At 47.1% G+C, this 121,896-nt stretch overlaps 2 long non-coding RNA genes and 1 pseudogene across 2 annotated transcripts; 1 reads left to right on the forward strand and 2 right to left on the reverse strand.

Annotated features, from left to right (window-relative positions):
• Positions 1–38,153: 38,153 nt before the first annotated feature.
• On the reverse strand, positions 38,154–90,664 carry LOC107000618 (uncharacterized). Its single transcript, XR_013399436.1, has 11 exons — positions 90,509–90,664; positions 60,589–60,751; positions 59,520–59,606; positions 57,717–57,839; positions 56,635–56,738; positions 55,470–55,532; positions 50,892–50,970; positions 44,666–44,749; positions 42,813–43,019; positions 38,803–38,905; positions 38,154–38,317 (listed from the first exon to the last, which is right to left on the reverse strand). It is a non-coding gene; the product is annotated as an uncharacterized LOC107000618 (long non-coding RNA).
• Positions 90,665–92,754: 2,090 nt separating this feature from the next.
• Positions 92,755–106,190, reverse strand: LOC107000617 (uncharacterized). Its single transcript, XR_013399435.1, has 5 exons — positions 106,124–106,190; positions 100,105–100,187; positions 96,586–97,985; positions 96,205–96,330; positions 92,755–95,374 (listed from the first exon to the last, which is right to left on the reverse strand). It is a non-coding gene; the product is annotated as an uncharacterized LOC107000617 (long non-coding RNA).
• A 12,359-nt stretch (positions 106,191–118,549) lies between these two features.
• Positions 118,550–119,007, forward strand: LOC713096 (iron-sulfur cluster assembly 2 homolog, mitochondrial pseudogene; annotated as a pseudogene).
• Positions 119,008–121,896: the final 2,889 nt, after the last annotated feature.

Genomic DNA, 121,896 nt, shown 5'->3' on the forward strand with positions numbered 1-121,896 from the left:
ACCTGCTGCCTTCTGGGTCGGAATAAATTTTCTCCACCTCCATCCACCAGTGGACAGCGCCCTCAGCTTCGTGATGCCCTGAACATTCCAGATCTGAGGCCCATGCCTGGTGGGGGAACGGTCTGACCACCACCCCACCCACTGCCCCCGCCATCCCAGTGTGAATCTATGTTGCAGAGCTCTTGTCTCAGTTATTAATAACCATAGTAATGGTCTTTATTTCAAAGCACTCGCTAAGGGTCAAGTCCATACTAAGCTGGTACCCGGCTCAATTATTTTATCCTCACAGCCACCTTGGAGGCAGGAACAATAAGTATCTGCAGTGGACAGATGAAGAGACTGAAGTTCAGAGAGTAAGTGGTGGATAGCCAGATTTCAGCCCAGGTCTGCATGGCTCCAAAACTCCCTGCCCAAATGGGAGGCAGAGCAGGTGCACTGCGGACAGGGGCTTTCCTGAGGTCCTGATTGCATGGGGAGGAGGCCCACTTTCCCCAGCACATCCCAGAATGATGCCTGAAGATCCTCAGGTCCAGAGGCCAGGACCTCTTTTTTGCATTGCTTTTCAAGGGGGAGGTGTATGATCTTGGTCAAGTGGCTTCACCCTTCTGAGCCTCAGTTGCGTCACCAGTACCAAGGAGGGTGATAATACCTCCTTTCCAGGTGCGTTTTCCTAGCTGGGATCTTCGCTCATCTCTGAACCCCCTCACAGAATCCATGTCAGATAGAGTGGCTGTGGAAACCAGGACAGACCCAGCAGAGACGATGGATCTACCTGAGCCACTGCCTCCCTCTGCCTGACAGCTCAGTGATCCCTTCTGCTTCACTCTGAGCCCCTTGCAGTTTTCAGCAGGACAAAGAAAAACTGTACTTTGAGTTAAGACACTGGAAAAAAAAGTTCACTTGCACAGGGAGTCTCAGGGACTCCTAGCCATGCACCCCAATACCTGCATCCCAAGGGCAAGAGCAGAGCTGTAAGTCCTGAGTTCGGAGCCCCACACCATGCTGGGAAGAACAGGGAGCTGAGGCCTGTTCTCGGGGACCTCACAGGCCATTGTCATCACAGCTGTGTTTATCAAGCATCTTCCATGTGTTTGGACCCCCTCGTTTAATCTCACAGCAACCTCAAGGGTAGGTGTGATTATCTCCGTTGTACAGATGAAAAAACTGAGTCTCAGTGGCAGTGAACCAAGGAAAACAATAGCCAAGCCAGGATTGGAACCCAAATTTGTTGATTCCAGGGTCATTGTTCTCCCCTACAGCTCCACACCCTGACCAGCCTGAGACAACCACCAAGTCCTGACCAGCTCCTTCCACAATCCCTATGGGGGAGCAAATATCTGTCACTTCAGTGCAGCAAAAAGAGGACCAATTTTAGAGTCCCACAGAACTTGGTTCTGAGAGACAACACCAGAAACACAAGCATCAAAAGAGAAACATGGGTGCATTGGACTTCCACCAAAACTTAAAACTTCTGTGCTGCAAACAAAATCATATAGTAAAAAGACCCTCCACAGAACAGGAGAAAATATTCCCAGTTCTTTATCGGATAATGGATTTGTATCCAGAATATATAAAGAACGCTTACAACTCAACAATCAAAAGATAAACAACCCAATTTTTTTTTCTTGAGATGCAGTCTCACTATGTCACCCAGGCTGGAGTGCAATAGCACAATCCTGGCTCACTGCAACCTCCACCTCCAGGGCGCAAGCGATTCTCCTGTCTCAGCCTCCTGAGTAGCTAGGATTACAGGCATGTCCCTCTGTTCCCAGCTAATTTTTGTATTTTCAGTAGAGTCGGTGTTTCACCATGTTGCCCAGGCTGGTCTTGAACTCCTGACCTCAGGTGATCCACCTGCCTCAGCCTCCCAAAGTGCTGGGATTACAGGCGTGAGCCACCACATGCAGCCAAGCAACCATTTTTTTTTTTTAATGAGCAAAGGATACGAATAGATATTTGTCTTCAAAGAAGATATACTAATGGCCAGTAAGCAAATGAAAAAAATGTCTGACATCCTTGGTCATCAGGGAAGTGCAATTCAAAACCATGATGAGAAGACTCCCTAACCCTTAGGGTGGCTAGAATCAAAAAGGCAGATAGTAGCAAGTGTTGGCAAGGATGCAGAGAAACCCAAATCCTCATACACTGCTGATGGGAATGTAAAATGGTACAGACACTCTGAAAACAGTCTGACAGATCCTTGAGCAGTTAAACATCGTGCTACCATACGATCCAGCAATTTCCACTGCAGTGGAATTGAAAATATCTGTCCACATAAAACCTTTTCACAGCATTATTCATAGTAGCCAAAAAGTGGAAACAATGAGCAAATGAATCAATAAAATGTGGTATATCCATACAATGGAATATTATTCTGCAATAAAAAGGAATGAAGTACTAATGCACATTGCAACATGGGTGAACCTTGAAATTATGCTAAGTGAAATAGGCCAGGCACAGAAGACCACATGTTACATGATTCCATTTATATGAAACACAGATAGAGAGTAGATTAATGATTGCCAAGGGCTGAAGGGATTGCTAACAGAGGATTTCTTTGGGAGAATTTACTAAAATGCTGTAAAACTGAATTGTGGTGATGGTTGCAGAACTATGTGAACATACAAAAGAAATTGAAATGTATACTTTACATGTGTGAATTCTGTGGTATGAGAAGTCTAGTCTCAACAAAGCTGTAAGAAAAAAAAATCCAACTCTGTCAAATCCCAGAGTTGTGTGATCTTAGAATAAAGGTTTCCCAGTTCCAAGCCTCAGCTTCCTCCTCCGCAGCTTGGGCTAATAAGCCACATCACCTTGCATGAAAATCAAGGAGACAGTACAGCTGGGGCCCAGCACGTAGTAGGCCTCACTCCGCACGAGGTTCCTACCGCAGAGGGGAAGGGCATGGGGTTTGCCCAAGTAGGGCGCACGGCCAAGGCCATGGCTGGTCCTGGACGGCCGGGTGGACTGGACGGAGGAGGAGGCTTACCGCCCATGACGTGATGGATGGCTCGGGCCATCCGTCAGGCTGGGAGCGGGTGGCAGGGGAGGAAGCCGTGAGGGAGCCCATTACCGTACACGTGTTAACAGCTCATCCTTTGTACCGACAGCCGCGCGGGCGCGGGCCAGGGCCGCTCCCCACATTGTCTGCGCGCCGCGGCCGCGCGGTGATGAATGGGCCGCGCGCGCCCGGCCGCCCCCGCCGCCGCCAGGGTACCGCGGGCCGAGGGCGACACCTCGTGGCTATTTACAGAACTGCGGGCGCAGAGGGGGCAGGTGGGCCCCCGGCGACCTGCCTTTAGTGCAAAGCTCAAGATACTCTCTGCAGAACACTTACTTAGCACGGACCCTGGTGCGTCGTAGGCTCTCGAGAAATCCAGATCATAATTACAGCCACCTTTATTTTCAGCCACCATAATTACAGGCAAAATGAAGCTCAGAAAAGGGATGGGGACCAGGCAAGGTGGCTCGCACCTGTAATCCCAACAATTTGGGAGGCCAAGGAGGGTGGATCACCTGAGGTCAAGAGTTCGAGACCAGCCTGGCCAAGATGGTGAAATCTCATCTCTACTAAAATACAAAGATTAGCCGGGCGTGGTGGTGGGCGCCTGTAATCCCAGCTACTTGGGAGGCTGAGGCAGGAGAATCACTTGAACGCAGGAGGTGGAGGTTCCAGGGATCCGAGATGGTGCCACTGCCCTCTAGCCTGGGCAACAGAGCTAGACTTTGTCTTAAAGAAAAATAAAAAAGAAAGAAAGATAATAAAAGAAACAGGGTGGGGTTGCCAAAAACTGGGTAGCAAATAGTTTTTTAGTATATCAAAGATCTCTAGGGAATAGACTTATCCTTTTAAAAAAATCACTCATTATTCATCTGAAATCCACTTTTAACTGGGAATGCTGTGTTTCTGTGTTTGTGTCTGCAAACCTGGCAACCCGATAACTGGGTGCCTTTGGACACAGCAGTTCACCTGTCTGCTTCTGTAAAATAAGAGAAGCAAGACTCTATCCCTACACGTTTACAACAATAACTACGGGCCTGATGTGCAGATTAAATGAGAGGATACAGGTAATGAATATAAAGCGGATCAAGGTCACAGCCAGTCAGAGTTAAAGTCGTCATGTTCCTGATCACACCCTATTTGCAGAGTTTAGGAAAGAAAAGGATTCCAGCAGCCGCTAAGTTTAATGTGACTCTGGGCCTTTGTATGTTCCGTGTCCCGCTCCCGGATGACCCTCCCCTCTCTAATGACTCCGGAAGGTTCTCTCTGATGCTCTCCTTCCCACATCATAATCCCAACACACATTTCCTTGGAGTTCTCATCTGTTTCATGTCAGACCCCTGCTTCGACCTGTCTTCTACCTGGCCTTACTCCTCCTTACCTGGCCTGGCACGTATTAGACATTCAACTAACATGTGTGGAATGGGTGAACGTAGACATGGCTCAAGGCCCAGAGATGAGTGCCTTATATCATGTGGCATGGCAATACCAGAAGGTAAGGCCATGAGGGTGGGCTGTGCCCTGTTCCCCTGCTATAGCCCCGGCATCTAGTAGGCACCTAACAAGATTGGTTTAATTTAATACGAATTACTAACCTGAGCTCTGTGTCTAATGCACTGTCAAACATTTAATTATTTAAAATTTTTATTTCCCTAAGTTATTGGGGAACAGGTGGTGTTTGGTTACGTAAGTTCTTCAGTGGTGATCTGTGAGATTTTGGTGCACCCATCACCTGAGCAGTATACACTGCACCCAATTTGTAGTTTTTGTTTTTGTTTTTTTTTTTCCTGAGGCAGAGTCTTGCTCTGTTGTAGGCTGGAGTGCAGTGGCACCATCTCGGCTCACTGCAACCTCTGCCTCCTGGGTTCAAGTGGTTCTCCTGCCTCAGCCTCCCAAGTTGCTGGGACTACAGGCATGCACCACCACACCCAGCTAATTTTTGTGTTTTTAGTAGAGACGAGGTTTCACCACGTTGGCCAGGCTGGTCTCGATCTCTTGAACTCATGATCCGCCCACCTCGGCCTCCCAAAGTGCTGGAATTACAGGCACGAGCCACTGGGCCCAGCCCAATTTGTAGTCTTTTATCCCTCACCCCCTTCCTACCCTTTCCCACTGAGTCCCCAAAGTCCATTGTGTCATCCTTATGCTTCTGCATCCTCTTAGCTTCACTCCCACTTACGAGTAAGAACATACGATGTCATGGCAAACACTTTAAATATTTTCTCAACTACTAACTTTTCACGACGACCCAGGGAAGTGGTTACTATTATTGTGCCCATTGCACAGATGAGGAAGCTAAGGCACAGCAAGTTGGAGCCTTTGCCCAAGATGATGTAGATGGGTGTGGAGGAGTCGCACCCGAACCATAGCAGCTGCATCCGGTGCTCACCCTGAAGTTACTCAGGGACTTCAGAGGGACAGACCTTGACATGAACACTGTTTCCGACCTTCTCCAGTGAATGACCTCAGCAAATCTCTTCTCTCTGAGTTCCAAATCCCTCCATTCCTAAGTGGAGAGGATGAAATTATCAGCCACGCGAGATGGTGGTAAAGAACAGAAACTGTTCATGGAAAATGCACACAGCAGGTGCTGAGTAACTGATGGTCTTCCTGGAGACTGCACACAGCAGGTACTCAATAACTGATGGTCTTCCTGGTGGTCACCGAAGCCCTGGGAAAGCAGCCTCTTAGGGCCACCCATTTGCAAAACAGCACTTTGTGGTTGCTAATTCCTCATAGATACAGAAAAATAGCCGGAGAGATTTCCATTAAGATTTGCTCCAGAAATCGATGGCCCTGGCAAGCTGCAGGGCTGGGGAGTGCCTCTAAGGTATCTGGAGTTCCAGTCCACAGGTGGAGGCTGGGGGAAAGGGAGGTAGGAGTAAGGCAGGGATGTCTTCAGGACCCCAGCCAAGTCCCCTCCCCACCTCCAAGCAAAGGACGGAGGAAGTGGGATGAACGTGGGGGTGCTTTGGGGGCTTGAGGCACAGTGGGGTGACATCCGTCTGAATCAGGATTCCTTCTGCCCCAATCCTGCACCACCACCAGCCAATTTCTGTCAATTTACTCTTCCTACCTAAAATTTCACTGGTTTCCTACCTCATTTATTCTTTATTCATGCATTTATGAAATAAATTTCAGGTGGGTATCTGCTATGTGCCGGTACCATTCATTCTTAGCACTAAGGGTTCGGTGATAAACGGACTTGGTTTTTTGCCTTTCATGGGGTTCACAGACTAAAGTGGGGGCAGGCAGGGGGTATGGAACAGACACTAAATGTGTAATAATTAGATCAGTGTGACAGGAAAGCCGAGGGGGCTGCGAGCACTCGGGAGATCAAGGACGTCTTCCTGGAGGGGGTGACATTTAGGTGGAGATGAGGAGAATAAGTGGGGGGTGAGTCATCCAGGGGAGTGGGGCAGAACACTCCAGAGAGAAGGGATTGGTAGGCAAAGGTCCCAGAGCGAGACTGAGGACCTGCAGGGGATGAAGTGAGCATGTGCCAGCACAGGGAGAGATGAGGCTGCTGAGGGAAGCAGGGCCAAGGTGGGTCTTGAAGGCCCTGGTGAGGATTTATGGCTTTTGCAAGGGTACTGGGGAGCCACCAAGGGTTTTATGCAGGTGGAGTGGCATCATCAGATTTCCAGCAGCATTAAATACAAACTCTTCTCCCATCAGCCCCCTCCCAGCTAGTACGGCTCCTCTCATGCCCTCTACTCCCCTTAAGCAGGCTCCTCCTGAATCCCCAATGTTACACCCTCTAACCTGCCTACATCTTCCGCCTGGACATGCACATCTTGGGCTGCACCAGAGCACAATGAAACAAGTCTCGGGTTTGGATCAAACAGACCCAGCTTCAAACCTGGCCTCTTTGGCCTCTGGACCACCTGGATCAGGTCCCTGACCTCTCTGAGCCCGTTTGCTCATCTGTAAAATGGAGATAATCACTGTCCACCTCATCAAGTTACCAGAGATTAAATGAACAGTGTCCTGAAAGGACTTGGCTCTGACACTTACTGTTTTCTTTCCTCTATTCCAGAAGTATGCCACCTCCTCCAGGCAGCCCCCCACCCCTCACTCCTCCAGCCCTCTGAACACCAGAAGTACTTCCTGTTTGCCCCTGCCCCCAGGTAACATGCGTAGAACATAGTTAGGTGTTAAGAGGTGCATCCCTCCCAGCAATCAGAAACCATTTGGGGTCAGAGCCCAAGGGGTCTTTCCCAGCAGATCCTCCGAGTCTGTCTGTCCAGGGACAGGACAGCTCCTTAAAGCAGGAGAGAGATGGACAGACAGAAGGGCTCTGGGGAGCTAAGTGAGGTCCCAGTGAGTGTCGAGACTCCATGTGCTCATTTCCTAGGGTGGATCAGGATCTGGGAAATCACTCAGAAAGCTGCACCGCTTAGGCCAGACTGATAAACAGGCTGCCAACTTACAATGGGGAGCACGATCCCCTGCTATGACTGCATCCCCCAGATGGTGGCTGAAGGGCTCAGGCCTCAGCATGTGGATGGAATGGGGTGCCTCAGGCAGGAGAGGAACTGCACCCGGTCCCACCCTGGCAGAAGGGTCCCACATGTCCACCATTCCTGCTCTCAGGAAGCCAGGGTTCCCACCCCTACCCCCAACAGTCTCCACCTCTGATGCCCACCTTCCTGCATCTCAGCAGCCCTGGGCAGCCAAGAAGAGAGGCTGGCTTTTGGGTTCACATGACACAGGGTTGGGTGGGGTGCAGGATAAGTCCTGGGGCTCTAGGGGGACCCTGGAACACAGAATGCAGAGGGCTGGGCATCGTATCCCACACACTGGTCACCTTTCCCAGGTCTCTTCCTCAAGCACACCTCAGACTCCCCACCCGTCTCTGAGCATTGGTCTCATCTGCACAATGATGACCCATAATATTCTGAATTAATAATTCCAGTAACATTGACACTCCCACCCCCACCACCAATGTCAAGAGTCTGGCAGGAACATCAGTAACCATAGCTACCAGCAGCACCCACTTAGCTCCTGGCCAGTTTCATAGAAATTCCACAATCTTTTTTGGGTAAAGAGACTGACCAAGGTGAGTGAGTCACTTGCCTAAGCCCAGGTTATCAGTAAGAAAAGACCAAATGAATAATGGCACCCAGGGAGTTAACAGTCAGTAGAGGCTCACTACTGTTCATTTACCTGAAATGCTCAGCTAATGCTCACAGGCACCTTGTGGATTATTATCCCTATTTTATACAAGAGGAAATTCAGATTCAGGGAGGGAAAGTAACTTGCACAAGGTCACACAGCAAGTTAGAAGGGCTGGGACTCAAACCTAGTTCTCTAGATGTTAAGACTGCTGACAGAATTTCTAGACAAGGTGAGAAGGAGAGGCAGGATATCCCACCTAGAGCAGCCTCCACCCTGTACCATGAAGACACTTCCTTCCCTCTGCCCAGAAGTGGAGTCATTTCTCCCTTCCCTTTTAAAGGTGGATTTCTACTCCAGCTCCTCCCTGCTCCTTCCCCCTCCCCTAGCAGCCACCCGGCTTCCCTGAGCTGCCTCCCTCCCCCTCTCTCTCCCACTCTCCAACACAAAGAGTTGTCAAGGTAACCGCATTGCCAAGGACTCTCTCTTTGTCTGGGGCCCCGGGAGGAAATGCATAAGCCAAGTCGCTGCTCACTGACCCCAGATGACCCCCACAGGGAAGGACAGCCCTGGACCATCTCTTCAAGGCCTGCTTGCCACACCCCACCTATTTCAGCCAACTGCACCCTGGTAGCTCCAGGTGGCACATTCTAGGTCCCAACGTGCAAAAGGCTGAGGACCTGGAGGAACTGTCTTGGGGAATAACTTCCTGGAGATACATGGCTAGAAACACTCAGGGAGAGGAAACAGCAAAGAAAGAGCACATTATGGGCTTGGTACTGGGATGGGCATTGTGGATGGTACAGAGAATAGCATCCACTATTGTGCCTGACACTGCAAAGCACCTTGGGTGACCCTGAGCATAGCACCTACTGAGTGCTTAGGCCTCTGCTAGACACTGACAGGGCACTGAGCACAGCCCCTCCTTTGTGCTTCCCTCTGTGCTAAGATGATGGAGAGGTGCTGGCCATGAGATGAATTTGAGAAGGAATCTCGGAGAGGCAGGTGTTTGAGTCAAGCCTTGAAAATCCTGGTTGAATACACAATGAGTAGGGTTGAAGACATTGGACAGGGGGAAAATCAATACTCTCGGAGCTAAGCAGTAACTATGGACCCAGCAGGTCAGGCATGTCCCTTGCTTTAAACAGCAAAGTCAGGATTTGGCATCAGACTCATCTGATTCCACGTTCCCTTCCCCCCTGCCGTGATAACTGATGATGTTCCGGATGGTAGAGTCTCCATCAGCCTGAGTCCGTGGATGGGGAGGATGTGGAGCAAAGTCTCCACCAGCTTGGTTGGCGGAGAGTTGGTTTTTGCCGTTTGGTTTTCCCCGGAGGCGAACACTGTGCACACAGAGCACAAGCAGCTAATCAATCTTGGCTGCTCTGCGCCATTAAAACCTGAGCCAGGCTGGGCATGGCGGTTCACGCCTGTAATCCCAGCACTTTGGGAGGCTGAGGTGGGTGGATCACCTGAGGTCAGGAGTTTGAGACCAACCTGGCCAACATGGTGAAACCCCATCTGTACTAGAAATACAAAAAAAAAGAAAAAAATTAGCCAGGCATGGTGGTGCATGCCTGTAGTCCCAGCTGCTCGGGAGGCTGAGGCATGAGAATTGCTTGAACCCAGGAAGTAGAGGTTGCAATGAGCTGAGATCGCGCCACTGCACTCCAGCCTGGGTGACAGTGAGACTCCATCTAAAAAAAAAATAAAAAATAAAAATCCCGAGCCACTAGATTCCTTGAAGAACTAAAAGTAGAGCTACTATTTGATCCAGCAATCCTACTACTGGGTATCTACCCAGAGGAAAAGAAGTCATTATACAAAAAAGATATTTGCACACGCATGTTTATAGCAGCACAATTCGCGATTGCAAAAATATGGAACCAGCCCAAATGCCCACTGATCGAGTGGATAAAGAAAAGGTGATATATAGATATATATATACACCATGGAATACTACTGGGCTATAAAAAGGAATGAAATCAAGGTATTCGCAGCAACCTGGAGGGAAGTGGAGACCATTGTGTTAAGTGAAGTAACTCAGGAATGGGAAACCAAACACCACAGGTTCTCACTTACAAGTGATAGACTGGCTTTGAGGACACAAAGGCACAAAAATGATAGAATGAATTTTGGGGACTCACGGGAAAGGGTGGAGGGGGTGAGGGATAAAAGACTACACATTGGGTACCGTGTACACTGCTGGGGTGATGGGTCCACCAAAATCTCAGAAATCACCATGAAAAACTTATTCATGTAACCAAACACCATCTGCTCCCCAAAAACCAATTGAAATAAAAAATAAAAATTAATAAATTCATTTAAAAAATTTTTTTAAACGTGAGCCACTGCAACTGAGAATTTAGGAGCTATTAGTTACATTGCAGCATATCACAGTCCGCTCTGTTACATCATCAGACTGAATCAAAATCCTGCAGCTGGCCCTCCTTGGTTATATTGGGCCTTGAGTCTTAGCTCTGAACCAATCACAGTAGGCTGAGGGCAGCAGTACTCTGATTGGCTCAGACCTGGTTCACTGGCCACGCCTACCTCCAGTGATGGAAGAGAAGGAGTCAGCTCTACCTGTGTTGTTGCGCTTGGCATGGCCAAGGGTGGCTTTTCAAGGAAAATGGCATGCTGTTACCAGAAAGAGAAGCAGTTGCTAAAAAGGAGATACGAGCAGGTGTCCACTTTGAGGGACTCATAGCCAAATGCTGTGCAAGAGGTTCCTACGCTGAATGGGAGACAAGTTCCCAGGCTGCTGCTGCTTCTTACAAGTCTCTGAAATTTGCCTGGAAAAAGATTCTATTGATTTTTTCTTCCCTCAGAGAAGTCCTTTGGTTGCTGGGAGGCCTGCCAGGCAAGGGGTTGGCTTTCCCCAGCAAGGGTGGAGAAAACTAGACTGGGGTAGGGAAATTAGGGGGAGAAGGAATGGCCAGGTACCCCTAGCTGCCCAGGGAGAGGGAGGAGGCCAAGATTGCTCACTGCAATAGTTGGAGACTAGCATGTACACCCCTGTGATCCTTCTTGCTAAAACCCAGATCTTTTCCCTTAACTTCTGTCCTTAAAAACCTAACATGGCTCCTTACAAACTAAACTCAGCATTGATTATCTACTATATGCCAGGCACTGAACAACATATATCATTTACATTGTTATTCTCCCTAAAACTTCATAAGCAGCTGTTAGAGTTTAACTCTTGAAAAATACGAGCAAATGAATGCTCAGAAACACAAGTGACAGACCCAAGGTCACAGAACTCAAAACAGAGCTCTTAGTCTTCATCCACCCATTCAGCTTGCCTTAAAAAAAAAAAAAAAAAAAAGCTATAGGCTGGGCACGGGGGCTCATGCCTGTAATCCCAGCACTTTGGGAGGCCGAGGTGGACAGATCATGAGGTCAGGAGTTCAAGATCAGCCTGTCCAATATGGTGCAACCCCATCTCTACTAAAAAATACAAAAATTAGGCAGGCGTGGTGGCGCGCCCCTATAGTCCCAGCTACTCGGGAGGCTGAGGCAGGAGAATCACTTGAACCTGAGAGGTAGAGGTTGCAGTGAGCCGAGATTGTGCCACTGCACTCTAGCCTGGACAACAGAGTGAGATCCATCTCAAAAAAAAAAGTGAAAAAACAATCTGATTAATACGAAAAGAAATAAAAGAGATAATTAACCTTTACTTGCCACATTCATTCCAGCTAGTCTCCCAAGGAAGCACCATTAACTCTTTGCTGAACATCCATCCAGACCTCTTTCTATGGTCAAGTAATATGTTTGAGCATTTATTATGGGCCAAGAATGTGCCAGGACATTAGAGGTTATTTTCAGAGACACTGCTTCTCAGAGGTGTACACATTCCCATGCAATTCCATCTATTTTTTTAATAACCTTAACTAGTCAGAGCACATGGCTGATGAAACTGACAAGTAAACATTTATTGCTAAAACCCAGTAGATTAGGTCTCTTTGCAGCTCCAAATGTCCCCACAATCCACACTTCACGTAGATGAAAGCCCAAGTCCCTGCAGCCACCCAGAGGCCTTACAGAATCTGGTTGCTTGGCCACCTCTCCAACTTGGAACTCGCTGTCTGCGACCATCTCCCTTCACTTCCTCCAGTCATAGCTCACTGTTTTTCAAAAGGCCCCCAACACGTCCTGCCTCAGAGCCTTTGCACCTACGATCCTTGTCCCTGATACCCCCTTCTCCCAGATACCCCCAGGGCTCACATCCTCACCTCCTTTTAAGTCTTTACCCAAATGTCTCTTTTCCTTAACTAAGCTGGACTCTCCCCATCCCCAACAAACACACCACACCCATTTTACCTTCTTTGTTTCCTCATAGCATCTATTACTCTCCGACATAGTATACAAACCTTGTCTTATCTTCCACCACTCACTCGAATGTAGCTTCAGGGAAGTGAGGAAGGTGTGTCTATTTTGTTCTCAGCTGAATCCCCAAGGCCTTAGAACAGTGCCTGGCATAGAGTGGGTGCTTCATATATGTGTGTTGAATGACTCCAATAATTTAAAGAGGCCGTAGTTCAGGCAGCAACATGGCTCAGACAAGATTGAATACTTTTTAGAACATATGAACCTCTTTCTTTTTGGAGCCGGCATCCAGAACTGGGAAACTCTAAAAGATCAGCGTGCCAGGAGGAACGTGGAGGTTAAGGGAGCCGTCGAAGGACACTTTCTTCCAAAGTCATTTTCTGCAGATCCCCTTTCCCAGTTCAGCCCAGGGTTGAGGGGCGAGGCCCCAAATCAGAGGGACCTCAAATCAGATATCCTCAACCCATCCCTGAGTGACTTCCTTTCCCCTAGATCTACCAGAAACAGGGGTCCTGGAAAGTTGAAAGTCAAAAGCGGGAGTCTTTGGGACCCAGCTTTCAGGGGCAGCTCAGGCTCATCCTGCGGCTGGTGCTGTGGGCTCAGGTCTCCAGGTGTTATTTATGCCTGTGGCTGAACTTTATTTTCTACTTTTTTGGATTCTGCTCTGAATTTTTTTCTCCCTGGCCTTTTCTTGGGTCAATGCAGTCCTGATATTTGATTTACTGTTAACAGTATTGACTGCATAGGATTGAGCCAAAAAATGGAAGAAATTGCTTTTTCTCTCTTTCTATCTCCTGGTTGACAACCCAGTCTTAGCACTGGGTTTAGCCACGCTCTGTGAGAGCCAAGGGAGGCAAAGGGAGTGGGAGTGTTGTGGCTTTGAGGCTGGAAGGTGACCCTGGAAGGGAAATGAGCAAGGAATTGTCAGTGAAAGGGTCTTGTGTCTGTTTTACCTTCTAAATAAGGTAAAGATGTAGAAAAGGGGTGTTTGGAGTATGGGCTTCAAAGTCAACTAGCCTTAGGTTTAAGCTGTGTGGCTTTGGGCAAGTCACTTAACCTCTCTGAGCCTCAGTTTCCCCATTCCTAAGACAGATGTAATAATCTCACAGGTGGACTTACAGTGAACATGCATAAGAAACACTTTGAATCAAACCTGAGTCATTCTAGGGGCACAATTTATTGTACCTATTACTGTCACCACCATCATCACCATCATCATCATCACCATCATCACCATCATCACCATCATCATTATCACCATCATCATCATCACCATCATCACCATCACCATCACCATCATCACCATCATCATCACCATATCATCACCATCATCACCATCACCATCATCACCATCATCATCACCATCATCACCATCATCATCATCACCATCATCACCATCATCATCATCATCATCACCATCATCATCGTCATCATCATCATCACCATCATCATCATCACCATCATCACCATCATCACCATCATCACCATCATCATCACCATCATCACCACCATCATCATCGTCATCATCATCATCCTCACTCTATCATTGTGTCATCTTTATTCTGTCCAAATAAAGAGACAGGCACTCATTCAATTCCATGGAAAGGATTTGAGAAAGCTAGAGACTTTTTAAATAGTTATTTATTGTGGTAAAATATACCAAACATAAAATGTATTATTTTAGCCATGTTTAAGTACAGAGATCAGTAGCATTAAGTTCATTATTGTGCAACCATCACCACCACCCAGCTCCAGAATTTTTTCAGCTTGCCAGACAGAACTTCTATACACATTAAACATGAACAACCCATTTCCTCCTCCTCACAGCCCCTGGCAACCACTATTCTACTGTCCACCTCTATGAACTTGACTGCTCTAGGCACATCCTACGAATGGAATTATTCACTATTTGTCCTTTCGTAACTGGTTAGTTTCACATAGCATCATGCCTTCAGGGTTTGTCTACATTGTAGCATGCATCAGAATTTCATTCCTTTTTATGTCTGAGTAATATTCTAGTGTATGAATATGCCACATTTTGTTTATCCATTCATCTGTCGATGGACAATTGAGTGTCTGTCACCTTTTTACTACTGTGAATAATGCTGCTATGAATGTGGATAATAATACTCCCTCTTCTCCAAAATGAAGATTAAGTTGCAACTATTCCCTAGTGCTCTCAGCAAATACTCAGAGTTTCTCCTCTTGACTGTAACATGAATTCACGCCCAGGAAATACCATGATCAGAAACAGACATTTTCCTGCACTCATGGTGCTCATAGTTGCATTGGGGAACAAATAAATCCACACCCAAAAGGAGATGTCACTGCCAACTGTGACTACGTGCTATGGAGGGAAAAAAGGAGAGGACTTTGGAAGAAAAGAAAGGTAAAGTCCTGCTTTATCTGGACAGGAAGGATGCTCTTAGAAGGAGCCTCCAGGGTAAGAAGAACATTCCAGGAAGAAGACGAAAGGCCATCTGAACTATGGCATGGGGTCTTTGCCATTCATTACCCACTGAGCAGGAAGTACATGGCCACAGTGATTTATAGCAGTGTGCTGGGTGCAGCTCATACCAGCCCACAAGAGCTAATCATTAAATTTTCAGGAATTTTATGAGCAGCTTGTGAAATGCAATCATAAAATTAAGTTATATAAGCTTACAATTATATGGAGTACACTAGTTATTAGCATGAGTCGTACCTATATGGTTGAAGCAATATAATGGTATCTATGCATCTCTCCCCAACTCCACATTCAATGATGTCACATAGGTAGCTTGAAATGAGCCACAATGGGAATATTTACACCAGGGATATTGGCCAGTGCTGCAAACCAGGGTTTGATCATTTTGTCAATTGTCTGGATTTAAGAAAGTGATGTACAGAGTGTTAATAAAACAGGTTAAACTTGAAGGTATTATGTGTCTGTGGCCATTATGTTGTGAATAGCACAGACAACTGAGGAAACATTCTTCTATTATTTAAAAACCATTACAAATGGTCCCCAACTTAACGACGGTTGGACTTAGAATTTTTGTGAGTTTATAATAGTGCAAAATCAAAAATGCACTTACAATATTCGACCTACAGTATTTTCAACTTACAATAGGTTTATCAGAATGTAAGCTCAACATAAGTGGAAGAGTATCTGCATTCAGCTCAGCAAAGAAGTTGCTCACGTCATTGACAAATGAATGATGTACCAACATATGTCTTTGTTGTTGTTTTTGCCTGACTCATTAAGGTAAACAAAAATATCTACCAGCATTCATGTCAGAGCTGCCTTCAGAGAGCCGCTTGTTAAACATTTATCAGCACACAACTGAGGCATTACAGTGCCTTTCACATGAAAACTCAAGAACTGTGGCTATAATGAATTTTTTTATTATTTCTACATATGGAAAAGCTTTTAGAAAATATTTCTCAGTTCACATTACTGAGCCATTAGGGTGGCTTGAGAGGGACACTGTGACAGAGTAACTGAAATTGAGGCTTGTCTAGAAAATTCTCAGATTCGTCATCCTCAGAACAGTAGCTTGAAACACAACTGTGGGCCGGGCGTGGTGGCTCACGCCTGTAATCCCAATACTTTGGGAGGCCAAGACAGGTGGATCTCCTGAGGTCAGGAGTTCGAGACCAGCCTGGCCAACATGGCAAAACCCTGTCTCTACTAAAAATACGAAAATTAGCTGGGCGTGGTGGTGCACACCTGTAATCCCAGCTACTTGGGAGGCTGAGGCAGGAGAAGCGCTTGAACCCTGGAAGCAAAGGTTGCAGGGAGCCAAGATCACACCACTGCACTCCAGCCTGGGCAACAGAGTGAGACCCCGTCTCAAAAAAAAAAAAACAAAACAAAACACTACTCTGTTGTGTCCACTCGTTCAATTCCATGGAAAGGATCTGAGAAGCCTAGAGACTTTTTAAATATTTATCTATTGAGGTAGAATATAACAAATATAAAGTTTATTATTTTAACCATGTTTAAGTGCACAGTTAGGTAGCATTAAATTCATTATTGTGATTTGACTGATTAGTAAAAGGGGGGATGGGTCAATTGATTCCAGTTCTACCACCTACTTTTTGCATGAACTCAGGTCGTTTCCTTTTGCCTCAGTTTCCTCCTCTATAAAATGAAGACAAGATGCTTTCTCTGACTACATCTGAAGAGGTCTGGGAATCAGGTACGGGATGAGTGAGTTGGGACTCGCTTGGATGGAAGTGATAGACACCCAAGGTAAACACGCTTAATGGGGAAAGGAGAGATTCATTGATTTTCAACATTAGTTTGGATACTGAATAGTTCAAACATTCAAAGGAAAAGTTTTCATGTTTCTCCCTTTCTCTGTTCTTTCCTCAACTCATCACAGTGGCCTTAACTCTCTCCTACTCCAGACACACCTTCTCTAATGTGTCTGGTACCCTCCCTACAAACCTCAATAGAAAAAGAACTTGTGCTACCAGGTTCATGTACCCATCTCACGGATAGGGCTCTCATTGGCTCTGCTTGGGTCATGTGCTTGCCTCACGGACCAATCACTGTCACCAGAGGGATTGAATGCTGTGATTGGTCAGCCCTGGGCCATGTAACTAACCACTTTCTGCAGCCAGGGTGACCAGGGTACCCTCTATTTCTAGGAGAAGGGCAATGGGAATCCACTCTAGGAAGATGAAAGCCAACAGTTCACGCCAGGAGGTCAATGTGTGTTGGAAAGATTAAAGTGACAAGCAGGAAGGATGAGAATGATTAGTCTCAGAAGAGACACGGGTTGCCTGGAGCTTACACACGGACTTACTCATTTAACAATCTTTTCACAGTGCGTAGTTAATCCTGTCCCTCCATGCTGGAAACCCTGTAAGGGCTTCCTGATGTGGGTGCTGCGCGGAACTCTGAGATCGTTTTGGATCCTCTTCCCATCCCTCAATGCCCCAGTCCCACCTCGCCTTTCTGTTTCACGACTCTGTCTCTCCTCTTCCTTCCTCAAGGTCCTTTTTTTTCCCTTTTTTTCTTTCCTTTCCTTTTTTTTTTTTTTTTTTTTTTTTCCCCTGAGACGAGGTCTCACTCTGTCGCCCAGGCTGGAGTCTCGGCTCAGTGCAACCTCCATCTCCCAGGTTCAAACGACTCTCGTGCCTCAGCCTCCCGAGTAGCTGGGATTACAAGTGAGTGCCACAACGCCTGACTAATGTTTGTAATTTTAATAGAGACAGGGTTTCACCATGTTGGCCAGGCTGGTCTCAAACTCCTGACCTCAAATGATCCGCCCCTGCCTCGGCCTCCCAAAATGCTGGGATTATAGGCGTGAGCCACCGCCCCTGGCCCCTCAAGGTCTTTTCACAAGTGTTTCTTCTCGCCTAGAATGTTCTTCCCCCAAATCTAATCCCAATCAATCTTCTGATCTGTTTTCCCCTTACAACACAGAAACAGCACCGACTTGTTTTTATTTCTCTTGCCCACCGGGGCTCGGCACGGCACATGGCACAAAGTGGACAGTCAACAAATCCCTCTGGGGTGAGTAAATAAATGAGTGCTTATTATTCCAACAGTAAAAAAGTCATGAGTTTTCTGCCTTTGACACGCAGATTCACTCATTCTTTCATTCATTCACTATTGCATCATGGGCTGGGAGATATAACAGTGAACAAGAAAGCATTCTTGCCTTCAGAGATGCTGGTAGGGGAAGTGGGCAGAGTCCCACCAGAGTTGTCACACAGCCAGCATGGGGGGCTGAGGGAGCAGAAAACAGGACTTGGGAAGACAACAAATACTCCACAGAGAAGGTGAATCCTACATGAAACTGGTAGATTAATAGAAATTAGGTTGATGAAAGCAGGCAAATTGTCATGGGGAGGGGGAATGGAGTCGAGAGTGGGTAATTCTAGGCAGAGGGAACAATAAGTAGAAAGAACACTGCGTGTCGTCGGGGGGCGGGGGAGAGAGAAGGAGAAGAGAGGAAGGAAGGGAGAGTGAGCATTTGTTGGGAGAGAGTGAGCGGTGAAGATCCAGAGGCTAAGTCCGGAAAGAGGCAAAACTGGAACAGCTTTGAAGCCATCATCAGGAGGCTGGGCTCAATCCAATGAGGCCATGAGACCCCAGTGAAGTACATTAAGCAGGGGCATGACACGGCCACATTGTGTATTGGAAAGAAGTCTTCTTCATCTGGCCCATCACCTTGGGGACTCAGGCTAAGAATTAATATCAGTTTAAGCGTTTCGATTTAGACAAATAATGACTCCATAGTACAAGCAGCTGGGCAAGTCTGACAATTCTCCACCTTTTGAAGTCGATATAATCATCACTGACTTTTAGAATCCTCACGCCATAGACTTCCAGGAGCACAGACTCCTAGAGCTAGAGAAACACTGCCTCATAGACCCAGGAACATGAGGGCAAAGTGCTTCAGGATTGCAAAGAACTATGGGAATCAAAGCTGGGTGTGGTGGCAAGAGCCTGTAGCCCCAGCTACTTGGGAGGCTGAAGAAGGAAGATTGCTTGAGTCCAGGAGTTCAAGCCCAGCCTGGGCAATATAGCAAGATCCTAGTTTCAAAAAGAAAAATAAAATAAAATAAAATAAATATAAGGCCTATGGAAACCAGAAAAATGTAGGATGGAGCCCTTTAGCCACAGCATTGCAGAGGCCTGAAACTACAGAATTATAAACCAATAACATCATTCTGCCATCACACGGGAATCAGTGGGCTCACACAGCCCAAATCCTTATGAAATGACACAGGAACCCTCTCCGGGAGGTGGCCCTGCTCTCCCTAAACCTTCTTTATATGGTGTGCCATCTCTTCCCCTTCTGTGGCTGTCTATGTGGATGCCCCCTGCCCATACCTCAGGACTGCTGTACCCTACAGCGGCTCCCAGCACCCCACTGGCACCAGTGTATATCTGGACCCAGTCTTGCCTGCCAGGAGCATAAACATTTTCTTAGCTAGCATTGGTCCTTAAGGATAAATGCTGGGGTTTTTTTTTTCCCCTCCCAGGGTGCCAGAGTTCAACTCAATTTTCTCAGATTAAATAAAATTTCAAAGTGTCAGTCCCTGGCAAACGACAAGTTGGAGGGTGGTTGATTTTTCTAACCCGATCGTCAGTCCAATTACAATTTTTAATCTATATGTAGATAATGGTGAACAAAAACCCCGTAGAAATGTCAAGAGTGAGGAGGTTATTAGCTTAGTTTTAATTACTGCCGATCATTCTTAGCGACTAGAGGGATCTGGCAAATTAGGGAAAGGAGGCATTCCTCCAGGAGAGTTCAGCGGGGCCCCTGGGCTGCTGTTCCAGCAGAAGCTGTCCCCGCAGGGAAACATTCCCTGGTCCAGAGAATGCACCTCCTTCCCCACCAGCCCTGCCACGACTTCCTGTGGAGAAAGGCCAGTGGACTTGGGCACAATCAATCCAGCACCAGCTGATGAGATGTGATCTCAGCCCTTCCTCCTTCAGCGTCCCTCCAGGCCACCGCCTCTCCCTGGCTCTCCCACTGCCTGTGTTTCAAACATACCTCATGTTTCTTCTTTTGTCTGGATAAAAGTAACACATGCTCATCATGTGAAAGAAATTGGAAAATAGAAAAAGGTGAAATTTGGAGGGAAGAAAAAAACCTATTCTAGTCTCACTACCCACAACTGCTAATATTTTGGGGTAGTTCCAGTCTTGTGTGTGTGTGTCTTATACATATACACATACACATATATTATACATATACACATACACAATATATAGGTATATATTGAATATTAAATGTGTCTGATAAATATATTAAAATATTTATATTTTAAATATTTGTATTATAAAATATATAGAAATAATTTATAATAACTAATAGAAACAAACATATTTATATTATTTTAAATATTATATATAAAATATATAAATATAACATTAATAAATGATAATGTATAGTTGTCATTACATATGTAATATATACACAGACAAATTCAAATTATCTACAGTACTACACACAAACTTTTACACCCTGCTTTTTGCCTAACATCATATCACAAACTTTTTTTGTGCCATGAATATTACTTGTGAACATCACATTAGTGGCTACAGAATCTTGTGTAGCCTGGATACATTGTACGTTTCACTAATCCTCCTCATTTTTGCACAAACAAAGCCAGTGAGCATTTTAATAGAGATGTGGCAATGTTTTAGGTTTTATATTTTACTCTGTTTTTCTTTTCACATAAAATGGTTTTCTATGTTATTATAAACTTGGTAGCTATCATTGTGACGAATTATTTCACCTCTACCAGTATTGTTGAGGAATCACTTTGTGCCAAGCCCTGTTCTAAGTGGTTGAGACGTAAAAATCAAAATCCTTCAAGCATTAGAATCTTCTAGGGTTTCTGACCTTATAAAATACAGCTTTGATTAAACTGAAAATGTGCGTTTAAACTAGCCATTCTCACGTTACTAGACGTTTGTGTAGTTTAATGTTTCTCAAATTTGTATATGACACTACCATGGACATTTTGTATGTAAAGTATTATCTTTCTCTGAATTGTTTCTTTTACTTCTTATAAATTTATTCAAATGCATTGAATGGATCTAAGGATATTAATTTTTTATGATTTTTAATAAGAAATGTGGTTTCCCATAAATGGAGTTTTAGGGGGTAAAACTGATCTTGAACAATCTCAAAAAAAGTCACACAAAAATAGACCCTTCAGGGGCTCTATCAAGAGATTACCTGGAAACATACTGCTACTTTTAATACTTCAAAGTTTGTCAGAAGTATGTAATGAAGGAATAACAATATATCGTGCATGAATGAGCTGTACAATGTTTTAAACTTCACATTTATTATTTAATTTCTGAAAGAAGAATGGAAACTGTAAAACAGTGCTTCCCAAAGCTTAGTATAAGCATAACTCATAGTCGGCCACGTGATTTTGCATAAGAGACATGACCCTATTTTGAATTTTTTATTATTATGTATTTATATTTTTGTGTATTAGAGAAAAATATGAGTAAAATATCAAACCCACACTTCCATAAGATTACAGTTTAGAAATGGACTAAGGAAGAAAAAGAAGTGGGTTAAAACGCAATTTAAAGCAAGACATTAAGCAGAGATGCATACAAGCCACCCATGAATATGGCAACCATGGGGAGTTTCGAAGGTAACAGGAGATACTGCACATATCAGTGCTACACAGGAGTCTGGTGATAAGATTGTTACCTGCCTTAGCTGATGGAATACCAAAATGAAGAGAGGCAAGAGGATGGTTTGAGACCAGACTGGGTAACATAGCAAGACCCTGCCTCAAGAAGAAGAAAGAAGCAAGAAGGAAGAGAAGAAGAAGGAGGAGGAGGAGGAGGAGGAAGAGGAGGAGGAGGGGGGAAGGGGAGGGGAGGAGAAGCGGGAGGGAGAGGGAGAGGGAGACGGGGAAGGGGAAAGAGAAGAAGAAGGAGGAGGTGGAGGAAGAAGAAGAGGGGAAGAGGGAGAGGGAGAAGGCGAAGGGGAAGGGGAAGGAGAAGAAGAAGGAGGAGGAGGAGAAGAAGATCCAAGATTTCGGGGAACTTGCAATTTATTAAGTATCCATGTAAGGCAATGCTCCAATGGCCAAACTTTACATTTTCCTTCACTCAAGAGATTAAAAATGAAGTTTCAAGCCTTTTTAGCTGCACATTAAAATTACCTGAGGAGCTTTTTCAAAGTGCGATGGCTGGGCCCCTCCCTTAGAGGTTCTGCACCTGTAGGTCTGGGTGGAGCCTGGGCATCAGCGTTTTTAGGGCTCCCTCACTGGTTCTCATGTGCAGCCAAGGTTGAGGAATTCTGATCAAGGTCACCTTCTTTCTGGACACCTCTGGATGTTGTCCTGTCCACAAAATGGAGATTAGAGTCCACGCCCCGACTGGTGTACCTCTGCACCAGCATTCTAAAAACTTCCCCAGCCCTCTGCTGGCAGGATAATGAGGCTAATGACCAATCAAGCCCTAATGAGGATGGATTCGTTTATTAAGCAGCAATTATGTGCCAGGTGCTTCCCCCTCCCCAAGCCCAGGAGACTCAAGGGCAAGCAGGAGACGACCTGGGGAAGGCTGGGGAAGAGGGGGCAGCCAAGAGAAGGCAGAGAGCCGCTGCACCTTAGAGGGTCTTCCGGATGAGCTTGGGGTCCAAGCACTGGGGGCGTGCTAGAAACACAGCAGCAGCTCATGTAAATACCCAGCCTTTAATGAGGCAGGGTGGACTCCAGGCTGAATCGGATGCACGTGTGAGGGAATCCCATCTGAGCATGGCCAACAAGCTTCCGGGCAGAGAACGTGTGGCAGGAAAAGTGGGATGGAGGGAAAAGGGCAGCATGTGGGGAGAAGAAACCCAACTGGAAGCAAAGGCCATTAGGGGAGGAAATCACACACAGCTCAGCAGACCATCTGGGTCCCTCCTGAGACTCTAGGATCTGGAGAGCCCCCCATCTCCACAGGAGAACAGGAATACAAGTGAGAGAAATCGTTCTGAGCATTCCTCAAGAATGAGGGATAAAGTTTAGGAAGGGATTTGATGACTACCCATTCACTCTTCTGCTGAGACTCCCTGCAATACACCCCCAAAATTATGCCCAAATAGGAAGCAAAGTTCTGCTTATCAGTGAATGGATAATCATCAGATCCTTTTGCTCCCAGGTTTAGTGACAGGCTAAGCTGAAGGATGCAGCAGAGAGATGGGATCAGACACCTGGTCAAGCAACGTGTTCTTTGTCTCCAAAATCAGAGCTTGTTTTTCATCCTGAGAAATTCAGGGTTTGGCATCTTGGAGGCACATGGTAAATACTTCTAAGCATGAAAGATGTGAATGGGATGAATAGGGATGACACTGGTTGTGGTAGAATGGAATGGATGAAGTGGAAAGGATGGAATGTATGGAATAAAATCCAACGGAGTAGAATGGAATGGAGTGGATTCAAGTGGAATGAGATGGTACAAAAAACATAATACAAAAGGATAAGATGAAATGGGAAGTGTGGAATAAAGTGGAGTGAAATGGAATGGAATGGACTAGAGTGAAGCAGAAAAGAATGAAGTGGGGTGAGATGGTGTGGAATGGGATAGTGCAAGATCGACAGGATATGTGAGATGGGATGGGGTGGGGTGGGAAGGGGAGGGCTGGGATGAGAAGGCTTGGGATAGGATGAAATGAGATGGGGTGGGATGGCAAGGGTTGAGGTGGAAAGGGAAGGATGGAGTGAGATGGAATGGGATGGAAAGGGATGGAGTGGAAAGAAAAGGGATGGGAAGGGATGGAAAGGTTTGGAATGGGATGGGGGAAATGTGAGGGAAAGGAAGAGGAAAGAAAGGAAGGGAAGGGGAGTGAAGATGAAAGTAGGGGTGGGACAGGATGGGATGAAGTAGAGTGGAGAAACATGGGGTGGGATAGCATGGGATGGGATGGGATGGGATGTGGTGGGATGGGATGTGATGGGATGAGATGGGATGGGATGAGATGGAATGGGATGGGATGGAGTGGAGTGGGAGGAGATGAGAGGGGAAGGGGTGGGGTGGGTTGGGGTGGGATGAATGGGGTGGGATGTGACGGGGTGGGATGGGATGTGATGAGGTGCGGGTGGGATAGGGAGAGGTGGAGTGGGATGGGGCAGGATATGGTGGGATGGGATGGGATTGGGGGGTATAGTCGGATGGAGTGGGGTGACTTGGATAGTACATGATGAGACTGGATAAAGTGGATGGAATGGGAGGGATTGGAGAGAATTCACTGACAGGAGATGCACATTTACTTTTACTTTTACCATTTACAATCACAATAGGACAAAGGACAGGGGTCAGGGGCTCTAGACTTGGGTTCCCTGACCACTCACAGTGGGACCCTGATCTTTTCTTCTCTGGGCCTCGACTTCCTCATCTGTCAGTTGCATGTTGGAACTAAATGATATCTAAGGATTTGCCTGCCCTGGGACCCTGTAAGTCTTTATAGCAGGCATTCACCCATAATTCAGAAAGAATTTGCTGAGTGCCTCCTCTGTGTCAGGCCCATGGTCAGTGTCCAAAGCCAGTTACAATACAGGGTGTTTCCTCCAACTGCCCAGTCACCCCAAGAGATGAATTCGAGATGGCTTGGAATAGACTCTGGGTTAGCACTTCTAGTGGCCTTAGGACCCTCTGGACAACAGCTCAAGATAAAACTCACAGACTGTGCCCTCAATAAACAGCCCATTAAGGCTGAAAGAGATACCTGGTGGGCCTCAGAGACAGGCATATGCCCTCCATTTTAGCCAGGGAGGGACTGTAATCAGTAAATGCCACGGCAGGCAGGAGCCAGCCGCTGTTGGTTATTTAAGCTCTAAATATAGGACTCCTGAGATAGTCTCTTTCTGCTGAGGGTGACCTATCAAAGTGGTTTTTTTTTTTTTCATGGCCCCACCCCACCACCAAATGTCTACTTGATCCTCTTGTAGCCTGAAATAGAGTCCAGTCCAGCTCCTGGCCACCCACAGCGGAAAGAAGCTCAACAATTTACCATGGCATTCAAATCCATTCAGGACCTGGCTCATGCCTGCCTCTCTAACCTTATTTATTCATTCATTCAACACTATTTATAGCTGCTAAGCACCACGCTAGGTCCTGGGGATTCAGCTTTGACCAAGACAGACGCAACTACTGCCCTTATGAGCTCACAATTCAGTGAGGGAAACACTGAGTATTGCCACAAATAACCTTAAAATTACAACTGCATAAAGTTCTGGGGACGAAAATTAGGAAACCGCTGAGCCTCGTTCTATCTAGTCTTTCTCTCAAACTTAACACTCTCACCGGACTGGCCTTCTTTCACTTCCCTGAATGAGCATGCTCTCTCTCTCTCTCTCTCACCTCAGGACCTTTGCACATGCTTTTCCCTCTGCCGAGAAGTTTCTTTCAACTCCATTGCCCACTCTCCTGGCTAGCTCCTCTCCATCCTACAGGTATCAGCTTAGAGACCACTTTCTTCAGGAAGCCATGCCTCATGTCGCCAGTGTGGGCTCCCCTTCTGTTCTCCTCCATAGCATGTGTTTAACCCCCACTTATTACACTCCACAGTGAGTACCTTTTGCATTTCTGGCTAGTGCACTAGGCTAGGAATTTCACTGTGGCATCAGCAAAGTTTTTACTGAATGGGTGAGTCACATCCTTACCTTTTGTTCAGTCCCATTCACTGCTTGACTTTGGGGTCCTCCAGCCTTCCATAAAAATAAATGTTTCTCCAAATTTTTCTTATTATATGCTGTAATTCTTTCATGAAGGGAGCAGAGAAAACTGGAGAAGCTTAAATCAGCTTTTCCTTTATATCTGCAAAGCTCCAGTGTCCTTCAGACCCAGCTCCTTCATGGGTACTGGAACCACAGAGACCACCTGACGAGATAAAGCCAGAAGGGGATGCAAGAGTCTTGAGTTCCATCCCCTGCTCTCATCTTCACAATTGGCTTCCATCTTGAGACAACTTCAGTAGATTTTGCTGAGAGGCGCGCAGTAGGGAATACTATGGGTAAAATGAGATTACTCCAATGTGAGCATTTCAAATCCCTTTGTAGTAGACAGAATAATGGCCCCTCCAAGGACATCCACATCCTAACCCTCAGAATGAGTGAATATTTTACCTTACATGGCGAAAGGGACTTTGCAGGCATGATTAAATCAAGGATCTAGGGATGGAAGGATTATCCTGAATCATACGGGTGGACCCAATGTAGTCACAAGAGAGAAGTAAGAGGGTCAAAGTCAGAGATGTGGGGATAGAAACAGGCCAGGGGGAGAGATCTGAAGAGCCAGCTGGCTTTGATGATGGAGGAAGGAAGGGGACATGAGCTAAGGAGCGCAAGTGGCCTCTAGAAGTTAGAAAAGGTAAGGAAACCAATTCGCTCCTAGACCCCTTCAGAAGGGTCACAGCTCTTCTGACATATAAGACCCACTGGACTTCTAACCTCCAGAACCATAAAATAATACATTGATGTTGGTTTAAGCCAATAAGTTTGTGGCCATTTGTAACTATGCAGGCATAGGAAACTAACACAACCTTCCAACCATTCAACCCATGTCTCCTAAATGCTGGGGTTCAGGTGGGGTAGGTTTCCTGGTAGATCCAGAACTCTCTAGAAACCATGATTCCTCATATTTGGAACTATTCTGAAAGGATCTCAAGGATCTGGTTAGTTCAACATCTCTCCAGCTTCAGATAATTGCTTTATTGATTCTCCCTTTTCTAGATCATCTATCTCATAAAAAATAGAGAATTTGTGGGGTGACACATTTTTTTCTTCTTTTGGTCATCCTTCACAAGCTCTAACTGCTGACCTTCAACTTTAGAGGAAAGAAAGAACACTGCCATGAAGATTCTGGCTTAGGTGGGGACAGATGTTGAAAGACAGCATCATTTGGTTGGTTGCAATGGTGTCTCTCCCTTCTTTTTTGAATAGTGGCTCCCCGGACCCAACCCTCAAATGATGTGAGCTTGGAGTAATGCACATCATGAGAGCTACGGCTCACTTTTTCCTCCCACCTTGCACCTGGTCCTCTAAGCATGCTGTGCTCACCGGAGAAATGGATGGATTTGTGGATGGATCACCTAATTAATTAATTAAGGGGTCAGACTCTATCCCCTTCCACTCCCACCTGTGAGCCAGCCCAGACATTCCAGAATTCTATGGCTCCAGCACCATGCCCCAGAGAAAAACAAAAAACAACCTCCTGGGCCTTGAACCATCAGCCACTTTTCAAAGAAAGTCAAGACTCTGTCAACATTTTTTTCTTCCCTCCCAAAATTAAAATGTGCCTCCAGTATAACTTGTTATCAAAAATAGAAGCATTTTATCTATCTTTATTGCAGAACAGAGATTACATGGAGACATTCAATTTGGAGTCAATTTAAATTTCAATTGTCTGTGAAATCTAAATCAATAGGGTATAGTTCAATGACGCTTTAATAAAACAGGACATAACAGAGAAATCATTAGGAATTACATATGATAAGAGATTGGAGCAGAGCCTTTATAATGGTGGAAGGAACATTAGAAAATTACCCCCAAGCATTCGTAAGTAAACCAACTACCTCCTTCCCCCATGAGACGCCTTAGAAAGCTTAATTGTGCTATGAGGACTGGAAATCCATCTCTGTCAGCCCAGTGATTGGGGGACAATTTACAGTGAGTGACAAAGGCGGGGGTTTTGTCTCGCCGGGAATGTGCCAATCATGTTTCTCCATCCCAATGCCTGGAAGAATGTTACCCCCTCTCCAATTCCCGACCTTTTCCTCCTTGCTCCCCACCTAGCCTCCTTTACCCCGAGACTTCACTCTGCAGGGGACCCCCAGGAGGGTCCGCCCCAGGTTAGGATGCACAGAGGCAGGGAAAAGGGGAAGCAGCTGGACAGAGCGGATAAACGCCCAGGCTTTGCAGAAAGAAAATCTGAGAATGAATGTCAACACCTCTCCTGTGTCTTAGGCAACTTGCTTTACCTCCCTGAGCCTTCCCTGTGTTTCCACCATTGAAAAAACAGAGAATCCAATATCCACCTCATAGGCAAGTGCTTCTTTATCCGATAAATATTTGTTGAGGGCCTTCTGTGTAGCAAGCAGCAGAACAAGGAGGAGGGCAAGGTAGATGAGGCACTTCCATTAGGTGCAAAATTTAAGGGGTTACCAAAGAATTCAGTGCTCAAAATACATAATATTTAATCCCCTATTTTTAAAAATCACAACAAATTCAAAAACCCCAGAATGAACAAAATCTCAAAATTTCGCATAAAGACAGGATCAGTAATGGCACCAAGCCATTACTGGACCCTGTTGCCAAGGAGAAAATCAACCATCAGTTGATTCCATTCGATATAGTTTGGATTTGTGTACCAACCCAACTCTCTTCTGGAATTGTAATCCACAATGTTGGAAGAGGGGCCTAGTGGGAGGCGATTGGATCATGGGGGCAGATTTTCCCCTTGCTATTGTCATGATAGTGAGTTCTCATGAAATCTGGTTGTTTAAAAGCGTGTAGCACCTCCCACTTCAACCTCTGCCTCCTTCTCTGATCACGTAAGATGTGCCTGCGTCCCTTTCACCTTCTGCCGTGATTATAAGTTTCCCGAGGCCCCCTAGTCATGCCTCCTGTACAGCCTGCAGAACTGTGAGTCAATTAAACCTCTTTTGTTTATAAATTACCCAGTCTCGGGTAGTTCTTTACAGCAATGCGAGAGCAAACTAATGCACCATCTTTATGTAACATTTTGATATTTTTTAATTTTTCGCCTTAATTTTGATTTCTGAAAATACTACATTATAACATTATTTATCTCAATTGCTGATTTTTTAAATCAGTGCTTCTGTCACCCCTTAAATTTTGCACCCCAGAACAGTGCCTCATTTGGTTCATTTCCTAGTCTTGGCCCTGCAAAGCAGTGCGCTAAGCATGCTAAGGCCTAGGAAAACTGAGGAAACTAAACAGACACACAAATTACCCTCCTGGAGCTCTTAGTTTAGCAAACGAGGCAGATAAAAGCAAGTAAACAAGCAGATAAATAGAAAAATTATAAATGACAATAAGTCTAATGGTAGGAGCATGCCACTGAGAAGGGTGATAACTCACTCAGATGAAATGGTCAGCAACAAGCAACACCTTCTCTAAATCTCCAAGCTTCAAAGCCCCTGTCATTTTCCCTAATAGATTCCTAGTGTGCATTAAACAGTTAACTTAGCAGACTTAGGGGGTTCAAACCCTGCGTGTTCCAAAGAAAGGACCTGACTGACTGCTGGGAGATTCACCCTAAACTCTTGCAGTATCCTCCCTAACTCAAGTGTCTTTGTATACCTGGGTACTTGGGCCAAACCAGGCCAGACAGTCCATGTAACCATGTGATTATGGTGGGAGCCTTTTACATCACGTTGACTTCTGGAGGGGCTAGTGACTAAGTAATTAAGGTCATTCATGTGGTAACTCTACACCTATGTGACTGACCTCCAATTAAAACCCTGAACACCAAGGCTCAGGTGAGTTTCCATGGTTGGCAACACTCGATACATGTTGTCACACATCATTGGTGGGAGAATTAGGCATATTTGTAAGATTCCAGTGGGAGAGGACAACTGGAAGTCTCTCCCGGACCCTGCCCTCTGCACCTTTTTCTTTGGCAGATTTTAATCTGAATCCTTTTGTTGTAATAAATCATAACCATGAGGATAACAGGTCTTCTGAGTTCTGGGAGTCCTTCTAGCAAAGGACTTGAAATCACTCATGGAACCTGTCAGTGGTCCTGGGGACCCACAACGTAGTGGTTCTGATCTCTCACAGCACTCATCACAGTTCATGACTGTGTGTGTTAGTCTGTTCTCATGCTGCTAATAAAGACATACTGGTCAGGCGCGGTGGCTCACGCCTGTAATCCCAGCACTTTGGGAGGCCGAGGCAGGCGGATCACGAGGTCAGGAGATCAAGACCATCCTGGCTAACATGGTAAAACCTCGTCTCTACTAAAAAATACAAAAAATTAGCTGGGCGTGGTGGCGGGCACCTGTAGTCCCAGCTACTCAGGAGGCTGAGGCAGAAGAATGGCATGAACCCGGGAGGTGGAGCTTGCAGTGAGCCAAGATGGCGCCACTGCACTCCAGCCTGGGCGACAGAGCAAGACTCCGTCTCAAAAAAAAAAAAAAGACATTCTGGAGACTGGGTAGTTTATAAAGGAAAGAGGTTTAATTGACTCTCAGTTCTGCAGGGCTGGGAAGTCCTCAGGAAACTTACAATCATTGTGGAAGGGGACATAAACATGTCCTTCTTCACGGGGCGGCAGTACAAAGAAGTGCCAAGCCAAAGGGGGAAAAGCCCCTTATAAAACCATCAGATATAGTGAGAGCTCACTCACTATCATGAGAACAGCATGAGGGTAAATGCCCCCATGATTAAATTACCTCCCATCAACTCCCTCCCACGACACATGGGGATTATGGGAACCACAATTCAAGATGAGATTTGAGTGGGGACACAGTAAAACAATATCAATGTGTGTGTGTGAGGTCATGTGACCATAGACCAGACTTACAATGTCCAACACAGCTGCCACTGGCCAAATGTGGATGCTTAAGTTTAAATTAATTTAAATGAGATAAAGTTAGGACTTCACTTCCTCAGTTGCACCAGGCACATTTCAGTTGCAGCGGTCACATGTGGTTTGTGGTTACCACATGGAATGATTCTATCACCCAGAAAGTTATATTGGACAACACTAGACTAGATGGTGAGGCTTCAAGGGCCTAGGGACTCCTTGCGACTTATTCATATCTGTATCTCCAAGGCCTTACACACAGTGGACACTCAATAATTATTAGTGAAAACAAACAAAAATACTAAAAAACTGGATAGTGAAAAGAGCTCTGTTTCCTGCCCTACCTCTAATGTTGTGTGCCGTTGAGGAAGCTATTGGCCTCTCCGGGCTTCAGTTTTCCCAGCTGCAAAGATGTGTGTGCACTCTAGGGGTGTCAAGGTCCCTTCTGGCCATGCATGGTGGCTCACACCTGTAATCCCAGTACTCTGGGAGGCTGAAGCAGGTGGATCACCTGAGGTCAAGAGTTCGAGACCAGCCTGGCCAACATGGTGAAACCCCGTCTCTATAAAAATACAAAAATTACCCGGGCATGGTGGTGCATGCCTGTAGATCCAGATTACTCGGAAGGCTGAGGCAGGAGAATGGCTTGAACCCGGGAGGTAGAGGTTTCAGTGAGCTGAGATCGTGCCTCTGCACTCCAGCCTGGGTGACAGAGCAAGACTCTGTCTCAAAAAACTAAATTTAAAAATAAAAACAGGTCAGGTGCGGTGGCTCACACCCGTAATCCCAACACTTTGGGAGGCCGAGGCGGGCACATCACCTAAAGTCAGGAGTTTGAGACCAGCCTGGCCAACATGGTGAAACGTTGTCTCTACCAAAAATACAAAAAAATTAGCTGGGCATGGTGGCACGCACCTGTAATCCCAGCTACTTGGAAGGCTGAGGCAGGAGAATCACTTGAACCCAGGAGGTGAAGCTGAGATCATGCCACTGCACTCCAGCCTGGATGATAAGAGTGAGACTCTGTCTCAAAAAAATAAAAATAAAAATAAAATTAATAATAATAATAAAAGTAAAGGTTTCTTCAGGTCCTGATATTCAAGGCCAGGATGATGACAGGAGACCTGGTGGTCTGGTGCCCTTCTCCTTTCACCGTGTGCTAGTGCTAGGTGTAGCCTGAGACGGAATGGGCCAGCTGTCAAGGGAGCTGAACAGACAGTGAGGGAATTGAGAAACAGTCACTGGGTTTGCCCCAGCTGAGGAACTCTTCAAACTGCAAGTTCCATGATGGCATAGATTTGTTTGCCTCTTTGTTCACGCCTATGTCCACCTGGAGTTCTAGCACAGTGCCTGGCACATAGTAAGTGCTCAATAAACATTTGTGGAATGAGTGATTGACCCTAAGCACTGAACTTGCAGAGTCCAGAGATTGGCTCAGGGAGCATGTCCTTTGTCACATGTGGCACAACTCTGTGGCACCAGCCCCCTGGCAGGATTAGAACCCTTCACTAATAATCCAATGGAATCAGCTTGGACCCCACTTGGTGAATTCTGCTGTATTGCTGCCTCATGCTCTAGTCCCAAAATGACCTTTAAAACCTATCTCCGTCACTGCACTGCTCAAAATCCTTCAGTGGCTCTCTGCTCTTCCCAGATAAAATAAAGCTACATTTTTGTTGCATGTGACAAGGTGTGAACTATCTTCATTTCTTTTCCATTTGAGAGCTCATGTTTTGCAGCAGGAAATTTGTAGCCAACGCTGGTCTGACCAGACCCCTGATACAGTGAGGGTACTGGCTTGCGTCCTATACTCATTGCTATGATTTGAATGTTTTGTCTTCTCCAAAATCATGTTGAAACTTAATCCCCAATGCAGCAGTTTTGGGAGGTGAGGCTCCACCCTCATGACTAGATTAATGCCACTATGAAAAGTGTTTGCACGAGTGGATTCACTCTCTTCTGCTCGTCTGCCGTGTGAGGACACAGAGTTCACCCCTCTCTTGCCCTTCCACCTTCTGCCATGTGAAGATGCAGTAAGAAGACCCACACCAGGTACCAGCATATTGATCTTGGACTTTCCAGCCTCTAGAACTGTAAAAGGATACATTTCTGTTCTTTACAAATTGCTCAGTTTCAGACATTCTGTTAGAACAGCAGAAAATGAACTAAGACACTCAATCTCAAGTTCTTCCTTTTGCTCTCTAATCTGGGCCTCCAAATCCTCCATCCTATGCCCACCAAGTCCCCAAGTTATCCCACCTTGAGCATTGACTCCCTTGCTATGCATTATACACCTTGATATAGTTTGAATATTTGTCCCTCCCCTGAAAATCTCATGTTGAAATGTAATCCCCAATGTTGGGGGTGGAGCTAGTGGAAGGTGTTTGTGTCATGGGGGTGGAAGCCTCATGAATGGTGTGGTGCCCTCCCCATGGTAATGAGTTACCACAAGGTCTGGTTGTTTTAAAAGAGCCTGGCACCTCCTCCCCACTCTCTCTTGCTCCATCTTGTAACACGCCTGCTCCCCTTTCACCTTCTGCCACGATTGGAAGCTTCCTGAGGCCCTCCCCAGGAACAGATGCTGGCGCCATTCCTCCTGTATAGCCTCCAGAATTGTAAGCCAAAATAAACCTCTTTTATTTATAAATTACCCAACCTTGGGTATTGCTTTATAGCAATGCAAAATGGACTAACACACACCTCTCATACTATTAATAGGTCATCCAAAGAGCTTCTCCCCTGGGGCACAAGTCCACATACTCAGCAGTCTCCTTGAGGCTGTTGGCTCATCCATCAACCTTCTGAACCTCTGTTTTCTCATTTGTACAAAAAGCTGAAGTTATTTCCTGGATATCCCTTTTCAAGATCCTTCAAAACTGCTGACACTTCTCACACTTCTGTACCCTCATCCCAGCCCTGGAAATTCTGTTCCAATCTTATTGAACTGCATGTAAACCCCAGAGCTCACCATCACCTTACCAACCTTCAGGCCTTTGTCCTTCTGCTCCCTCAGCCCAGCACACCCTTTCCTTCCCCTTACCCCAACTTTCAAGACTCCACTCAAAGATCAGCCCCCTAGGAAAACTTTCTTCCACTTCTCCCTCCTCAGGTGGAACTTTCCCTACCCTCCTCTTCACCCCAGCCATTTTCCATGCACAAATTACACCCCTGTGACATCCAGAGCATTTTCTTACACGTGCTTGCTAATCCACAAGTCTCTGCCTTCCAGACAGCAATCAGCACCCTGAGAGCAGAATCTTCAGTGTTCTGTCTTTGTAAAGCAAAGAGATAAAATCAGAAGAGTTCGAGAGTTGGAGTCCAGTGGCTTCAGGTTGAATTCTGGCCCTACTCCACAAACATTCTGATCTTAGGAGAATCATGACTATCCCTGTGCTAGATTATATTATTGGCCCCAACTCTTTATTCCCTCCTTTGTTTGTGTTCTTTGCCATGTGACTTTGCAATTTATCCCACTAACGGAGCAGAGTATATTTCCCTGCCATTTGACTTTGGGTTTGGGCATAAGACTTGCTTTAGACAACAGAATGAGGAGGAAGTGACAGGATGCCTGTTTCAAAAGATGTATTGCAGGCTTTAATCCATTCTCTTGCACTCCTGGCTTAAGAAGAACATTCTCAGGCCAGCCTTCTGCTCTCAAGAGGTTCAGAAGCATGTGGAGCTGAGCCGCCTCAACCAAGCTCCCCATGCAGAGCCCAGCCTTGATTAACCAGCCCTGAGCCAACTTGCAAATTTGTGAGCAAGAATAAGTGATGGCTGCTGTGAACCACTGGATTTAGGGGTGGTTTGTTACTCGGCAATAGTTGACTGATACACTCTCTTCAACTCAGTGTCTTCATCTGAGGGATGATAAGTTCCTTGAGGTGCTATCATAGGATTAGATTACATTCTGAATAAAGTATAAAACTCAATGTCTGACTCATCATAAGTGCTGACAAATGGCAGCTATTGGTTCCCTGAAAATTTCAACATAGATTTATGCTATGACCCAGAATGTCTGCTTCTAGGTATATACACAAAAGAATTGGAAACAGTCATTCAAACAGATACTTGTACACAAATGTCCAGAGCAGTATTATTCATAATAGCTAAAAGGTGCAAACGACCCAAGTGTCCATTGACGGACAAATGGGTGAATAAAATATGATATATCCATATGATTAAATATTATTAAGACATAAAAAGAATGATGTCCTGGTATATGCTACATCATGGTTGAACCTTGAAAATATTATGCTAAGTGAAATAAGCCAGACACAAAAGATAAATACTGTATGATTCCACTTATCTGAAATATCCAGAATAGGCAAATTTGCAGAGATAGAATGCAAATTGGAGGTTACCAGGGACTAGGGGGTAAGGAGGAACGGGGAATTATTGCTTACTGGGTACAGAGTTTCTGTTTGGGGTGAAGATTTGGAAACAGATAGTGCTGAGGGTTGCACAACATCGTGAATGTAATTGATGCCACTACATTGTACACTTAAAAATGGTTAAAATGGTGACATTCCTGTTATATGGATTTTACCACATTTTAAAAATGGTACTTAGGTGTTCAAGACAATCCTGGATGACATAGGAAGACCCCATCTCTATAAAAGATAAAAAATGAAAAAAAAAATAGCCGGGTATAGAGGTTTGCCCCTGTAGTCCTGACTACTTGGGAGGCTGAGGTGGGAGGATTGCTTGAGCCTGGGAGTTCCAGCCTGCAGTGAGTCATAATTGCACCACTGCACTCTAGTCTGGGTGACAGAGTGAGACATTGATTCAAAAGAAAAAGGCAGTTACTGTATTTATCTGTTCAGCAACTGTACATAATAAATGCTGAGTAAAAGTCTGTTGAATGTTGCTGAAATAAATGAAATGACCATTGGATGGGTAGATGCGCAAATAACCAAAGAGTTAAATAAATGACTCAGTTAATGGTGAGCAAGTGAAGAAACCATATAAGCTCTTTACCATGGCCACCTACTTAGAAGATGTACAACAACCAGGACATGGGACCATACAGTCTTATGTAGAATTAACTATATTGAGAGCAATAAGTATAAAAATCACACAAAGCAGAAAAGGCAACCTAGGGCATCCATGTAGACCTGCAGTCCCAGGAGGGCAGAAAGCAGGTCTGAGATGACAGGGCACAAGGACAGTGGCCCAGCAGGGGACGCCAGAGGCTCCAGCAGTGGAAAGAAACACATGGTTGCTACAATGAGGTGGAAATGAGAGCGGGCTGCAGGTGCAGGGCTGCTACCTGCAGAGTAACATGTGTTACCAGGTTGATCTTGCCCCTTGGGGAGTCTGGGGAAAACCCAGGTTCTAGAAACCAGAAACAGTGATGATGAATAGAAACCCTTGTGCAAGCACAACACTTTAAAATGTAGACACCACTTTCCCGGGGATCAGCTGACTCAGTCCTCACAACCACCTTGTGAAGGTTTATCTTACTATTTCTAATAGGCGAAGAACATAAGGCTCAGATGGCTGACAGAATAGGTCCAAGGTTACCTGGTGCGCAAGAGGCAGGGAGCCACCTCCCAGGGACTGGCTTTATTGGTTCCAGTGAGAATTCCATTGGCCCCATTGAGAACTTCATTGGCCCCAATGCTGCCCAATGAGCCCACACAAGGCAGGGGTGGAACTTGAACCCAGGTGACTTCACCCCCATATCCTATGCTCCTTCAAACACACCCTAGGAGAAAACCTTCCAGCAGCGCTAGGGTTTGAATGTGTGTCTCCGAAACTCGTGTTGACATTTAACTGCTGTTGGAACAGTGGAGAGAGATGGGACCTTTGGGAGGTGGATGGGTCACGAGGGTTCTGCCCTCATGAGTGGGATCGATGCCATTATAAAGGATGAGTTTGGCTCTCTTTTGCCTCTTTTTTGCCTTCTGCCATGTGAAGATGAAGTGTTTTGTTCCTCCCCTTTGGAGGATGCAGCATTCCAGGCACTATCTTGGAATCAGAATCTCCAAGTCTGCCAGCACCTTGATTTTGTACCTCTCAGTCTCCAGAGCTGTGAGCAATAAATTTCTGCATGTAAGTTACTTAGTCTCAGGTATTCTCTGATACCAGCTCAAATAGACTAAGACAAGTGGGGAAAAGCAGAAATCTGTCCCCTGGTGTGTTGATCTTGGATTTGAATCACAGCCTTGGTTGCTGGCTAGTTCTCCAATTTGGGGAAGCTCACTTGAACCTGTGTTCTGATCTGTAGAATGGGAATAAATGAACCTGCATTATCATATTGTCCTAAGGACGTGAGGTAAAGCAGGCAGGAGTGTTTAGTACAGCATCCATCCCACAACAGGAGGTCAGTGCAGTCATGGGCACCCTTATTTGTCATCTCTTCTCTCTGGTCCCTTTCCCCCTCACCCTCCCCTCTTTGCTCCCCTTCTTTCATCTCTTCTTGGATTCTCTCTCTTGTCTCTCATTGTTCTCTTGTCTCCCCATAAACCCACACTTCCCACGTTCTTCCATCTGGTCCCTCAAAAACCCGCAGGTCCCTGTCCTAGGGAACAGCAGGTAGATGTGAAATGTTGAGTAACTCCTTCCCACAGGTCCGGGCTCCCTGGCCTGTCCATCCCCGCCATGTCCCTCTGCTCCACAGGTTCCATGCCCTTGGTCACACTGCTTTCTATCTTACATTCTTGACTTTATATGTACTTTGAATAATAACTCTCCCCACCTTGGTGAGGCCACAAATTATCACTAATCTCCAGGAGAGATTAAATGTTGTCAACAGTTGGTTTCTCGCATAGACTGGAGGATCCTGGGCTAAGGGGAAATGGATGGAGGAGGGCTGAGGTGCATGCTGATACCCAAGCCACAAGCAGGCTCTGCAGAAGCCAGCACAGCAGAGCCGGAGACACAGGAGCAGGCTCCGGAGCCCGGCCACCTGGAATGAGTCCCAGCCATGCCCCTTCTCATTTGTGTGACCTCAGAAAGGGGCATCACCTCTCCGGGCCTTAATCTTTTCATCCACTAAACGGGATAATCGTAGAACAAGATGAGAGAATGAGCATGGAGCCTGCACAGAAGGAGGGCTTTAAGCAATTATGGGAATGAAGGGAAGTGTCATTTCTCAAAGTCCATGGACCCGGGCCTGAGCCCTGCACATACTTCCTCCCCAAGCCCTACACATCTCCCCAGAGCCGTGCATTTGGGAGAGCAGATACAGAGTGCTGAGCAATTCCTCCAGGAGTACAGGGCTCTCTAGACCCAGATGTTGGGACACTTCGGGGATGGCCATTCCCCCTCTCACATCCCACCAACTCCGGTCTCCCAAGCTAGGCCCTGCTGGGTCCCAAGCCCACCCTTTGGCAGCCAAGTAGAGCTGCCCCTCAATGAAATGTGATGAATGGTGGCCCTCAGAGCCATCAGCTTCCCAACTTAACTGACACCCCACTGCTTCCTTCTTTAGGAATTCTGATTCTCCCTTCACAGACTGTCATAAAACCAGGCTAGAAGGCTTCTTTCCAACACCCACAGAGATGATTCAGCCAAAATGTTCATGAGCAAATATTACAGGGAAACGACCCCAAAGGGGAAAGTTCCCCCAAAGACCTACACGTTATTCTTCACTCAGTGCTTCATTTTTGGAGACAAAAGAAACCCTACCGTTCATCTGCTCCACAATGCAGGTGAGTGAACCAGGACAGGGCATTCGCAGCAGGGAACGTTTATTGAGCACTCTCTGTATACCCTGCACCACACCAGCCAACTCCGGCACATCATCTCATTTCATCCTCGCACCGTCTGTGAGGCAGGGCTGCTGCTAATCCCATGGCACTGGGGGAAACTGAAGCTCAAGGTGGTGGAGCCACTCCCACCTGTGGGAAAATCCAGAGTCACACAGTCACAAGAAGAGCCCAGACCTGCCTGGCTTCAAAACAGTTGGTGAGCTCCCCATTGCTGGAGGTATCCAAGAGTCTGCAGAGGGACTTCAAGTATTCAGGAAGAGGGAGACTCCAAGATCAGTGCCCCATGGATAGGCTCCATCTTCAACAGGGTTTCTCAATATTGGTGCTATTGAGATTGTGGACTGGATAATTCATTGCTGTAGAGAAGATTGTCCTGTGCATTGTGGGATGTTGAGCAGTATCCCTGGCCTCTGCCCAGCAGATGCAGGTAGCACCTCCTCAATCACGGCAACCAAAAACATCTCAAGACATTGCCAAAGGTCCCCTGGGGCGAGGGGGACAAAATCACCATTTGAGAACCACTGTTCTACAAGGATTTTTGAAAAAGCCAGCAGACATCCACGGGGACACGCGCTGACAATGCAGGGAGGAGAAGTTTTACACCCCTGCAGTACCTTCTAGGGAGACAGCTGTGCACCGCAGCAGCCCTTATATCATGGCAGAGATGCTGTATATCTGCTCCTCTGTCAGCATCCCAAAGGACCAGGAGGAATACTCCTGCACATTTAGAAAAGAAAGAGAGAGGAGACCCATGACCCAAAAATACGACATTGGAATTGAGGCACAATTTGACCTAAATGCAATAAAATTGTGCCATTAGTACCAGACCAGCAAGCACTACCCAACCCACTGATAACGCTGAGCTGCCACTAGACCTCAGTAAGCCTTGATATATTTTAGCCTTGATTTAAAACGGAAGAATCTGCAGGTCAGACCTGAAAAGATCCTTAGAAAGTAGAGATCTGCTCTCTGGTCCTGTGCTGTGAGTGTGTTGTGCGGTGTGAGGGTGGGGGCAGGTGGCAGGGGGAGCGGTGCTGGCCATCTGTGTCCGGCATCTTTTTTTTGTGCCCCTCATACAACCCCCAGATTGCCTCTCCACCCTTCTCCCCATGTGGACTTCAGTGGACTGTCTTGCCCTCCACCTTCTGATTTGGTTCTGCCAACTGGAGGCCCAGAAGGAAATCAGGGGCAGGGTAGATGGAGTCAGGGTCCTTGTTCCCCCTGCTCCTGCCGGCCAGTCTCTGAGGATTGGCTGCATCCCTTCACTGAAGGTCTCAGCCAAGGATCTTTTCTCCCTCGGCACCTTCTCCCCTTAACTCTTAACCTTCCCTCATCTGGTTAGGAATGATGATGGCGCCCGCTGACGCTAGACCCCAATTATACCCTCCTGTGTAGGTTCCCTACACTCTCCCCACACCTTTGTAAACAGTTCCTTTACTAAACTGTCCTCAAATTATCCCAATTATGTATGCATCATGTGTTTCCTGCTGAGCCCTGACTGATAGATAAACCAAGTGGTTCTTTGTTCAAACAAAATTGTATGCAAAAACTCAGCAGATACAACAGATCAGAGCGGAGCTCCTGCGTCCATTCACGTGGATTTATTATGTGTCAGCCCTTAGCCAGAGTCTCTGGGCTGGGGCTGAGGACACACTAGTGAGTGAGAACAGTGAGGTCCTTACTGGCTGGAGTATACAGTCTTGCAGGTGGCAAAGGTGGAGCAGGCAACCTGAGCTCCTTGGTCCCCGACACTGTCTTTGTGGGGCCTTATTTAGTAACCACAGAATGTCATGTTAAGGCCTGTGATCCAGTTCCCTTGTCCTACTCCCATTTTTCAGACAGGAAAGCTGAGGCCTAGAGGAGGAAAGGGAATTGCCCAATATTTAAGACAGTCTACCTTCTGGAAGTTAATGGAATCTTGCCTTTTTTTTTTTTTTTTTTTTTAACGGATTCTCACTCTGTTGCCAGGCTGGAGTGCAATAGCACGATCTTGGCTCACGGCAACCTCCGCCTCCCAGGTTCAAGCAATTCTCCTGCCTCAGCCTCCTGAGTAGCTGGGACTACAGGTGTGCGCCACCACACCCAGCTAATTTTTGTATTTTTAATAGAGATGGGGTTTCACCATGTTGGCCAGGATGGTCTCAATCTCTTGACCTCGTGATCTGCCCGCCTCAGCCTCCCAAAGTGCTGGGATTACAGATGTGAGCCACCACACCCAACTGGAACCCTGCCTTCTTAGTTTGGAGTGATGGCTAATATTTGCTGAGTTGTCAGTGTGTGCTGGACCCTTGACTACATATGGGTCACAGTTTAATCCCCTAATGACTCTCTGAAGTGGGAAGGAGTATTATCCCTACTTTATAGACAAGGCTTGGAGAGATGAAGTGACTTGTCCAGAATCACGGAGCGAGCTAGAGCCAGAGCTGGATGGAACCCAGGAAATCTATGGAGGAGGGAGAGGGGCTATGAAAAATGTCACCCTCAGAAAAGCATTTGAGTGTGTGATTTTTTTAATCATCTTGCAACCATAAGGAAAATTCTTGGTGCCTAAATCATCCCCTGAGACAGGGTAAGAGAGGGGCACAGGCATCCTGGATCCCTCAGATATCGGCTTCGTTTCAGAACATTCTTGGCTGGAATGAAAATGGCACAGAAGCCACGGTCAGTCAGGTTCACAGGAAGGGCTCAAGACACGCATGAGAGTCCCTGAGAGTGCCCACCATGCACCCCAGCTTAAAATATATCCACCAACGTCTGAGCACCCTGCCATGATGCTTGAAATGCCACCGTAAGAGTCACTTTTGTGCAGAGCATGACATGCACTTCTCAAAGGAACACAGGAAATAGGCATAAATTACCCGGATGCAGTGACACATTAAGGGAGGGGAAGAAAGGACTGGGAGTTTTTGAGCACCTACTAGGTGCTTTCCATAGGGGAGACTCAGTAAATGGTAGTTTAATATTACATGGATCATATCTATGGAATATATCTTATTTGTCACAACAGGGCAGTGAAGAGGGCATTGCTACCTTGATATTTAGAAATGCCAGGCTCAGAGTGGTTAAGTGATTTGCTCAAGGTCACACAGCTGATATTGTGCAGAGCTAGGCTGGAGCTTCAATGGCAAGCCTGCCTACTTTCCATCACCTGTGCTATCACTCAAGCTCAAGGGACCAACTTTAAGGGGTTCCAATGGGCTAGGGACAGAAAATGTGGATGTTCGAGGGGCAGTACTAATCTCGGGGGCACCATGATGTCCCTGGGTCTGTCTCCCTATAAGAATTAGCTGTGTGGGCCGGGCGCGGTGGCTCAAGCCTGTAATCCCAGCCCTTTGGGAGGCCGAGACGGGCGGATCACGAGGTCAGGAGATCGAGACCATCCTGGCTAACACGGTGAAACCCCGTCTCTACTAAAAATACAAAAAAAAACTAGCCAGGCGAGGTGGCGGCGCCTGTAGTCCCAGCTACTCCGGAGGCTGAGGCAGGAGAATGGGGTGAACCCGGGAGGCGGAGCTTGCAGTGAGCCTAGATCGGGCCACTGCACTCCAGCCTGGGCGGCAGAGCGAGAGTCCATCTCACAAAAAAAAAAAAAAAAAAAAAAATTAGCTGTGTGACCTTCCCTGAGCTGGACTTCGGTTTCTTTTCAGGTAAAAAAAGAAGCTGCATTTGACACCCCCCTTAGCTTCCTTCTATTTCTGAAGTTCTGCGCATCACAAATTTGCTGATGGTATGCAAATTTTCATAGACTAATTTATGCAAATTCACATTGGTCCCTAGCAAGGTTCAACCCAATTGAATACTATTAACAACAGATACTTTCAAAAGGCAAAAACGCCAGGCGCAGTGGCTCACACCTATAATCCTAGGACTTGGGAGGCCGAGGAGGGTGGATCGGTTGAGCCCAGAAGTTGGAGACTAGCCTGGGCAAAATAGTGAAAGCCCATCTCTACAAAAAAATAGAAAAAATTAGCTGGGCATGGTGGCATGCACCTGTAAATCCAGATACTTGGACGGTTGATGGGGGAGGATGGCTTGAGCCATCTGGAGACTGAGGCAGCAGTGAGCCACAATTGCGCCATTGCCCTCCAGTCTGGGTGACAGAGGGAGGCCTTGCATCAAAAATAAAAGGCATCTATTTAATGGGTGCAGAAGAAAGTGCTCTCCACCTCCCATCCCTGCCTGTTCCCCACCTATGTCCCAGAACAGGGCACTCAGACTGTGGGTCTTTTTCCTTAGGATGAAGAGGTAGGAAAACAGGCAAGGCGTGAGCAACCTCTCACAGACTGTGGTGTGGACCAGCTGCTGCTGGTTACTTGGAGTTATTTGCTGCATAGGGGATGTCATCAGGGTTAAACTGGATCCCAGAGAGGGGGCCCCTGCACTCCTGTGATGCCCCAAGCCCTACCCAAGTAGAACTTGCAGACCCCTCTCCTGTCCTTGCACTCATGGGCTCCTCGCCCTGAGGCTGTTAGAAGCAGCTTGTTAAAGGCAGCAAATTTAAAAATAAAATGTTTAAAAATTTTTTAAAATAAGAGAAGCAATGTCTCTTCTCTAAACAGATCGATTCTTGCTGGGACACCTCAGTGATCTCATTGTGCTTGGCTCACCACCCTATGTTACTTACAGAGACCCGTTGGTATTTCTGAAGAACTAAAACATTCCTCCAGCCGGATCTCACTCACAAGTACAATATGATCTCCCATCATATGCTTTTAACCACAGCCTCCTCAATATCCCAACCCAAACACGGTCAGTGTAACTTGGATGGCTCCAATTCCCAGACAGGGTCATCAGACAGTGATCTCCGGAAAATTCCTCCCAGGTGGGCTGCCTGTCGGAGAATCACAAAAAGACATTTTATTTTAAATTAACCTCCACTATGATATGGGTCTACGGCATCCAAGAAGGGATAAATCAGCTGCACAAAGAACTTTAAACCAGACACAGTGGTGCACGCCTGTAGTCCTAGCTACTCAGGAGGCAGAGGCCAGAGGATCACTTGAGGCCAGGAGATCGAGGCTGCAATGAGCCGTGATGATGCCTGTGAATAGCCACAGCATTCCAGCCTGGGGAATATAGCGAGAGTCTGTCTCTTTAAAAAAATAATTAATTAATTAATTAATTTTGAAAATTTTTAAATAAATAAGAAGAACTTTGATCCAGCCTTTAAACTGTAGGACTTGGTAGACAAGTTGGGAAGGGAGACCATGCCTGGGACGAAATAGTAGGAGCACAGGTGTGGAGGCACGACAGAGCTGGTTCTCGGTAGACTAGTGAGGAAGAGGAGCCGCCAACCCACCGGAAAAGAAAATGGCCCTTTTGGGAGTAATGGGAAATAAGGGGTTTTTGTCTGGTTTTGTTTGTTTGTTTGCAACAGAGTCTTGCTCTGTTGCCCAGGCTAGAGTGCAGTGGCACAATTGTAGCTCACTGCAGCCTCGAACTCCTGGGCTCCAGTGATCCTCCCATCTCAGCCTCCCTAGTAGCTGGGACTACCAGCACACTCCACCATGCCCAGCTAATTTTTATTTTTTGCAGAGATGAGGTCACACTATGTTGCCCAGGCTGGTCTCAAATTCCTGGGCTCAAGCAATCTTCCTGCCTTAGCCTCCCAAAGTGCTGGGATTACGGGTGTGAGCCACTGCAGCTAGCCAGAAATAAGTTTTTTAATAGATGGACTGCAGTCAGATTATCAAAGCCTTTGAAAGGCAGGCAGGTGAAGTTTATAGTTAATTTAATAGACAGGAGGGAGCCTCACAAGGTGTTCGAGCAGGGAAATAATAATGCAAGATAGAGTCGATCATCATTATTCAGGGGTTCTGTTTTTGCAAATTCACCTGCTTGGTAAAATTTCTTTCTAACCCCAAAATCAATACCCACAACTCTTCCATGAGTACTGGCAGTGTAGTGAAACAGACGAGTCCCTCACACACGTGTTTTCGGCTGCGGCTGAGCAAGGCTGTCTTTTTTCAGCTCTCATACAATTAGCTAGTCCTTTTTGCAGTCTATTTAGTTCCATCTTTTTCACATTTGTGTGTTTTTGATCACATTTGTTGATTTTGGTGATTTTGCTGTTTAAAAGGGGCCCAGGCACGGTGTTGAAGCGCTGTCTTGTGTTCCTAAACCTAAGAAAGTCATGAGGTGCCTTACAGAGAAAATGCATGCATTCGGTTAGCTTCACTCAGACATGAGTTACAGTGCTTCCGGCTGTTAGTTCAACATTTAATAACCCAACAATAAATATTAAATAAGGTATCTTTAAACAGAAACACACATAAAACTTGGTTATGTGTTGATCAGTTGACAATCTAGAAGCAATGGGTCAGTTTTCACTAATTCAGTGATCGCAGCAACTTTATAGAGCATAACTAGCACGAATAATGAGAATCGCCTATATCAGCATTTTGGACTCTAAGGAGACCACAAGACCATGAAAAGAAGCCATCTCTTAAGAGAGTGTATGCTCCAGAGTCAAACTACCTGGGTTCAAATCCCAGCTCTTCTGCTTACTAGCTGTGCCACCTTGGGTGAGTTGCTTGTCTTCTCTGTGCCACAGTATTTCATCTGTAAAACAGACACAACGATTGTCTCTTTATCATAGAGTGACTAGGAGAATTTAAACGTGTTAATGTTTGTCAAGTTCTCAGAAGATTATCTGGGACATAATGAATCCTGTTTACATGTTTTGTGTTTGTTAAATAAAGAAAAGGGAGAAGGTGAGAGAAAGAGAGAGAGAGAGCATGCACCTCATTTCACAGGTGAGGAACCTGAGTCAGGCCCACATCTGAGTCTTTCCAGCGACGAAATGGGGAGGCAGCTGGCTCTGGGGAACCCAGATCAGAGTCAGTTCAATGACGGGGATGCAAAATTGAGGTGGTGGTGACGACCACAGGGACAGGCGCTAACCCACGGTGCTGAGCAAAGGCACGGTGTGACTGAGGGACCCGCCAAGACCCATCCACCTGTGACCACCAAGGGACACTTCCTCTTACTCCCCCTTTCCAAGCCACAGCCAGATGGAACCCAGAGTGCTCTAAAGATGCACCTCTCCACCTCGCCATTTAAGAATTACTAGGCATCTCCAGGCTGTGCGGCTGAGGAGCAAGAAATACTACCGCGCCCCAGCAGAAAGCTAATGAGAAACCGAACACAGCCAGACAGAAGCTTAACAAGAAATACTGGCCCGGGCTCCCCAGAAGAAGAGCAGGCTCCGAAGGCCTGGCAGGCCGCCTGCCATCTCCCTGCAATGCATCGATCGGTGCAGGGAAAGCTGGAGACCGCGGGGAAGGAGATGAACGAGAAGATGTATGACGGGAGGGGCCCAGGGCTGATGAAAGGGGAATGGAAGGTGGCTTAAATCAAGGGGCAAGTGCCGCGAGAGGGGCGGATAACAGGATTTGTGTTTACGGTTAACGAGGAGAATTGGTGGAGGTGCTGCTCTGGGGCAGGGGAGGTGGGTGAAGACTTGGGGAGGAAGAGGAAGAGGGGCTCCAGGGAGGGTAACCCATGCTCCAAGCAAATCACTAACATGAGCCAGGGGTAAGTCCCTGAAATGGCAAAATCCTTCCTGGTCCATTTGGCTGGAACTGCGATTGCCTTTTATCTTCTCTCCTTTGTTTCCTAACTTTCCTGAGTGTCCAGGAAAGAATATCCACATCTGCCCCTTTCTCCCACCACCAAGTCATCAGAATTCAAAGCCTGTGTCCGGACAACAGGGATAACAGGAAATGCTCACCGAGCACCTCCTCTGTGCTTCTGGCTGGGCCGAGAGCTTCCTGTGTCTTACTCCAACTAATATTCATCCCACGATGGAGGCACTGCGGTTGTTCTCATTGCACAGATAAGGAAACTGAAATTCAGAGAGGCCCTCCAATGACACAGAAGGGTGCTGAAATTCCAGCCCAGGCAGTGTGGCTCCAGTGCTAACCATGATTCCACACTGAGCCTGTTGACACCCTCAGCATTTATGCCTAATGGGAGATCGTTTGCCTGCATTTCAGGCCTTTGAACCACCTCTGATTTCTGCATCGCTGTGGCACACTGTTTCACGCAGGCTAGTAACACTCTTTGCAAGAAGCAGCCAGGAAACGACTCCACTTTTCTGCCTTAGGGACTTCTCCAAAGATGCAGAAGCAGCTCAGTTCTCCACTAGGTGCAGCCAACAAGTACAAGGCACTCACGTCCCCAGGGCTGGCCCTCTGCTAGGGGATGAGGAGTTGAGGGATAAATACCCCCATCCCTCAGGTGGGCAATTCTGAGGCACATTCTGCAGGGCTCCTCAGAGGATGTCTGGCAGGCTAGAGTCCCAGTTTCCCCCAGTGATAACCAGCTACACATGCCCTCATAAGGTAGCCTGCTTTTCTTCCTCATCTCCCTGCTCCCTCACTCCTGCTTCCTGCGTCTCCTTCCAGCCGACTCTCCTGCATACAAGCCCTCCTCTCAGGCTCCACTGGGCGGGGATCGCAAACTAGGATAGGGCGCCACCTCAGTTAAACAAGAAATGCAAGAAATAGGACCAGTTTATCAAAGATAAACTTTGGGGAGATTGCGTGATAAGGAGATGAAAAGGGGGTCTCTCTCTCTCTCTCTCTCTTTCTCTCTCTCTTTCTCTCTCTCTCTGCGGTTTTACAGACACCTCTTTTAATGATTTAGCAAGATATTTCCTTGTTTTTAACACATTTCTATTAAATATAGAATATGGCATTAAGAGTGGGTATGGCGGCTCATGCCTGTAAGCCCAGCACTTTGGGATGCCGAGGTGAGTGGACCACTTGAGGCCAGGAGTTCGAGACCAGCCTGGCCAACATGGTGAAACCCCATATCTACTTAAAAAATACAAAAAATAGTTGGGCGTAGTGACGTGCACCTGTAATCCCAGCTAGCAGGGGAGGTTGAGACAGGAGAATCGCTTGAACCTGGGAGGCGAAGGTTGCAGCGAGCTGAGATCCAACCTGGGCGACAGAGCAAGACTCAACTCAAAAAAAAAAAAAAAAAAGAATATAGCATTAAAATGGGAGTATTTGGGCCTCTATTGAGGTAGTCTGAATTTATATATAATTTAGAATAGGATAAAAACAGAGTAATAATTTTAACTTCACTTTGTTACAATGATATGGTTTCTCTTATTCTCTCCAATTTTATTCCTCTATCGAGAACTTCAGAACTTTGGTCAACGCTTTTTCCCCATCCAGAGAAGTGCTGGGGGAAATGTGTCTGTCTTTCTTTGCACCCTTGACTTTTTCCTAATTCTGCTAATGACAGCCTGACTCCCATGAACCCTGACATCCAGTTGGTGGCATCGCCAGTCCTCAAAAGCCAGAAACCACCTCTACAGAGGTGACTCCATGTTAAAACAGAGCAAGACTCCATCTTAAAAAGAAAAAAAAAGTGTGTGTATATATATATATATATATATATATATACACACACACACACATATACACACACACACACTTTTTATATATATATGTATATATGTGTGTGTGTGTGTGTATATATATAGCTACAAGAGGAACCAGAGTAGATTTGTTGAGTACAGATACAGAAGAGCCACATTCGCCTCCAGATTTGCTCAAAACTGCACAGCAAATATACGACCAAGTCTCTAGGAGCCCGTCTGAGCCTCAGTTTTCACATCTTTGAAAAAGAGATAATACTATTCACCTCAGTGAGTTGTCGTTGAGATCAGTAATCATAAACACTGTTTGAGTGCAGACCCCATTCAAAATTTGATTTTACAAATATTCTACAAATGAAAATGACTACTGGTCCTACTAGTAGAAGTAATAGTGATAGTGGTAGCAATAAAAGTAGTAACTGTAGAGATGAAAATAGTAATCATAGCAATAGTACTCATTGAAACAATAGTAGTAGTAATAGTAGTATTTAGTAAGAGTAGTAGTTGCAGTAGTATCAGGTTGGTGCAAAAGTAATTGTAGTTTCTGTCATTACTTTTAATGGCAAAAACCACGATGACTTTTACACCAACCTAACAGTAGCAAGCAAGATAGTGCTATTGTGGTATTAATACCACATGATATTAATAGTACTAGTAATGGCAGTAGTAACAGAAGTAGTATTAGTAGTGATAATAATATGGCAGTAGTAGCAGAAATAGTAGCAACAGTAGTACTGGTAAAAATAATAGTGACAGTAGTAATTGCAATTAGTGCTAGTAGGAATGGTAGTTGATGTAGCAATAGCAGTCATAATAAATAGTAAGAGTTATAATAGCAATTTTTAGTAGTAGTGTCAATAGTAGTAGTAATAGTGAACAAAAGATTCAAATGCAATAATTTACTAAGGAAGTGCTCCCGGGAAAATCAGTAAGAGAGTGAGATAAGCAGGACAGGAAACAAAAAAACACTAAGTAAGGATCAGCCTCAGCCTGGTCCTGCAGGGAACCCAGGAACATAAATTGCACATTAGAGTTTGACTTTCCTTGAAGCAGAGGTTAGGCCCCCACGTCTCACACTAGTCAGTCAACAGCCCTGGGTATCCCAGGGGGCTGTAAACTCCAAGGCACCTGCCAGCCATAAGCAGAAAAGCAAACCAGAGCAGAGAGATGGGTATGTGGCCCTGGTAAAGGCGATAGGAGCAGATCTAGGTGGACTCCAACATGACTGTGCTACTAAAATGTCAGAGGAATTTAATGCACAATAGACATTGGTATTGCGGGAGAACCTACCTTGAAGGAGATTACAATTTAGAAAGACAGCGCGTGTGCACACAAACACACACATGGACTAACGGCAATCCAGGTTCACTGAGGCCACCATACAAGATCACATACACACTGGTAGACTCATTCTCTCATAAGGATGACAATTACAATCATAGTTAACATTTATTGGGTACCTACTATGTATTAGGCACCGTACAATGTACTGTATCATCTCATCAATTCTTCTCCTAGATGGAAAAACTGAGGTTCAAGAGGGTAAGTAACTTGTCCAAGCTCGTGCACCTAAGAAGCAGAAGAGCTGGCTTCAGACTCAGGAATACTGTGCTCAGAACCTGTCTTCCTAAGCACCAGCCAGCTCCCCAGGCCCCCCAGATACACCCATGTGTACACATATGGAGACTTCCACCAAGGAGCACATGTCTAACAAGATGATAGTCGGGGCCTCAAGAATTCAGAAGAGCAAGTCCTCACTAAAATAGGGAGAGGAATACAGAAGGATTCTCGGAAGAGGTGACATATAATAGTAATTTTTATAAGTGGTGTGAATAGCAGTAGTAATAGTAAGCAAAGATTCAAGTGCGATAATTTACTAAGGAAGTACTCCCAGGAAATTAGTAAGATTTGGGCTTTGAAGGATGTGTAGGAGCTTTGAAGGATGGGCCTGGGCTTTGAAGGATGTATAGGAGTCTGGACAAGCAGAAATAAGGAGACAGAGCTAGGGGTGGAAGGAGGGGAAGAGAGAGGGAAATTGAAGGTGCCAAATAGATAAAAATATGGACTCTGTGTGTGACCTCAGGTAAGTGGCTTAACTCTTCTGAGTCTCAATTTCCCTTTTGTGTAAAATGGGGAGGAAAGTAGATACCACCTTCCCAGACCTGCTGTGAGGATTCAATGAGCTAGTGCACGTAAAACACTTGGCACAGATCCTGGTGCTCAGTAGATGATCAGTTTCAGGCACGATTTTATAAATTATAACCACAGTCACTGTTACTACCAATGGCCAGTATTGGGACAGCCACCATCTTGTCGCCTCTTCCATGGCTTCTCCCCACCTGAAGCCTCCCTCCTTTGCCTGGCCTCTGGGATATCCCATCCTCAGTCTCCCCAGCATTTATCTTTAGAAATCAAAACTGGGGCTAGGAGTGGTTACTCACACCTGTAATCCCAGTACTTTGGGAGGCCAAGGGAGGAGGATCACTCAAGGTCAGGAGTTCAAAACCAGCCTGGCCAACATGGTGAAACCTTGTCTCTACTAAAAATAAAAATAAAAAATAGCCAGGTGTGATAGTGGATGCCTGTAATCCCAGCTACTCGGGTGGCTGAGGCAGGAGAATCACTTAAGCCCAGGAGGCAGAGGTTGCAGTGAATCAAGACCGTACCACTGCACTCCAGCCTGGGTGACAGAGTGAGATCCCATGTCAAAAGGAAAGGAAGGGAAAGGAGAGGAGAGGAGAGGAGAGGAGAGGAGAGGAGAGGAGAGGAGAGGAGAGGAGAGGAGAGGAGAGGAGAGGAGAGGGAGGGAGGGAGAGGGAGGGGAGGGAGGGGAGGGAGGGGAAGGGAGGGGAGGGGAAGGGAGGGGAGAAGAGAAGAGAAGAGAAGAGAAGAGAAGAGAAGAGAAGAGAAGAGAAGAGAAGAGAAGAAAAGAAAAAAGAAAAGAAAAGACAAGACAAGACAAGACAAAAAAGAAAATTGGGCCAGGCATGTTGTTGTGCACCTGTAATCCCAGCACTTTGGGAGGCAGAGATGGGAGGATTGCTTGAAACCAGGAGTTTGAGACCAGCCTGGGCAATATAGTGAAATCCCATCTATATCATAAAAAATTTTAAAATTAGCTGGGTGTGGTGGCACATTGCTGTAATCCCAGCTACCTGAGAGGCAAGGCAAGAGGATACCTTGAGCCCAGGAGTTGGAGGCTACAATGAGCGAAGATCACGCCACTCCACTCCAGCCCAGGCAACAGAGTGAGATCCTGTTTAAAAAAAAAAGTTCCCCCATCACCATTTTCTGGGAGTTCACCTTCACCTCACTAATGATGAGTTTGGGTCTCTGACAGTGCTTCCAGAATGCGCCAGGTCCCGTGGTTCCTGCACTCCACCTGGAGCTACGAGAGAGCCGTCAGACAGTACAAGTTGTTATTACACTCCCACCACTACCTGAAGACTGTGATTTCCTGAGGCTGGGCCAATTTTTCTCACCAGGGCTTCTCACTGCCCCCCACAGTGGGTTCCCAGCAACCCCAACCCCTTCTGTATCACCCATGAGAAATCTACACAACAGAGGCTCTGGACTGTGCTTCTTGGGGTGAGCAGGGTGGGGAACGGCAGTGGCTCTACGTTAATCTTGCTGCCAGAAGGAGACTCCATTAGGTTCCTCGGGTCACCATAGTAATAATTGCCCTGGACCAGGTGCAGTAGCTTACACCTGTAATCCCAACACTTTGGGAGGCTGAGACAGGAAGATCGCTTGAGCTCAGGAGCTCAAACCTGGGCAACATAGTGAAACCCCATCTCTACAAAAATAATAATAATAATAATACAAAAATTAGCCAGGCGTGGTGGCATGTTCCTGTAGTCCCAGCTACACAGGAGGCTGAGGTGGGAGGATTGCTTGAGCCCAGGGGTGAAGGCTGCAATAAACTGTGATTGCACCACTGCACTCCAGCATGGGCAACAGAGCAAGAACCTATCTCAAAACAAACAAACAAAAAGTACCCCAAACTAGAAGCCTTAAAATACAGAAATGTATTCTCTCACAGTTCTGGAGGTTCAGAGTCTAAACTCCAGGTGCAGGAGGGCCATGCTCCCCCTGAAGCCTGTATGGGAGAATCCTCCCTTGCGTCTTCCAGCTTCCGGTGGTGGCCGTCAATCTTCAGCACCCCTTGCCTTGCAGCTGCACCTCTCCAATCTCTGCCTCTGTTATCATGTGATCGTCCCCCTGTGTGTCTGTCCTCATGTTATCTTCCTTCTTCTTATGAAGACACCAGTCATATTGGATTAAGGGTATACCCTACTCCAGTATACCCTCTTCTTATCTAATTATATCTGCAATTACTCTGTTCCCAAATAATATCGCATTCTGAGATACCGGGGGTTAGAAGTTCACCATCTCTTTTGTGGGACACAATTCTACCTATGCCAGACTCGGATACCATATTTTCAACCATCTCCTATGTCAGATGGGGAAACTGAGGCAGTCAAAAAGAGTGGCTAAAACCCAAAGAAACCTGAGGTCCAATTCCAGCTGGGCCATTTACCAGCAGAGTGACCTCTGGCAAGTAAGTCACCTCTCTGAGCCTCAGTTTCTTTGTCGACAGAATAGGGGTTAATAGTAATCATGCCTTATTCAAAGGCATGTGGTGAATTCCTGTTCTCAGCCACTGCCTGAGAAATACTCTGTCTTGCATTTTCTCATTTCCTTCTTTACCATGAGGGTCCAAAAAGAAATCACAGCTTCAGCAAAGCATAGATAGATTCTGGCCTTTGAAGTCAAAATGACTTGAGTTTGCAAAATAGATGCTTCCTTTCCTAACTGTGTGACCTTAGGAAAGTGACTTCACCTCTCTGTAAACTAAAGAGAATACTAGTCCCTCCCTCCCAGAGTCAGTGAGAATTTAAACAACTGCACATGAAGCTCCAAGCAGAGAATGTACTACATGGTGCTTGATCAGAAGTAACCACTTCTGTGGTTGTGCAGTGCCACTGCAGCAGGCACTGTTGGTATCCCACCCACATCCCCTTGGCAACCACCTACTGGACAGCTTCCTATTGCAAGTACCTGTGATCTCTGCTGTCTCTGGCTACCAGATATCATCAGCTCACATACAGGACATATAGAAAGTGTCAGGGGCACTTCACTATTCACCCCACCCCCCAGCCCTCAACCGATGGCTGATAGGAGGTGGTGAATCAATACCTCAGCTCCCTCACGTCTTGGATGAAACAACCAAAGGTATGAGGTACGCTCTACACAGCCTCCCAGAGGTCCCCAGCAGGACTGAGCCCATTGCCCACCATGTAACCTTCTCCTTCATATACCTGCATTGGGTCCTTTTCTTCCCTGGCTAACTTCCCACTCCCCGCCTGTGGATCACCTCCCCTAGTAAATTACCTGCACTAAAGTAATTGTCTCAGGGTCTGCTTCTGGTGGAACCCAACCTAAAACATGTATTTCTAACCTAAGCTTCAGGGACCCTCAGTCCCTGGCTTTGTGTCTTTGGAGTCCCTCTGAAAACACCAACCTCCTCCTCTTCCAGGGCTGTCTTCAAACTTCCATTCCCACCTCACTAGAGAGGCTGCTGGGTGTGACTGCCTCAGGGTGTTGGTGCCTGGAAATGCCAAGTTCTTGATCTCCATGAACTTTTCTTTTTCTCTTTCTTTCTTGCTGCGTGCTTGCTTGCTTGCTTTTATTTTTATTCTTTCAGGATCTCACTCTGTTACCCAGGCTGGAGTGCAGTGGCCGAATCATGGTTCACTGCAGCCTCAAACTCCTGGCCTCAAGGAATCCTCCCACCTCAGCCTACCTAATAGTAGGACCACAAGTGCACAGCACCATGCCTAGCTAATATTTTTTTGTTTTTTTGTAGAGATGGGGTCTCACTGTGTTGCCCAGGCCGGCAACAGGTTGAGGGGTTGCCCTCCTGGTTGGGCTCAAGTGATCCTCCCATCTCAGCCTCCTAAAGTGCTGGGATTGCAGATGTGAGCTACCATGCCAAACACCACTCCCTCACCATCATGAACTCTTTTCTCTGCTTACCACCTAGCCTGAGACCCACACGAGAGAAGAGCCACACCCCAAGTTGGACAAATGCCCACTGCATGGGGCATCCTCCTTATATGCGAAGGTCAACCTTGAGGTTTGCAGGTTTAGGTCAAGAGGGAACACACGAAGCTCTGGAATCATAATTTTAAGAATTAAAAAAAGAAAATCAGTGGAGCCCTTTTTACAAAGTAAGTCAAAGGAGGAACTTCAAAATACAAAATAGGTAACTTGGGGCGGTGACCCTGACCTTCATCCTCAAAGCTGCCTCCTTGCTTTCTACTGTGGCCACTGAGAGCTGGAGGAGGTAGGGTTGCCAGTTAAAATACACGACACCCAGTTAAATTTTAACTTCAGATAAACAAGGAATCGCATTTAGTATGACTATGTCTCATGCAATATTTGGAATACACTCATGCTGAAAAAATTATTCGTGTTTATTTGAAATTCAAATTTAACTGAGCTTATAGCTTCATTTTCATTTGTTTGTTTCTTTGTTTTTGCTAAATCTGACCACCCCACCTAGGATCCCCTGATACTGCTTAAAACTACTTTGTCTGTGACTGTCCCTTAGATGGGCCTGGACTCTGGCAGTCAGTTTCCTCCAAGACTTTTTTAAAGGGCCCACCCAGGAGAGGACAGGGATGTGGATGATGTCTGCATCCCAGTGGGGTCTTGGTCACCTTGAAATGGAGCAAAGCTAGGGTAAATTTGAACTCCAGGCCTCTGGCTATGAAAACTAGCCTGTCCCCTCTGGAGGTCACTTGATTCTTTTCAACTGATTCTCCTTAGCTGTGATTGTAACATCCTGGAACACAGAATGTAGAAAGAAACCGGAGGCCTGAGGCATCACCATCAGCCAGCATGGTGCTAGGGGTTGTTTTTCTCTGTACCAGGTGGGCTTGGTCATGTGGGAGCAAGAGACGGGAAAGTGGGAGAAGTTGAGAAGTTACATGCATGTGAATGTGCCTTCTTTGGCAAAACATTGGAATTTACTAAGAACCACATACCCCTCCCCACTCAGAGGACACAAGGAACATTCTGACTGAGGGAAGAATTTTTATGAACTCCTCATCTAAGAAGCATACCAATGAGCCACCCATCCACTCCTCCACACATCCATCCATCTATCCATTCGTTCATTCAACAAATGTTTGCTGAGCACCTATTACGTGCCAAGTTTTATGCTGAGTGCTGGGCATACAAGCCCTAAAAGGGACATACCTAGTCCTGACCCCATGGATTTCCCCTATGTAATGGGAAAAACAAAGAAGGATGTAAGCAACCCAAAAAATAAATAAACTGATTACAGAGTACAAGTTCTTTGCAGGATTCATATCCTGTGATCCTTAGTTCACTTTTTATTAAATTTAAAAATGCTTTTGTTCATCCCCATCTCCATTTCTGCCAGTAAAATTGAGCTCCAGGAACCAACTTTTTTGTTATAATATCAAACAGTGACATTCCAGGGCCTGGCCTTAACAATGTAGAAGGCTTCACAATTAACAGAGGAAGTCTCAAAAGATGATGAAGAGGAGAGTTCCTCTCCCCTGTAGTGACCATGGGGCAGATATCTTCCTCCTTCACAAAATGAGCTTCAAAGAAATCTATTTGATAAGATGCGAAATTGAGAACATTCTTAGGAACGTGCAGTCTCATTTTTCAGTGCCATATGGAGGTGTGTGTGAATATCTATAATTCTTAAGCAACTGGACCTGAAAGTACACTGTGAGCAAAGGGGTCCTGAGAAATTCCTAAGAGTTTAGAAATTCTTAAGACATTATTTTCATGCCCTGTGAAAATAACGTTCAAAGAGAGTCATGGCATTCTGATTGATTACCTTACCTGACAATGGGCTGCCTGGTAATCATTGCAGTGAGCATCTCTGTGCTATCCAGACAGAAGTAGCTGTGGGAGAGTAGAGTCAAATCAGAAGAGGAGTCACTGACACTTTCTTCTTCTCCCTCGAGACTGATTGGGGGAAAGACCTATGACTCTAGTAGATTCCATATTTTTAATAAAAAGACTGGAAATCTAGCTCTCTAAATAAATCATTTTAATTTGGTGATTAGGGAAGATCATCTCTGATGAGATGGCAAAATGCTGAAAAGCTGAGACCCAAAGTTAAGAAATTCATCCTTAAAGAGTAGGAAGAGGTTGGGCACAGTGACTCATGTCTGTAATCCCAGCATTTGGAAGACCGAGGTGGAAGGATTGCTTGAGCCCAGGAGTTCAAGACCAGCCTGAGCAACATGACAAGACCCTGTCTCTCCAAAAAAAAAAAAAAAAAAAAAGTAAATTAGCCAGGTGGCCCATGCCTGTGGTCCCAGCTACTCAGGAGGCTGAGGTGGGAAGATCATTTGAACCCAGAAGGTTGAGGCTGCAGTGAACTGTGACCTCACCACTGTATTCCGACCTACGTGACAGAGTGAGACCTGTCTCTAATAAATAAATAAATAGCAAAAATAAAATTAAAAAGAGAGAGCAGGAAAAACAGCATTACAGACACAAGAAATAGCAAGTGCACTCCAGCCTGGGTCACAGAATGAGATCCTGTCCCAGAAACAAAAAGAAAAACAGCAAGAGCAAAAGCCTGAGACAGGCGTTAACTCTTGAGCATTCGAGACGCCTAACAAAGACAGCAGAAGTGGAACACAGGGAGGAAGCACGCGGAGATGAGGTGGAGAGGTCCATGGTGGTCAGCACTCAAGGCTCTGTGGAGCATGCATTTTATTCTTCTAGTGATGAGAGCAAATAGATGGCTTCAAGCCGGAGAATGAGCTTTCACAAAGCAGGCTTAGTTGTGCAGAAAGATCAGAACGCAGGATTGGTCACTGTTGGAGCTGACTTTTCATTCTGCGTGCACACTGTGGCTCAGCATAGGAGTTACCTTTTGACTTCTCATAAAATTACCTGCACTTTGTAAATAATCTGACTCCCCTGGTCCAACAGAAGCAGAAAGAAAAAGTTTAAAGCCAAAATAATACAAAACAAAAAAGAACCTGCTTACCCCTGAGAGCATGAGCATGAGGGACATGTTGTCTACTGCCAGCATGGAGTGGGAAATGAGTTTGGAGTTGGCCCTCCACAGGGGGGATTTGTGGTTCCTTGAAACTGTCAAATAAATCACCCATATTTAGTAACTGTAATATTGTTTGGGTATTACCTTCAACGGATTTGTCTGACATTCCAGGCATCTTATTTCCCCGTCCATCAAAGTCCCACTCACCATTACACACCCAGCTGAATGGCTAAAGTGGAAGGAACTGACACCACCAAACATTGGCAGGGATGAGGAGGAACTGGAATGCTCATCTATTGTGAGTGGAAGTACAAAATGGTACGACCATTTTGGAAATTTTGTAGCAGTTTATTAAAAAGTCAAACATATTTGTTATGTGGCCCATTAATCCTGCCCTCAGAAATTTACCTAAAAGAAATGAAAACATATCTTCAAAAAATCTTGTGCAAGAATGTTCATAGCTGCTCTACTCGTTATAGGCAAAACCTGCAGATATCTCTGATGTCCATCAACAGGAGAACAGACAAACTGAGGTATATTCATAGTATTCAGCAATTAAAAAAAAGAAATGAGTGGTCCAGCATTATGGCTCAAGCTTGTAGTCCCAACACTTTGGGAGGCCAAGGCAGAAGGATTGCTTGAGCCCAGGAATTCAGGACCAGCATGGGCAACACGGTGAAATCCTGTCTCTACAAAAAATTGCAAAAACTAGCCAGATATGGTGGCCTGTGCCTGTAGTCTCGGCTATTTTGGAGGCTGAGGTGAGAAAATGGCTTGAGCCAGGGAGGTTGAGGCTACAGTGAGCTGAGATCGTGCCACCGAACTCCAGCCTGGGCGACAGAGTGAGATCCTGTCTCAAAAAAAAAAAAGAGGGGGGAGGGGAATGAGCTATTGACCTATGTTACAGCATGAAGAAATATCGAAAGCATTATGCTGGATTAAGAAAAAAACAAATGGAAAGGGTACATGCTGTGTATGATATCATTTACAAAAAGTTCTTGAAAAAGAAACACTAACTTAACAGTAATAGAAATCAGATCAGCAGTTGCTTTTGGGAATGAAGGAGTTACCTGGCACAATGAAGTTTTCTGTGGTGCTGGTGATGCCTTTTGTTTCCTAATAGAGATATCGGTTGCACAAGTGTATGCCTTTATCAAACTGATGTAACTGTGTACTTCACATTAAGAATTTCACTGAATATAAAAGATAATTTAACAATTAACTCAAGATGGATTAAAGACTTAAATGTAAAACCCAAAACTATAAAAACCCTGGAAGACAACCTAGGCAATACCATTCAGGACATAGGAATGGTAAAAGATTTTATGACAAAGATGCCAAAAGCAATTGCAACAAAAGCAAAATTTGACAAATGGGATCTAATTAAACTAAAGAGCTTCTGCAAAGCAAAAGAAACTATCAACAGAGTAAACAGAAAACCAACAGGATGGGAGAAATTTTTTGCAAACTATGCATCTGACAAAGGCCTAATATTCAGCATCTATAAGGAACTTAACCCAATTTACATGAAATAAACAACCCCATTAAAAAGTGGGTAAAGGACATGAACAGACACTTTTCAAAAGAGGACATACATGTGGCCAACAAGCATATGAAAAAAAAAAAGCTCAACATCACTGATCATTAGAGAAATGTAATCAAAACCACAGTGAGATAGCATCTCACACCCGTCAGAATAGCTATTATTAAAAAGTCAAACTAGCGGGCGCCTGTAGTCTCAGCTACTTGGGAGGCTGAGGCGGGAGAATGGCGTGAACCCGGGAGGCGGAGCTTGCAGTGAGCCGAGATCACGCCACTGCACTCCAGCCTGGGAGACACAGCGAGACTCCGTCTCAAAAAAAAAAAAAAAAAAAAAAAAAGTCAAAAAACAACAGGTGCTAGGGAGGCTGCCGAGAAAAAGGAATGCTTATACACTGCTGGTGGGAGTGTAAATTAGTTGAACCATTGTGGAAAACAGTGTAGCGATTCCTCAAAGACCTAAGAACAGAACTACCATTCAACCTAGCAATCCTATTACTGGATAGATATCCAAAGGAATATAAAGTTTTCCATCATAAAGTCACATGCACACGTATGTTCCCTGCAGCACTATTCACAGTAGCAAAGACATGGAATCAACCTAAATGCCCAACAATAATAGGCTGGATAAAGAAAATATGGTACATACACTCCATGGAATACTATGCAGCCATAAAAAATGAGATCATATCCTCTGCAGGAACATGGATGGAGCTGGAGGCCACTATCCTTAGCAAACTAGTCCAGGAACAGAAAACAAAATACCGCATGTTCTCACTTCTAGGTGGAAACTAAATGATGAGAACATATGGACATATAGAGGGAAACAACACACATTAGGGCCTATCAGAGAGTGAGAAAAGGGAGAGGGTCAGGAAAAATAACTAATGGATACTAGGCTTAATACTTGGGAGGTGAAATAATCTGTACAACAAACCCCCATGGCACAAGTTAACTATATAACAAACCTGCATGTGTGCCCTTCAACTTAAAATAGAAGTTTAAAAACAAAGAATTTCCCTGAATATAAAGGGCATCTCATTTTTAATGTAAAAATAAATAAGATTCTATTACCCTGGGCAGTCTTCTCTACCTTTTTGGTGTAGAACTACACCTCAGAGTTACTACACAAGGGGAGGTAGCTGGGGTATTTATATACCAACTCCTATTAGTCATTGGATGAGGGCTGCTGGAAGTGGAGGTGTAATTCCCCAGCACCTCCAGCTGGCCATGAGTACCAGCAGAGCAAGCCCAGTGGGCAAAGAGAGCTCCTTTAGGAAAAAAAATTGCAGAAATGTGGGAGTCAGGCTGGCATGCATGAAACTGGCACCTACCAGGGTAATATGGGTGGGACCCCAACAGCATCCACCGCAGGCCTTGTTGTGTCTGCTCCTATAGCCTCCTGTGTGTATAATTGTATCCTAACAGAAATTAGAAGTTTGGGTTACAGAACCAGGCAGACCAAGCCTCAGATTTCAGCTCTGTCACTTTCTAAGTGACATGTTGAGCAAATGGTGCTTCTTCTGAAAAATGGGGTTCATGCATTGTTGAGGACATTCAATAAGATAATCTCTGTTCTGGGCTTACCATAGCACATAATATGAACTCTTATTATGGCACATCAGAGAAACTCCAATAAACACTAACAGCAACAATTATTTTTTTCTACTATGTTCATTCTATTTTCCAAAAAACAGTCAAACTCAAAATTTTTTCATGAAAGATTTTCTCTCTTAAATTATTTTGAAAATTTAATTGTTGAAAAGATAATACATTTACAAAGTTTGAAATCCAAAAATTATTAAAGGATACGCAGAAAAGGCTTTCTCCTTTGACACGCCAGCCACCCAGTTGCCCTCCCCACAAGCAAATGGGATTATCAGTATGTTTGTGTATTTTTCCAAAGGTATTTGCAGATGGTAGTCTAAAATTCTATTCTAGGTCTGCTTCTGTTTATCTATGACTGAATCTAGTACATGAATCAGTGTTTGGTTTGGCATGAATAATATATGCAGGTTTTATTTTGAAAGCATGTTAGATTTACGAAAGAGTAGCAGAGATGATACAAAGAGTTCTTGGACATCCTTCACCCAGCATCCCCCAGTGCTACTATTTTACATAACCACAGTGCATTTATCAAAACTAAGATGGTGATGTTGGTACCCTGAAATTAACAATACTATAGATTGTATTCAGACTTTACCAGTTTTTTCATTAAAGTGGATCTAATCCGGGATGGTGTGTTGCATATGTCTTGGCATCCCTTTAGGGCACCAAGATACCCAGTGCTCCACATTTAAGAATTGCTAGCACAGAGGAGCATGGAGCACTTTATTGGTGTCACTACCACAATGGGACTGGAAATTCAGGTCACCACCCTACTATGTGTCCTTGGAAACTCACCTTTCCTCTTTGGGCTTTAGTCTCCCATTCAGTACAATGCAGCAGTGAAACCGTATTAGCCTTTCTGAACTTGCGTGGTCAAAGCAATGTGATGAACTCCACACACTCTAACACCTCTTAGACATCCCAATGTTCATTAGCATGTTAAAGGTTCTGATAAGTCCTGCAACAAAACACCTGTTTTAATATCACTTAACTCAGCATTGCTCAGGCACATTGGATTAGGGAGGCAATTTTTAACCCTCCATATTTATCTACAGAAGTGTGTTCTTCTGTAGAACCTTTGGGGCATGATGGACTAAATGGAAATAAAGCCTGTTAACAGAGCCTCAGCTTGATGGGGATTCAAGAGCAAGCACACTGCCTAGAGAAGGCTGGTCATGAAAATTTGGAAGGAGAGACACAAAAGGGAAGGCTGACCAAAAACTTGGCTGACTTTCCCTTGGCTTCCCAGATCTCCTTAGCCAGCCCAGCTCCTGGACATTGTGGAAACCCTATGGAGCTGCATGTGGCAACCCGTTTGGAAGAAAACTTAGCAATGTACCTCAAATTGTCAGTGCACATGCTCTTGAGCTCAGTGATAATGTATCTAGATGCATCCGCACCTGAGCACAGAGGGGTCTGTGCAGGCTAATTACAGCCTCATGGCTTGAGGTGGCAAAAGACTGAAAATAATGGAATGTCCCATTATACAGGAGTGATTACAGAAACGGCGGTCCATGCAGGCAGTGGAATTCCACACAGCCATTAAGAAAAAGAGTGTGTGTGTGTGTGTGTGTGTGTGTGTTTGTGTGTGTGTGTGTATACATGCTCACATGCACCTCACATATACTCAGTCACAATGTACGGCCCATCTCAAGAAGGAGAACATGACACTGGGAACCGTGGTTACCCCCAAATAGAAGAACTGAAAGACCTGGAGACAGAAGGGGAAGAACTTGATTTTTCACTGACTACTCCTCTGTACCTTCCTAGTTTTGTACCTTGCAAGCATTGCTTACTTAATGAATTAAAATAATAATTTCAAAAAGAATGAGACATGGTTTAATTTATCTATAAAATGGAATACTGTACTAAATGCAGTTGTTTAAAAAGAAGGGAAAAAAAGAAAGAATGGGGAAGCTGTTTGTGTACTGAAATGAAAGTATCTACACGTTTCAGTGAAAAAAAAGCAAAATGTAGAAATATATATAGATTATATTATTCCTGAGTTTAAAGGGGTTTAAAATAAGATTATAGACATATTTTCTTGGATATATGTATATATGTAAAAAAATTCTGGAAGGATATTAAAAAGCTAATATAATCATATGAAAATAATCATAGTTATGGGGGGCTGGCATGGAAGCAGGAAACGTTTCACTCTATTCCTTCAAATATATTCAGATATATTACACCTTTATATATTTTATTATATGTATTTGAACAATGAGTATATTGCCCCTTCAAAGTTACATAAATATGAATGCAGGAAATCTATATGGACAGATGCATAACAATTTTCCATATATAGGTAAACAGAAAGAGCAAGTTTGCAGAATAGTATGTATAGTATCACTTGTCTACCAAAAAATGTATGTGTGTATGTGTGTATGTGTTTATATACATTTATATACATACATATATATACATTTATATACACACACACACAATTGAAAGCACACACTCTGCCTGGAAGAATTCAGAAAAAAACTGCTAACAATGACTTCCCCTTTTGTGGGTACCTGGAGACAGACAGGGATTATTCACCCTGAAAAACTAGTTCAATGTTTACCACGTGTGTAAAATTTTTTTAATGTTTTAAAAACATCTGTGAAATAATGATCACCATAACAAAGTTTTTTGAGCAAAAATGTACAAATAAATGTTTCTCCTTTGGGAATGAGAGGTATAAATTTCAGTCCATCCATACTCTAGAATCCTCTTCAGATATTAAAATATTTGAAAAAGTAAATGTCAGCCAGGTGTGGTGGCTCACACCTGTAATCCCAGCACTTTGGGAGGCTGAGGTGGGAGGATCACTTAAGCCCAGGAGTTCAAGACCAGACTGGCCAACATAGCAAGGCCTCATCTCTACAAAAAAATAGAAAAAAATAGCCTGTAGCCCTAGCTACTCAGAAGGTGGGAGGATCCCATGTGCCCAGGAGTTTGAGGCTGTAGTGAGCCATGATTGCACCACTGCACTCCAGCATGGGTGACAGAGCAAGATCCTGGCTCAAAAAAAACAAAAACAAAAACAAAAACAAAAAAAAACAAAAAAAAAAAACCTAAATGTATATTTATTTATGCTGACCTGAAAAGAAACAATGTATTATTAAACAATGTGTTATTGGGAAACAACGTATTTTTATGAAACAAAGTATTATTAAGTAAAATTTCAGAACCAAAAATATGATATTACCCAATTTTTGCAGTAAAGCCTCTATGTACTTGTGTGTACACATGCATATATATTGTATTATATAAACAATATGTAGAAGATTCAAATCCTGACTCTCTTCCTTATTAGCTGTGTGATCTTGAGCTAGTTACTAAAAATTTGGGGGCCTCGGTTTCCTCACTTGTAAAATGGATGCAATTATTCTACCAGCCTTGAATTAACTTATGTGATTCTTCTAACAACTTAGAGCAACAGTCCTTAACCTTTTGGCACCCGAGACCAAGTTTATGGAAGAATTTTCCATGGATGGTGAGAGTGGGGATGGTTTCAGAATTATTCAAATGTGTTTCATTTATTGTGCACTTTATTTCCACTATATTATATTGTAATACATAATGCAATAATTATCCAACTCATCATAATGTAGAATCAATGGAAGCCCTGAGCCTGTTTTCCTGCAATTAGACAGTCCCATCTGGGGGTGATGGGAGATAGTGGCAGATCATCAGGCATTAGATTTTCATAAGGAGCATGCAACCTAGAATTCTCACATGGGCAGTTCACAATAGGATTTGCTCTCTTATAAGAATCTAATACCACCATTGATCTGATAGGAGGCAGAGCTCAGGCAGTAATGAGAGTAATGGGGGATGGCTGCATATATAGCTGAATCTCCACTGGCTTGCCCCACAGCTTACCTCCTGCTGTGCAGCCCAGTTCTTAACAGGCCATGGACCAGTACTGGTCCACTTTCACACTGCTGTAAAAGAATACTTGAGACTGGGTAATTTATAAAGAAGTTTAACTGACTCACAGTTCCACATGGCTGAGGAGGCCTCAGGAGACTTACTATCATTGCAGAAGGGGAAGCAGTCACCTTCAAAGTGAAGGGGGAAGACCCCTTTATAAAATCGTTAGAACTTGTGAGAACTCACTCACTATCACAAGAACAGCATAGGGGAAATCACCCCTACGATCCAATCACCTCCCTCCCTTCATACACGGGGATTTTCCATTCAAGATGAGATTTGGGTGGAGACACAGAGCCAAACCGTATCAATCAGGAAATTGCTAACGTGTTTGATGTGCATTACAGAGACAGGGAGCCGGTGGTGTTCACTGGCACACTCTACACTGATTACCCTAGAATATGGGATTTGAGTGGGCCAGGAAGAACCAACACCTTCTATTTTATATACTGCTATATTGTTTGTTTGGTTTTGGTTTGTTTTTACAACAAGCGTGCATTATTTTACAATTAAGCTAGAAGAAATAATACAAGAAAACAAATTAGTTGCAAGGAGGCAGACACTCTCCGACCCACAGCTGGGGAGAGCAGGGGCTGCATGCAGTGTGACCATACCTCACATTTTGCACCCATAAAGCAGGGAGACAGGACCCAAGCAGCACACTGCGCACCCTGCAGCTAAATCTGTCTACTTTCCTCCCTTCTGCAAGACACAGGTGACTCCAGAGTCAGAAATTACATCTGGGCTGTTCAGATTTGTGGCCACTCTCCCCAGTCATTCAGAACACGGGGAAATTCAGCCTCATGCCACCATTTTTCAAGCACCACTGGTAGAGGAGGAGACATCAGCCCTGCACCCACCTTGGTCTGAGCACCCATCTTCGTGGAAGATGTTGGGAGAAACAGCATTTCTTCAAGGGCATTTGCAAAGGGCTTCAGTTAACAGAGGGCCTACAAAACCATTACCCATGAAATCCCTTCAGCATCCCCTAATGAAGATCCCCTGTCGACAGACCAAGAAAAGGGCTCCAAGAAGGAAAAGATGCACCCAAGGTAACACAGCTGGAAAGTAAAGAAACCCACATTTAAACACAGATCTGTCTGTCCCAGTGCACATGCAGTTGAGGCCACACAGGAGCAGAGGTTGGATCCACTGCATTTCAGAGAAACCGTTCATTTACTCAACAAAAATGGAACCAGGTGTTTCATACCTGCTGCATGCCAGGCCCTGACCTAGACTCTGATAGCACAGAGATTTGTTTGCCATTCAACACAGGTTTATTTGACACCTACTCTCCTCCAGGAACTGGGCGAGGCACTGGGGCTACAATGGAGGATAAACAGGTATGATCCCTGCTCTCAGAGTCCCTGCTCTTAGCGTCCCTGCTCTCAGAGTCCCTGCTCTCAGATTCTTTTGCAAATAAGGGGAAACAGTTACTTATCCTAAAATGAAGGTGATATAGTACCTTCTGAGGGGAGGTCCACAGAGCTGATAACATGAATTTGAATTAATCTGGGAAATCCAGGAAGGTTTCCCTAAAGAAGTGAAGCTTGTACTAAAATCTAAAGAAGAAGTAAAGAAGATGAGGAGGGAAAGAAAAGGCATCCAAGCAATTAAAACAGCATGTGCAAAGGCCCTGTGGTAGGATGCACCAAGGACCCAAAGGCGACCCTTTTGGCTGGACTAGAGAGATCAAGGGGTAGTGCCATGTAAAGTGACAGTGAAAATGGAGACAATGGCCAGGTGTGGTGGCTCACGCCTGTAATCCCAGCACTTTGGGAGGCCGAGGCGGGTGGATCACCTGAGGTCAGGAATTCGAGACCAGCCTGGCCAACATGGTGAAACCCCATTTCTACTAAAAATACAAAAAATTAGCCGGGCGTGGTGGTGTGCACCTGTAATCCTAGCTACTCAGGAGGCCAAGGCAGGAGAATTGCTTGAACCCAGAAGGTGGAGGTTGCAGTGAGCCAAGCTCATGCCATTGCACTCCAGCCTGGGCAACAAGAACAAAACTCCATCTAAGAAAAAAGAAAAAGGAGACAATGAAAACCCATCCAGGTAAGGATCTGGTCTTCACCCTAAGGCAATGAGAAATTCTCAAAGAATTCTAAGAAAGACTGAAATGATTAGCTTCACCCTCTGGCAATCAAATAAGAGTAAGAGAGGTATAAAGAAGTAATCAAAACCAAAAAGATACACCTGAGACAGAATAAATTCAGGCTGCGCAGTCACCTAAGGCAACTAGAGGGAGAGGAGCTTCTTAGAGGAGATACTCTAAATAAAATATTTTTTAAGCCCATCACAAAATCCTGAATCTGAAAGGTTCAAACTGGCTTCTTCCAACACAGGTGCAGGCCCATTTCAGAGATGAGGTCCAGGGACCCCAGTCTCATGGTGGCGGACCAGAGACCAGAAGCCACAGGGCTCTATCTGACTCCTTGCAGAGTGCTTACAGGTTTGCCTGGCTGGATTAAATTACTAATTTGTCCCTAAGCCTCAGCAACAAGCCAGAGGCTAAACAGGCCTGATGCAGGCAGAACCCTGGGCTCATCCCAGAGTCCCCAGAGTCTCTAACACACCAGGGTGGGAGGTGAGACAGGTCTGGGGAGCTGGAAGCCTGTGCTTCTCCCCGAGAGAATCTCCTACTTCCAGCTGGAGAGCCCCCCACAAAGCCATCTAAACAGCCCCGGGGGGAGGTATTCAGGTAAGAGGACTCCAGGGAGCCCTCAGAGTAATTTTCAAGGAGGGCTGAGGCCAGTGAGAAAAGGGATTATTAGCTCTGCTCTCTGGAGGGAAGTTGATGGAGACAAGTCAGCCAGTGGGTTACTCAGGGGAAGGGGCATTTATAGTCCCTTTCCTTCTAAGCAGAGGACATTCATGATGCCTGGGGATTCAGAGACCTGCTGAGGAAACAACCACAGCGGTGATAATAGCTCAATAAAAATAAATCGATATGAAGAACTCTTACAACTCAACAACTAAAAGACAAACAATCCCACTTTTTTAATGGACAGAGGACCTGAAGAGACATTTCTCCAAAGAAGATATGCAAACGGCCAACAAACACATGAAAAAATGCTCAATGTCATTCATCAGAAAAATGGAAGTCAAAACCACAGTAAAATCTCACTTCACATCCCTATGAATGGCTATAATTAAAAAAAAAAAAAGATAACAGCAAGTATTCTCAAGGATGTGGAAAAATTTGAACCTTTATACATTGCTGGTAGAAATGTAAAACGATGCAGCCACTTTAAAAGATGGTTGACAGTTTCTCAATGACTTAAACCTACCAGCAATTCACCGTGTGTGGGTGTGTGTGTAGGTATATACCCAGAAGAACTAAAAACGAGTGTTCAAACAGATACTAGTACACCAATGTTCATGGCAGCATTATTCACAGTGCCCAAAAGCTGGAAACAACTCCAGTATCCATCAACAGTTGAGTGGATAATCAAAATGTGATATATACATTCAATGAAATATTATTTAGCCATAAAAATGAATGAAATACTGATACATGCGACAACATGGATGAACCTTGAAAACATGCTGAGTGAAAGAAGCTAAGCACCTATTGTACGATTCCATTTATATGAAATACCCAGAATAGTCAAATTGATAGAGACAGAAAGCTGATTAGTGGTTGCCTAGGTTTCTGGGGAAGGAGGCAAGGGGCAGTGACTGCTAACAGTTGTGGGATTTCCTTTCAGGGTAATGAAAATGTTCTGGAACCAGATAGTGATGACGCTTATACAACCTTGTGAATGGACTAAAGGCCACTGAATTGTCCACTTTAGAAAGGTTAAAATGGCAAATTTTAGGTTATGTGTCTTTTACCGCAACGCTTAAAATCTAGGAACATAAATAAATAGATGGATTGGGAAACCTCCCAGTAGCACCTCAGCACACCCAGGATAAAATCCAAAAGACAAGCTCTTACCTACAAGGCCCCACATGAGTTTTCCTCCCCTCTCTCATTCAGCAACTTGCTGATCTTTGAACACACCAAACAGGATCCCACTTCAGGGCCTTTGCTCCTTCTGTTTCCCTCTACCTGGCAGGCCAGGTCTCCACTCGGTTCACTCCATCTACCTCACATAGGCCATGGCAGATAGACTCAAAGGGGCTCCCAATGTCCCCCACCTCTCAGTATTTACCCATTTGTATAACCTCCACCCTTACATATGGGCAGGACCAGGAACTTGCTTCTAATCAATAGAATACAGTAAAGAGGACCCAGCACGGTGACTCATGCCTGTAATCCCAGCACTTTGGGAGGCTGAGGCAGGAAGATCACTTGAGGTCAAGAGTTTGAGACCAGCCTGGCCAGCATTGTGAACCCTGCCTCTACAAAAATACAAAAAAATTAGCCCGGTGTGGTGATATGTGCCTGTAATCCCAGTTACTCAGGAGGCTGAGGCAGGAGAATCTCTCGAACCCGGGAGGTGGAGGTTGCAGCGAGCCATGATTGTACCAGTGCACTCCAGCCTGGGTGGCACAGCGAGACTCCAGCTCAAAAAAAAAAAAAAAGAGAAAAGAATACAATAAAGGGGACAGGAGGCCACGCTCATGCTCTCATGACTACATCATATAAGACTGTAATTAATGCCCATCTTGCTAGGAGACTCTCCTTGCTGACTTTAATGCAGCAAGCAGCCACACTGGGGTGGGCCATGTGGCCAGTAGCCGCTGGCCAACAACCAACTAGGCAGTGAGGGCTGCTTCCATCTTACAGCCAGCAAGAAACTGAGGCCCTCAGTCTTACAGCCCACGAGGAACTGAATTCTGCCAACAACCCCATGAGTTTGGAAGTGGATCCTTCCCCAGTTGAGTTTTGAGTGAGACTGCGGCCCCAGCCAACACTTTGACTATAGGTTTCAGATGAGATTCTGAAGCAGAGGACACAGCCTAGGTTCTTGGCCCCCAGACACTGTAAGATAATACATGCTGCTTTAAGTTTGTGGCCATTTGTTATGTGGTGTTGGTGCATGGATCCCTGTTCAAATGTCACCTCCTTAGAGAAGCCTTTTGTGAGTTCCCTTTCTAAAAGAGAATGTGTCTGACACAGAAAGATAAATACTGCATGATCTCACCTATATTTGGAATCTAAAAGAGTCAAAGCATAGAGACATAGACTAAAATACGGTTGCCAGGGGTTGGAGGGACAGGGAAATGAGATGTTGGTCAAAGGGTACAAAGTTTCAATTAAACAAGATGGATGAATTCTGGAGATCTAATGTATGGCAAAATGACTACAGTTAATAAGAGTATATATTTGAAATTTGCTAAGAGGGTAGGTTTCACCACAAAAAAAAAAAAAAAAAGACAATTATGTGAGGCGATGAACGTGTCAAATAGCTTGACTATAAGGATCATTTTACACCATATATGTATATTACAGCATCAAGTTGCACCCCTTAAACATTACCCAATTATATTTGGGTATTGGTCAATCTATTTGTCAATTATGTCCAAATAAAATAGAATCTGTTCCACCATTACTTTCTACAGTTACCCTGACTTCTCCATATCCCTTACTGTGACCTGACTCATTATATATTTATTTACAAATATACAATCTTGAGAGCAAGGACCTAGTCTGTCTGGTCATCTCTGCATCTCCAGTGCCTCTCATGGAACTTGGCACATAGCAGACATTCAATAAATAAGGAATGACTGAACAACCAGCCATCTTTATATAGGCTTCACTATGGGCACTTGCCTTAGTTGTCCTCACCATGACCCAACAAACTGGTATTTTTATTCCCATTTTATGAATGTAAAAAGTGAGGCTCAATGGTAAAGAATGACACACCCAAGCTCATATAGCTGGTAAATGGCAGAACCAACAATTAAATCCAGGTAGCCTCACCCAAAGGTCCATGTTCTTAACTGCCATGCAGGCAACCTCAGATGGTCAGCAGCACGTCTGTTCCCATTTTCTTCCTTCTATGAAGGGGGTACTTTTATCCATCCTGGGTCAGTGGCAGGAGGGACTCTCCCCATCCCTTTCTCCCGGCCCTGCTGTCTGTGGACAGGAGCAGGTAAAGATCTTCAGAAGCCTTAAGCTTAGAAAAGATGAGGGAGCCCCCTCTGCAATCCCCTATGTAAACTGAAATTAAAACAATGCAAAACCGTAAAACACGAAATATGTGTGCATGCTGATATTAAAGGAACTCTTTTCTAGATTTCCTGATATTGGTTGTTGAAATGCAACCGTTTTCATCCCTTTCATGACCTGACTTTCCTGGGGCTCTAAGCCCATCCTTAGCTGGCCTCCTGGAGGAGCTAGGTCTACATATGGAATTTTGAGTAAAGAAGGGAATGAGGGAAAGACAGAATATCCCCGGCAAAGAGAACAGCATGGATGTGCATAGGCCCTGGGGTAGAAATAATTATGGCAGAGACAAGGGACTGGAAGAAGAGTCTTAGACATCTGCAAAGTGTAGACACACTATAGGCTAGAAACTGCGCTTTTACTTAGCCGTTCCACCTAATCTTCACCAGACCCCCATAAGGTAACTACAACTATCAACGCACTTCTACAGATAAGCAAACTAACACAGAGAAAGGCAACACGCCTTGCTCTTTTGGTCATCTTAGGCTACATTACGCAGTGCTAACAGATACCTTCAAAGATCTCCGTGGCTTAGATAGCAACCATTCCTCTGGAATGTGACAAACCCTTGTAGCTCTGTTTCTGCTCTGCCCTCTCCTCCCTTCATTCCAGGATGAAGGTTAAAGAAGCAACCCCCTTATGGAAATCTGATAGTCTTGAGGCCAAGGTGAAAAGGGAAGGTGAGGCACAACACTTGGGAAATAGTAAAAATTACCCATAGCATCACAAAAAGGGAAGGGAAAAGGTGACCACACAAGGGTTCTTACAGTGTCTGCCAAAAAGTGGCACATATATCGTCTCCACTGACTTTCATCCCATTGGCTGAAAGTCACCTGGCCAACATGAAACCAGTTGGGTAGGGATATGAAATCTCCTGTAGAGATGACCATATCGGGAAGGGTCCCCATAAGGTCATATATTTCAGAAATAGCCAGACAAGAATTCAAACCAAGGTGGATTTTTTCCACACATACATACATCCCCTGCTCCATTCCATCCCCTGGGCTATGCACCTTAGAGAACTCTGTGTCCTCAATAACAGTAAAACTCTGTCCTTCCAAATCATGCCCTGGAAAGAGGAAGCTCCAGCAAAGGAGAGGCAGCTGGGCTAAAAAGATATGCTGCCTTCCCAAAATGCACCACGCCCTTGGGATCTTATGTATCCTTCAAAACGCAGCTCAAAAGGATGCTGCATTTCCAGGCTCCCCCAACTGAGCAGAAATCTCCCTCCCACATGCCCACCGATGAGCACTGTACGTTCCTCTCTCAAAGCTCCTGTTCCCCTCCACTGCACGATAATCGGTATACAGGTCTGTTTCTCTTATCAGACTGTGAATAACATGAGGACATAAGAATGGCATCTTGGCCAGGCGTGGTGGCTCACACCTGTAATCTCAGCACTTTGGGAGGCTGAGGTGAGCAAACTACCTGATGTCAGGAGTTCAAGACCAGCTGGCCTACATAATGAAACCTCATCTCTACTAAAAATATAAAAATTAGCCAGGTATGGTGGTGGGCACCAGTGATCCCAGCTACTCGGGAGGCTAAGGCAGGAGAATAGTTTGAACTCGGGAGGCAGAGATTGCAGTGAGCCGAGATCATGCCACTCCACTCCAGCCAGCCTGGGAAACAGAGGGAGAATCTGGAATCTGTCTCAAAAAAAGAAAAAAAGAAAAGAAAAGAATGGAATCTCGGCCGGGCGCGGTGGCTCAAGCCTGTAATCCCAGCACTTTGGGAGGCCGAGGCGGGCGGATCACGAGGTCAGGAGATCGAGACCATCCTGGCTGACACGGTGAAACCCCGTCTCTACTAAAAAATACAAAAAACTAGCCGGGCGAGGTGGCGGCGCCTGTAGTCCCAGCTGCTCGGGAGGCTGAGGCAGGAGAATGGCGTGAACCCGGGAGGCGGAGCTTGCAGTGAGCTGAGATCCGGCCACTGCACTCCAGCCTGGGCGGCAGAGCGAGACTCCGTCTCAGAAAAAAAAAAAAAAAAAAAAAAAAAAAAAAAAAAAAAAAAGAATGGAATCTCATTCTGCTCTGAACACAGTGCCTAGATGAAGACACACAGTAAAAGTCTGATGAATGAATAGATTGGCCAGTGGATATATATGGGTGGATGGAGGTGGAGAGGGTGGGAAGTCAAGTTTTGGAATTGAATTAGATCCCAGCTTTGCCACTTGCTAGCTGTGTGACTCTGGTTTATTTACCTAACCTCTCTGAACCTTTACGAAATAAAAACATAAGTGTGTCTCTCACTGGATTGTTAGATTGTCAGGAAATAGAAGGGTGCATGGTATGATCTGACTTTAAAGAGACTTGAATTTGAATCTGAACTCTGACACTACAAGGTGTGTGACTCTAAGAAGTTACTTGTGCAGCATATCATCTACTTACCCCTCCTGATCCACTCTCCATCCTCCTCCAACCTGCCCACTCCCTAAGAAGTTGGTCTCTATTGACGGCATAAATAGGCTGTGTCCCTTCCTCCAGCCTCTTGTTAAGATCGGCCAGTGGAGAGCAACCACAGAAGATGAAAGGGAGGAAGGAAACTGAGGTCAACTTATTTATTCCTCTATCTCCCTCCTTGCCAAGTCATCAGGGACTAGCTGTGTCCTTCAACCAAAGGTCCCAGTTTCTACTGGGCAGCCCTCTCCTTCTGTGTCTCCCAGCTCCTCATCTATTCAGAACCAGGGGTGGTAATCAAGTCCCACCATTGCTATCCCCAGAGAACTGCACTATTCCTGGTGGCTTCCCACATCCTGTCTTTGGAGGGCAGAAAACTCAACTGGTCACCAAGATTCTAGTGCCCTGGTGAACACACCATGAATAGTCCCCTCCCCTTGAGTGTGGCCTGAACTTGCAAATATGATGGCATTTCATACTGTCTTAGGTTGACTTCAAGTTAATCAAAAGGAAGATTATCCTGGGTGGGCCTGGTCTAATCAGGTGACCCTGAGAAGTCAGAGAGATTTCAAGTGAGAGACAACCATTTGCTGGCCTTGAAGGAGCAGACATCCATGCTGTGATTTGCCTGTGGACTGAGGGTGGTCTCTAGGAGGTAAAAGCAATCCCTGGACAACAACCAGCAAGGAAACGGGGTCTTCAGTCCTGCAACTGCAAGAAACTGAGTTCTGCCAACAACCTGAGAGAGTTTGAAAGAGAACCTTGAGCCTCAGATGGCAGCCCAGCCCCAGAAACACCTGGATTTCAATCTTGTGAGACTCTGAGCAGAAAACCACGCTGTGCCTGAACTACTGACCCACAGGACTATGACCTAATAGAAGGTGTTGTTTAAAGCCACTAAGTTGGTGGTTATTTTTTTATGGAGCAATAGAAAACTAATACACTGTCAGCACCTCTTTGAATGCTACCTTTATTAAACTCTTCTTGAACCAGACTGATTTCTGTCTGGTTCTATCTATTTGCTGATTTCTCTCTGTGCCATCTATTTGCTGCTGGGCTCTGATGAGTGCATCATTTAACCTCTGTGCACCTCGGTTTCCTCAGCTGTAATAGGAGATGATGGTAACAAAGCCATTGTGAGGATGCAATGACATGGTGCATTTAAAGTGCCTTGCACTTGCTAAGAGTCCACCACGTGGAGAAAGAGAGGGATGGACTGAAGCAACTTACTCTGACCAGACCCTCTTTCCGCAATACCCAGAAGAATCCTCCGGGTCTTTTGGCCTTGTCATTGCGGCTGGAAAGTCAAAGCCCCGAATGTGGGTGGTCCCACCCCTTCCTAACTCCCAGATGCCCAGTGCCTTTGGGATGAATACACCACCCTTCATGCTCTAATTGTTTTGACTGAAGATTAGTGGGATCTTAGTGCTCCTGGGGTGTAAAGAGCCATTGTGAATGGTTATGCATGCTGAATTTAACCCAATTTCCAACACAAGGGCTCGTTCGTTCTGCGGAGAAGCCCATTTAAATGGCCTCAGCACTGCTCCCTTCAATCCCCTGGTGGCTGAAAGGAGGAGAAGCAGAGAAACAGGAAACTCCTCTTCTTAACCAAATGTCTCAGGAGGGCTTGTACCCGGGGACCAAGTTTGTTAAGAGGCAGATCTCAGAGCAGTGGAGAAACAGCTCAGAGGAGAAGCAGCTGGACTGCTGGCACTCAACATCCACAACTGTCAACCAAAGGTGGCTCTGCAGGTTTTCCTACTATGACCAGCTGCTTTAAATCTCTCTCCTACCCTGTTATCAATGTCCCTATTGGTGGGCAGAGGACCACGTCCCCTGTTCAAAGACGATTTTAAGAGACTCACTCATTTACTCAGACTCTATGTGGGGGATGTTGCAAATAACACAGATACTATTCTTGTCTTCAGGGAGAGAATAGCCCAATGCTATAAAATGGTCGGAAGGGCATGAAAAAAATTACTAGATTCGTGACACTAGTGTATAATTATTAAGGGAAAAAGTTGGTACACTCTCTGGGCAGTAGACCTTGTAAAAACAGGTATTATACCAAAAAATAGAGAAAGAGGGACCTGTGTTTGTTTAATTTTGATAAACAGGTTCAATGAAATGTCATGGGTGTCTTTGTTGCAGGACCTTTTAGTGCCTTTAATGTGATAATGTGCCTTGTGAATCTCTAATCCGGCTGGTTGTCAGGATTCTGTCTGAAGTTGCTCAAAAGGACTAATATGCCACAGGAATCAGAATCCCCAGAAGTCAGGCTCAGGAAGCTACAGTGTTAAAAGACCTCCCAGCCGGGCGCGGTAGCTCACGCCTGTAATCCCAGCACTTTGGGAGGCTGAGGCTGGCGGATCACGAGGTCAGGAGATCGAGACCATCCTGGCTAACACGGTGAAACCCCATCTCTACTAAAAATACAAAAAATTAGCCGGGAGAGGTGGCGGGCGCCTGTAGTCCCAGCTACTCTGGAGGCTGAGGCAGGAGAATGGTGTGAACCCAGGAGGCAGAGCTTGCAGTGAGCCAAGATCGTGCCACTGCACTCCAGCCTGGACAACAGAGCAAGACTCCATCTCAAAAAAAAAAAAATAAATAAGACCCCTCAGGCTGATTTTTGATGGTCAGCTAACTTGACCTAGAGATTAGAATTTGGGACTATAGGAATTTCCCAAGGTTTCCTGACTCCTGAATATATCTGTTGGTATCTGCTGAAACTCTTCAGCATGCATATAAATAAGTATATTTATTTCCCTGTTGCAATCCACTCCTCACTGGAAAATCTGCTGGGGGAGTCTCAGTTCAATCCAGATGTGTACATTAAGGGGAGCCTGGTGCATCTTTCCCCACCATTAGCCCAGTGTGAGAAGACAAATATCCCTGAGCGCTTCAAAGCAGATCATGCACCTTGGTCCACTGGGATTTCTCCATTGCAGAGCCTCTGTTGGAAGATCTGGTTTTGCCCTGGGTTTTCCGAAGGATGGAATGGCTACAGAGAACCCACTAATGGAGAAGCTGGAGCTGGGGCTGTCTGGGTGGGTCCCGGGAGTCCTGAAGCAATCCGAAAGCAATGAGTGGGTTCTAGAAGGAGATGGTCTTTAAAGGTAGGGGAGACTTGGTCAAGACTCAACTCTTGGTTCTGTCTGTTCTCTACAGGACTTCAAGAGGCTGACCACCAATCTGATGGTTGTCTTCTTCCCACGGTCCCCACTGGCTACCTCATTATCTTTCAACAGCCTCATGCTGATATCTATAGCAAAGCAGCACACCTCTTTTTAAGAGACAACATGGGGTGCTCAGCAATCACGGAATTTGCCAAAATAATTAAATACAATCCCCAATTCTTCTCTGGACAAGTTATCCAACCTATCTGAGCCTCGGTTTCCTCATCTGTAAACTAATAAAATAAAATCTACCTCCCAGCCTGGTAAACATTAAATATATGACATTGCAAAGCACCTAACACACAGTAGGCCTTCAATAAATGTGAGTTATTTTTTTTTCCTTGTTTCTTTCTTCCCCCAAAAGGTTTTGCATCTGAGAGTCAGCAGAAAGTGGATAGTTTTTCATTGGCCTGCAGTGTGACATTAGACATCTCTTGGTTTCTAAATTCATTGGTATGTTTTTGGTTGAAAGTAACAGACTCATTCAGATTAACCCAAGCATGGGAGTTGGGGGGAAGAAAAATTATTATAAAAATGCAGAGATAACTCAGAGAGCCAGGGAGCTAGAATGCAGTCAGGTTTCAGGAGGGGCCTGGAAACAGGAACTGAGATGCACCAGGAAATGTAAGATGTACTTTCTGTGTCCCTCATCCTTTCTCCTCTCTCAGCACCACTTTCATTCATAACTAGTTCCCTGTTTACAGTATAAACAATGGCCATCAAGTCCCCTAAATACTCAAGCTGGCCAGTAGGATCCTTTCCCTTAAACATAATTCCATATTCCTAAGGAAGATCTATATTGGCCCAACTTGGGTTGGGCCCTACTCCTAGTCCAATCAACAACATCCGGGGTAGAGCCCAGAGGCTTTCACTGGCTTGGCTTAAGATGGGCTCTACCCCTTGTCCAAACAACAGTGTCCACAGGTGGGGCCCTGAGGCTTTCATTGGCCCAGGTTGGGCCCTTCTCCGAATCCAATCAACCACATCCAGAGGTGGAGCCATAAGGTTTTCACTGGTGTGGCTTAAGATTGGCTCTAGCCCTTGTCCAATCAACAGTGTCCACAAGTGGTGCCATGATGCTTTCATTGCCCCAGCTTGGGCTGGGCCTTACCCCGGTCCAATCAACAACATCCAAGAACGGAGCCGTTGGCTTGGCTTAAGATGGGCTCTACCGCTAGTTTAATCAACCGCAGCCAGGAATGGGGCCATGTTACACAAATATGCTGGCTTCTACTGTAGCTATGTGGTTGGAGAAAGTAAAGGACAGTCTTCAGAAACGGGGAGCTGGGTGTGCCAAATAATAAGTGACTTGCTGAAAGCAATGAGAAATAATACCTGCCCTCAAGGAACTCGTAGTTCCAAGAGAGTTTCAGACTCAGAGACAGATAAACACCATTCCTACTCAGAAAAGGCCATTACATGGGTATGACCCAGAGACATCCACATAACCAGGGTTTGATGGAAGAAGTTGCCAGAAGCTGCACCAACTGCCACCCCAAAGCCATCCTAGGACCTGATGAGCTAATTAATCACAATTATTATTGATGGCAGTGCCAATCCACCTGCTCGTGTCACAAGACATTAGTTATTGCCAGGAATGATGAATCCCAGGATGTAGAACATGCTAAAAATATTAATCTACCAGTGAAAATGATTTTAATTGGATTTCGCCCTTGGGGTCGTGTCAGGGGCCCGCTTTCAATCAGACTTCTCCAGTCAGCAAAGCAGACCCCAGCCTTTCAAATTGAAACTGTGATTGGCTGGCAGAGGTTAATAGAAATGTTGGGAAATAAATAGGTTATTGATTGATCATAACAATCAGCTGGCTCCCAGCTTACCTCGCTGACCTCGCCCACCCAATTTTACGGCAAACTCGGTTAGCATCTAATTATAGATCACTTTTACAATACTGTGTATTAATGAGAAGATTATACAGTGGGGCATAGGGGAATTCTTACCGGAGAAGTTTCCCAGCGGCAGAAAAATATAGTGAGACCTCACGTCCAACATGGGGACCATCAGCGAGTGTGGGGGATTCTAGGAGGAATAAAGTGACTCTCCCCACATCCCTGCCTAAAACCTCATTCATTCAAGCAACACACATTTATTGAGTGTAAGATTTGCACAGGGGACCATGGTATATGGTGCTCTATCCGATGCAGTCCCTCTGCTTAGGACCTCACTCTGGAATGCAGTGGTTCTGAAACATCTGTGAGTCCAAGAATCACTTGCCAGAGGAAACACAGATTCAGCCAGACATCATGGTCATGCCTGTAATCCCAGCACTTTGCGAGGCCAAGGCAGGAGGATGGCTTGAGAACAGGAGCTTAAGACCAGCCTGGGCAACATAGCAGGATCCCATCTCTACAAAAAATAAAAATAGCCAGAAATGCTGGCCTGTGCTTATAGTACCTGCTATTCAGAGGCTGAGGCAGGAAGATCCCTTGTGCCCAGGAGTTCAAGGTTACAGTGAGCTATGATTGTGCCACTGCACTCCAGTCTGGATGACAGAGTGAGATCCTGTCTCGAAAACAAACAAACAAAGACACAGATTCCTGGGCCCACACTAAGATTCTGATTCAGAGGAGTCTGTAGTTTTAACCTGTTCCACCTTGAAAACTGTGATGTGGTTGGAGGGGCCTCATTTCGAGACACATTGGCCTGATCGGGAAGAAAGATCCACACAAAGAAAATTACAAATCAGTGTCTTGGGTGTTTGGATTGAAGCTTATCCAGAGTCCAGCCAGACACAAGGAAAGTGAGGTCTGCTGAACCTGGAAGTCTTCATAAAGCAGGTGAGGTTCAAGCTGAGCAGGAATATCCAAGGTGAACTGGAAGAACAGTTTGCCCTCATAAAAGGATACTTTTAATGAGCACTAATGGTGTGCACAGCAGTGTTCTCTGCCCCACCAGGGAGAGAAGGGGTGTCTGTCTACTCTCTTTCAAGGTACTAGCAACCTGGCTGCTTTCTCAATTCCAAGTGGCACTTCACCATGCACAAACCCTTTACTGGTTATTTTTTTTTTAAAGAGACAGGGTCTCACTCACTCACCCGGGTTGGAATCAGTAGCATGATCATAGCTCACTGCAGCCTCGAACTCCTGGGCTCAAGCGATCTTCCTGCCTCAGCCTCCTGAGTAACTGGGATCACAGGTGTGCATCACTATGCCTAGCTAATTTTTTTATTTTGTAGAGACAGGGTCTCACTGTGTTGCCCAGGCCGGTCTTGAACTCCTGTCCTCAAGCGATCCTCCCACCTCAACCTCCCAAAGTGCTGAGATGACAGGTGAGAGCCATCATTTGTTGAACCAATATGGAGAGGTGGTGAAGGTGGCAGAGATGGGAAAACCGGGTAAAATGACTTGCCATAGGTCATTCAGCCCTGGTACATCTAGGGAAGAACACGAGTCCAATGTCAACACACTACGGTGTTGCTGCCACCTTATTTGTGGGGACAGCCCTTCTGAAAAGGATGGAGTTGTGGGGGAGCTAGGGCACAGTTAGGATTGGAGGGTCTGAACCAATGGTTCAATCCCAGTTTTTAACACAGTGCTGGGAAGGCCTCACTCAGGCAGTCAGGCTGGGCTTCTGAAAGACTTTCAGGATGCTGAAGTGAGTCTGTGAAGGTAGATCCTCACTTCAGAATTAAGGAAGGACTGCCTTTTAAAGAACAACAGACAGAAGTGTCCAGAAGTCATGGGCACAGGGTAGCAGGGCCACAGTGGAGACAGAGGAGCCTCAGCCCCACACCACCTGTGTGGATGGTGTCTTTGATAAATGCATTTCTCACCTGGACTCCTCCACAGCCTCTGCCCCAGGCTTCCTGCTCCCCCGTCCCTCTCCAATCTATTCTGCACCCAGCAGCTGGAAGCCAGTGTTTACAGCATAAATCAGAGGTGTCACTCTGCAGTACAAAACCCTCCGATGGCTTCCAAATATGCTTAGAGTCAAAACAGATTCCTTATTGCGGCTCAGGATTATCCAACCCCGGCTTGCCCCTTCAACATTACATCCCACCAGCCTCTTGTGCTCTGGCCTCACCTCTGTCCCTTCAGCATGGCAAGCTCATCCCCACCTCAGTGCCTTTGCCCCTGCTGTTCCCCCTGCTGACACTTTCTCCTAATGTCACATGGCTGACTCCATCTTAACAGTTCAAATGCCACCTCCTCTGAGAGGCCCTCCTTGACCACCACCTGATCTTGCCCATCCTCCACTCCACCCGGGCCACCCTGTCCCACTGTCCCGCCGTACTTCTTTTCATAGCAATAAACAGTGGCAGAAAGGATTTAATGTTCTTGTTTCCATGTTGAATGTCTGTCTCCCCCACTGGACTGAGAATTCCATGAGAAGAGATATTTCGTTTCTTCTCACTATTCTAGGTGCCTAGCACAGTGCCTGGCACATGGACAGTGGCCTATGCATATCTGATCTACTACTGAATCCAAATCTAAAGTCTAGATGGGGGAAAAAAATTAACAAACAGGACCACTTGCCCAGAGACCAAAGCAGTGAGCAAACTCACTCAGGCTTAGTCAAGGAGGGTGTTATGCATAGACAGGATGTAGTGACCACAGGGGTCTTCTCCTGGCCTCATGTGGGGAAAACAGGGAACAGTCCAGGGAAAGACAAATGAAAGGCTCAGAGACACAGCACTGGAGGTAGATGAAACTGAACCCCGATGATTTATCTTATTCTGTACATCATTCGTATATCAAGATTCCCGTTCTCCCTATGAAACTGCGAGGCTAGCGAGAAAGTTGCCACAGCTGTCCAGAACAGAAGGCTGGTGGTTTGGACTAGGGCAATGTCAGGGGGATAGAATAAAGTGAGAAGAGATATTTAGGGCCAGACGTGGTGGCTCACGCCTGTAATCTCAGCACTTTAGGAGGCTGAGGCAGGCAGATCACTTGAGGTCAGGAGTTCGAGACAAGCCCGGCCAACATGGTGAAACCCTGTCTCTACTAAAAACACAAAAATTAGCCAGGCACGGTGGTGGGAGGCAGGAGAATCGGTTGAACCTGGGGGGCGGAGATTGCAGTGAGCCAAGATGGCGCCACCGCACTCCAGCGGTGAGTGCCTGGGCGACAGAGTGAAACTCCCATCTCAAAAGTAAAAAAAGAAAGAAAGAGAGAGAGATTTAGGAGGTAAGATGACAGGACTTGGACAATGGCTGTGACACAGATTGAGGAAGGAAAGAAAGATGACGGTCAGGTTTCTTTTTCAAGCAACCAGAGAGAGTGGGGCTCTTTCCTGAGATGGAAAATGCTGGAAGGGACTAGGATTTGGGGAAAAAAGATTCTGAGTTCAGCTGAGACAGAAGCAAAGTTGTTTCTTCAAAGGAACTGTATCCTTGTTTATTGCTGCATAATGAACCTCTCCAAGACCTAGAGGCTTAAAACTGCCATCATTTTGCTCAGGAACCTGCAAATGGAGCATGGCTTGGTACGGACAGTTTGTCTCTGCTCCATGCAGTATCCACTGCAGTGACTCAACTAGAGCTGGATGATCCACCTTCAAAATGATTCCCCCATAGGATTGCCAGGAGCTCAGCCAAGGCCATGGGTGAGAGTCTTGGTTCCTCTCCATGTGAGCCTCTTCAAGCTGCTTGGGTTTCCTCACACCATGGCAGATGGGTTCCAAGAGTGAGTACTCTCCTCTCTCATTTTATGAGCTAGCTTTGGAAGTCACTTAGTCACTTTGGAAGTCACTTAGCATCGCTTCCACCAAAGTCACAAACCCACCCAGATTCAAGGGGAGAACAGTCGGCCGGGTGCGGTCGCTCAAGCCTGTAATCCCAGCACTTTGGGAGGCCGAGGTGGGTGGATCACGAGGTCAGGAGATCGAGACCATCCTGGCTAACACGTGAAACCCCGTCTCTACTAAAAAAATACAAAAATTAGCCGGGAGCGGTGGCGGGCGCCTGTAGTCCCAGCTACTCGGGAGGCTGAGGCAGGAGAATGGCTGAACCCGGGAGGTGGAGCTTGCAGTGAGCTGAGATCCGGCCACTGCACTCCAGCCTGGGGGACAGAGCGAGACTCCGTCTCAAAAAAAAAAAAAAAAAAAAAAAAAAAGGGGAGAACAGTCAAAGTCACATTATAAGAGGCGTGTGTGGGATGGGAGATATTGTTAGCCATTTTTGTAACAATAATAATTTCTGTTTATGGCACTGGGAACATGGGGATCTTTCACCCTTGCGAAAGGGGTGATACAGAGGCTCAGACAACTGACGTGACTAGTCCAAGGTGACACAGTATGGGAGTCCAGACTTGACACTAGATCTGTACCACCTCCAGTTGGCTCAAACAAGAGCCAGCTTCATTTTTCTCTGTACTTCAGTGCCCGGCACAGGGTCTGGTCCTGGATCCAAGGGTACAGGTGCTGGGCGAGAGGCTGAAATCAAAGACCGTGAGAGTCCACGGAGCCTCCATCACTCCAGCCTGAGAACCTGGGAACGCGTCAAGGCGGTTGAGGCCTGACCCCAGTGCCAGAAGGTGATGTCTGGTATGAGCTCCCAGGTGGCCTGGCGTCCCTGAGATGGCTGGGAAAATGCCCCCTCAGCCCTGTGCCTCCAAGACGTTCTCTTTCCTGGGGCCTGGGCTGGAGGCTCTGGCACATTCCTTACATTCCAGAGCTTTCCTCTGAGAGGAAGCCTCCTTCACACAGGAGAGGCCTCTTGAGTAAAGATTAGGAAACCGCTAGTGTTTCAGGCAGAACAGCACCAGCTCCCCACAGGGGTCTCCGTCCCCCTGGCTACATGGCTCTGCCCCTGTTGTGGGTGCTTTGCAGGGGAGGATCTGTGTATAGGCCATGGGCCAGGCAAGAGATGACTGTAGGGACTGGGCCACTATGACTGTGGCTTCTTGGGTGCTCACCCCAGGCAGGCTCAGAGTATAAAGAGGCCAGAGCTGCTGGCCAGCTTGTTCCATGACTTGGTCCGGTTGCTCCCCCGTCTAACCTTCAGGCCACTCTGCCTTCCCCCGACCCTGTTGGTGGTCATACCCGCCCAAGGCCAAGAGAAACCTTCAACACGTGAAATAGGAATTGAGAGCCCATTACATGTGGACACTTTGCATATGCTCTCTTGTCAAATCCTGGTAGCTTCATTGAAAGGGACACAGTTGGGCCAGGCGTGGTGGCTCACACCTGTAATCCCAGCACTTTGGGAGGACGAGGTGGGGGGATCACCTGAGATTGGGAGTTCAAGACCAGCCTGACCAACATGGAGAAACCCTATCTCTACTAAAAATACAAAATTAGCTGGGCATGGTGGCACACGCCTGTAATCCCAGCTACTCAGGAGGCTGAGGCAGGAGAATTGCTTGAAACCAGGAGACGGAGGTTGTGGTAAGCCAAGATCATGCCATTGCACTCCAGCCTGGACAATAGAGTGAAACTCCATCTCAAAAAAGAAAAAAAGAAAAAGAAGGGGACACAGTTATTCCCATTTTACAGATGGAGAAACTGAGGCTCAAACAGGGGAAGTCATCAGCCCTAAGTCACATAACCAGTGAGGAGTGGATCTGGCTACTCTCCAATTTGCCTGGACACCACCCACTAGAAAAGCCCAACTGGCTCTTGTTTCATTCATTCAATAAAATGTTGTAGACTCCCGACTTTGTGCCAAGTGCAGTACTGGGTACCCAGGGTACAGCTGTGAAGCAGGCAGGCATCGCCCCTGCCCTTGTGGTGCTCACAGTCAGGGGAGCAATAAATGAGCAAATAAATACGAAATCACAAACTGTGCTCCGATCCCCAAGGGCAATGAACACCCTGTAGGGAGAAGGAGTGACAGGAGAGAGAAACCAGCACAGAAAGAGAGTAACTGGGTTTGATCCGACAAGATGGAGTCAGCATTTTGGGGTGATGCAGCCCCATGGGTGTGGGGACCACCTCGAATCCAGGTTTGTCCATCCTCCAACAGTGTGTCTTTGGGTGAGTTTCTTCACCCCTCTTAGCTTCAGTGTCTCCTCCTATAAAGCGAGGGTGGTAATGAAACTCGCAAACTATTTCTGAGCACTTCACGCATCAATGTGTCCAAACCATTCAGCACAGAGCCTGCATGAAGCAAGCACGCAGAAAACAGTACCAGCCACATTAAGTCAATCCCGGTGAATGAAGGTGTGTTTGGAGGTGGAAAAAGAAGGAACAGTTTTGCCTGCAGGAAGAGCTCACAGCATCAGCGAGTTCTTGGAATACTCTAGGCCTCAGGGGGAGATGGCTGGGGGATCCTGCATTGCTGAAAATGCCAGTGTTATCAAAATAGTGACCCTTGCCGAGAGTGGCAGGGTGGAATGGAAACCAAAGTCGTAATGTGCCCATTTTGTGGAGGAGTAAGCTGAGGCTTAGAGAGGGGAAGTCACTTGGTTTGGCCTCTGTTAAGAAAATGAGCCCTCGGTAGGGCATGGTGGCTCACTCCCAGCACTTTGGGAGGCCTAGGTGGGTGGATCACAAGGTCAGGAGTTCAAGACCATCCTGACCAAGATGGTGAAACCCCGTCTCTACTAAAAATATATAGCCAGGTGCGGTGGCAGGTGCCTGTAACCCCTGCTACTCAGGAGGCTGAGGCAAGAGAATCGCTTGAACCCAGGAGGCAGAAGCTGCAGTAAGCCAAGATCGCGCCACTGCACTCTAGCCTGGCAACAGAGTGAGACTCCGAGAAAAAAAAAAAAAAAAGGAAAGAAAAGAAAAGCAGGAAAGGAGGAGGGAGGGAGGGAAAGAAAAGAAGAACAGGAGCCCTCGGCAAAAATGAAGGGTGCTTTTCCAGAGTTTCTGTCCTCAGTTGCATTCTCTCCAGTCCCTATCCTTGTCCCACCCATGCCAAGTCCTACTCAATGCCCTAAAACTCTGTGATTTCCAGAGTATCCCGTAGAGCATCCAGCCCCAAATGCCCTGAGAGGAACTGAGTTTCGAAGAATAAGCAGCGGGGGTTTGGTGCAACACCGCCATCTCCTGGTCACTCTTATGAACTACAGCTTGGGCCACGGAGCACCTACAAAGCCGACTGGACTCCCTTCCTGGAGCTACACGACATTGATATGCAACAGACTGAATGCAGAAGCAGATATCAGAATGCAACACAATCTGTCTTCTATTAAGCCAGACATTAAAGAGATTTACCCAAAGAAAGTAAAATAATGCTGTCTTCTCACTAAATTTATTTTGTTTTGGAAAATACGGTTATTCGTAATAAAGCATGTGTTATTTTTGTTAATATGCAATGGGTTTATTATTGTTATTGTGATTTTTCCATGAATTAATAAACAAGTCTTTTTAAAACGTCTCTGTTTTAATTTACAACATGGCAGAGTCTCCCTACAATAGTTTCCTTCTCCTGTTCCTGTCCCCCATCCAAATCTAGTTTTCACTCACTGCCTCTCCTGGGCTGTGCACTCTGCAGGGGTGATGCCTGTCTGCTGTGCCCTGGGCACCCAGCATTGTATTTGGCACACAGTAGGACTCAACAACATTTTGAGGCCGGGCGCGGTGGCTCACGCCTGTAATCCCAGCACTTTGGGAGGCCGAGGCGGGCGGATCACGAGGTCAGGAGATCGAGACCATCCTGGCTAACACGGTGAAACCCCGTCTCTACTAAAAATACAAAAAATTAGCCAGTAGTGGTGGCGGGCGCCTGTAGTCCCAGCTACTCAGGAGCCTGAGGCAGGAGAATGGCGTGAACCCAGGAGGCGGAGCTTGCAGTGAGCTGAGATGGCGCCACTGCACTCCAGCCTGGGCGACAGAGTCAGACTCCATCTCAAAAAAACAAACAAACAAAAAATTTGCTGAATGAATGAAACAAGGGCCAGTTGAGGCTTGCGAGTGGTCAGTATCCACAATGCCTTTTTAAAAAACACCTGCAACTGGCCCTGGCTGCCCAGAACACTTCTCTGAGAAAAAGGCTGAAAATGCACCCAAGTTCCCAAAGATAGGTAGGCGATCAGCTAGCACTGTGTGTCATATGGCAAGAATGTAAAGGAGCCTGAAGTCAAAATGTTGAGAACTGCAGTGATACAGTGCTGTGGACAGGGTGGTCAGGGGAGGCCTCTATGCACAAATGATGTTCAGCTGAGAGCCACCAAAAAGTCCGCCATGTGAAAAGCAGAGGGACATACATTCCAGGTGACGGGAACAGCCAGTGCAAAGGTAGGTACCCAGGAGAGAACAAATAGGTGCAACGGTAAGAGAAAGGCCAGCAACCAGGCATCCCAGAGGCTAGGGCAGTGCCCACTGTACAAGAAGGACTCAGTAAACAGCTGCTGGGTGAATAGAGGGAGGGAGAGGAGGAAGAGAAAGGAGGACTGGGAGGAAGCTCTCTTCTTGTTAGGGGTCTTGTAGTCTTTTGAGGGCAGGGGGGCTCACAAGTTCTGCCAACCATGGGAGATTCCCAACGCTTCTTACCATGCCTTGAACACTGCTGCACAGACCAGCCTCCACTTCTTAGCTCAGTCTGTAACCTCCTCTGGAATGTCCACCCTGCCCCGCCCCAATATCCTATCAATATCCTCATCTCCTACCGAACCAGTCCAGTGAACCTTGGAGGAGCCACTCCAAAATGCCCTGCACCACCATCGCTATTTTCTCCTAATTGATTGACTATTCCCTATCCTTCAAGGCTCTCCTCAAGTTTCGATTCTTCCAGAAAGCCATCCCTTACTGCCCCCACCCTCACCTCACCTCCCCCTGACCTCCTTTCCAACAGTGCACCTCTGGCCCCCAATGCCATCATCTGGTGATAACACAGAATGAGGTTTCAGGGAACACTTGCAGGGCATCAAGCCCTGTCTCAGCTCTGTAAGAACCCTTGGGAACCTTCACAATGGCCCTATGAGGTGGGAGTGGTCTCCCCATTCTACAGAGCAGATGGAGGCTCAGGGGAGGAGAATCATCCCCAATATCTCACAACAGGTGTGTGGCAAAGCTGGGATCCAAACCGATGTTTATCAGTAGTCTCAATCCTAAGACTGACTCCAAAGTTCTTTTAAAACCTGGCTGCCCAGAACACTATTCTGAGAAAGAGCCTGAAAATGCACCCAAGTTCCCAAAGAGAGATAGGCAATCAACTTGCAATGTCTGTCAAGGATACTGAAGAGAAGAGCGGCAATGTGTGTGGCTTATATTTGCCAGTCCTTCTTGACCACACACTAAACTCTATCTTTTTCTCTGTCACCAAGGAACTCTTTGCCTCCCCAGTGAAATATAAGATCCCTAGCAATGAAAACCTGGATTTCTCAGAGCAATGCCCTAGGCACAAAGAAGGGTTATTTTTTTTAAATGCCACCAGGCACGGTGGTGCAAGCCTGCAGTCCCAGCTACTCAAGAGGCTGAAGCAAGAAGATTGCTTGAGACCAGGAGATCAAAGCCAGCCTGGGCAACATAATAAGACCTCATCTCTAAACAAAAGAAAAGAAAAATAAGTACCAATGGTGATAACGGTTGCACAACAATGTGAATGTACTTAATACCACTAAGATGTTCACTTAAAAATTATTATGGTGGTTAAGTTTTATGTTGTGATTATTTCACCAAAATTTAAAAATAAAATACCCCATTATATTGACTTCCAGGGTCACTCTTGAGGAAAGGCTGACTCCCTGAGAGAGCCCACCCCTGCTCCTTGAAAACACGACTGACTGCCCCTCTCCCCTAAACAGCACATCCCTTCTGCTTCATACGCTACAGTCATGTTTCCAGTGTGAATTGAGTTTTAATAACAAAATGGTATTTTATGGTATTTTACACAGAAGCAGCTACATTCATGGGTGAAAACAAAAATCCAGGTGACACTCCTTTGCTGAATCCAAGTAAAAATCTGATTTTTAATCTACAGAGAAACTTCTGCCCACACATTCAGCATCCCCTGGAAGTAATGACATGGAAAACAAACATCTTTTCTGGTCTGTTAAAGTAAAACAATGGGTCCCTGGATAGACTCTCAAGAGAGCCTTTGTTGGGATGGAAGCAGTCCCCCACCCTGAGAGCATCCCCCAGCTCAATATGTCACCATGTACGCCAGCATAGCCCTCACATTGGGTCCACAGCACAACCTATTAAGAAAGGATTACGACACCTGTTCAGATTCGGAGGCCAATTCCTCAGCTCTAAGATCCTGCTCATAGCAAGCTTGATGTTCAGTAGACTCAAGAGCAGACTGAATGAGGGAGGGGTTGAAGAGAATGTGCCTACTTGGGCTCAGCCTCCTCTAATATTGTCAAGATGCACACACACATGCACGCACGCGCACACACCCTCCTTGAATCTCACAACCATCGCCAATCTCTACGTTGGCCTAGTCCCAATCTTTCTGCCTCTGGGAACAAAAGGTTCATTACCCACCAAAGCATATTTTTCCCTCTCTGGGACCAGGATCAGCCTCTTGCAAGCTTACTCCACACTTGTATCTCCCCCCTTGCAGTCATGCATGACAAATGGGCTCCCTCCCCAGCGGAATTCTCTTGTGGACTTGCAGCCTATGACTGTGTTTCCCCTGGTCTTTTCTCCAGGGGCTTCCCACCACCATGGGATGACATGTTTTCAAGATTGCTCCCCTTCCGAGCCTTTACTGTCGCCTTGGTCCCCTTTACTTTCCAGTCAGTGCAGAGCTACCTCCAACGGGGTAGGCATGTACAGATTCTGTTCATCAAAAGGTGGACCAAAGGGTCTTCCTAGTTTCAAAAAGTTCTGCTCAGTTGTGGCCAGTTCTGCTAAAATGTGGCCAGACCCCATTGCAAACTCTTCTGAGTTCCACCTGGGCTGGAAAAGCCAAATGGCCAGCCTAAAACTCAAATCCACTATCTCCCTTTCTCAGATCATATCCATGGCTCCCCAAGGCCTAAGGTTAAAATCTAAACTCCTTGGCAACCAGACCCGGAACCATGCACATTTCCCCTATCTCCTGCTACATTCCACATGAACCTTCCAGAACCTCTTTGGATCCTCTCTGATCCCCAGAAACTGGTGTCCACCACTCTCACTGCCTGGAACTCAACCCCACCCACACTCTACCCAGCCAGAGCTCAGCTTAGAGGCCTCTCCAGAAAGCCACCCCAGGGTGGATTAGGTGTCTCTCTGTCCCCATTCCACCCCCCTGTACCCACCCAACACACTAGAATTAAAGCTCCTAAAGACCAAATGGTGTTTAACTACCACTACATTCCCAATGCCTGGCACATGACTGGCACAGAGTAGGTGCACATCAATGTTGTCTGTCTCCTGCGTGTTCCCAAGTCCCCTGACCCATCATAACACCATCTCACTGAATCACTATCTACTTCACCAACTCTCCCACTAGGATCTAAAAGCACAATGATGAAAAAGCCCAGGTGCAGGTCCCAGCACCCAGAGCAGTGCCTGACACATAGTAGGTCCTTAGCAGCATCAAATCTTTGCAGTTAAACAAAGAGGAGTTTCAGGAACAGGAGGTGTTTCTGAGCTTCCTGCTTTGAGTGAAATGGGGTAAGGCAGCCACTAGAGGGTGGCAGGCAGGCACTTCCTGGGTGTAGACTCTACCCCATCCAAGGTCCCTGCCAGCAGCCAAGGCATCTTTTCAGAGCTCTTCCTAAGACATCTTTTCTCTCTTGTGCCCTCTGCAGCTCAAGCCTCTGGATCACCCTTCAGCCCTTACTGCCAACTACAATCGGTTAGCTCTGAGTCCACAGTTACCAGAGAAAAGGGCCCTCAGCACGGGACTAGGATTCAATGACCCAAGCAACCTGCCTGTAAGGCCTCCAAGCCAGCCTTTGACCTATCCCTAAATTGATCCAATCCTCCAGGCCCTGCCTTGAGCTGTCTTCTCCCACAGACTCTGACTTCCAGACTGAGCCAGCAAAACCTTGACCTAGTGCCACCTCTTACCTGCACCTGGAATCGCTGGCTTATGCCCCCTGCCCTTCTACTCCCAAAGGACGTTCCCTCAGTCTAAAGAGATCAAAAGTCCCTTCCAGAAAAACTCCCGTTTCCTCGGTGCAGCTAAATTGCACAGAAGAGTTTATGCTAGAAGAGCTAAAAGTTAGAAGAGGAAGCTCAGACAGTTTATACTACTAACATGTAAATGACTGATGGAATTATAACCCTTCTGAATACTCTGATCTAACGCTTTATGTCCTAGAGCTTCCAAAACACAACGTCCCCAAACGAAGACTCTAGGCCCTGGCCTGGGGACGGGTGACTCTATACAAAATGGCATATGCTCTGTAGACACCAGACAGGTATTTTAAGGTTTATAGGAGCTATAAGGCTATATTGTTTAAAGAACTGAAACCAAATGCAGATCACGAGGAGTAAAGACACGTCCAATGGCCAAAACCTTGCAAGACTGGCTATACTTCTGACTCCAACTTGGTGGGTACCATTTGCTCCATCAGGCCTGGTCCACACTTGAGCCCTGGCACCTCCCTTAGAAAACTACCATCTTTACCGACTTCTGATTGCTCTGACTCAGAGCAGCCACCACGTTTAAAATTATCTACACTTTTCCCTGTGCTAGTCAAGTTCAAACCGGTGTTAGCCCCTTTCCAGCCATGCCGACATCCAAGCTGTTAATTAACAGTAACAAGGAATGTTAGACCTGTTGTTAGTCAGAAAGAAATCCACAAGCCATTAGTTTCTGCTGAAAGGAACAGACCAGGAAGGCAGGAGTTAGTAAAGGTGAAGGAAAGGTTAATTAAGAGCCGGTCAGGGCCAAGCCAGGAGCCTGGAGCCCCCAGACACACCAGGTTGGTTGTTAGTGGTTAGCCCCTGGGGCAGTCAGGGTGAGGCAGGGATTAGCTGGGTGACAGCAAGAGTTAGTGCAAGGGAGCCAGAGATTAACCCAAAGAAACCAAGGTGCCTACTGGAGGTGAGGCATGAAATCACCCCCAGGTGTGGCCCTGGCTTAGCGGCTGGCGGGCTCTGGGGGAGGCTGGCTGAGGCAGGGACGTGGGTGGGAACAGAAAGCCAGGGATGCATTCCTGGCACGCCTGAGAAGCTGCGGGAACCCTGTGAGCCCTAGAAGTTCATTTCTTGCTCCCCACTTCTCTCTCCTGCAAACTCCGAGCCCGGGGTAAAGTTGCTTCCCCTTCCCAACCCTCCTTTTCAACAGGACAACTAACGCCCTCTACCTTCTGTGCGTGGAATGGATCTTTCCCAATGACTTCCGGTCACGGCCCCACGTCTGCTTCCGGTGGGGGAAACCCGCCTCTCTCAGCTCCAGAGATGGAAGAGGCCTCTCTAGCTGACTTCCTGTGTGGGAAAGAGCCCTCTCACTGACTTCCGGTGTCAGAAATGTCCCTCTTCTCGGCTTTCAAACATGGGAAGTGTTCCTCTGACCTACTTCCTGTGTACTAAATACTCCACTCAGTGGTTTCTAGCGTGGGAAAGACCCGCTTCATTGACTTCCGGTGTAAGAAAGGCTCCGCTTTCTGAATTCCGGTGTGGGACACGCCCCTCTGCTAATTTCCGGTGACGGGCACGCCCCCTCCTGCCTTCCTCGTGGGACACGCCCCCCTCTTCCTGTGCAGGACAGCTTCTATCCCTGTCACTTAACAATGGAGAAGATTCTTCCCGAGCTTCCTTCCAGAGAAGGACACAAAAGCTCAAAGCTCCACAGTCTAGTGTCTAGACCCACAGGCCTCCACACTCACGTCCCAGAGGTTTCCCTGGTCCCACCTACTCCCAGTGGCAACCAGACTTCTGCACAGAGGAGAGATGTCATACTCAGAGTGCAGCCTCCCCCATCCACAGGACCACCTCCTCCTCCTCTGAGTCTTGTTAATAGGGCCATCCCCTGCCTTAGACCTGGCCCAGTGGACTCTGATCTTACAAACAGCCAATATGGGGCAGCAAAGTGGGACATCTGTATACAGGGCCAGTAGTCCCAAGTCATCTGCTTGCCAAAAGGAGGGGGACCAGCCCCCGGGGGGAGCCCAGAGCTCGGCAGGGCTGGGGTTAGTAAGAAGAGAAAACAGGGTTAGTAGGGGCTGGGTTAGTAAGTCAGAGCACAGCACCAGCGGACAGGGCACCTCAGCAGACACACACAGGAGTCGCTAGGAGAAAAGGAAGAACGCACGCAGGTCCGTTAGTTTGTTAAGGGATGATCGGGGTGCAGTTGAGGTACCCCGGGGTTAGACGGGTTAGTAATCGAACAAAAGAGTTGCCTACAGAAAAGAAAGCTGAGACGGAGGAAGAATGTGGGGAAGTGACAGTCAGGGATTCAAAGCAAGTGTCTTGCCCCAGGCAGAAGGATCTGTGTGCAGAACACCCAGAGAGGCCAGGGCCTAGGCAGCAGACGTGTTCAACCAGGTTTGGGGGGCCTTCCTCCACCCTCATACATTTTTTTAAAAAAGTATCTGCCATGTGCCAAGATCCTTATATTCACGGGAATCCTCACTGCAACCTGTGAGGTATCAGAACTCGCATTCTACCACTGAGGAAACTGAGGTTGAGAGAAGTGAGGTGACTTACTCAAAGTCACCCAACAGGAAGTGGCAGAGTTGGTGAGTCTTATTTGCATTCCCTGTCCTGGAACGTGGGTCTGCACAAAGATCCCAGCCCATAGGCAGAGCCTTCTGGAGCCTTGGCTGCCCCCATATCCCAGCCCCTTGAAAGGCCCATGAGCTGCATGGTTAGTAGGATCTGGCTGCGGGGGGGTGGTTAGTAGGGCATGCTCGGGCCTGGTTAGTGGGTTAGTTGGTTGGCAGAAGGCCAGGCACCTCGCCACACGCCACAGCGTCCCGGCTGAGCCCTGGGTTAGTAGGTTAATCACACCATGCAACATTGCCCCGGCCCCTCCAGCTGCAGCTCCAGAGGCCTCCCGCCCCCACCAGCCAGAGGGAGTGGGGCCTGACCAGGGCAGGGGGTCTACCTCTAAGCCCCTCAGCCCCATCAAAATCAACCCTAACCACATGGACCCTGCTCAAAAGCATGTCGCTTCCCTATTTATTGGCTGTGGGTCTCAGAGCACCCCCTGCAAATATTTCAGCTCCCTTGAAAATGGACCCGACTTGTCCTGGCTAGAAACCCCCTGCCTAGTTCTGGTCAGCCCCTCCCCAGAGGGCTGGATCCTGTTACACTCTGGCATAGACACACGCACACCAGCATCTCTCCGCAAAAGATCTGACACCCGTGCTCAGTAAGCATCTCTTCCATCACCGACTGTCAGGCCTCTAGTTGCTCCAACTATTGGCCTGCCCTCCCCCTCTAAAAAAAAAAACAATAACAAAAAACAAAAAAAAAACTGCATCAAGCTGGCCTGGCTCCTGGAACCAAGTTGAGACTCCCCACACCCTCCCAGTCGGCTTCCTTTTCAGTCCATGCCACAAAGCACCTAACTGTACCCTAATTATGCCATCTTCTATCACTGCTGTACTTTTCCCATAGAAACCCCGGCCTAGCATCTCCCACAGTTCTAAACGATGTTCCATGAGAAATGGATTCTACGGCCATAAAAATCAAGGAACACTTCATCCTATGCCCTGTCCCTGAGTGTTTGAATTTTGCAGCAGAATTTGAAATTGAACCTGCCTTTCTTTTTTTTTTTTTTTTTTTTTTTTAAAGGAGCAATGATGACATTTCCTAGAACTTACTTTGGGAATTTAGAGGGTCGGGTCTCATCTCAGGCAGATCTTTCTCATCCTTCAAGGCTCTGGTTGGTACAGCTTGCTAGGAAGCTGTTCCAGACTGCAGCAGCCCTCTGTGGGGTCTGTCTCGCACTTCCCAAGCACTCAGAACTTGTGCCTTAATAGACAGTTTCATGGCACTGTCCCAGTCTCTGATTCTCCATGTGAGCTGGTTTTATCCCATCCAGCATGGCTGTGAAATCCTAAAGGTTCGAACCCTGGCACTCTTCACCTATGTTTCCCCCAAATGGCTAGCACGGGAAAGGGCCCAAAGTAGGTGCTCAGTGCTGATGAGAGAGGAGAATTCAGATACTCCAGGAAGCATTCTGAGTTACTATGGAGGCCATGAAATGCTGCCACCTCCCCAAGCTGATTAAAGAGTGATATTAGGAAAATAGGTAGGGAAAGGCTAATCAGAAATGCCTCTGGATCAGAAGATGCTGAGTTTTGAAGTCCAGAGAGCCAAAAAAAAAAAAAAAATAGATAAACCCTAAGTCTATACTCCCAGATGGATAGGAGCATTTACTGAATATCTGCTGGGAGTCAGGCACAGTGCTAGGCACACGACCTCACTGAATCCTCCCTGCACCTGACAGGCGGGCACATGCCTTCCATTTCACAGAGCAGGGGAGGCTCAGAGGTGAAGTAACTTGCCCAGGGTTGTAGCCCAGGCCCTTCTCAGGACACGGCTCTCCCAGGGGCTCCGCCTCCCCACACTGAGCCCAGCCAGTTCCATATGTCCTCCGAAGCACTCCGAGCCACCCCAGCCTGAAACCTGCCACTCTCAGTGTCTGCTTCCCATACCTCTGTTCCTCTTCCCCGTCCCTGGGGTGGGGGGCGGGAATTCTGAAGGGGAGATGGCTCTGGCTTTCCATGTTTGCGGTGACCACCCTGCTAAGGACTGAACGGAGTCCCCTCCCCCAAATGCATATGTTGAAGCATTAGCCTACAATGTGACTGGTTTTGGAGATGGGACTTTTAAGGGGTTAAGGTTAAATGAGTCCCTAGGGTTGAGCCCTAATTTGATGGTATTAATGTCTTTATAAGAAGAGGAGGAGACACTGGAGCTTGCTCGTGCTCTCTGTCCCTCTCCACAGAGAAAAGGCCATGTGAGGACATAGCAAGAAGGTGCCACCTGCAAGCCAAGGAGAGAGGCCTCACCAGAAACCAACTCTAACACCTTGATATGGACTTTCCAGCCTCCAGAACTGGGAGAAAAATTCCTGATGTTTAAGCCATCCAGTCTGTGGCACGGTGCTGTGGCAGCCCAAGCCGATGAATAGTACACACCACTCCCCTTTCTGGGAAAAAGGACATCTGGCTTTTAAACTTGCCTAAGGGAGGCCACAAGCCGCTCTCTTGCAGACATTGGGACTGTCCCCTCTGGAGGGAGCTGGAATTGTGGACTGTGGGGCCTGTCCTGCCACCTTCTGCTCCCCAAGAACACAATCCAGGAGCAGTGCAGCTGGAAGCAGGGATCTGATTGGAGGAGAGTGTCCTGAGATTGGGCTAAGGTGACCCCTCAATCCTTTGGGTAAGACTGGTTCCCTTTGGATGGCAGGAAAAAAACCCAGGGCCGCCTGTCTCTTTCTAGTGAATTTCCCTGGCCTAGATCTTATCTCTTAAAGACCTTCTCTTTTCAGGATGGTGCACACTCAGTCCCTCTAGCTGCCCCTCCCAGAGTTCAACAGCATAGCGGGAAGGCTCCAGCTCCTCCCAGATGCTGACTGTCTCCTCTTTGTAACCATCAGGGAGAGGAAAAGCATGGAAAAGCCCCACCAAGGAAGGCCCACAAAATGACAAATACGCACAGAGCAAACGGAGACAAAGGACTCCAGCCAGCGGCACCCAAGGAACTGTGTCTGCCCTCTCCCTGACAGCCCCTCCCTGACTTCCATCATGTTCCTGTCCCCATCCTGTAGGGTCCTTTGAGACCCAGCCTTGGGGAGAGTGTGGTCAGTGGGGCCTTGGCCCAGGCCAGGCTCTGTCTGGTCACCGGCAGAAACACAAGGAGGAATCAAGTTCACATGGGGTCAGGAAAGGGCCCCCAGACCCAGACAATAGGGCCACAGGCAGGGCCCGAGCAGGTGAGGAGGGAGTAGTGGGCTGCCAGGCCTCCCTCATACCCCTGGAGTCATCCTCCAGAGCCAGATCCAGTCGTCCACTGAGCATCAGCCAGGAAGAGCTCCTATCCATGGGAGGCTCCACCCCAACAGGCGAGGAGGATGAGATCTTCAGGGAGTCACCCAGGGGGCTAGAAAACCACCAGAGTCTGCCTGCTAAGTTACTGTGGCCAGAGTCCAAGGTCACCCGAGGTCCAAAGAGAAGGCCAGGCCAGGAGTCCTGGCGATGCGGCCCAGATGGAGCCACCTGGGGGGAAACACAGCGAGTGAGGATGAAGCCACAGCCTCCACCCCCAACTTCCCACATCCCCCCCAGCCTGATTCTGCATCTCAGGGGACGCATGTTCAGAGATCCCCCCAGTCTCTCTCTCATGCCCCCAGCACACACACAGGGTGGAAGTGAGGACTCTGGACATGAAAAATTTTCAGAAGAAACTTAGGCCAGGCACGGTGACTCCCACCGTGACTCCCAGCACTTTGGGAGGCTGAGGAAGGAGGATCACTTGAGCCCGGGAGTTTGAGACCAGCCTGGGCAACATAATGAGACTCTGTCTCTACAAAAAATAAGCCAGGCACGGTAGCGTGAACTTGTAGTCCCAGCTACCCAGGAGGCTGAGGTGGGAGGATGTATTGAGCCCCGGAGGTCAAGGCTGCAGTGAGCCATGATCATAACACTGTACTCTAGCCTGGGCAACAGAGTGAGACTCTGTCTCTGAGAAAAAGGAAAAAAAATGTTGTCTAAAAAGAGGAAGCAATGAAAGCTGAGAATACCCCACCAGGCAGGGTTAGCTCAGGGGACCAGAGGAAAAGCAGTAAAGGGAGCCCATAGCAAGCTCCAGGAGCCTCATGGGCAGAGACAGGGCAAGGATTTGAGTGGGTGGGAAGGACCTTCAGAGGCCTTTGATGGCTTCAGTTCATTTTACAACATTCCCACTGGGAGGATCTCTGCACACCACCACCCCCAACACACATGCACACACACACGCACACACGCACACACGCACACACACACACACACGCACACACGCATACACACATGCACGCACACACACACTGCTCCCAGGATGAGGAGCTCACCCCCTCGCCGAGACTGTAATAAAGCGTGTTCTGACATGAAGATCCAAGCAGATGGGATCATGTCTCTGGGTTCACTTCTGCATCCCCAGCATCTGGCTCGGAGAAGTTGCTTGGTCCATTCCGGTGCTGAATGAATGAACATGTTAAATTCTCTGCTCAAGCTCACCCACAGTGGTCTTGATTCCATCCCACCCACCCCCACCAGGACCACACAGAGCAAGCCTTCCAGCCACCTGCTTCCCTGGCCATCTTCTCATGAGCAGGAATGTTCTGGGCCTGAGGAGGGGGCACAGGTAGGAGGAAAACCTACCCCCATGAAACCAAGCTCCATGTGACCTCCCTTCCTCCCTCCCTCCCTCCCCACATCTCTCTCAGGTTTACCTGGCAGCATCCAGCAGACACACAGGCAGTCCAGGCTCCCAGCTCCTTCCTTCCCCACACAGACCCCACAGGCCCATCCTGGAAGACAAAAGAGCCAACCACACCGCAGGAGAAAACCGCACCCAGGCCCCCTCCCCAGGCCCAGGCCTTGCCAAAACTCCCTGCCGAAGAAAGAAGGACCAGGAGCCAGTGAGGCTGGATCCAGGCACCCCACCCTCCACCTCCCTTTATTCCACCCCAGAACATCCTTAAAAGGTGAGGGGAGAGGGATTCCCGGGTTCCCTTCACTCACTCCCTGTTTCCCGACAACAGCAGAATGCGACCCGGGAGAAAGTAGGACAAACTCAGCAGCTTGGTGACAGCTGAATTGCAGCTGAACGGAGAGTCAGGAATCCAGAATTCTGATCCCAGCTCTGCTCCTGCCACACTGGGTGGCCCTGGGACTCTTCCTGCCTTGACATTCACTCAAGGTGCACAATAATCACCCATTGTTTGAAGCAATGGATGGGGAAATGGAAGGGACCCTGCTGCCCAGCAGTAATTTTTCTGCTCCCCCTCCTTCTCCCCTGCCCTTTCCTGATGCCCCATGCACCAGAGGAAATTCGGGGAGCCAGAGGCTGGAGTAGGACTCTTTTAAGACCACCCTGTGTCACCAGTCTGGAGAAGACCAGAGAATGACCACTAATCCTGACCCAGGACCATCTGCCAGGTTTTGCCTTTGGTGACAACTACGCTGTCTTCATCAACTGACAGACCTGAATCAGGATTGTCAGGGAGCCATCTCAGCATATCTTCAAAGCTTTCTGTCAGCACCTGGGAGTGGGGGCATGAGTTCAGAACTGGAGGTGAACTCAGACACTTGCACTGAGAAAAATGCATCTAAAGTCACACTGCTAACTCTTCACTTAACTGCAAGGCCAAGGAGCTCTAGCCAAGGTTTATAAATATGATCACAAAACACCAAAATTGAAAAGGGCTAGTTCACATTACCAGGGAGTCCCCAGCTTCCTCCTAATAGCAGTTCTACAAGTACACAAGGTGAAGTCATTTAACTCAGCCTTCAAAAGTTCCAGACGGTGACGTTTATAAAATACTAGCCCTAATGCCGAATGTGGAGTGTGAAAATCACCCTTTCTGGGACCCCACAAAATGGGGACAAGCTCTTTCTTTCTTCCATAGACTCAGAAAAGAGAATGAGCTACATCACCCATTTCCCCTCCCACTTTGGGATTCTAGGATACTACACTTCCCTGCACAGACCAGAAGAGGGCAGGCTGGTAGGCTATGGCCTGGTAAGTTTAAATACTTATCTGCAAGGATGCTTCTCAGTGTGGTTGTGAACGTCCTGAAGAACCGGGAAATTCCCTTCTGTCTCCTCTGTCCCAGGAACTTGCTGCTCTCTGTAAATAGACCCTGGGCTGCTTAAGCCTGGCTTGATCCACAGTGACCCTTTCCCCTGGCTCTGTGGACCTCGAGTCATGATATTAGTAAGGTGATGGAAGTTTCAAGGGACCTTTAGCTAGCTCCTGGGTGAAGTTGACACCGTCTTAGAGTGTACAAAGGAAGGCATGGGCTTTGGGGCCAGAGAAACCTGGAGGAAACTGTGGCTCTCTAACCCCCACGTACTTAATGTGTGACTCAAAGTTAATGGTTTTCTTTCTTTTTTTTTTTTTTTTTCCTGGAGACGAGATCTCACTCTGTCACCCAGGCTGGAGTGCAGTGGCGTGATCTCGGCGTGTTGCAACCTCCGCCTTCCAGGTTCAAGCAATTCCCCTGCCTCAGCCTCCCAAGTAGCTGAGATTACAGGTGTGTGCCACCACGTCTGGCTAACTTTTTTTTTTGTAGTAGAGACAGGGTTTCACCGTGTTGGCCAGACTGGTCTTGAACTCCTAACCTCATGCAATCCGCTAGCCTCAGCCTTTCAACGTGCTGGGATTACAGGCATGAGCCACCACGCCTGTCCAAAGTTAATGATTTTCAAAGCTTAGCCAGTGCCTGGCACACAGTACATGTTCCAAAAATTATTTTCACCACTCAATGATTTAAACTTTAAGTAAATCTGTGTGTGATATTTATGTTCCAGAAAGATGAGCCATATTTATCCTGTAGCATTATATGTATATAGTGCAGTTAGGAAGCACTGACCGAATTAAAATCCCCTATCTTGATGAATGGAAAAGCAAAGTCTGGCTTATCCACACAACGGAACCTACTCATCAATAAAAAGGAACATACTATTAATACACATTACAACAAGGATGAACCTTAAAAACATCATACTGAGGGAAAGAAGCTAGGCTCAACAGAACACATATTATATGATCTCATTTATACAAAATATCCAGAAAAGGAAAATCTACAGAGATGAGAATAGATTCGTGGTTCCTGGTGTTAGGGATGTGGATGAACAATAAATGGGTATGAGAGATCTTATCGGGGTAACGGAACTGTTCCAAAACTGATTTATGGCGAAGGTTGCACAACTTGGTACATTTATTTAAAATAATTGAATGGGTGAATTATATGACATTTAAACTATTGCCTCAATAAAACTGGACAGAACAGGAATTGAACTACTGAGACATGCAACAAGAAGCATGAGCCTCAGCTAGGCTCGGTGGCTCACGCCTATAGCCACAGCACTTTGGGAGGCTGAGGCAATCACTTGAGGTCAGGAGTTCAAGACCAGTCTGGCCAACATGGCAAAGCCCCATCTCTACTAAAAATACAAAAATCAGCCGGGTGTGGTGGCACACACCTGTAATCCCAGCTACTGGGGAGACTGAGGCAGAAGAATCACTTGAACCCGGCAGGCGGAGGTTGCAGTGAGTTAAGATGGCACCACTGCACTGCAGCCCAAATAGCACAGTGAGATCTTGTCTCAAAAAAAAAAAAAAAAAAAAAAAAAACTGAACACAGAAGCTTCCATATATATGGAACATAAAAAAAAAAAAAAAGAAAAAAAAAAGAATCCAATCTACTTCTGAGAAAGCAGGTCAGTGGTTTCCTGGGGCTGGGGCTGAGAGGGGATTGACTGGGAAGGAATACAGGGGAACATTTCAGAGAGTGAAAATGTTCTATATCCTGATTGTGGCAATGGTTACACAGGTGTACACATTTGTCAAAACACATTAAAATGTGTGCTTTAAATGGGGGCATTTCCTTGTATGTAAATTATACCTCAATAGGTTATTTTTGCAAAACTCATTTATATGTGATAGAAGAGGACTGGAACTAAAAAGTGCCAGATCAAAGGCTGCACAAAGAACGGGTTGTGGACACCGGGGCCTCATCATCTCAGCTCTCACTAGACCCCATAGACCACCCACTTCAAGCCAAGGTCAGTCGGGAAAGCCAGGATTGAGGAACGGGAACCCAGAGGGTCATTAGAGGTCTCTCCCACCTCTAAGATTCAGGAGGTCTCGGGACATACGGATTTCATGACGGATCTGACCTCAAAGCATGAAGCTGGTCTCTACCAACCAACCCCAGTGGACACAGGAAGAGAGGGAAGATCACCTTGGTTACTCCTGTGATGCAAACAGGGTCATGGTGGCCACATGAACGTGTCTGGAACCACATGGTTGGACAGATGCCTCCAACTGTCATCAAGAGAAAAAGAGGCAGGAGTAAGAGAATAAATACATACCCGTGGGTACAGTGGAGAATAGATGCTAAGGTCCCGTTTCAAATCACAGCATTTCCCAAAACTGATCTCCTCGGATGCAGATCAAAAGCAAAACAGGAAACAAGGAGGTATTTTGTTCAGGCCAGTGTCAACCAGTACATCCTAACGTGGGTTTTATGGCATGGATTCCTGTGCTGCCCTGCCATCGGCAAACTGTATGACCTTGACCAAGTCCTTCAAAGCAGTGAGCCTCGGTCTTCTAATCCACAAATTAAGGATAATAACAGTGCCCACCTCACAGGTTTGTCATGAGGATCAAATGAGAAGATGAATGAGGCTTAGCTTGAATTCTACCATTTTCTTACATCATTATTATTGTCATCACTGACCACACAGTTCATTACCACCACCCATGAAGTATTCATTTTTCCCCCTAAACAGCATGCACTGTTCTTAGTAATGGATGGGCAGCTGCCAGGGAAACATACATTTGTTGCATTTTAGATTCCCTCTGGGTTTTTGGTCTTTTTCCCCGACTCTGGAATAAAATCGCTACTCAGAGATCTGAGACATGCAAGAGATGTTGGCCCAAATTGCCTTGGATGAGCCAGCGCCCAGCGATAACGGAAGCTCCAGGGAATAATGAGAATGTGCCACGTGCCTCGCAGGAGACATGCTGGGGGAAGCAGATGCTTCTGCAGAGGAGGATAAAGCACTGTTTCTTTATGAATTCAATTCAAACACAATGTCCACAAAAGAGGAGATTCGGAATTCAAATCTCCTTCAAACAAGGGAACCCCTGAAGTGGAGAGAGAGGAAAGAAAACCAAGAAGAAGGGAAAGGAAGCTGAACTAACATTTATTAAGAACAGATCCTAACTGGAAATGTCTTTATCTACATGGCAAAACAAGCTGGGTTTTATTATCCCCACTTTACAGATGAGGAAACTGAGGTTTCTAAACAGGCCTGTTGGACCACAAAGGGGCAGAAGGCGTGTTCAAATAGGGGCGGGGACTGGGAACAGTGGCTCACACCATAATCCCAGCAGTTTGGGAAGCAGAGGCAGGAGAATTGCTTGAGGCCAGGAGTTCATGATTAGCCTGGGTAACAGATGGAGGCTCTGCCTCTACAAAAAATTCAAAAATTAGCCGGGCGTGGTTGTGTGTATTGGGCGTGCCTGTGGCTATTTGGGAGGCTGCAGCAGGAGGACCACTTTAACCCAGGAGGTGGAGGCTGCAGTGAACCTTGATTGCTCCACTGCATTCCAGCCTGGATGACAGAGCAGATTCATGTCATCTATATAGATCCATATATATACGGATTGAATGAGAAAAGATCCAAGGAAGGTATATGTAAACTGCAAACTTGATGGCCATCTGCATTACTATTACGGTGAGAAAACTGGCCAGTGATTGATAAATCATCTCTGTTCAGTTTATTCCGGCTGCTTTCACAGTCTGTAGGCAAAAGAGTTCACTCTTAGGAGAGTGGCATAGTGTAGTAGTTACAAACACAGGTTCCAGAGTCAAACTAGATACAATTTGAAATCCTGTCTCCACAGCTAATTTGCTGTGTGGGCCTGGGTTCATCACTTCACCTCTCTGAGCCTGTTTCTCACCTGCAATGCCTAATTCCCTGCCTTATGGAGTATCCGTGAGGCAGCACCAGCAAGAACCTTGGTAAACGGTAACAAAGTGGTAGTTAGGGTTAATTACTACTCATCATCTCCTCCACACCTTTGAGTACACCATAGCTCAGCACCCACGTCCCTTCCATGACTCATCCGGTAGCTTCCAGACGGGCCCACCTGGCACCACAAGGCATAAGGGGACACCTGCCTCATCTGATCTGATCAGAGTGGAATGGGATAGGGAGACAGATGTCACTCTCAGCCAGACTTCGCCTCTGCCCCTGAGAATCTCTGGCTATTGTTCCTCCTCAGAGCTCGAGCTGACAGATGAGTCGGGCCTCAGAGACAAGGGAAGGGATCCTCTTGAAACAAAGGACTGGCCTACAAGTTATTCACCAGCCCATTGAATCTGCACAATGGACCCAATGCCCCAGAAACACGACGCTCAAATAGGCTAATAATCACCCAGGAGACGAACCAGCAGCCTCAACAGAAATAAAAGCAAATCACTAAGTATCCATACAAGACTCAGGTGCTACGTAAGTGAACTCAGCTGGCACCCAGGGGGTGCACGATAGCATTCACTAGCTTTGTTAAGCACCTACAGGGCACGGAACACGCAGTGGTTCATAGCCTCATGGCCGCTTTTTAAAACCGGGATTGTGATTTCCACTTTACAGATGAGGAAACTGAGGCTCAGAGAAGGGAGATTACTCCCGGACTGAAGTGGACACAGGTGGGAGAAGGATTTGTACACGGACTTGCGTAACTCTCAGCTGCTTCTCTTTCCACCACTCTGCCCTGCCTTGATGAATAAGTAAGTTCAAAGAGTGTAATCCCGCCCTGGGAAGAAGCATGGACCACAGCCAGAGAAAGGACCTTAAAATGAAGACACAGAAGAAAAGAAAAATTGGAAACAACTAGCGGGACCAACAATAGGAAACTGACAAAGTAGACCGTGTTTATCTCCTGCGTGAAATACTGAAATCTCTAATGATTTCGGCAACGGTCATAATAACATGGAGAAACACATCTGATGTAACTTTTCAAAAGCAGTATACACATAATGCAATTACTTTTCTTCTTCTTCTTTTTTTTTTTTTTTTTTTTTTTGAGGGTCTCCCTCTGTCACCCAGGCTAGAGTGCGGTGGTGGTGTAATCTCTGCTCACTGCAACCTCCGCATCCTGGGTTCAAGCGATCCTCCTGCCTCAGCCTCCAGAGCAGCTGGGCTATAGGCACATGCCACCACGCCCAGTTAATTTTTGTATTTTTAGTAAGATAGGGTTTCGCCATGTTGACCAGGCTGGTCTCGAACTCCTGACCTCAGGTGATCCACCCACTTCAGCTTCCCAAAGTGCCAGGATTACAGGTGTGAGCCACCGCGCCCTGCCAATTTCAAAAATAGAAAATATACCAGAGAGAGGCCGGGTGCGGTGGCTCAAGCCTGTAATCCCAGCACTTTGGGAGGCCGAGATGGGCAGATCACGAGGTCAGGAGATCGAGACCATCCTGGCTAGCCCGGTGAAACTCCGTCTCTACTAAAAAATACAAAAAACTAGCCAGGCGAGGTGGCAGGCGCCTGTCAGTCCCAGCTGCTCAGGAGGCTGAGGCAGGAGAATGGCATAAACCCGGGAGGCGGAGCTTGCAGTGAGCTGAGATCCGGCCACTGCACTCCAGCCTGGGCGACAGAGCAAGACTCACTCTCAAAAAAAAAAAAAAAAAAAAAATATATATATATATATGTACACAAACACACACACACACACACACACACACACACACCCCAGAGAGAAATATATGAAAATGAAGTTTTCAGGCCAGTCATGGTGGCTCATGCCTGCAATCCCAGCATTTTGGGAGGCTGAGGTGGGCAGATCACTTGAGACCAGGAGTTGGAGACCAGCCTGGCCAACATGCCAAAACCCCGGCTCTACAAAAAATCCAAAACTTAGCTAGACATGGTGGCACATGCCTGTGATTCCAGCTACTTGGGAGGCTGAGGCACGAGAATCACTTGAACCCAGGAGGTGGAGGTTATAGTGAGCCAAGATCACACCACTGCACTGCAGCCTGGGCAAAAAGTAAGGCTCTGTTTCAAAAAAAAAAGAAAGAAAAGAAAAGAAAGAAAAAGAAAATTGAGTTTTCTTCTTTTTTATCGTTTATAAATCTTCTACAATTATCATGCATTTTATTAAACTTATTGAATTTGTTTTTTAAAATCGGCAAAAATTATAAAAATTCTCATTTATTTTTATTCATTTATTTTAGAGACCGGGGTCTCACCATGTTGTCCAGGCTTGGCTTGAACTCCTGGGCTCAAGCCATTCTCCTGCCCTAGCCTCCCAAAGTGCTGGAATTGCAGGTGTGAGCCACTGTACCCAGCCCAAAATTCTCATTTTTAATGCAAGCATAGAGAATGATTCTCCTAAAGCTGGCGGTAAGGGGTTATGGTTGTTTTGGGGGACTCTGAAGACTTCATCACTCTCTTCTGTTAAGGAGTGGGGTTAAGGCTTAAAATAAGTAAATTTCAGAACAGTTCTCAATGGCAAGGGTCACTAAATACTAAAATAGGCGGCCATGGGGGACATGGAAGGTGTTTACATAAAATGCTTTCAACATGAAATTAACCAAACTTAGAGTAGGGTCAATTCAATGCCACCCAAAGCTAGGAGCTGTCCAGAAATGGTTTGCCCAGGCTGCTGGATGATTCTGCCTAGAAGGGTGAGGGGCGAGGTGGGAGCACTGTTCCTCAAGCAAGGATCTGCCCACCTGCAGGATGAGGATGAGGAGGTCTGAGTAAACATCAGATACCCAGCCCCACCCCAAAACCTGCTGACTCATCCTCCTTGCCACGTGGCTCAGACATCTGCCTATTGGAAGCAACGCCCCTAAAGTCTGAGAACCACTGTCCTCAGGTTTCCCTGTCTGTCAAGTGGAATTACTCATCCCTGCCCTGCGTCTACCCCCGCCCCCCTCCCTGGGCCATCGCGGCGCTCCCAGATGCTCCCAAAAGGGAATGCGCTTTGCAAAGCACTGAGTCCAGAGCGAGCGTTCTGCTTTGAGCCGTGCTCAGTCCCAGCCTGGCCCTGAGAAAAAAACAAAGCCGTTCCCTCAAGTTCTCTCGCAGTCCTCCCTCTCATACTTCCTCCCCTCCCGCCGCAGCAGGTGGGGGCGTTTTCCCCGCGGCGGCACTGCAGTGGGGTGTGCGCGCCAGCAATCCCAGGCGCCAGGCAGCCTCGGATCCGGAGCCTGGGATGAGGGTGGGAAATCCAGGGTGCGCCCCCGGGGCCTCCCCCTGCACAATCCCAGAAACAATTTCTCTACCCCAGGGCCCTCCGCTGGGCGGAGAGAAGTCTGGCCCCTTTCCTCCCAAATTCCCAGCCTCTCCAGGGAGTGTCCTGGAACCGAGGAAAGGTGGAGAATCGAGCTGGTGGGTTCCGGGATCTCCTTAGACCCTTTAGGAGATGCAACGTGGGCTTTAGAGTCCTGCATATCTGGATTCACAATCACTGGCTGTGTGACCTTGGGCATGTCGATAACCCTCTCTGAATCTCCGTTTCTTCATCTTTAAAATGGGGTTGTTTCTTACCACTTTCGTGGGACTGTTGTGATAACGCTTGCAAAGCACCAAGCAGGTCCCTGCCTAGAGTAACCTCTCCATAAACTGATGTCACTGTTGTTTTCAATGAGGGTGAGTTACCAGCCCTCTCCATCCTTTTGGAGCCAAATTTGACGCCGGACATCTGGGATTTGAGTCCCAGAAGTAAAGGAATGGTAGGCTCTCGGGGGGAGGGCGGCTGGGTATGAGGGAAGCGGACCTCAAGGACCCTGCCCCGCCACCTCACCCCCACCTCCAGTTCCGAGACCCTCTGGGCTCTGCCCGTGGCTTGGCCAGTTAATTGCTAACCTGGTGGGCTGAGAAGGTTCGCGGGTCCACCTCCCAAATCCTGTCTCGTGTCGTCGGAAGGGAAGGGTCTTTGTTCCCCCTCATAATCATGATTGCAAGACCCCCATTCGCACTGGACTCCCAAAGCATCCTCCCCTTGCCTGACCTCACCCCCGATCCCAGCCAGAGCCTTGACTGTGTTTGACAATTACAGGCTGCAAAGCCTCTTCATCCATCCAATGCGGGACACTTCAGGCGGCGTTTGCATCCCTGAACCGAGCCCTGGGACTCTGGGACCTGCCCTCGACCCCAGCCTCGGGGAATTAAGCTGTTCCGCATTCGGGGACAAGGACGCTTGGGAAGGAAGGCTGCTAGGATGGGGCGACGTCTTACCTCGGGTCCGCGGTCCTGCGGCGCGAGTGCAGAGGGCTCTTTGTGCCCCGGCTCACAGCGCAGAACTGGGGGAGCCCCTGCAAGCGCCTCCCATCTCAAACTCCTCCCCGCACTCGTCCGCAGCCTCCCTCCCTCTGGTCCCCCGAGCGCAGCCGGCGTCGTCTTTGTAGCTGCTGCAGCGCCCATGAAATTTTAATGCGGGAGCGGCTGGCGGGCGGAGGCGCCCCACCCCCGGCCCTCGCCTCCACCCTCCCGCTTCCTTGCGCCCCTACAACCCCACACCCAACCCCTCCTTACCCAGCCCAGAGTCCTGGCCAGGAAAGCGGGGTGCAGCGGGTCTTGGAGGGAGCACACCGCCGCCCCCGCCGCACAAAGGGGCTAGCAGGCCGGCGCTCTCAGCCTCCCGCATCCCCACCCGCGGCGCTGTCATGGCAACGCTTGCCCGGCCACTTTCGGCCGCAGAGAGCTCAGGGCTGGAGAGGCGCGGGGGCGGCGCGCGACCGCGGACCAGGGGCGCAGAAGCCTGAACCCCAGAGTAAGAGGACAGAAGACGCTTGTCCTGGAATAGTGCCAAGGGCTTAACTAGCAGACCTCGGGTGTATGCCTCTTTATGCACATGGTTATGGTGAAGCCCAGATTTGAACCCATAACTGTAAATTCAGGCGTGTACAGCATTTGGCCTAACAACATGTATAGGTTTAGTCTTTAATTTTTTTATTATTTATTCTTATTATTTTAGAGATGGGACTTCACTCTGTCACCCTGGCTGAAGTGCAGGGGCACAATCATAGCTCACCACATCCTCCAACTCCTGGGTTCAGGAAATCCTCCTGCCTCCCCCTCAGCTTTTGGAGTAGCTGGGACTACAGGCGCGAGCCCCCGCGCCCGGCTTAGTCTTTTATTTAACTGCCCTCTTCTTAGTACCTACTATTTTCTAGAGTAGGGATGCTAGGAAGTGGTCCTGAAGTAGTGGTTCTAGAGCCGAAGCATGTACGTTGCTTGAGAACGTGTTAGAAATCCAATTCAGGGCCGGGCTCGGTGGTTTACCCCTGTAATCCCAGCACTTTGGGAGGCAGAGGCGGGCAGATCACCTGAGGTCAGGAGTTCAAGACCAGCCTGACCAACATGGTGAAACCCCGTCTCTACTAAAAAATTAGCCGGGCGCGGTGGTGAGTGCCTGTAATCCCAGCTACTCCTGACGCTGAGGCACAAGAACCGCTTGAACCCGGGAGGCGGAGGTTGCAGTGAGCCAAGGTCATGCCACTGCACTCTAGCGCGGGTGACAACAGCCAGACTCCCTCTCAAGAAAAGAAAAGAAAAGAAAAGAAAAGAAAAGAAAAGACGCCGGGCGTGGTGGCTGGCTCACATCTGTAATCCCAGCACATCGGGAGGCCAAGGCAGACAGATCACCTGAGGTTAGGAGTTCGAGACCAGCCTGACCAACATGGAGAGTCCCCGTCTCTATTAAAACTACAAAATTAGCCAGGCATGGTGGCACACGCCTGTAATCCCAGCTACTCAGGAGGCTGAGGCAAGAGAATGGCTTGAACCCAGGAGGCGGAGGTTGCAGTGAGCCGAGATCATGCCATTGCACTCCAGCCTGGGCAACAAGAGTGAAACTCCATCTCAAAAAAAAAAAAAAGAAAGAAAAAGAAAAGAAAAGAAATGCGATTCAGGCTGAGTGTGGTGGCTTGCTCCTGCCTGTAACCCCAGCACTTTAGGAAACCTAGGGGACAGTCTTGCTTGAGCCCAGGAGTTCGAGACCAGCCTGGGCAATAAAGTGAGACCTTATCGCCACAAAAAAAAAAAACAAAAACAGAAAGATTAGCCAGGCCTGGTGGTGTGTGCCTGTAGTCCCAGCTGCAGTGAGCCCTGGGGGAAGAAAGGAAGGCCCAGATATGTATGTTTCAGCAAGTGCACCAAGGAATTCTGATGCACACTCAAGCTGGCGAACCACTGTGCTAGAACATTCCAGTGACCTTCAGAACCAGACTGTTCTGGGTTTACATTTCAGTTCTGCCCATGCCCCTGACAACATGTGACCTTAGGCAAGCTCCATACCCTTCCTCAGTTACTTGTCCATAAACTAGAGATAATAATGGAATCCACATCATCAGGCTAAATGAAGGAAGTGTGCTTAGCACAGTTCCTGGCACCTAGTAACAGCTCAAGACATAGTTATATCATTAAACTACAACATCTCTTTTGTCACATTTCTGTGAATATTGTTTATCATCTTCATTGCTCACATAAAGAGGCTTAGAGAGGCAGTGAGAGCTGCCTACAGACACTGTAAGGAACCTGGGTAGATTTAAGCCTGTCCTTTTAGACTCCAACTTCCCCAGCTTTCTCTAGACTACACATCTGTTACTGGGGCCAGCCCTGGTCTTCAGAAAATACAAACCCCATTCAACAAACTTATAAAACAGGCCCAGCCCAGGACCACTGCAGGAAGCTCAAGAGTCCCAAGGAGGCTTTAGACACAGCCTCCTACCCTGGCAGAGTTAGCAGTCCTGCCAGGATGGTAAGACCCATGTGAAAGAGTTAGAGAAAAGGCAAGGCAGTGTGTGGTCACAGCATTGCCCAGAGTACGCAGCCCACTATCAGGGTGGGACCAATGTAATCACAAAAGTCCTTTTTTAAAAATGTTTTGGCCGGGCGCAGTGCCTCACGCCTGTAATCCCAGCACTTTGGGAAGCCAAGGCAGGCGGATCACGAGGTCAGGAGATTGAGACCATTCTGGCTAACACGGTGAAACCCCGTCTCTACTAAAAAATACAAAAAAATTAGCCGGGCGTGGTGTCGGGTGCCTGTAGTCCCAGCTACTTGGGAGGCTGAGGCAGGAGAATGGTGTGAACCCGGGAGACGGAGCTTGCAGTGAGCCAAGATTGCGCCACTGCCCTCCAGCCTGGGCAGCAGAGTGAGACTCTGTCTCAAAAAAATAAAATAAAAAATATAAAAAATAAATTAAAATAATAAATAAATAAATAAATAAATATTTTAAAAAGTGTTTTGAGACAAGGTCTTGCTCTGTTGCCCAGGCTGGAGTGCAGTGACAAGGATCATAGCTCACTGCAGCCTTGAACTCTTGGGCTCAAGAGATCCTCCTGCCTGAGTTGCCATCGCCCAGGTCTACGACTTCCCCCTAATTCAATAGTCTAGTCTAGTCTCCCTAGACACAAACAAAAAGGGAAATACAATTTGGCATGACACATTCTAACTGAGTACAGGGGATACGTAGAGGTCACCACTTCCTTTCTTAAGCATTCCCAAGCCACCTGTTTTATAATCCATTCCCGAATTCTCCTGAGTGTCAGTCTATCATTTCCAATATCTACTTGGAAAAAAATCAAACCACCTGTTCATCCCAAACTTTCACACTTCATCCTATTCCCTGGGGCTTCTGAAGGATGAGCAATAGTGAATTTATGATTCTCTTTCCAAGCATCTTTGGTTCTAGAGATATTGTAATCAAACCTAGGTTTGGCTGCTCGCTGCTTGAAAGCCAGACGCCAGAGATAAGGGTTGATGGGAAGAAAATTAGGTTTACTTAAAGAGCTAGCAAAACCAAGAAGATAATGGACTATTTATTGTTCTAAAGTACCATACTATCATATTAAGTCAGTACAGATTTTATGCTGTTTTTATGTTAAAGTCAAGTAGAAGAGGTTGAGCGTGGTGGCTTACGCCTGTAATCCCAGCACTTTGGGAGGCCGAGGTGGGCGGATCACCTGAGGTCAAGAGTTTGAGACCAGCCTGGCCAACATGGTGAAACCCTGTCTCCACTAAAAATATAACAATTAGCTGGGCATGGTGGTGTGTGCCTGTAATCTCAGCTACTCAGGAGGCTGAGGCAGGAGGATCACTTGAACCTGGGAGGCAGAGGTTGCAGTGACCTGAGATCACACCACTACACTCCAGCCTGGGCAACAGAGCAAAGGGGAAGAGAAGGGGGGTTGAATTGGGATCAACAGATGACCAATTACCACTGGCATCTGGGCACCAGCGAGGGTCTTCTTTGTCCTTGGTCAGGTCACAATGCTTTTATAAATCTTTAACAAAACATTGATTATTTACATACTTCTCCTTTAATCCCAGAGTTAGTTTTTAAAAACTACATGATTGCTTTTTTCTGCATATTATCTCAGTGCTCTAAAATTATCTTAGCCTACGTGCAGGAATGGGAAAAGGCCTCTTAAACAAAAATTGAGTTAGTTATGTTAGTACTTTTTCTGTTTCGCTGTTGCAAAGTCTTTTCAAGGCAAGCAGTGGGGAGGTGACGGAGGGGAGCAAAAGGGGTGACAGTTAGAGGATACTGTGGCTCACTGCAAATAGACTGTCTAACTCAGGCGGACTCAGGACAAGCCATGAACTGAGTACTGCAAGGAGGGAGTGGACCCTCATGTTCAGCAGATGCCATTACCAGTGTGGGCCTCCTCTGCTCCCAGTTCTCTAACATGGTACATCTCTGTATCGGGGCAGACCAGACTAGCTCTCCTGGGGGATTCAGCTGGTCCTTTGCCCTCCTTTTGCCCATATGTTGAGTGCCTTTGTGGTGAGCAAAGTCTTCTCTTGCATCCTCCATTTCCCTAGGGAGGGTTGGACATCCTTTGGGGTTCATGCCTGGTTTGAGAAGTAGAGCTGGCATCCTTCTCTCCTCCCCATCAATGTAACTGTGACCCTCACCTCATCCTACGGGTAGACTTAGGACATACCCTGGGAAGAGCATGCCTCGAGATGGTAAACATCATCCTCACCACAACTGGCCAAGAGTTCTCACCTTCCAGGAAACATGTATAGGGCCAATTTGGACCCTAGGAGCCCATGAGCAGATAAGAGTACCCCAAAGAGACACGTCAGTATTCCTGCTCTGCATGATACTGCTCTGAAACCCCAGATTTCCAGGAGAATTCTGACACTGGCAACATATAAAGGAGAGGGGAGCCTGAGCCTCTCTTCTCTTTAGTCCTAGAACAGCCCTTGGAGAAACAAGAGTGGCTCCAGAGGCCAGGGTTCCCGTTGCAATTCTGTTATCAGCCCACTGGGTTCCTCTTTAAAAAGAGAGAGAGCGGGCCAGGCGCAGTGAGTGGTTCATGCTTGTAATCCCAGCACTTTGAAAGGCAGATCACGAGGTCAGGAGTTTGAGATCAGCCTGACCAACATGGTGAAACCCCTGTCTCTACTAAAAATACAAAAATTAGCCAGGCGCGGTGGTGGGCGCCTGTAATCCCAGCTACTCAGGAGGCTGAGGCAGGAGAATTGCTTGAACCCGGGAGTTGGAGGTTGCAGTGAGCCAAGATCATGCCACCGTACTCCAGCCTGGGCGATGGAGCGAGACTCCGTCTCAAAAAAAATAAAAATAATAAATAAATAAATAAATAAATAAATAGAGAGAGAGATAAGAAATTCACATACTCTAAGGTCGGACACAGTGCCTCACGCCTGTAATTCCAGCGCTTTGGCAGGTTGAAGTGGGAAGATCACTTGAGTCCAGGAACTCAAGACCAGCCTGGGCAGCATAATGAGACCGACCCCCCGCTCCACCACATCTCTACAGAAACCTTTTAAATATTAGCCGGACATGGTAGTGTGCGCCTGTGGTCCCAGCTACATGGAAGGCTGAGCAGAGAGGATCACTTGAGCCTAGGCGTCAGAGGCTGCAGTGAGCTCTGATTGCACCAAGGCACTCCAGCGTGGGCAACAGAGCAAAACTGCGTCTCAAAAAGAGAAAGAAATAAACAGAAAAGAAAGGGAAGTCGCATCCTCTAAAACTAACCATTTAAAGTGTATGATTCAGTGGCAATGAGTACATTCACAATGTTATGCTGCCACCAGGTCTAGTTAGTTCCAAGATGTTGTCGTCACCCCCAAAATAATACTCCACACCCTTAAGCGGTTACTTCCCAGTTTCCCCTCCAGCCCATTGTCATAGGTGACCTTTTGTGCTGGCTTCTTTCACTCGGCATAATGTTTCTGAGATTCATCCACAATTGTAGCATGGCTCAGCACTTTATTCCTTTTATGACTGAATAATATTCCATTGTATGAACAGAACACAATTTATTCATCCATTCTTTCGTTGATGGACACATGGGTTGTGTCCACCCTTTGGCTAACGTGAATAGTGCTGCTATGAACATGCATATGCAAGTATCCGTTTGAATCCTTCTTTTCAGTTCTTTTGGGTACATACCTCTCTATTCCACGTTTCCTTTTCTATTCCCCCACCTTGCCTTAGTGAGAGGGATTATGGAGTCAGTAGCTAGGGGGGGCTTCCTTATATACACCCTACCATGTTCCCAGCTCCACTTCTCTGCCGGGCCACACTTGTAGCCCTTGGAGGAAGGATTCTGGGAAAAGCCAAATTTTGTCTTCCCTCCAGCCATGTTACGGATGGAGACTGGTCTATCAGGGGATCAGGGGATCTCTTTTCTGACAGCTGTCCCCTGAGCAAACAGCTCCTGGTTTTACCCAGATAGAACATCTCATTTGACTCATCAAAGCGGCCATCTTTACCTGGGGTGAGCATGGGGCTCCCTGAGTTCAGCAGTGAGTGTTTGTAGAGCAGAGGAGAGGAGAGCTGCATTTGGTATGGCCCAGAAAGAATGTGCCTTTCAACAATTCCCTGAAACTACAAAATTATTTCCCTGCCACTCCCCGGCCCCATAATCATCGTCAGATGCAATGAACTTGACCCCTTGCCAGCTTACTTACCAGAGGCCTTTCCAAGTGCTTTATCCACACTCTCTCTTAGCACCCTCTAAGAAAGTATCGGTGTCATCTCCATCTGGTAAGGAAAGTGAGGCTTAGACAGGGAAAGTGACTTATCCAAGGTCACCCAGCTAGAATGTAGTAAACCTGAGATTGAAACCCAGTGCTGTCTGATTCCAGAAGCTGCCCTCAGCCTCTCTGAAAACTCGTCTGCATCATCCTGAATCCTTTATTACCCTAAGAAGGGATGCGCCACCCCTCAGCCAGCTGAAAAATGACCCCACTGCCATGCTCGGGTCACTCCAGGGTCTGTCCATCCGGGCATGGGCTCAGGATCAATGCCATGGTCAACTAGAGCTCAGTGGTCTCCAAAATCTTCTCTCTGTCCTGCCCCCAGTGGCATCTAAATGTGTGAAGGCCAGCAGTCTCTCTAGATAAAGGATAAATGGTGAATATAAGCCTGGATCACCCCAGATACAGATCCTGAGACATGGATTCAAATGCAAGTTGTTTATTTAGGACATATTGGTACCAGGAAGCCTTGGTAAGGGAGCAGGTTAGGGAGACAGGGAAGAGGAGAAAGCTGGAATAGGTACACTAAAGAGTATACTTGTCATCAAGGACAGTCATAACAAAGTACCAAGACTGGGAGGTCTTAACAAACACCTTAAGGAGGCTGGAAGTCCAAGACCAAAGTAGCAGTAGGGTCAACTTCTCCTGCAGCCTCTCTCCTCAGTTCACAGATGGCAGCTTCTCAGTGTGTCATCATGTGGCCTTTTCTCTGTGCACACACAACCCTGGTGTCTCTCCCTCTTCTCACAAGGACATCGGTCCTGTCAGATTAGGGTCTCACCCTTTCTACCTCATTCTACCTTAATTACCTCTTTAGAGGCCCTATCTTCCAGTGTAGTCACATTGGGGGTTAAGGCTTCAACATAAGAATTTGAGTGGGGAGAGCACAGCTTACTCTATAACTATGAGCAAGTTGTCAGCGACTAGAACTCGGTCCTGCTGAGGTCTTCTGGGAGACTGCTGGACACACCTGACATGTCCTACCCCAGGTCGAGGAAGTCGTGGAACTCTGCATTCACTTTTTTTTTTCTTTTTTTTTTTTTTTTTTTGAGATGGAATCTCCCTCCGCCGCAAGGCTGGAGTGCAGTGGCATGATCTCGGCTCACCGCAACCTCCGCCTCCCAGGTTCGAACGACTCTGCTGCCTCAGCCTCCCAAGTAGCTGGGACTACAGGCACATGCCACCATGCCCAGCTAATTTTTGTATTTTCAGTAGAGACGGGGTTTCACCATGTTGGCCAGATGGTCTCAATCTCTTGACCTCGTGATCCACCCGCCTCGGCCTCTCAAAGTGCTGGGATTACAGGCGTGAGCCACCGTGCCCCGCCCTCCACCCGCTTTTATCTCTTATGGTTGAAGGGTGATCCCTGGACATCAACTTCTTGCCACCTCCAGGCTGCCCCTTGAACAGACCAAGCATGTGTCCTCATCCAATTGACACCACAGCACCCACGAGTTGGGCACTGTTGTCTGTGTTGGGCACACAAGGAAACAGGCTTTGAGGGGTGATGGGCAGCACCCGGGGCCTGGTCTCCTTCTGTCAGCTGGAATAGTGGGGAGCAGCCCACCAGGGACTGCCAGGCTCTCTGCCACCCGACTCTCTGTCTTATTTCCTTTCTCTGCCTTCCTCCCAGCCATAGCGGTCAGCCAAGACATGGACTCAGGAGTCAGACAGAACTAAGTTTGAATTCCACCATTGCCCCTTACCCACCACGTGACTTTGGGCAGGGAACTTCAACCCTCTGGGCTTCAGTTTCCTCTTCTGTAAAATGGAGATTACATAACCTCACTTGCAGGGCTTTTGAAAGAATTAAGTGGTCTGAGTGCAGAAAACACATGGCCCATCACAGGGCCCAGTAAATGCTCTCTCTCGCGCGCGCGCACGCACGCGCTCACTCGCTCTCATATTATTGGGAAATATGATGTTGATCTATTATTTTTCTGAATTTTTTCCTCCTTCCTGTGAATATTCTGTGGTTCCTGCTCTCAGTTTTTGGGCCTTATGCAAGTGATTTGACTTCAGCCTGGTAGTTTCTCTCTCTCTCTCTCTCTCTCTCTCTCTCTCTCTCTCTCTCGCTCTCGCTCTCTCGCTCTCTCCCTCTTCCCCCCACTCTCTCTTTCTCTCTCAAGGCCATTAGAGACCCCTCACGAGACCTAGAGTTCTTATACCTGGGTAGTTATTATAAAGGATCTTAGAAGCTAAGCAGACACCAGCACTATCTGCAGTGCACACACATATCAAGTCCAGTCCATAGACACAGTTGCTGTTCTTTCTGTGTGAGCAGGTGCTGTTGCTTTAACTATAATACAGGGTTGTGGAGACACTATACTACATTAGTGGCACTTAAAAAAAAAATCATCTGGTCTTTTCTCCATTGGCAGGACCTGAAAATGTATCCTCTACTTTATGGAGTCTATGATCCATTTTCCATTAAGACAAAAAGAAAAAAAAAGTCAAACTATCAAAGTCCAGGGACCACCGGTTTCCCCCAGCACATTTATTTTATGGTGCACACAGCAAGGCTCAGGAGGCCAAGAGACCTTGCCTGAGGTCGCAGGGAACCTCCCCCTGCCCCCAGGCTCCCTGCTCCATGCACCTCGCCCCTGCCTCTCTTTTGTCTCCAGCGAGTGTGCTTGCCTACGTGCGTGCGTGCAGGGCCGTGTCCCCAGCCCTGCTGCTTCTTTGTCTGGGCTTTTGTGTCCAGACAACAGAGAAGCGGGGCAGAGTGTGTTGCTCTCATCCATCTGCAAACAGACCCCCTCCAGACGCCCTGCACCTGCTCCCCGGCCCTCCCAGTCGCCCCAGCAGGTGCTGCAGCATGGCCATCCTCTCCCTGCTGCAGCGGCTTCTGCTGCTGCTTCTGCGGAGGCTGAAAGGTGCAGACCGCAGCCGCCAGCACAGCGGCTGCCTTCCCTCCTCCCCACCCCCCTGCCGCCACCTCTCAGTCACAGGAGATGAGTCTCATCTTTTTTCCTGTATGGGCAGATGCTGACAGAGCCAGAGATGGGGCTAGAAGGAATTGGGATGGGGAAGACAAGCTCTGCAAGAGACTTTACAAAGGCACCCTTCCTCCAGTTTTGTTGTCACCCTTCCTTCTCCCACACCCCCGCACCCAATGCACTCCCAGCCCCATCGATGCTCTGGAACGTTTCGCCAAGTCATTCCCCCTCCCACCAAGTTGCCACTGTTGTCCTGGCCTCCAGCATCCCCTACTGGGCTTCCTTCCAATCTGTTCTCCTTGCTGCAGCAGCCTGAAGATTCTGGAAATGCAAAGCTGACCTCATCACTCCCCTACTGGTAGCCCCTCTGGTCTCAGGATGGACAGCAGACTTTACCTTCCCTGGCAACCTTACCCTGCCCTGGCTGGCCCCCAGCCCATGGCTCCACCCTCATCCTTCAGCACGCTCCCACCCCAGGCACACACCTCCAGGAGCAGCCCAGCCTCATGGTCTCCAGGGAACCTTCCCTGACTTTTAGGTCTCTGGATTGACTGGGGCCCCTCTCCTTCTGGGCTGATTTCAGTTTAGAATTACATATCCATTTGCTTTTCTGTTGTACACAATCTCTCTCTCTCTCTCTCTCTCTCTCTCTCTCTCTCTCTCTCTCTCTCCTCTGTCTCTCTCTCTCCACCCACCCCCCGCCCCCGCCATCCCCACAACTAACCCATGAGGTTCGTCATGGGAGAAGCCCACTCTATTGTCGCACCCTGGCGTCTCCAAGGCACGGTGAAGGGTCTGACACACAGGAGGCCCTCCACGTATGTTTGCCAGAATGACTAAATCTTGAAGCTTCAAATGCTGTGGTTCTGCAGGGCTTCTCAGAAACCATTTTATAGACGGAACAGAGACCCAGAGAAGAAAAGTGGCTTGCCCGAGGTCTGTGTTCCAATACAACCATGCTGACGCTATTATCCCAGGGTCTCCAGGGACCCCAGTGTCTTATGCCTTCCAAAGGTCAGTCTCTCCTTGAAAAGCCAATCAAACACCTCAAGTGCCCACCCTGAAGTGGCTGCAGAAATGCAATCCCCTTTCAGGGACTTGCCTGGGTTGATGATGGTGTATTCATCTCTTGCTCCAAACATCTGTTCCTGTCACCTTGATCCCATCTACCTATCTCCATTCCTGTGGCCTGTGGTCCTCTCTGCAGACACAGAGGCCGGCTCCCACACCACCCTCATTATTCCTCATAGTACTAACAACACAAAGCTCTTAGGGAAAGCACTAAGACAGTTTGGGGTAAATCATAACACTTATTGAGCATTTACTGTGTTTCAGGTTCTGGGATAAATGCTATAAATGCAGTAGCTACTAACAGTCCAGTGGTGCCGGGGATACACAATTTCTCCCCATTTTATAGACAAGGAAACTGAAGATAAACAGACACAACTAGAAGGTATCTGAGCCAAAATTCGGTCCCAACGATCTGCATCCAGATCCTGGCCGCATGGAGCCCTCTCCCCAACCCTGTCCCATGACACCTTCCAAGGCTCCCATCATCTTCCATCTGGTCAGCAGACCCTGTACAGTCCTCCCTGCCTCTCATGGTTCCTGTCTACTCCAGCCTGCCCACCCCCACACAGCCACGCCACAGCCGTCCTGCAGAACAGTACATTCCTTATTTATGAGATGCATCTGGGCTCTCTGCAAATCAGCTGTGAATGCCACAATGCCTGCCGGAGGGAGGCAGAGAATTCTGGAGCCAACATCTTCCAGGAGGCAGGTGGGGACTGGGTTCAGGGTACCAGGCTCTAGTAGGGACACCCACTGGGCCTGAAGAGCACAGATGGGGCTGGGGAAAAAGTGATCTGTGCTTTTGATCTCTTTTGCATCTGAGTCTGCATCACATAAGTGGCAGGGAGCCTGGAGGATGGGGAGGTGGGAAATAGGGTGGACACTAATATTAATCAAGTATCTCCTGAAACACACACAAAACCCTCCAAGGCGGGGATTCTTGTGCCCGCTTTACAGAGGAGAAAACGGAGACTTGCAGAAGGTAGGCAAGCTCTTTCTGAATGGATAACCTTGCTTCGTCCTTTCTGTCCCTTAAAAAGAGGAGAGTTAAGGTGGCTGGAAAGATGTCCTGAACATCATCAGAAAACTAAACATAAAATAAGGTAGGAAAATGAGGCCCAGGGGAAGAAATGTGGACTCAGAGATTAAACTCCTCTTTTAAATTCCTGCCATACGATTCTATCCAGTTGCTAATAGTGAACCGTAGGTTGGTTCCAGGCATCCTGGAAGACAATACAAAGAGGGAATACAATGAGTTTCACAAGTGGACAGTGTCTACAGAGAAGAAACAAACCAGATGCACAGTGACAGAGCTATGGCTGGTACTGAAAACAGAGAAGGACGTGTAGCCCCACCCCAATCTCAGTCCCAGATACCTAAACTTCTAGGAACTAGCTTTTGGTTCCCTTTCCACCATCCCTCTACCCCACCACCGGGGAGAGGGCCGGGGGCGGGGCAGGCGCACAATCTGACCCCACCATGGAGGGTGTGTTTTTATATCTTACCACCAGGTGTCAGTGCGGGGCAGGTCTCAGCAGGCGGTTTCTAGGATGGACTGAGGTTTCTTAGGAACCTCAGTGAGTGAGGGCTAGAGCCTCAGGTTGAACCTCAACAAAGAAATTGATCTCCCGGTTGGAGGAAGATGGCTGCCGCCCGGATATTCTCCCTAACAGCCGCGACACAAAGAGCGCTCACTCCCTGGCCGAGGGGCAGGCTCCTCGCGCCCTCCCCGGGACTCCGGGAGGGCGCGTCCTCCAGCCCCGAGGCTGGGGAAGGGCAGATCAGCCTCAGGACAGCTGCGTCCAGAGGCTTCTGGAAATCACCAAAGGGTCAGAATTCCTCAGGATGCAGGTGGAGGGAGGTGGATGCGCCAGATTCCAATGCAGATGTTCACTGGATACAGTTATCAACCCCGATGACAGGGTATTTGAACAGGGTGGGGCAAGAGTGGTGGTTGACTCTGATAGCTTAGCCTTCGTGAAAGGGGCCCAGGTGGACTTCAGTCAAGAACTGATCCGAAGCTCATTTCAAGTGTTGAACAATTCTCAAGCACAGCAAGGCTGCTCCTGTGGGTCATCCTTCTCTGTCTAACTTTGATGCGATGACAGGTGACTCTGACTCTGAGATTGTCACCAGTTGTACCAATTTGAGGAACCTGGAGTTAGTAGAATTCTAGAAGTTTCCTTCTAATCATGTCCCTCTCAATTTTATTTCCCACCATCCAAGAGTATTGTGTTATGCCACTATTATTTTCAGAACGTGAAGATTTTACTCTTGGCTTAATTTTTCCCTCCAACTCCCCTCAGTGCTAAGGCTGAGCCTCCAGATGCTCTTACCTCAGATTTAATCACTGGTTGAAACTCCATATACTTTGTAGAGCCTCCGTGGCTCTAAAATTTGGAATTAACTTCTCTGGCCTTAAGAGCTGCTTGTACATATGTGGATAGCTATGTATAAAAGCTTCATTTAAAAAAAGAGAGAAAAGAAATTTATCTCCTGCTCTGCCAGAACGAAGAGCCCTGGACAGAGAATCAGGAGCCCAGAATTCAAATCCCAGCTCCGCTTCCAGGGCTCTGTGCAAACCAGAGCACATCAACTTGCCTTTTTCAGTGTTGGTCTTTTCATCTGAGGAAGGGGGAAATTTATGGAGGGAGTGGGACACTGAGACACAGTGATGGAGGACGATCATGGCCAATGAAGCTGGGACAGGTAGAAGTGGAGACAGAAAGAATTTCCAAGCTAGAGGGGAGAAAAAAAAAAGTGGGGGTAAAGGGCCCACTTCCAAGAAATAAAATCCCACCAAGGTCCCTGTTTAGGGACGGGGAGAGAAAGTGGTAAGTTCTGTTTTGTGTCTTCTGGTTGGTTTGAGGGAGTAAAGTAGTCAGGACTTTTTCAAGTGGAAATGACGGAAACTTATCTTAAAGTGTCTTAGTAGGGGCCGGGCGCGGTGGCTCACACCTGTAATCCCAGCACTTTGGGAGGCCAAGGCAGGCAGATCACGAGGTCAGGAGATCGAGACCAGCCTGGCTAACACAGTGAAACTCCATCTCTACTAAAAAATACAAAAAAATTAGCTGGGCGCCGTGGTGGGCGCCTGTAGTCCCAGCTACTCAGGGGGCTGAGGCAGGAGCATGGCGTGAACCCAGGAGGCAGAGTTTACAGTGAGTCGAGATCACACCACCGCACTCCAGCCTCCAGGCGACAGAGCGAGACTCAATCTCAAAAAAAAAAAAAAGTCTTAGTAGGACCAGGAAAAAAAAAAAAACAGGAGAGGGTGTTCTTTGTCTCCTGTGATAAAAAGCAAATGGGAGCAGGGTATGGTGGCTCACGCCTATAATCCCAACACTTTGGGAGGGTGAGGCGGGCAGATCACCTGAGGTCACGAGTTCGAGACCAGCCTGGGCAACATGGTGAAACCCTATCTCTACTAAAAGTACAAAAATTAGCCAGACGTGATGGTGCACGCTTGTAATCCCGGCTACTTGGGAGACTGAAGCAGGAGAATCTCTTGAACCCAGCAGGCAGACATTGCAGTGAGCCGAGATGACACCATTGCACTCCAGCGTGGGTGATAGGGTGAGACTCTGTCAAAAAAATAAATAAATAAATGGCAAATAGGGTGTCTGCATAACAGGATGCTTGAGCTCATTCTCACCATCTCCAGCCTCAGCTTTCTTCTGCACCAGTTTTGTTTCCAGGGTGGCTTTGATGGCAAGGTCCAAGATTACATACATCCTATGAGCTTCTTAAACTCTGCTCAAAGACAGCTGTTCTTTCTGAATTGATCCAACCAGAGTTTTAGAGTTGATTCTCACTGGCTCAAATTGGATCATGTGCTCGTCCATCCCGAACCCAATCACAATGACTATTATTGGTCAAACCTGGGTTATGTCTTCCCTTTTGGAATCAAGATGGGTCAACTCCATTCAGTGCCTTGAGTCAGAGAAGAGGAAGGGTGATTGTTTAATCTAAAACTGAGGGTCCCCCCAGAAGCTGCTAAAGGTCCAGGAAGGATAAAATAGCAGAAAGCCACCTCCCTGCAGTGGGCAGGAACCTGTCATGACCCACAGGCCTGCCTCCCTGATGTTTTGTGTCAAGAGATGATTCCAGGAACTCACAGCAGAAAAAGGAAGGGCCTCCCCACCCCTCCCCTATTTCCCCTCTATTAATCTTCTAATTACAGCAACCGGTAAACAGAGGCCCCAGGAAGTAGGAGCGGTGGGTGGGGATTCACTACCCGCAGGCCAGGTGGGGGCCTCACTTGCTCAGTTTCCTCCCGGGTGAGGTGAGAGGCCAGCCCCCTGGTGGCTGCTGACTCAGAGATTATGGATATGTGAGGGCCTGGCCAGGTGCCCAGCACAGAGTGGGGCACTCAGTCGATGCTGTCTCTCCTTTCCGCAAATGGCTGTGGTGAGGGTGGTTGTTACTGGAATCATCACTGCTTTTGTCCTTGTTAATAATGAATAGGCGTTCCATACAGCCCTCTCTCAGGGGAGCATAAACAAAAGCTTGCCGGCGTTCCTTTTCTCTCTCCCTCTCTCTTTCCCCTTGGTCTCTCCACTCTCCTCTCTCTCTTTCTCCTCTCTCTTTCTCTTCCCTCTCCCATCACCTCCTCTCTTTTTTCTCTGTCCCTCTGTCTCTCCCCTCTGTCTCCCTCTCTCTCTTTCTCTGTGTGTCTCCCCATCTTTCTCTCCCCTCTCTCCCCTGACTCCCTCTCTCTCTCCCCTCTCTCCTCTGTCTCCCTCTCTCTCTCTTTCTTCCCTCTCTCCTCGGTCTCTCCCCTCTCTCTCCCTCCCTTTTTCTCCTCTCTCTTTTCTCAGTCTCTCCCCCGACCTCCTCTCTCTCCCTCTTTCTCTTTTTCTCTGGCCTCTGTCTCTCTCTCCCCTGACTCCGTTTCTCTTGTTCTCTCCCCTCTCTCCCTCTCTCTCTCCCTACCTTCATCTCATAAACACACCCTAGATGTGTAGGAGCTTCAGCTTC

This window comes from Macaca mulatta, chromosome 10, assembly GCF_049350105.2.
Source record: "Macaca mulatta isolate MMU2019108-1 chromosome 10, T2T-MMU8v2.0, whole genome shotgun sequence".
NCBI lineage: Eukaryota > Metazoa > Chordata > Mammalia > Primates > Cercopithecidae > Macaca > Macaca mulatta.